Genomic DNA, 144179 nt, shown 5'->3' with positions numbered 1-144179 from the left:
ACTACCTTTTCTTCCCCCGTTTGTGAGTAATTATGGCTGGACAATCACACATACTTGCAGTCGAACAGCTCTGCTCCCGCTTTTGATTATGTTTGGTTGGATATTCGAACCTTTTCTTAACTGCTTTTTACAAACCATGGTCGGACTTTCACACCTTCTTGTAGCCGAACAACTCCGCTCCCGCTATTGATTGTGTACAGTCGGGTATTTTAACCTTTTCTTACCCGCTTTTTACCAACTATGGTCGGACATTCACACCGTCTTACAGCGGAACACCTCCGCTCCCGCTTTTTATGGTGTATAGTCGGGCATTCGAACCTTTTCTTACCCGCTATTTACAAACTATGGTAGGACATTCAAACCTTCGTGTATCCGAAAACCTCCGCTCTCTCTTTTGATCATACATTGTCGGACATTCGCACCTTTTCTTACCCGCTTTTTACAAACCATGGTCGGACTGTCACACCTTCTTGTAGCCGAACACATCCGCTCCCGCTATTGATTGTGTACAGTCGGGTATTTTAACCTTTTCTTACCCGCTTTTTACCAAGTATGGTCGGACATTCACACCTTCGTACAGCGGAACACCTCCGCTCCCTCTTTTGATGGTGTATGTTCGGGCATTCAAACCTTTTCTTACCCGCTTTTTCCAAACTATGATCGACCATTCACAGCTTCCTCTCCACCATACTTGTATGGTGGGATATTCACACCCACTTGCATCCGAAAACCTCCGCCCCCACTTTTTTTGATATTTAGTCGGTCATTCGCAGCTTACCCGCTTTTGGCAAACTATGGCCTTCTTGCAGCCAAACACCTCTGATCTCGTTTTTGATGATGTAAGGTTGGGCATTCAGACCTTGCTTCACCTGCTTTTCACCAAATATAGTCGAACAGTCACACCTTCTTGCAGCCGAACACTTCTGCTCCACCTTTTAGTGTTCTATGGGGTATTCACACCTTTTTTTTCACCGCATTTTATTGATTATGGTTGGAAATTCTCACCCACTCATCCGAAGACCTCTCCTCCTGCTTTTGTTAATATATAGTCGGGCATTCAAACCTTTTCTTACCCGCTTTTTACAAATTATGGTTGTACATTCAGACCTTGCAGCCGAAAACCTCCGCTCCCTCATTTGATCATACATTGTCAGGCATTCGCACCTTGTCTTACCCGCTTTTTATAAACTTTAGTCAGACATTCAAACCTTGCAGCTGAACCACCTCCGCTCCCTGTTTTGATAATGTATGGTCTGGCAATACTACCTTTTCTTACCGGTTTGTGAGTAATTATGGCTGGACATTCACACCTACTTGCAGCCGAACACCACTTTTCCCGCTTTTGATGATGTATGGTCCGGCATTCTAGTCTTTTCTAACACATTTTTCAGCAATTATGGTTTGACATTCACACCTACTCACAGCCGAACACTTCCGCTCCCGCATTTGATGGTGTATAGTCGGGCATTCTCACCCTTTCTCATCAGCTTTTTGCAAATTATGATCTGACATTCACACCTACTTGCAGTCGAACAGCTCAGCTCCCGCTTTTGATTATGTTTGGTTGGATATTCGAAACTTTTCTTCACTGCTTTTTACAAACTTTGGTCGGACGTTCACACCTTCTTGCAGCCGAACACCTCCGCTTCCGCTTTTGATGATGTATATTCGGGCATTCGAACCTTTTCTTACCCATTTTTCAGTAATTATGGGTAGACATTCACACCTTCTTGCAGCTGAACACCTCCTCTCCCGCGTATGATCATGTGCAGTTTGATATTCGAAAATTTTCTATCATGTTTTCTAGCAATTATTGATGGACATTCAGACCTCCTTGCAGCTGAACACCTCCGCTCCCGCTTTTGATGATGTATAGTCGGGCTTTCGAGCCTTTTCTTCCCCGGTTTTTACAAAATTATGGTTGGACATTCAGACCTTCTTGCAGCCGAAAACCTCCGCTCCCTCTTTTGATCATACATTGTCGGGCATTCGCACCTTCTCTTACCCGCTTTTTACAAACCAGGGTCGGACTTTCACACCTTTTAGTAGCCGAACAACTCCGCTCCCGCTATTGATTGTGTACAGTCGGGTATTTTCACCTTTTCTTACCCGCTTTTTACCAACTATGGTCAGACATTCACACCTTCTTACAGTGGAACACCTCCGCTCCCTCTTTTGATGGTGTATGTTCGGGCTTTCGAACCTTTTCTTACCCGCTTTTTACAAACTATGGTCGGACATTAAAACCTTCTTGTAGCCGAACACATCCACTCCTGCTTTTGATGATGTATGGTTGGGCATTCGTACCTTTTCTTACCCATTTTGCAGTAATTATGGGTGGACATTCACACCTTTTTGCATTTTAACACCTCCTCTCCCGCTTATGATCATGTGCGGTTTGATATTCGAAAATTCTCTTCCATGTTTTCTAGCAATTATTGATGGACATTCCGACCTTCTTGCAGCTGAACACCTCCGCTCCAGCTGTTGATGGTGTATAGTCGGGCTTTCGAGCCTTTTCTTCCCCGATTTTTACAAATTATGGATGGACATTCAGACCTTCTTGCAGCCGAAAACCTCCACTCCCTCTTTTGATCATACATTGTCGGGCATTCGCACCTTTTCTTACCCGCTTTTTACAAACCATGGTCGGACTTTCACACCTTTTAGTAGCCGAACAACTCCGCTCCCGCTATTGATTGTGTACAGTCGGGTATTTTAACCTTTTCTTACCCGCTTTTTACCAACTATGGTTGGACATTCACACCTTCTTACAGCAGAACACCTCCGCTCCCTGTTTTGATTATGTATGGTTTGACATTCGCACCTTCTCTCACCCGCCTTTTACTATGGTCGGCCATTCACAGCTTCCTCTCCACCATACTTGTATGGTGGGATATTCACACCCACTTCCATCCGAAGACCTCCGCCCCCACTTTTGTTGATATTTAGTCGGTCATTCGCACCTTACCCGCTTTTGGCAAACTATGGCCTTCTTGCAGCCGAACACCTCTGATCTCGCTTTTGATGATGTAAGGTTGGGCATTCAGACCTTGCTTCACCTGCTTTTCACCAAATATAGTCGGACATTCACACCTTCTTGCAGCCAAACGCTTCCGCTTTTAGTGTTCTATGAGGCATTCACATATTTTTTTTCACCGTATTTTATAGATTATGGTTGGAAATTCTCACCCACTCTCATCCGAAGACCTCTCCTCCCGCTTTTGTTAATATATAGTCGGGCATTCGAACCTTTTCTTACCCGCTTTTTACAAATTATGGTCGAACATTCACTCCTACTTGCAGCTGAATACTTCCGCTCCACCTTTTAGGTATGTATGGTTGGCATTTGCACCTCTTTTTATACTGATTGCTGAAGATTAAGTTGTTCTTTCTCAAACTACAAATTTTTTTTAATTGTTGAAACTTGATTTGAAGTGGATAAATAAGGAGGACAAACAGTTTTAAGTCAGGCTGATAGAAGGAATTAATTTTATAGCAAAATCTGTATTTCGTCATATGTCGAGAGATGCTTATTGCTGAAGAAGTTCTTTCTCATTCTACAAAGTACAACGTTGTTTATCGTTGAAACTTGATTAGACATGAATAAATATGAAGGACAAAGCAGTCTTAACTTGGTTTGAGTTAATAAATTCGTTTCATAGGAGAATCCGAATTCGTGCATAACTCATAAAATAGAGCTTATTTTCGGATTCCTGAAGAATGAGTCTGGTTCTTTCTCATAATACAAAGTTTGTTGTTTATTGTTGAAACTTCATCAGAAGTGAAGAAATAAATGAATGCCTATCAACAAATGTGGGATCTAAACTCTAGTGCTTCCTCTAAAATAATTTCCTTTCTCAATTTAGAAATGTGTGTGTGTAAGTCACAACACCCGTGACACCAAAACGGCTTTCTTTTCTCTACACTCTGCACTATGAGCACACACACCAAATCAGAAAGGCTTTTTTCTCTCTTTTCTACATTATGGACTGTGGGGACACAAAACCGCTCTCTCTCTTTTTTTTTTTTATCGTGTGCCAGGGCGTTGTCTCACGTATTAGATTATGCTTAAGATACGAATGGGTTTATCAGTCACATCAGAATCCATACATACTGATCCTCCCGTAATAAAATGGTCGGATCTTATCAAACACACTTTGTTTCGTGTGACAATCAAGTCAGCGAAACAGCGTATACACGTCAAGACACTGAATCAAGTTTGCCACAAGAACTCATAAGTTTGGCAGTATTGCTCTGCCGTCAGCAATCATACACCCATTTTATTTTCGTGAGACATGTGCAAGCACCTGTTCATCTACTGTTCTATCACTATGAATTAGTGATCTATTATCAATAAGGATACTTCTACAACTACTATCAAAGTATGTCCAGACTTCTTATGTTGTCAGTTGCTATATATGAATAAGTGGGTAGCTACTGACAAGCATTAAGCATGTCACACAACCCTAACATATAACATTTCAGGACACACCACACAGTTAACAACCACAGTGAAGCGTGTCAAAGCCCAAACATGTAACATTCAACAGGACACTTACACAACACATTCAAATCAAACAGTCAGACAACATACAAGAACATATACCCCAGCCGGCATTGCTCCCTGCCTATTTTCGTACAGCACACTATGTGTGCGCACACCTCTATTCACAAACTCTTCAACTTATACTCTTTTACCGAAGCTGCTACAGCTCGATTGGCCGAATACCCTTTGATCCTATTTCGGTGAATTTGACATCTGCCTTACATATAACAGATTAGCGGTTTAGCAGTTTTAATTTAGTTTGAGTGAAGGAATTCATTTTATAGCAAAATCCGAAATCGTGAAGAACTCATGAAAGTAAGCTTATTCTCGGATTCCTGAAACTTTAGATTTGCTCTTTCTTTTACTGCAAAGTACAACGTTGTTTTTTTTGTTTAAATCTTTCTAGACATGGTAAATATTAAGGACAAAGCAGTTTTCACATAGTTTGAGTGAAGGAATTAATTTTATAGATAAAATCCCAAGAGTCTGCTGAGAAAAGAGAGTGAATGCGAAGTAGACTTTAACACGGCTATGGGAGCGAGCCGAGTGTGGGCTAACCGGGAGAATTGCTTGAAAGAAACGTGACACCGAATGAGCGATCAGAACAAAGCCTCAATACGGGATTCTCGTGGTGTTTTTGTTGCTGCCTTGTCTTTTGCACAGAGTAAAAGACAAGGCAGCCATCGAATAGGGCCCGATTGTTCCTGGTTGGTCAGCCGAGGAGCAAGGGGGGGGGGGGGGAGCAAGCGTCTCAACCAAGCAAAGCTCACCATGGGGAAGGTGGCTATGCCAACTAGCCTGATGCCCTGCTCCCGCAGTGACGGATAATCGTACTCTGGTTTCTCTTCATAACGTACAAGTCTTTCGCCTTTTACTAAAGATTTCTGTGGAGAGCAGCACTAATGAGTTGTTTCTATTTTTGGCAGGCTTTACCTTTGCGGGTGAAGCCCTTTCTGTCTGTGCAAAAGAAATCTTCTTACTGTGCAGAGTGACTTCTCTGAGTAGAGTCGCCTTACTTGTTGCGACTGTGCCGATGTTCGAAGCTGGAGTGCAAAGTTGTTGCTTGAATGGTGCTTGCTGGAGCGTGCGGGAGTGCAAAGTTATACCATTTAAAAGGGCTGAAGAGTGCTCAGTGCAGCGGGTGGGCGACACTCTGGCCACCTTGAAAACCGAGGTTACATCCACTAGCAGGGGCAGCCCAAGTTCTGCCGCAAGTGTGGTGAGCATGGGCACCTGGTTGATGCTTGTACCAAGGTGTTATGTGGGAAGAGCAGAGAAATTGGGCAAACTTTTGGAGAGTGTCCAAATGGCAGGAAATGTAATCTCTGTGGAGAATTAAATCACCTCTTCAGAGATTGCCCTAAATCTTTTGCCAACAAATTAAAGACGGTAAAGCCACAGTCAAGCCAACAAAGAGAAGGACCAAAGGGGGCAGTTGGTGAACAAAGTGAAGAGGTTGACCCAATAAATTCAAACTTCCCGCCAAAAGCTTGGATTGGAAGTGAGGAGCAAAAAGGGGAGGGGTCTGTAGAGGCCTCACCACTCAGTGTTGAAGTCTGTGAGAATTCACAGGCAGAGGGTGGAGCTACGCTAAATGAGGAGGAAGAGCAGACAGGTGAGTCTAGTGAAGATACTCACCTCCCCGAAGGTCAACAGCCGAAGAGGACGGCATCTGAGCCTCTGATTCCCCAGTGGTATCAGAGAAGAGGGGAAGGGTTAGGTCCCTTTCAGACAGTTCTTCAGTGGAAGAACCTAGAGTCTTCCCCTCCGACTCACCAAATGAGGTCTCCTTTTTAACTTCAGCTCTGCAATCAACCCCCAGGGACTCAAAGTTAAATGCAACATTGCGTCAGAGGCCAACACCGAGAGTCCGAAAAGGAAATATAGATCACCCTACTCACTTTTCACCTAAAGAAATGAAGGAAGAGCTAGTTTCCCAAGAAATAACCTGTGTGTAATTTGTTTTGATAACTTAGAAAAACGAAAATGACATACCTACTTTCCTTTATGCTTTTAATGGTTCTCACCTTCTCAACACTAAATGTGAGAAGTGTGAAATCAAAGACAAGAGCCCAGAGTATTTTATCCTTCTTAGACTCCATAAAATCAGATGTGTTTTTAATACAAGAATGTGGACTACCTTTTTTAAAAAACCATAGACAATGGGAGGAAATGTGGCCCCATTTATCGATATGGAGTGGCTCAAATCAAAATAAAAATGATGGTGTGGCCATTCTAATTAAAAATCCGCATGTTCTGGTGAAAGGTAGCACAGTGGTGAGAGACGGACGGGCACTTTTAGCACACTTGAATTTTATGGGGCAAGACTTTAACCTCTTAAATATTTATGGTTTCAATGGAAAAAATGAAAGGTATGACCTTTTAGAAGATATACAGCTTTACATGCTAGGGCAAGTACCTTTAGTTGTAGGAGGGGGTTTTAACTGTATCTTGAGCAGGAAAGATAGAAAAAGAGCAGGGGTAGATTTTAAAGTGGATAAGACTTCGATTTTACTTCAGGGCATATGCAGGGATTTTAAGCTTACTGACTGTTTTAAAACCATGCATCCCAGAGAGGAGGGCTTCACCTGGTTTAGTCATGATGGCACCAGAGCCTCTCGCATTGATTATTTCTTTACTAGAGATTGCCCACCCACTGATGTTAGATTAACCCCGGTTTTCTTTTCAGACCACCTTATGCTCTCCTGCACCCTTTCACCCCCTTCTGGTGTGACGGTAGGAAGTGGTCTGTGGAAACTCAACTGTTCCCTGTTGGAGGATGAAATCATAGTCAGTCAGTACAGGGAATGTTATAAAGAGTGGCAGACCCTTCAAGACCTCTACGAAACACATGCACAATGGTGGGAAATGGTGAAGGAAACGACCCAGACTTTTTTTAAACAGCAAGGTAAACGTAAAAAAAGGAAAGAGAATAGATGTATGATGGGACTACATAAACGCTTACAGCGCTACTTTAAACTAAATCAGTGTGGCATAGACTTTAAAGAAGAAATCAAAGATGTTAAAAAGGAAATGTCAGTTTCAGCAGAAATAAAGAGTAAAGGAATTTTTGTAAGAAGCAGGGAGCAGGAAATTGAGGAAGGTGAAAAATAAAGAAAGTTATAAATAAAAAGGAGTGTATTCAAAATCTAAAAAGAGAAGATGGGTTTTTAACAAAATCCACACAAGAGATGATTGAAACTGTACATACCTTTTATAGTAACATGTACAAAGAGAAACCAGTGCACTTGGAAACATCGGCAGAAATCTTAAAATTCGTTGACAAAACCGTAAAAGAGAATGCACACTTGACACAGAATTTTACTGCTTTAGAGTTAAAAAAATGCCTAACAGGTTTTAAGAGAAGTCGAGCTCCGGGTTTAGACGGGCTTCCTGCAGAATTCTATCTGACCTATTGGGACCTTTTATCATCAGACATTTTAGATGTTTTTAAAGATTTTGAAAAACTCGACCGACTGCCTGACAGTTTTAGAGTGGGAATAGTGACTCTACTTTATAAAAAAAATGATAAGACTGACCTAAAGAATTGGAGGCCCATCACACTTTTAAACTTTGACTGTAAACTTTTTAGCAAGGTTTTAGCGACACGGATGTCCTCTGTTTTAGAGGAGGTAATTCACCCAGACCAAACTTGTGCCATCTCAGGGAGACAACTCACCGACAGCCTCGTACTGATTCGAGACATCATTGATTACGCTAGAGACAGAAACACCCGGCTTGTCATCTTAAATTTAGACTTTGAAAAAGCATTTGATCGGGTCTCGCATCAATATCTCTTTCAGGTGTTGCAGCCATCGAAAAGGGCCCGATTGTTCCTACTTGGTGAGCTTTGCTTGGTTGAGACGCTTGCCCCCCCCCCCCCCTGCTCCTCGGCTGACCAAGTAGAAACAATCTATTCGATGGCTGCCTTGTCTTTTACTCTGTGCAAAAGACAAGGCAGCCACAAACACCACGGGAACACCGTATTGAGGCTTTGTTCTGACCACTCATTCGGTGTCGCGTTTCTTTCAAGCAATTCTCCCGGTTAGCCCGCACTCGGCTCGCTCCCAGAGCCGTGTTAAAGTCCACTTCGCATTCACTCTCTTTTCTCAGCAGATTAAAAGAAAGTTTCATCTTGGGCTCCCTGAAACTTCCATCCTGCACCACTGTTTGCTTTTTCACAAGAGCAGAGGAGAGCGCACCGTTCCCAGCGGCACTGCAGTACCGGGTCGAGGCTTGGAGTGAACGGAGCAAGCTTCTTTTTCAACTCCTATTCTTAAAAATCCATTTAATATGTTGTCCTCGTATAGAGGACATATTAAACTGATAAGAACAGATACTACACTTGATCTTAGCCAAAAGGCCGAGAAGCGATAACTGTCCACTGTTTCAGGTCCGAGGGCCCTTGCTGGCACAATGCGCACTTGTAGCAATGTTCTTTTTATGGCCATAGGTGGCCAGAGTGTCACGTTGCACCTCCGCCCACCCGCTGCACTGAGCACTCTTCAGCCCTTTTAAATGGTATAACTTTGCACTCCCGCATGCTCCAGCAAGCACCATTCAAGCAACAACTTTGCACTCCAGCTTCGAACATCGGCACAGTCGCAACAAGTAAGGCGACTCTACTCAGAGAAGTCACTCTGCAAAGTAGCAAGATTTCTTTTGCACAGACAGAAAGGGCTTCACCCGCAAAGGTAAAGCCTGCCAATAATAGAAACAACTCATTAGTGCTGCTCTCCACGGAAGTCTTTAGTAAAAGGCGAAAGACTTGTATGTTATGAAGAGAAACCAGAGTACAATTATCCGTCACTGCGGGAGCAGGGCATCAGGCTAGTTGGTATAGCCACCTTCCCCATGGTGAGCTTTGCTTGGTTGAGACGCTTGCCCCGCCCCCCCCACCCCCCCCTTGCTCCTCGGCTGACCAAGTAGGAACAATCGGGCCCTATTCGATGGCTGCCTTGTCTTTTACTCTATGCAAAAGACAAGGCAGCAACAAAAACACCACGAGAATCCCGTATTGAGGCTTTGTTCTGACCGCTCATTCGGTGTCGCGTTTCTTTCAAGCAATTCTCCCGGTTAGCCCACACTCGGCTCGCTCCCATAGCCGTGTTAAAGTCTACTTCGCATTCACTCTCTTTTCTCAGCAGACTCTTGGGATTTTATCTATAAAATGAATTCCTTCACTCAAACTATGTGAAAACTGCTTTGTCCTTAATATTTACCATGTCTAGAAAGATTTAAACAAAAAAAACAATGTTGTACTTTGCAGTAAAAGAAAGAGCAAATCTAAAGTTTCAGGAATCCGAGAATAAGCTTACTTTCATGAGTTCTTCACGATTTCGGATTTTGCTATAAAATGAATTCCTTCACTCAAACTAAATTAAAACTGCTAAACCGCTAATCTGTTATATGTAAGGCAGATGTCAAATTCACTGAAATAGGATCAAAGGGTATTCGGCCAATCGAGCTGTAGCAGCTTCGGTAAAAGAGTATAAGTTGAAGAGTTTGTGAATAAAGGTGTGCGCACACATAGTGTGCTGTACGAAAATAGGCAGGGAGCAATGCCGGCTGGGGTATATGTTCTTGTATGTTGTCTGCCTGTTTGATTTGAATGTGTTGTGTAAGTGTCCTCTTGAATGTTACATGTTTGGGCTTTGACACGCTTCACTGTGGTTGTTAACTGTGTGGTGTGTCCTGAAATGTTATATGTTTGGGCTGTGTGACATGCTTAATGCTTGTCAGTAGCTACCCACTTATTCATATATAGCAACTGACAACATAAGAAGTCCTTGTAGAAGTATCCTTATTGATAATAGATCACTAATTCATAGTGATAGAACAGTAGATGAACAGGTGCTTGCACATGTCTCACGAAAATAAAATGGGTGTATGATTGCTGACGGCAGAGCAATACTGCCAAACTTATGAGTTCTTGTGGCAAACTTGATTCAGTGTCTTGACGTGTATACGCTGTTTCGCTGACTTGATTGTCACAAGAAACAAAATGTGTTTGATAAGATCCGACCATTTTATTACAGGAGGATCAGTATGTATGGATTCTGATGTGACTGATAAACCCATTCGTATCTTAAGCATAATCTAATACGTGAGACAACGCCCTGGCACACGATAAAAAAAAAAAAAGAGAGAGAGCGGTTTTGTGTCCCCACAGTCCATAATGTAGAAAAGAGAGAAAAAAGCCTTTCTGATTTGGTGTGTGTGCTCATAGTGCAGAGTGTAGAGAAAAGAAAGCCGTTTTGGTGTCACGGGTGTTGTGACTTACACACACACATTTCTAAATTGAGAAAGGAAATTATTTTAGAGGAAGCACTAGAGTTTAGATCCCACATTTGTTGATAGGCATTCATTTATTTCTTCACTTCTGATGAAGTTTCAACAATAAACAACAAACTTTGTATTATGAGAAAGAACCAGACTCATTCTTCAGGAATCCGAAAATAAGCTCTATTTTATGAGTTATGCACGAATTCGGATTCTCCTATAAAACGAATTCATTAACTCAAACCAAGTTAAGACTGCTTTGTGAGAAAGATGAGAAAGAACTTCTTCAGCAATAAGCATCTCTCGACATTTGACGAAATACAGATTTTGCTATAAAATGAATTCCTTCTATCAGCCTGACTTAAAACTGTTTGTCCTCCTTATTTATCCACTTCAAATCAAGTTTCAACAATTAAAAAAAATTTGTAGTTTGAGAAAGAACAACTTAATCTTCAGCAATCAGTATAAAAAGAGGTGCAAATGCCAACCATACATACCTAAAAGGTGGAGCGGAAGTATTCAGCTGCAAGTAGGTGTGAATGTTCGACCATAATTTGTAAAAAGCGGGTAAGAAAAGGTTCGAATGCCCGACTATATATTAACAAAAGCGGGAGGAGAGGTCTTCGGATGAGAGTGGGTGAGAATTTCCAACCATAATCTATAAAATACGGTGAAAAAAAATATGTGAATGCCTCATAGAACACTAAAAGCGGAAGTGTTCGGCTGCAAGAAGGTGTGAATGTCCGACTATATTTGGTGAAAAGCAGGTGAAGCAAGGTCTGAATGCCCAACCTTACATCATCAAAAGCGAGATCAGAGGTGTTTGGCTGCAAGAAGGCCATAGTTTGCCAAAAGCGGGTAAGGTGCGAATGACCGACTAAATATCAACAAAAGTGGGGGCGGAGGTCTTCGGATGCAAGTGGGTGTGAATATCCCACCATACAAGTATGGTGGAGAGGAAGCTGTGAATGGCCGACCATAGTAAAAGGCGGGTGAGAGAAGGTGCGAATGTCAAACCATACATAATCAAAACAGGGAGCGGAGGTGTTCTGCTGTAAGAAGGTGTGAAAGTCCGACCATGGTTTGTAAAAAGCGGGTAAGAAAAGGTGCGAATGCCCGACAATGTATGATCAAAAGAGGGAGTGGAGGTTTTCGGCTGCAAGAAGGTCTGAATGTCCAACCATAATTTGTAAAAACCGGGGAAGAAAAGGCTCGAAAGCCCGACTATACACCATCAAAAGTGGGAGCGGAGGTGTTCAGCTGCAAGACGGTCTGAATGTCCATCAATAATTGCTAGAAAACATGAAAGAAAATTTTCGAATATCAAACTGCACATGATCTTAAGCAGGAGAGGAGGTGTTCAGCTGCAAGAAGGTGTGAATGTCTACCCATAATTACTGAAAAATGGGTAAGAAAAGGTGCGAATGCCTAACCATACATCATCAAAAGAGGGAGCGGAGGTGTTCCGCTGTAAGACGGTGTGAATGTCCGACCATAGATGGTAAAAAGCTGGTAAGAAAAGGTTAAATTACCAGACTGTACACAATCAAAAGAGGGAGCGGAGTTGTTCAGCAAAGAGAAGGTGTGAAAGTCCGACCTTGGTTTGTAAAAAGCGGGTAAGAAAAGGTTCGTATGCCCGAATATACACCATCAAAAGCGGAAGCGGAGGTGTTCGGCTGCAAGATATTGTGAACGTCCGACCAAAGTTTGTAAAAAGCAGTTAAGAAAAGGTTCGAATATCTAACCAAACATAAGAATGAGTCTTTTCCGCTTTAGAATGCCCGACTATAGACCATCAAATGCGGGAGCGGAAGTGTTCGGCTCTGAGTAGGTGTGAATGTCCGACCATAATTGCTGAAGAATGTGTTAGAAAAGGTAAGAATGCTGGACCATACATCATCAAAAGCGGTAGAGGTGGTGTTCGGCTGCAAAAAGGTGTGATTGTTCGACTAAAGTTTGTAAAAAGTGGGTAAGACAAGGTGCGAATGCCTGACAATGTATGATCAAAAGCGGGAGCGGAGGTGTTCAGCTGCAAGAAGGTCTACATGTCCATCAATAATTGCTAGAAAACATGAAAGAAACTTTTCGAAAATCAAACCGCACATGATCATAAGTGGGATAGGAGGTGTTCAGCTGCAAGGTGTGAATGTCCACCCATAATTCCTGAAAAATGGGCAAAAAAAAGGTGTGAATGCCCAACCATACATCATCAAAAGCAGGAGTGGAAGTGTTCGGCTACAAGAAGGTGTGAACGTCCAACCAAAATATATAAAAAGAAGTTAAGAAAAGGTTCGAATATCCAACCAAACATAATCAAAAGCGGGAGCAGAGCTGTTCGACTGCAAGTAGGTGTGAATGTCAGATCATAATTTGCAAAAAGCTGATGAGAAAGGGTGAGAATGCCCGACTATACATCATCAAATGCGGGAGCGGAGTTGTTCGGCTGTGAGTAGGTGTGAATCTCCGACCATAATTAATGAAAAATGTGTTAGAAAAGGTAAAAATGCCGGTCCATACATCATCAAAAGCGAGAGAGGTTGTGTTCGGCTGCAAGTAGGTGTGAATGTCCAGCCATAATTACTCACAAACGGGTAAGAAAAGGTAGTATTGCCAGACCATATATGATCAAAACCGGGAGCGGAGGAGGTTCAGCTGCAAGAAGGTTTGAATGTCAAACTAAAGTTCAAATATATTAACAAAAGCGGGAGGAGAGGTCTTCGGATGAAAGTGGTTGAAAATTTCCAACCATAATGTATAAAATGCGGTGAAAAAAAAGGTGTGATAGAACACTAAAAGGTGGAGCGGAAGTGTTCGGCTGCAAGAAGGTGTGAATGTCCGACTATATTTGGTGAAAAGCAGGTGAAGCAAGGTCTGAATGCCCAACCTTACATCATCAAAATTAAGATCAGAGTTGTTTGGCTGCAAGAAGGCCATAGTTTGCCAAAATGCGGGTAAGGTGCGAATGTCCGACTAAATATCAACAAAATTTGGGGCGGAGGTTTTCGGATGCAAGTGGGTGTGAATATCCCACCATACAAGTATGGTGGAGAGGAAGCTGTGAATAGCCGACCATAGTTTGGAAAAAGCGGGTAAGAAAAGGTTTGAATGCCCGAACATACACCATCAATAGAGGGAGCGGAGGTGTTCCGCTGTACGAAGGTGTGAATGTCCGACCATACTTGGTAAAAAGCGGGTAAGAAAAGGTTAAAATTCCCGACTGTACACCATCAAAAGCGGAAGCGGAGGTGTTCGGCTGCAAGATATTGTGAACGTCCGACCAAAGTTTGTAAAAAGCAGTTAAGAAAAGTTTCGAATATCTAACCAAACATAATCAAAAGCGGGAGCAGAGCTGTTCGACTGGAAGTAGGTGTGAATGTCAGATCATAATTTGCAAAAAGCTGATGAGAAAGGGTGAGAATGCCCGACTATACACCATCAAATGCGGGAGCGGAGTTGTTCGGCTGTGAGTAGGTGTGAATCTCCAACCATAATTGCTGAAAAATGTGTTAGAAAAGGTAAAAATGCCGGTCCATACATCATCAAAATCGGGAGAGGTGGTGTTCAGCTGCAAGAAGGTCTACATGTCCATCAATAATTGCTAGAAAACATGAAAGAAAATTTTCGAAAATCAAACCACACATGATCATAAGTGGGAGAGGAGGTGTTCAGCTGCAAGAAGGTGTGAATGTCCACCCATAATACCTGAAAAATGGGTAAAAAAAAGGTGCGAATGCCCAACCATACATCATCAAAAGAAGGAGTGCATGTGTTCGGCTACAAGAAGGTGTGAACGTCCAACCAAAGTTTGTAAAAAGCAGTTAAGAAAAGGTTCGAATATCCAACCATACATAATCAAAATCGGGAGCAGAGCTGTTCGACTGCAAGTAGGTGTGAATGTCAGATCATAATTTGCAAAAAGCTGATGAGAAAGGGTGAGAATGCCCGACTATACACCATCAAATGCGGGAGCGGAGTTGTTCGGCTGTGAGTAGGTGTGAATCTCCGACCATAATTAATGAAAAATGTGTTAGAAAAGGTAAGAATGCCGGTCCATACATCATCAAAAGCGAGAGAGGTTGTGTTCGGCTGCAAGTAGGTGTGAATGTCCAGCCATAATTACTCACAAACGGGTAAGAAAAGGTAGTATTGCCAGACCATATATGATCAAAACAGGGAGCGGAGGTGGTTCAGCTGCAAGAAGGTTTGAATGTCCGACTAAAGTTCAAATATATTAACAAAAGCGGGAGGAGAGGTCTTCGGATGAGAGTGGTTGAAAATTTCCAACCATAATGTATAAAATGCGGTGAAAAAAAGGTGTGATAGAACACTAAAAGGTGGAGCGGAAGTGTTCGGCTGCAAGAAGGTGTGAATGTCCGACTATATTTGGTGAAAAGCAGGTGAAGCAAGGTCTGAATGCCCAACCTTACATCATCAAAAGCGAGATCAGAGGTGTTTGGCTGCAAGAAGGCCATAGTTTGCCAAAAGCGGGTAAGGTGCGAATGTCCGACTAAATATCAACAAAATTTGGGCCGGAGGTCTTCGGATGCAAGTGGGTGTGAATGTCCGACTATATTTGGTGAAAAGCAGGTGAAGCAAGGTCTGAATGCCCAACCTTACATCATCAAAAGCGAGATCAGAGGTGTTTGGCTGCAAGAAGGCCATAGTTTGCCAAAAGCGGGTAAGGTGCGAATGACCGACTAAATATCAACAAAAGTGGGGGCGGAGGTCTTCGGATGCAAGTGGGTGTGAATATCCCACCATACAAGTATGGTGGAGAGGAAGCTGTGAATGGCCGACCATAGTAAAAGGCGGGTGAGAGAAGGTGCGAATGTCAAACCATACATAATCAAAACAGGGAGCGGAGGTGTTCTGCTGTAAGAAGGTGTGAATGTCCAACCATAGTTGGTAAAAAGCGGGTAAGAAAAGGTTAAAATACCCGACTGTACACAATCAATAGCGGGAGCGGAGTTGTTCGGCTACTAAAAGGTGTGAAAGTCCGACCATGGTTTGTAAAAAGCGGGTAAGAAAAGGTGCGAATGCCCGACAATGTATGATCAAAAGAGGGAGTGGAGGTTTTCGGCTGCAAGAAGGTCTGAATGTCCAACCATAATTTGTAAAAACCGGGGAAGAAAAGGCTCGAAAGCCCGACTATACACCATCAAAAGTGGGAGCGGAGGTGTTCAGCTGCAAGACGGTCTGAATGTCCATCAATAATTGCTAGAAAACATGAAAGAAAATTTTCGAATATCAAACTGCACATGATCATAAGCGGGAGAGGAGGTGTTCAGCTGCAAGAAGGTGTGAATGTCTACCCATAATTACTGAAAAATGGGTAAGAAAAGGTGCGAATGCCTAACCATACATCATCAAAAGAGGGAGCGGAGGTGTTCCGCTGTAAGACGGTGTGAATGTCCGACCATAGATGGTAAAAAGCGGGTAAGAAAAGGTTAAATTACCCGACTGTACACAATCAAAAGAGGGAGCGGAGTTATTCAGCTAAGAGAAGGTGTGAAAGTCCGACCTTGGTTTGTAAAAAGCGGGTAAGAAAAGGTTCGTATGCCCGAATATACACCATCAAAAGCGGAAGCGGAGGTGTTCGGCTGCAAGATATTGTGAACGTCCGACCAAAGTTTGTAAAAAGCAGTTAAGAAAAGGTTCGAATATCTAACCAAACATAATCAAAAGCGGGAGCAGAGCTGTTCGACTGGAAGTAGGTGTGAATGTCAGATCATAATTTGCAAAAAGCTGATGAGAAAGGGTGAGAATGCCCGACTATACACCATCAAATGCGGTAGCGGAGTTGTTCGGCTGTGAGTAGGTGTGAATCTCCAACCATAATTGCTGAAAAATGTGTTAGAAAAGGTAAAAATGCCGGTCCATACATCATCAAAATCGGGAGAGGTGGTGTTCAGCTGCAAGAAGGTCTACATGTCCATCAATAATTGCTGGAAAACATGAAAGAAAATTTTCGAAAATCAAACCACACATGATCATAAGTGGGAGAGGAGGTGTTCAGCTGCAAGAAGGTGTGAATGTCCACCCATAATACCTGAAAAATGGGTAAAAAAAAAGGTGCGAATTCCCAACCATACATCATCAAAAGCAGGAGTGCACGTGTTCGGCTACAAGAAGGTGTGAACGTCCAACCAAAGTTTGTAAAAAGCAGTTAAGAAAAGGTTCGAATATCCAACCATACATAATCAAAAGCGGGAGCAGAGCTGTTCAACTGCAAGTAGTTGTGAATGTCAGATCATAATTTGCAAAAAGCTGATGAGAAAGGGTGAGAATTGCCCGACTATACACCATCAAATGCGGGAGCGGAGTTGTTCGGCTGTGAGTAGGTGTGAATCTCCGACCATAATTAATGAAAAATGTGTTAGAAAAGGTAAGAATGCCGGTCCATACATCATCAAAAGCGAGAGAGGTTGTGTTCGGCTGCAAGTAGGTGTGAATGTCCAGCCATAATTACTCACAAACGGGTAAGAAAAGGTAGTATTGCCAGACCATATATGATCAAAACAGGGAGCGGAGGTGGTTCAGCTGCAAGAAGGTTTGAATGTCAAACTAAAGTTCAAATATATTAACAAAAGCGGGAGGAGAGGTCTTCGGATGAAAGTGGTTGAAAATTTCCAACCATAATGTATAAAATGCGGTGAAAAAAAAGGTGTGATAGAACACTAAAAGGTGGAGCGGAAGTGTTCGGCTGCAAGAAGGTGTGAATGTCCGACTATATTTGGTGAAAAGCAAGTGAAGCAAGGTCTGAATGCCCAACCTTACATCATCAAAAGCAAGATCAGAGTTGTTTGGCTGCAAGAAGGCCATAGTTTGCCAAAAGCGGGTAAGGTGCGAATGTCCGACTAAATATCAACAAAATTTGGGGCGGAGGTTTTCGGATGCAAGTGGGTGTGAATATCCCACCATACAAGTATGGTGGAGAGGAAGCTGTGAATAGCCGACCATAGTTTGGAAAAAGCGGGTAAGAAAAGGTTTGAATGCCCGAACATACACCATCAAAAGAGGGAGCGGAGGTGTTCCGCTGTACGAAGGTGTGAATGTCCGACCATACTTGGTAAAAAGCGGGTAAGAAAAGGTTAAAATACCCGACTGTACACAATCAATAGCGGGAGCGGATGTGTTCGGCTACAAGAAGGTGTGACAGTCCGACCATGGTTTGTAAAAAGCGGGTAAGAAAAGGTGCGAATGTCCGACAATGTAGATCAAAAGAGAGAGCGGAGGTTTTCGGATACACGAAGGTTTGAATATCCTACCATAGTTTGTAAATAGCGGGTAAGAAAAGGTTCGAATGCCCGACTATACACCATAAAAAGCGGGAGCGGAGGTGTTCCGCTGTAAGACGGTGTGAATGTCCAACCATAGTTGGTAAAAAGCGGGTAAGAAAAGTTAAAATACCCGACTGTACACAATCAATAGCGGGAGCGGAGTTGTTCGGCTACAAGAAGGTGTGAAAGTCCGACCATGGTTTGTAAAAAGCGGGTAAGAAAAGGTTTGAATGCCCGAACATACACCATCAAAAGAGGGAGCGGAGGTGTTCCGCTGTACGAAGGTGTGAATGTCCGACCATACTTGGTAAAAAGCGGGTAAGAAAAGGTTAAAATACCCGACTGTACACAATCAAAAGAGGGAGCGGATGTGTTCGGCTACAAGAAGGTGTGACAGTCCGACCATGGTTTGTAAAAAGCGGGTAAGAAAAGGTGCGAATGTCCGACAATGTATGATCAAAAGAGAGAGCGGAGTTTTCGGATACACGAAGGTTTGAATGTCGTACCATAGTTTGTAAATAGCGGGTAAGAAAAGGTTCGAATGCCCGACTATACACCATAAAAAGCGGGAGTGGAGGTGTTCCGCTGTAAGACGGTGTGAATGTCCGACCATAGTTGGTAAAAAGCGGGTAAGAAAAGGTTAAATTACCCGACTGTACACAATCAATAGCGGGAGCGGAGTTGTTCGGCTACAAGAAGGTGTGAAAGTCCGACCATGGTTTGTAAAAAGCAGTTAAGAAAAGGTTCGAATATCCAAACCAAACATAATCAAAAGCGGTAGCAGAGCAGTTCGACTGCAAGTAGGTGTGAATGTCCAGCCATAATTACTCACAAACGGGGGAAGTAAAGGTAGTATTGCCAGACCATACTTGATCAAAACAGGGAGCGGAGGTTCGGCTGCAAGGTGTGAATGTCTGACTATAGTTTGTAAAAAGCGGGTAAGACAAGGTGCGAATGCCCAACAATGTATGATCAAAAGAGAGAGCGGAGGTGTTCGGCTGCAAGGTCTGAATGTCCAACCATAATTTGTAAAAACCGGGTAAGAAAAGGCTCGAAAGCCCGACTATCCATCATCAAAAGCGGGAGCGGAGGTGTTCAGCTGCAAGAAGGTGTGAATGTTCGACTAAAGTTTGTAAAAAGCTGGTAAGACAAGGAGCGATGTCCCGACATTGTATGATCAAAAGCGGGAGCGGAGGTGTCCAGCTGTGAGTAGGTGTGATTGTCCGACCATAATTGCTGAAAAATGTGTTAGAAAAGGTAAGAATACTGGACCATACATCATCAAAAGCGGGAGAGGTGGTGTTCGGCTGCAAGAAGGTGTGAAAGTCCGACAATGGTTTGTAAAAAGCGGGTAACAAAAGGTTCGAATGCCCGAATATACATCATCAAAAGCGGAAGCGGAGGTGTTCGGATGCAAGAAGGTGTGAACGTCCAACCAAAGTTTGTAAAAAGCAGTGAAAAGCGAGAAAAAGCATTTCGTGAGTTCCGCATGATTTGGGATTTTGCTTATAAAATGCATTACTTCACTCAAACTATGTTAAAACTGATTTGTCCTTCATATTTACCATGTCTAGACATATTTAAACAAAAAAACAACGTTGTACTTTGCAGTAAAAGAAAGAGCAAATCTTAAGTTTCAGGAATCCGAGTATAAGCCTGCTTTCATGAGTTCTGCACGATTTCGGATTTTGCTATAAAATGAATTGCTTTGCTCAAACCAAGTTAAAACTGCTTTGTCCTTCCATATTCATCAATGTCTAGATCGACTTCAACAAAGAAAAACATTGGACTTTGCAGTAGAAGAAGTTGAAATCCATCTACACATTGATAAATATGAAGGACAAAGCAGTTCCCACTTGCCCATAAGAAAATAAGCTTATTCTTGGATTCCTGATCCTTCAGTGTTGCTCTTTCTTCTACTGCAAAATACAATGTTGTTCTTTATTGAAGTCGATCTAGACATTGATAAATATGAAGGAAAAAGCTGTTTTAACTTGGTTTGAGTGAATGAATTCATTTTATACATAAAATCCGAAATCGTGCAGAACTCATGAAAATAAGCTTATTCTCGGATTCCTAAAACTTTTGATTGGCTCTTTCTTTTACTGCAAAGTACAACGTTGTTTTTTGTTTAAATCTATCGAGACATTGATAAATATGAAGGTAAAAGCCGTTTTAACATAGTTTGAGTGAAGGAATTGATTTTATAGATAAAATCCCAAATCATGCAGAACTCCTCAAAAGGGGCGTATGGCTTAATCACAAGTGTGGTTCTTTCTCATTCAGGGTAGTATGAGGAAGTTTATGCTTGAAATATATGTAGAAATGGGTACATATGAAGGACAAAGCAGTGTTAACTTAGTTTGAGTGAAGGAATTCATTTTATACATAAAATCCCAAATCATGCAGAACGTATGAAAAGAAGCTTATTCTCGGATTCCTGATCCTTCAGTTTTGCTCTTTCTTCTACTGCAAAATACAATGTTGTTCTTTGTTGAAGTCGATCTAGACATTGATAAATATGAAGGAAAAAGCAGTTTTAACTTGGTTTGAGTGAATGAATTCATTTTATACATAAAATCCGAAATCGTGCAGAACTCATGAAAATAAGCTTATTCTCGGATTCCTAAAACTTTTGATTTGCTCTTTCTTTTATTGCAAAGTACAACGTTGTTTTTTTGTTTAAATCTATCGAGACATTGATAAATATGAAGGTAAAAGCCGTTTTAACATAGTTTGAGTGAAGGAATTAATTTTATAGATAAAATCCCAAATCATGCAGAACTCCTCAAAAGGGAGGTATGGCTTAATCACAAGTGTGGCTCTTTCTCATTCAGGGTAATATGAGGAAGTTTATGCTTGAAATATATGTAGAAATGGGTACATATGAAAGACAAAGCAGTGTTAACTTAGTTTGCGTGAAGAAATTCATTTTATACATAAAATCCGAAATCGTGCAGAACTCATGAAAATAAGCTTATTCTCGGATTCCTAAAACTTTTGATTTGCCCTTTCTTTTACTGCAAAGTACAACGTTGTTTTTTGTTGAAATCTATCTAGACATTGATAAATACCAGCCAAAACTCTGCTGCCGCTTTTGATAATTTATGGTTGGGCATTCTTACCTTTTCTTACCCGCTTTTTACAAATTATGATCTTACATTCACACCTACTTGCAGTCGAACACCTTCTCATCCACTTATGATCATGTGCGGTTGGGCTTTCGCACCTTTTCTTACCCATTTTTCAGTAATTATGGGTGGACATTCAGACCGTCTTGCAGCCGAAAACCTCCGCTCCTCTTTTGATCATACATTGTCGGGCATTCACACCTTGTCTTACCCGCTTTTTACAAACTTTAGTCGGACATTCAAACCTTCTTGCAGCTGAACCACCTCCGCTCCCTGTTTTGATCATATATGGTCTGGCAATAGTACCTTTTCTTACCCATTTGTGAGTAATTATGGCTGGACATTCACACCTTCTTGCAGCTGAACACCTCCTCTCCTGCTAATGATCATGTATGGTTTGATATTCGAAAATTTTCTTTCATGTTTTAAAGCAATTATTAATGGACATTCACACCTACTTGCAGCCGAACACCACCTCTCCCGCTTTTGATGATGTATGGACAGGCATTCTTACCTTTTCTAACACATTTTTCAGCAATTATGGTTGGAGAATCACACCTACTCACGGCCGAACAACTCCGCTACCGCATTTGATGGTGTATAGTCGGGCATTCTCACCCTTTCACATCAGCTTTTTGCAAATTATTCTCTGACATTCACACCTACTTGCAGTCGAACACCTTCTCATCCGCTTTTGATTATGTTTGGTTAGATATTCGAACCTTTTCTTAACTGCTTTTTTACAAACTTTGGTCGGACGTTCACACCTTCATGCAGCCGAACACCTACGCTTCCGGTTTTGATAGTGTATATTCGGGCATACGAACCTTTTCTTACCCGCTTTTTACAAACCATGGTCGGACTTTCACACCTTCTCTTAGCTGAACAACTCCGCTCCCTCTTTTGATTGTGTACAGTCGGGTATTTTAACCTTTTCTTACCCGCTTTTTACCAACTATGATCGGACATTCACACCGTCTTACAGCCGAACACCTCCGCTCCCTCTTTTGATGGTGTATGTTCGGGCATTCGAACCTTTTCTTACCCGCTTTTTACAAACCAGGATCGGACTTTCACACCTTTTAGTAGCCGAAAACCTCCGCTCCCGCTATTGATTGTGTACAGTCGGGTATTTTAACCTTTTCTTACCCGCTTTTTACCAACTATTGTCGGACATTCACACCGTCTTAGAGCGGAACACCTCCTCTCCCGCTTATGATCATGTACGGTTTGATGTTCGAAAATTTACTTTCTTGTTTTAAAGCAATTATTGATGGACATTCAAACCTTCTTTTTGATGGTGTATAGTCGGGCTTTCGAGCCTTTTCTTCCCGGTTTTTACAAACCATGGTCGGACTTTCACACCTTCTTGTAGCCGAACAACTCCGCTCCCGCTATTGATTGTGTACAGTCGGGTATTTTAACCTTTTCTTACCCGCTTTTTACCAACTATGGTCGGACATTCACACCGTCTTACAGCGGAACACCTCTGCTCCCGCTTTTGATGGTGTATAGTCGGGCATTCGAACCTTTTCTTACCCGCTTTTTACAAACTATGGTGGGACATTCAAACCTTCTTATATCCGAAAACCTCCGCTCTCTCTTTTGATCATACATTGTCGGACATTCGCACCTTTTCTTACCCGCTTTTTACAAACCATGGTCGGACTTTCACACCTTCTTGTAGCCGAACACATCCGCTCCCGCTATTGATTGTGTACAGTCGGGTATTTTAACCTTTTCTTACCCGCTTCTTACCAACTATGGTCGGACATTCACACCTTCGTACAGCGGAACACCTCCGCTCCCTCTTTTGATGGTGTATGTTCGGGTATTCAAACCTTTTCTTACCCGCTTTTTCCAAACTATGGTCGGCTATTCACAGCTTCCTCTCCACCATACTTGTATGGTTGGATATTCACACCCACTTGCATCCGAAGACCTCTGCCCCAAATTTTGTTGATATTTAGTCGGACATTCGCACCTTACCCGCTTTTGGCAAACTATGGCCTTCTTGCAGCCAAACACCTCTGATCTCGCTTTTGATGATGTAAGGTTGGGCATTCAGACCTTGCTTCACCTGCTTTTCACCAAATATAGTCGGACATTCACACCTTCTTGCAGCCGAACACTTCCGCTCCACCTTTTAGTGTTCTATCACACCTTTTTTTCACCGCATTTTATACATTATGGTTGGAAATTTTCAACCACTCTCATCCGAAGACCTCTCCTCCCGCTTTTGTTAATATATTTGAACTTTAGTCGGACATTCAAACCTTCTTGCAGCTGAACCACCTCCGCTCCCTGTTTTGATCATATATGGTCTGGCAATACTACCTTTTCTTACCCGTTTGTGAGTAATTATGGCTGTACATTCACACCTACTTGCAGCCGAACACAACCTCTCTCGCTTTTGATGATGTATGGACCGGCATTCTTACCTTTTCTAACACATTTTTCAGCAATTATGGTCGGAGATTCACACCTACTCAAAGCCGAACAACTCCGCTCCCGCATTTGATGGTGTATAGTCGGGCATTCTCACCCTTTCTCATCAGCTTTTTCCAAATTATGATCTGACATTCTCCCCTATTTGCAGTCGAACAGCTCTGCTCCCGCTTTTGATTATGTATGGTTGGATATTCGAACCTTTTCTTAACTGCTTTTTACAAACTTTGGTTGGACGTTCACACCTTCTTGTAGCCGAACACATGCACTCCTGCTTTTGATGATGTATGGTTGGGCATTCGCACCTTTTTTTACCAATTTTTCAGGTATTATGGGTGGACATTCACACCTTCTTGCAGCTGAACACCTCCTCTCCCACTTATGATCATGTGTGGTTTGATTTTCGAAAATTTTCTTTCATGTTTTCTAGCAATTATTGATGGACATTTAGACCTTCTTGCAGCTGAACACCACCTCTCCCGATTTTGATTATGTATGGACCGGCATTTTTACCTTTTCTAACACATTTTTCAGCAATTATGGTTGGAGATTCACACCTACTCACAGCCGAACAACTCCGCTACCGCATTTGATGGTGTATAGTCGGGCATTCTCACCCTTTCTCATCAGCTTTTTGCAAATTATGATCTGACATCCACACCTACTTGCAGTCGAACAGCTCTGCTCCCGCTTTTGATTATGTATGGTTGGATATTCGAACCTTTTCTTAACTGCTTTTTACAAACTTTGGTTGGACGTTCACACCTTCTTGTAGCCGAACACATGCACTCCTGCTTTTGATGATGTATGGTTGGGCATTCGCACCTTTTTTTTACCCATTTTTCAGGTATTATGGGTGGACATTCACACCTTCTTGCAGCTGAACACCTCCTCTCCCACTTATGATCATGTGTGGTTTGATTTTCGAAAATTTTCTTTCATGTTTTCTAGCAATTATTGATGGACATTTAGACCTTCTTGCAGCTGAACACCACCTCTCCCGATTTTGATTATGTATGGACCAGCATTTTTACCTTTTCTAACACATTTTTCAGCAATTATGGTTGGAGATTCACACCTACTCACAGCCGAACAACTCCGCTACCGTATTTGATGGTGTATAGTCGGGCATTCTCACCCTTTCTCATCAGCTTTTTGCAAATTATGATCTGACATTCACACCTACTTCCAGTCGAACAGCTCTGCTCCCGCTTTTGATTATGTTTGGTTAGATATTCGAACCTTTTCTTAACTGCTTTTTACAAACTTTGGTCGGACGTTCACAATATCTTGCAGCCGAACACCTCCGCTTCCGCTCTTGATGGTGTATATTCGGGCATACGAACCTTTTCTTACCCGCTTTTTACAAACCAAGGTCGGACTTTCACACCTTCTCTTAGCTGAACAACTCCGCTCCCTCTTTTGATTGTGTACAGTCGGGTAATTTAACCTTTTCTTACCCGCTTTTTACCATCTATGGTCGGACATTCACACCGTCTTACAGCGGAACACCTCCGCTCCCTCTTTTGATGATGTATGGTTAGGCATTCGCACCTTTTCTTACCCATTTTTCAGTAATTATGGGTAGACATTCACACCTTCTTGCAGCTGAACACCTCCTCTCCCGCTTATGATCATGTGCAGTTTGATATTCGAAGATTTTCTTTCATGTTTTCTAGCAATTATTGATGGACATCCAGACCGTCTTGCAGCTGAACAACTCCGCTCCCACTTTTGATGGTGTATAGTCGGGCTTTCGAGCCTTTTCTTCCCCGGTTTTTACAAATTATGGTTGGACATTCAGACCTTCTTGCAGCCGAAAACCTCCACTCCCTCTTTTGATCATACATTGTCGGGCATTCGCACCTTTTCTTACCCGCTTTTTACAAACCATGGTCGGACTTTCACACCTTTTAGTAGCCGAACAACTCCGCTCCCGCTATTGATTGTGTACAGTCGGGTATTTTAACCTTTTCTTACCCGCTTTTTACCAACTATGGTTGGACATTCACACCTTCTTACAGCAGAACACCTCCGCTCCCTGTTTTGATTATGTATGGTTTGACATTCGCACCTTCTCTCACCCGCCTTTTACTATGGTCGGCCATTCACAGCTTCCTCTCCACCATACTTGTATGGTGGGATATTCACACCCACTTCCATCCGAAGACCTCCGCCCCCACTTTTGTTGATATTTAGTCGGTCATTCGCACCTTACCCGCTTTTGGCAAACTATGGCCTTCTTGCAGCCGAACACCTCTGATCTCGCTTTTGATGATGTAAGGTTGGGCATTCAGACCTTGCTTCACCTGCTTTTCACCAAATATAGTCGGACATTCACACCTTCTTGCAGCCAAACGCTTCCGCTTTTAGTGTTCTATGAGGCATTCACATATTTTTTTTCACCGTATTTTATAGATTATGGTTGGAAATTCTCACCCACTCTCATCCGAAGACCTCTCCTCCCGCTTTTGTTAATATATAGTCGGGCATTCGAACCTTTTCTTACCCGCTTTTTACAAATTATGGTCGAACATTCACTCCTACTTGCAGCTGAATACTTCCGCTCCACCTTTTAGGTATGTATGGTTGGCATTTGCACCTCTTTTTATACTGATTGCTGAAGATTAAGTTGTTCTTTCTCAAACTACAAATTTTTTTTAATTGTTGAAACTTGATTTGAAGTGGATAAATAAGGAGGACAAACAGTTTTAAGTCAGGCTGATAGAAGGAATTAATTTTATAGCAAAATCTGTATTTCGTCATATGTCGAGAGATGCTTATTGCTGAAGAAGTTCTTTCTCATTCTACAAAGTACAACGTTGTTTATCGTTGAAACTTGATTAGACATGAATAAATATGAAGGACAAAGCAGTCTTAACTTGGTTTGAGTTAATAAATTCGTTTCATAGGAGAATCCGAATTCGTGCATAACTCATAAAATAGAGCTTATTTTCGGATTCCTGAAGAATGAGTCTGGTTCTTTCTCATAATACAAAGTTTGTTGTTTATTGTTGAAACTTCATCAGAAGTGAAGAAATAAATGAATGCCTATCAACAAATGTGGGATCTAAACTCTAGTGCTTCCTCTAAAATAATTTCCTTTCTCAATTTAGAAATGTGTGTGTGTAAGTCACAACACCCGTGACACCAAAACGGCTTTCTTTTCTCTACACTCTGCACTATGAGCACACACACCAAATCAGAAAGGCTTTTTTCTCTCTTTTCTACATTATGGACTGTGGGGACACAAAACCGCTCTCTCTCTTTTTTTTTTTTATCGTGTGCCAGGGCGTTGTCTCACGTATTAGATTATGCTTAAGATACGAATGGGTTTATCAGTCACATCAGAATCCATACATACTGATCCTCCCGTAATAAAATGGTCGGATCTTATCAAACACACTTTGTTTCTTGTGACAATCAAGTCAGCGAAACAGCGTATACACGTCAAGACACTGAATCAAGTTTGCCACAAGAACTCATAAGTTTGGCAGTATTGCTCTGCCGTCAGCAATCATACACCCATTTTATTTTCGTGAGACATGTGCAAGCACCTGTTCATCTACTGTTCTATCACTATGAATTAGTGATCTATTATCAATAAGGATACTTCTACAACTACTATCAAAGTATGTCCAGACTTCTTATGTTGTCAGTTGCTATATATGAATAAGTGGGTAGCTACTGACAAGCATTAAGCATGTCACACAGCCCAAACATATAACATTTCAGGACACACCACACAGTTAACAACCACAGTGAAGCGTGTCAAAGCCCAAACATGTAACATTCAACAGGACACTTACACAACACATTCAAATCAAACAGTCAGACAACATACAAGAACATATACCCCAGCCGGCATTGCTCCCTGCCTATTTTCGTACAGCACACTATGTGTGCGCACACCTTTATTCACAAACTCTTCAACTTATACTCTTTTACCGAAGCTGCTACAGCTCGATTGGCCGAATACCCTTTGATCCTATTTCGGTGAATTTGACATCTGCCTTACATATAACAGATTAGCGGTTTAGCAGTTTTAATTTAGTTTGAGTGAAGGAATTCATTTTATAGCAAAATCCGAAATCGTGAAGAACTCATGAAAGTAAGCTTATTCTCGGATTCCTGAAACTTTAGATTTGCTCTTTCTTTTACTGCAAAGTACAACGTTGTTTTTTTTGTTTAAATCTTTCTAGACATGGTAAATATTAAGGACAAAGCAGTTTTCACATAGTTTGAGTGAAGGAATTCATTTTATAGATAAAATCCCAAGAGTCTGCTGAGAAAAGAGAGTGAATGCGAAGTAGACTTTAACACGGCTATGGGAGCGAGCCGAGTGTGGGCTAACCGGGAGAATTGCTTGAAAGAAACGCGACACCGAATGAGCGATCAGAACAAAGCCTCAATACGGGATTCTCGTGGTGTTTTTGTTGCTGCCTTGTCTTTTGCACAGAGTAAAAGACAAGGCAGCCATCGAATAGGGCCCGATTGTTCCTAGTTGGTCAGCCGAGGAGCAAGGGGGGGGGGGAGCAAGCGTCTCAACCAAGCAAAGCTCACCATGGGGAAGGTGGCTATGCCAACTAGCCTGATGCCCTGCTCCCGCAGTGACGGATAATCGTACTCTGGTTTCTCTTCATAACGTACAAGTCTTTCGCCTTTTACTAAAGATTTCTGTGGAGAGCAGCACTAATGAGTTGTTTCTATTTTTGGCAGGCTTTACCTTTGCGGGTGAAGCCCTTTCTGTCTGTGCAAAAGAAATCTTCTTACTGTGCAGAGTGACTTCTCTGAGTAGAGTCGCCTTACTTGTTGCGACTGTGCCGATGTTCGAAGCTGGAGTGCAAAGTTGTTGCTTGAATGGTGCTTGCTGGAGCGTGCGGGAGTGCAAAGTTATACCATTTAAAAGGGCTGAAGAGTGCTCAGTGCAGCGGGTGGGCGACACTCTGGCCACCTTGAAAACCGAGGTTACATCCACTACCAGGGGCAGCCCAAGTTCTGCCGCAAGTGTGGTGAGCATGGGCACCTGGTTGAGGCTTGTACCAAGGTGTTATGTGGGAAGAGCAGAGAAATTGGGCAAACTTTTGGAGAGTGTCCAAATGGCAGGAAATGTAATCTCTGTGGAGAATTAAATCACCTCTTCAGAGATTGCCCTAAATCTTTTGCCAACAAATTAAAGACGGTAAAGCCACAGTCAAGCCAACAAAGAGAAGGACCAAAGGGGGCAGTTGGTGAACAAAGTGAAGAGGTTGACCCAATAAATTCAAACTTCCCGCCAAAAGCTTGGATTGGAAGTGAGGAGCAAAAAGGGGAGGGGTCTGTAGAGGCCTCACCACTCAGTGTTGAAGTCTGTGAGAATTCACAGGCAGAGGGTGGAGCTACGCTAAATGAGGAGGAAGAGCAGACAGGTGAGTCTAGTGAAGATACTCACCTCCCCGAAGGTCAACAGCCAAAGAGGACGGCATCTGAGCCTCTGATTCCCCAGTTGTATCAGAGAAGAGGGGAAGGGTTAGGTCCCTTTCAGACAGTTCTTCAGTGGAAGAACCTAGAGTCTTCCCCTCCGACTCACCAAATGAGGTCTCCTTTTTAACTTCAGCTCTGCAATCAACCCCCAGGGACTCAAAGTTAAATGCAACATTGCGTCAGAGGCCAACACCGAGAGTCCGAAAAGGAAATATAGATCACCCTACTCACTTTTCACCTAAAGAAATGAAGGAAGAGCTAGTTTCCCAAGAAATAACCTGTGTGTAATTTGTTTTGATAACTTAGAAAAACGAAAATGACATACCTACTTTCCTTTATGCTTTTAATGGTTCTCACCTTCTCAACACTAAATGTGAGAAGTGTGAAATCAAAGACAAGAGCCCAGAGTATTTTATCCTTCTTAGACTCCATAAAATCAGATGTGTTTTTAATACAAGAATGTGGACTACCTTTTTTAAAAAACCATAGACAATGGGAGGAAATGTGGCCCCATTTATCGATATGGAGTGGCTCAAATCAAAATAAAAATGATGGTGTGGCCATTCTAATTAAAAATCCGCATGTTATGGTGAAAGGTAGCACAGTGGTGAGAGACGGACGGGCACTTTTAGCACACTTGAATTTTATGGGGCAAGACTTTAACCTCTTAAATATTTATGGGTTCAATGGAAAAAATGAAAGGTATGACCTTTTAGAAGATATACAGCTTTACATGCTAGGGCAAGTACCTTTAGTTGTAGGAGGGGATTTTAACTGTATCTTGAGCAGGAAAGATAGAAAAAGAGCAGGGGTAGATTTTAAAGTGGATAAGACTTCGATTTTACTTCAGGGCATATGCAGGGATTTTAAGCTTACTGACTGTTTTAAAACCATGCATCCCAGAGAGGAGGGCTTCACCTGGTTTAGTCATGATGGCACCAGAGCCTCTCGCATTGATTATTTCTTTACTAGAGATTGCCCACCCACTGATGTTAGATTAACCCCTGTTTTCTTTTCAGACCACCTTATGCTCTCCTGCACCCTTTCACCCCCTTCTGGTGTGACGGTAGGAAGTGGTCTGTGGAAACTCAACTGTTCCCTGTTGGAGGATGAAATCATAGTCAGTCAGTACAGGGAATGTTATAAAGAGTGGCAGACCCTTCAAGACCTCTACGAAACACATGCACAATGGTGGGAAATGGTGAAGGAAACGACCCAGACTTTTTTTAAACAGCAAGGTAAACGTAAAAAAAGGAAAGAGAATAGATGTATGATGGGACTACATAAACGCTTACAGCGCTACTTTAAACTAAATCAGTGTGGCATAGACTTTAAAGAAGAAATCAAAGATGTCAAAAAGGAAATGTCAGTTTCAGCAGAAATAAAGAGTAAAGGAATTTTTGTAAGAAGCAGGGAGCAGGAAATTGAGGAAGGTGAAAAATAAAGAAAGTTATAAATAAAAAGGAGTGTATTCAAAATCTAAAAAGAGAAGATGGGTTTTTAACAAAATCCACACAAGAGATGATTGAAACTGTACATACCTTTTATAGTAACATGTACAAAGAGAAACCAGTGCACTTGGAAACATCGGCAGAAATCTTAAAATTCGTTGACAAAACCGTAAAAGAGAATGCACACTTGACACAGAATTTTACTGCTTTAGAGTTAAAAAAATGCCTAACAGGTTTTAAGAGAAGTCGAGCTCTGGGTTTAGACGGGCTTCCTGCAGAATTCTATCTGACCTATTGGGACCTTTTATCATCAGACATTTTAGATGTTTTTAAAGATTTTGAAAAACTCGACCGACTGCCTGACAGTTTTAGAGTGGGAATAGTGACTCTACTTTATAAAAAAAATGATAAGACTGACCTAAAGAATTGGAGGCCCATCACACTTTTAAACTTTGACTGTAAACTTTTTAGCAAGGTTTTAGCGACACGGATGTCCTCTGTTTTAGAGGAGGTAATTCACCCAGACCAAACTTGTGCCATCTCAGGGAGACAACTCACCGACAGCCTCGTACTGATTCGAGACATCATTGATTACGCTAGAGACAGAAACACCCGGCTTGTCATCTTAAATTTAGACTTTGAAAAAGCATTTGATCGGGTCTCGCATCAATATCTCTTTCAGGTGTTGCAGCCATCGAAAAGGGCCCGATTGTTCCTACTTGGTGAGCTTTGCTTGGTTGAGACGCTTGCCCCCCCCCCCCCCCCCCTGCTCCTCGGCTGACCAAGTAGAAACAATCTATTCGATGGCTGCCTTGTCTTTTACTCTGTGCAAAAGACAAGGCAGCCACAAACACCACGGGAACACCGTATTGAGGCTTTGTTCTGACCACTCATTCGGTGTCGCGTTTCTTTCAAGCAATTCTCCCGGTTAGCCCGCACTCGGCTCGCTCCCAGAGCCGTGTTAAAGTCCACTTCGCATTCACTCTCTTTTCTCAGCAGATTAAAAGAAAGTTTCATCTTGGGCTCCCTGAAACTTCCATCCTGCACCGCTGTTTGCTTTTTCACAAGAGCAGAGGAGAGCGCACCGTTCCCAGCGGCACTGCAGTACCGGGTCGAGGCTTGGAGTGAACGGAGCAAGCTTCTTTTTCAACTCCTATTCTTAAAAATCCATTTAATATGTTGTCCTCGTATAGAGGACATATTAAACTGATAAGAACAGATACTACACTTGATCTTAGCCAAAAGGCCGAGAAGCGATAACTGTCCACTGTTTCAGGTCCGAGGGCCCTTGCTGGCACAATGCGCACTTGTAGCAGTGTTCTTTTTATGGCCATAGGTGGCCAGAGTGTCACGTTGCACCTCCGCCCACCCGCTGCACTGAGCACTCTTCAGCCCTTTTAAATGGTATAACTTTGCACTCCCGCATGCTCCAGCAAGCACCATTCAAGCAACAACTTTGCACTCCAGCTTCGAACATCGGCACAGTCGCAACAAGTAAGGCGACTCTACTCAGAGAAGTCACTCTGCAAAGTAGCAAGATTTCTTTTGCACAGACAGAAAGGGCTTCACCCGCAAAGGTAAAGCCTGCCAATAATAGAAACAACTCATTAGTGCTGCTCTCCACGGAAGTCTTTAGTAAAAGGCGAAAGACTTGTATGTTATGAAGAGAAACCAGAGTACGATTATCCGTCACTGCGGGAGCAGGGCATCAGGCTAGTTGGTATAGCCACCTTCCCCATGGTGAGCTTTGCTTGGTTGAGACGCTTGCCCCCCCCCCCCCCCCTTGCTCCTCGGCTGACCAAGTAGGAACAATCGGGCCCTATTTGATGGCTGCCTTGTCTTTTACTCTATGCAAAAGACAAGGCAGCAACAAAAACACCACGAGAATCCCGTATTGAGGCTTTGTTCTGACCGCTCATTCGGTGTCGCGTTTCTTTCAAGCAATTCTCCCGGTTAGCCCACACTCGGCTCGCTCCCATAGCCGTGTTAAAGTCTACTTCGCATTCACTCTCTTTTCTCAGCAGACTCTTGGGATTTTATCTATAAAATGAATTCCTTCACTCAAACTATGTGAAAACTGCTTTGTCCTTAATATTTACCATGTCTAGAAAGATTTAAACAAAAAAAACAACGTTGTACTTTGCAGTAAAAGAAAGAGCAAATCTAAAGTTTCAGGAATCCGAGAATAAGCTTACTTTCATGAGTTCTTCACGATTTCGGATTTTGCTATAAAATGAATTCCTTCACTCAAACTAAATTAAAACTGCTAAACCGCTAATCTGTTATATGTAAGGCAGATGTCAAATTCACCGAAATAGGATCAAAGGGTATTCGGCCAATCGAGTTGTAGCAGCTTCGGTAAAAGAGTATAAGTTGAAGAGTTTGTGAATAAAGGTGTGCGCACACATAGTGTGCTGTACGAAAATAGGCAGGGAGCAATGCCGGCTGGGGTATATGTTCTTGTATGTTGTCTGCCTGTTTGATTTGAATGTGTTGTGTAAGTGTCCTGTTGAATGTTACATGTTTGGGCTTTGACACGCTTCACTGTGGTTGTTAACTGTGTGGTGTGTCCTGAAATGTTATATGTTTGGGCTGTGTGACATGCTTAATGCTTGTCAGTAGCTACCCACTTATTCATATATAGCAACTGACAACATAAGAAGTCTGGACATACTTTGATAGTAGTTGTAGAAGTATCCTTATTGATAATAGATCACTAATTCATAGTGATAGAACAGTAGATGAACAGGTGCTTGCACATGTCTCACGAAAATAAAATGGGTGTATGATTGCTGACGGCAGAGCAATACTGCCAAACTTATGAGTTCTTGTGGCAAACTTGATTCAGTGTCTTGACGTGTATACGCTGTTTCGCTGACTTGATTGTCACAAGAAACAAAGTGTGTTTGATAAGATCCGACCATTTTATTACGGGAGGATCAGTATGTATGGATTCTGATGTGACTGATAAACCCATTCGTATCTTAAGCATAATCTAATACGTGAGACAACGCCCTGGCACACAATAAAAAAAAAAAAGAGAGAGAGCGGTTTTGTGTCCCCACAGTCCATAATGTAGAAAAGAGAGAAAAAAGCCTTTCTGATTTGGTGTGTGTGCTCATAGTGCAGAGTGTAGAGAAAAGAAAGCCGTTTTGGTGTCACGGGTGTTATGACTTACACACACACATTTCTAAATTGAAAAAGGAAATTATTTTAGAGGAAGCACTAGAGTTTAGATCCCACATTTGTTGATAGGCATTCATTTATTTCTTCACTTCTGATGAAGTTTCAACAATAAACAACAAACTTTGTATTATGAGAAAGAACCAGACTCATTCTTCAGGAATCCGAAAATAAGCTCTATTTTATGAGTTATGAGCATCTCTCGACATATGACGAAATACAGATTTTGCTATAAAATTAATTCCTTCTATCAGCCTGACTTAAAACTGTTTGTCCTCCTTATTTATCCACTTCAAATCAAGTTTCAACAATTAAAAAAAATTTGTAGTTTGAGAAAGAACAACTTAATCTTCAGCAATCAGTATAAAAAGAGGTGCAAATGCCAACCATACATACCTAAAAGGTGGAGCGGAAGTATTCAGCTGCAAGTAGGAGTGAATGTTCGACCATAATTTGTAAAAAGCGGGTAAGAAAAGGTTCGAATGCCCGACTATATATTAACAAAAGCGGGAGGAGAGGTCTTCGGATGAGAGTGGGTGAGAATTTCCAACCATAATCTATAAAATACGGTGAAAAAAAATATGTGAATGCCTCATAGAACACTAAAAGCGGAAGCGTTTGGCTGCAAGAAGGTGTGAATGTCCGACTATATTTGGTGAAAAGCAGATGAAGCAAGGTCTGAATGCCCAACCTTACATCATCAAAAGCGAGATCAGAGGTGTTCGGCTGCAAGAAGGCCATAGTTTGCCAAAAGCGGGTAAGGTGCGAATGACCGACTAAATATCAACAAAAGTGGGGGCGGAGGTCTTCGGATGGAAGTGGGTGTGAATATCCCACCATACAAGTATGGTGGAGAGGAAGCTGTGAATGGCCGACCATAGTAAAAGGCGGGTGAGAGAAGGTGCGAATGTCAAACCATACATAATCAAAACAGGGAGCGGAGGTGTTCTGCTGTAAGAAGGTGTGAATGTCCAACCATAGTTGGTAAAAAGCGGGTAAGAAAAGGTTAAAATACCCGACTGTACACAATCAATAGCGGGAGCGGAGTTGTTCGGCTACTAAAAGGTGTGAAAGTCCGACCATGGTTTGTAAAAAGCGGGTAAGAAAAGGTGCGAATGCCCGACAATGTATGATCAAAAGAGGGAGTGGAGGTTTTCGGCTGCAAGAAGGTCTGAATGTCCAACCATAATTTGTAAAAACCGGGGAAGAAAAGGCTCGAAAGCCCGACTATACACCATCAAAAGTGGGAGCGGAGGTGTTCAGCTGCAAGACGGTCTGAATGTCCATCAATAATTGCTAGAAAACATGAAAGAAAATTTTCGAATATCAAACTGCACGAATGCCTAACCATACATCATCAAAAGAGGGAGCGGAGGTGTTCCGCTGTAAGACGGTGTGAATGTCCGACCATAGATGGTAAAAAGCGGGTAATAAAAGGTTAAATTACCCGACTGTACACAATCAAAAGAGGGAGCGGAGTTGTTCAGCTAAGAGAAGGTGTGAAAGTCCGACCTTGGTTTGTAAAAAGCGGGTAAGAAAAGGTTCGTATGCCCGAATATACACCATCAAGAGCGGAAGCGGAGGTGTTCGGCTGCAAGATATTGTGAACGTCCGACCAAAGTTTGTAAAAAGCAGTTAAGAAAAGGTTCGAATATCTAACCAAACATAATCAAAAGCGGGAGCAGAGCTGTTCGACTGGAAGTAGGTGTGAATGTCAGATCATAATTTGCAAAAAGCTGATGAGAAAGGGTGAGAATGCCCGACTATACACCATCAAATGCGGTAGCGGAGTTGTTCGGCTGTGAGTAGGTGTGAATCTCCAACCATAATTGCTGAAAAATGTGTTAGAAAAGGTAAAAATGCCGGTCCATACATCATCAAAATCGGGAGAGGTGGTGTTCAGCTGCAAGAAGGTCTAAATGTCCATCAATAATTGCTAGAAAACATGAAAGAAAATTTTCGAAAATCAAACCACACATGATCATAAGTGGGAGAGGAGGTGTTCAGCTGCAAGAAGGTGTGAATGTCCACCCATAATACCTGAAAAATGGGTAAAAAAAAGGAGCGAATGCCCAACCATACATCATCAAAAGCAGGAGTGCATGTGTTCGGCTACAAGAAGGTGTGAACGTCCAACCAAAGTTTGTAAAAAGCAGTTAAGAAAAGGTTTGAATATCCAACCATACATAATCAAAAGCGGGAGCAGAGCTGTTCGACTGCAAGTAGGTGTGGATGTCAGATCATAATTTGCAAAAAGCTGATGAGAAAGGGTGAGAATGCCCGACTATACACCATCAAATGCGGTAGCGGAGTTGTTCGGCTGTGAGTAGGTGTGAATCTCCAACCATAATTGCTGAAAAATGTGTTAGAAAAGGTAAAAATGCCGGTCCATACATAATCAAAATCGGGAGAGGTGGTGTTCAGCTGCAAGAAGGTCTAAATGTCCATCAATAATTGCTAGAAAACATGAAAGAAAATTTTCGAAAATCAAACCACACATGATCATAAGTGGGAGAGGAGGTGTTCAGCTGCAAGAAGGTGTGAATGTCCACCCATAATACCTGGAAAATGGGTAAAAAAAAGGTGCCAATGCCCAACCATACATCATCAAAAGCAGGAGTGCATGTGTTCGGCTACAAGAAGGTGTGAACGTCCAACCAAAGTTTGTAAAAAGCAGTTAAGAAAAGGTTCGAATATCCAACCATACATAATCAAAAGCGGGAGCAGAGCTGTTCGACTGCAAATAGGGGTGAATGTCAGATCATAATTTGGAAAAAGCTGATGAGAAAGGGTGAGAATGCCCGACTATACACCATCAAATGCGGGAGCGGAGTTGTTCGGCTTTGAGTAGGTGTGAATCTCCGACCATAATTGCTGAAAAATGTGTTAGAAAAGGTAAGAATGCCGGTCCATACATCATCAAAAGCGAGAGAGGTTGTGTTCGGCTGCAAGTAGGTGTGAATGTCCAGCCATAATTACTCACAAACGGGTAAGAAAAGGTAGTATTGCCAGACCATATATGATCAAAACAGGGAGCAGAGGTGGTTCAGCTGCAAGAAGGTTTGAATGTCCGACTAAAGTTCAAATATATTAACAAAAGCGGGGGGAGAGGTCTTCGGATGAGAGTGGTTGAAAATTTCCAACCATAATGTATAAAATGCGGTGAAAAAAAGGTGTGATAGAACACTAAAAGGTGGAGCGGAAGTGTTCGGCTGCAAGAAGGTGTGAATGTCCGACTATATTTGGTGAAAAGCAGGTGAAGCAAGGTCTGAATGTCCAACCTTACATCATCAAAAGCGAGATCAGAGGTGTTTGGCTGCAAGAAGGCCATAGTTTGCCAAAAGCGGGTAAGGTGCGAATGACCGACTAAATATCAACAAAAGTGGGGGCGGAGGTCTTCGGATGCAGGTGGGTGTGAATATCCCACCATACAAGTATGGTGGAGAGGAAGCTGTGAATGGCCGACCATAGTAAAAGGCGAGTGAGAGAAGGTGCGAATGTCAAACCTTACATAATCAAAACAGGGAGCGGAGGTGTTCTGCTGTAAGAAGGTGTGAATGTCCAACCATAGTTGGTAAAAAGCGGGTAAGAAAAGGTTAAAATACCCGACTGTACACAATCAATAGCGGGAGCGGATTAGTTCGGCTACTAAAAGGTGTGAAAGTCCGACCATGGTTTGTAAAAAGCGGGTAAGAAAAGGTGCGAATGTCCGACAATGTATGATCAAAAGAGGGAGTGGAGGTTTTTGGCTGCAAGAAGGTCTGAATGTCCAACCATAATTTGTAAAAACCGGGGAGGAAAAGGCTCGAAAGCCCGACTATACACCATCAAAAGTGGGAGCGGAGGTGTTCAGCTGCAAGACGGTCTGAATGTCCATCAATAATTGCTAGAAAACATGAAAGAAAATTTTCGAATATCAAACTGCACATGATCATAAGCGGGAGAGGAGGTGTTCAGCTGCAAGAAGGTGTGAATGTCTACCCATAATTACTGAAAAATGGGTAAGAAAAGGTGCGAATGCCTAACCATACATCATCAAAAGAGGGAGCGGAGGTGTTCCGCTGTAAGACGGTGTGAATGTCCGACCATAGATGGTAAAAAGTGGGTAAGAAAAGGTTAAATTACCCGACTGTACACAATCAAAAGTGGGAGCGGAGTTGTTCAGCTAAGAGAAGGTGTGAAAGTCCGACCTTGGTTTGTAAAAAGCGGGTAAGAAAAGGTTCGTATGCCCGAATATACACCATCAAAAGCGGAAGCGGAGGTGTTCGGCTGCAAGATATTGTGAACGTCCGACCAAAGTTTGTAAAAAGCAGTTAAGAAAAGGTTCAAATATCTAACCAAACATAATCAAAAGCGGGAGCAGAGCAGTTCGACTGGAAGTAGGTGTGAATGTCAGATCATAATTTGCAAAAAGCTGATGAGAAAGGGTGAGAATGCCCGACTATACACCATCAAATGCGGTAGCGGAGTTATTTGGCTGTGAGTAGATGTGAATCTCCAACCATAATTGCTGAAAAATGTGTTAGAAAAGGTAAAAATGCCGGTCCATACATCATCAAAATCGGGAGAGGTGGTGTTCAGCTGCAAGAAGGTCTAAATGTCCATCAATAATTGCTAGAAAACATGAAAGAAAATTTTCGAAAATCAAACCACACATGATCATAAGTGGGAGAGGAGGTGTTCAGCTGCAAGAAGGTGTGAATGTCCACCCATAATACCTGAAAAATGGGTAAAAAAAAGGTGCGAATGCCCAACCATACATCATCAAAAGCAGGAGTGCATGTGTTCGGCTACAAGAAGGTGTGAACGTCCAACCAAAGTTTGAAAAAAGCAGTTAAGAAAAGGTTCGAATATCTAACCAAACATAATCAAAAGCGGGAGCAGAGCTGTTCGACTGCAAGTAGGTGTGAATGTCAGATCATAATTTGCAAAAAGCTGATGAGAAAGGGTGAGAATGCCCGACTATACACCATCAAATGCGGGAGCGGAGTTGTTCGGCTGTGAGTAGGTGTGAATCTCCGACCATAATTGCTGAAAAATGTGTTAGAAAAGGTAAGAATGCCGGTCCATACATCATCATTGAGCGAGAGAGGTTGTGTTCGGCTGCAAGTAGGTGTGACTGTTCGACTAAAGTTTGTAAAAAGTGGGTAAGACAAGGTGCGAATGCCTGACAATGTATGATCAAAAGCGGGAGCGGAGGTGTTCAGCTGCAAGAAGGTCTACATGTCCATCAATAATTGCTAGAAAACATGAAAGAAACTTTTCGAAAATCAAACCGCACATGATCATAAGTGGGATAGGAGGTGTTCAGCTGCAAGGTGTGAATGTCCACCCATAATTCCTGAAAAATGGGCAAAAAAAAGGTGTGAATGCCCAACCATACATCATCAAAAGCAGGAGTGGAAGTGTTCGGCTACAAGAAGGTGTGAACGTCCAACCAAAATATGTAAAAAGCAGTTAAGAAAAGGTTCGAATATCCAACCAAACATAATCAAAAGCGGGAGCAGAGCTTTTCGACTGCAAGTAGGTGTGAATGTCAGATCATAATTTGCAAAAAGCTGATGAGAAAGGGTGAGAATGCCCGACTATACATCATCAAATGCGGGAGCGGAGTTGTTCAGCTGTGAGTAGGTGTGAATCTCCAACCATAATTGCTGAAAAATGTGTTAGAAAAGGTAAGAATGCCGGTCCATACATGATCAAAAGCAGGAGAGGTGGTGTTCGGCTGCAAGTAGGTGTGAATGTCCAGCCATAATTACTCACAAATGGGTAAGAAAAGGTAGTATTGCCAGACCATATATGATCAAAACAGGGAGCGGAGGTGGTTAAGCTGCAAGAAGGTGTTAATGTCCGACTAAAGTTCAAATATATTAACAAAAGCAGGAGGAGAGGTCTTCGGATGAGAGTGGTTGAAAATTTCCGACCATAATGTATAAAATGCGGTGAAAAAAAGGTGTGATAGAACACTAAAAGGTGGAGCGGAAGTGTTCGGCTGTGAGAAGGTGTGAATGTCCGACTATATTTGGTGAAAAGCAGGTGAAGCAAGGTCTGAATGCCCATCCTTACATCATCAAAAGCGAGATCAGAGGTGTTTGGCTGCAAGAAGGCCATAGTTTGCCAAAAGCGGGTAAGGTGTGAATGTCCGACTAAATATCAACAAAATTTGGGGCGGAGGTCTTCGGATGCAAGTGGGTGTGAATATCCCACCATACAAGTATGGTGGAGAGGAAGCTGTGAATAGCCGACCATAGTTTGGAAAAAGCGGGTAAGAAAAGGTTTGAATGCCCGAACATACACCATCAAAAGAGGGAGCGGAGGTGTTCCGCTGTACGAAGGTGTGAATGTCCGACCATACTTGGTAAAAAGCGGGTAAGAAAAGGTTAAAATACCCGACTGTACACACTCAATAGCGGGAGCGGATGTGTTCGGCTACAAGAAGATGTGACAGTCCGACCATGGTTTGTAAAAAGCGGGTAAGAAAAGGTGCGAATGTCCGACAATGTATGATCAAAAGAGAGAGCGGAGGTTTTCGGATACAAGAAGGTTTGAATGTCCCACCATAGTTTGTAAAAAGCGGGTAAGAAAAGGTTCGAATGCCCGACTATACACCATCAAAAGCGGGAGCAGAGGTGTTCCGCTGTAAGACGGTGTGAATGTCCGACCATAGTTGGTAAAAAGCGGGTAAGAAAAGGTTAAAATACCCGACTGTACACAATCAATAGCGGGAGCGGAGTTGTTCGGCTACAAGAAGGTGTGAAAGTCCGACCATGGTTTGTAAAAACCGGAAAGATAAGGCTCGAAAGCCCGACTATACACCATCAAAAAGAAGGTTTGAATGTCCATCAATAATTGCTTTAAAACAAGAAAGTAAATTTTCGAATATCAAACCGCACATGATCATAAGCGGGAGAGGAGGTGTTCGGCTGCAAGAAGGTGTGAATGTCCACCCATAATTCATGAAAAATGGGTAAAAAAAAAAGGTGCGAATGCCTACCAATACATTATCAAAAGCAGGTGTGAATGTCAGATCATAATTTGTAAAAAGCTGATGAGATAGGGTGAGAATGCCCGACTATACACCATCAAATGCGGGAGCGGAGGTGTTCGGCTCTGAGTAGGTGTGAATGTCCGACCATAATTGCTGAAGAATGTGTTAGAAAAGGTAAGAATGCTGGACCATACATCATCAAAAGCGGGAGAGGTGGTGTTCGGCTGCAAAAAGGTGTGACTGTTCGACTAAAGTTTGTAAAAAGTGGGTAAGACAAGGTGCGAATGCCTGACAATGTATGATCAAAAGCGGGAGCGGAGGTGTTCAGCTGCAAGAAGGTCTACATGTCCATCAATAATTGCTAGAAAACATGAAAGAAACTTTTCGAAAATCAAACCGCACATGAGCATAAGTGGGATAGGAGGTGTTCAGCTGCAAGGTGTGAATGTCCACCCATAATTCCTGAAAAATGGGCAAAAAAAAGGTGTGAATGCCCAACCATACATCATCAAAAGCAGGAGCTGAAGTGTTCGGCTACAAGAAGGTGTGAACGTCCAACCAAAATATGTAAAAAGAAGTTAAGAAAAGGTTCGAATATCCAACCAAACATAATCAAAAGCGGGAGCAGAGCTGTTCGACTGCAAGTAGGTGTGAATGTCAGATCATAATTTGCAAAAAGCTGATGAGAAAGGGTGAGAATGCCCGACTATACATCATCAAATGCGGGAGCGGAGTTGTTCGGCTGTGAGTAGGTGTGAATCTCCGACCATAATTGCTGAAAAATGTGTTAGAAAAGGTAAGAATGCCGGTCCATACATCATCAAAGGCGAGAGAGGTTGTGTTCGGCTGCAAGTAGGTGTGAATGTCCAGCCATAATTACTCACAAACGGGTAAGAAAAGGTAGTAGCCAGACCATATATGATCAAAACAGGGAGCGGAGGTGGTTCAGCTGCAAGAAGGTTTGAATGTCAAACTAAAGTTCAAATATATTAACAAAAGTGGGAGGAGAGGTCTTCGGATGAGAGTGGTTGAAAATTTCCAACCATAATGTATAAAATGCGGTGAAAAAAAAGGTGTGATAGAACACTAAAAGGTGGAGCGGAAGTGTTCGGCTGCAAGAAGGTGTGAATGTCCGACTATATTTGGTGAAAAGCAGGTGAAGCAAGGTCTGAATGCCCAACCTTACATCATCAAAAGCAAGATCAGAGTTGTTTGGCTGCAAGAAGGCCATAGTTTGCCAAAAGCGGGTAAGGTGCGAATGTCCGACTAAATATCAACAAAATTTGGGGCGGAGGTCTTCGGATGCAAGTGGGTGTGAATATCCCACCATACAAGTATGGTGGAGAGGAAGCTGTGAATAGCCGACCATAGTTTGGAAAAAGCGGGTAAGAAAAGGTTGGAATGCCCGAACATACACCATCAAAAGAGGGAGCGGAGGTGTTCCGCTGTACGAAGGTGTGAATGTCCAACCATACTTGGTAAAAAGCGGGTAAAAAAGGTTAATATACCCGACTGTACACAATCAATAGCGGGAGCGGATGTGTTCGGCTACAAGAAGGTGTGACAGTCCGACCATGGTTTGTAAAAAGCGGGTAAGAAAAGGTGCGAATGTCCGACAATGTATGATCAAAAGAGAGAGCGGAGGTTTTCGGATACACGAAAGTTTGAATGTCCTACCATAGTTTGTAAATAGCGGGTAAGAAAAGGTTCGAATGCCCGACTATACACCATAAAAAGCGGGAGCGGAGGTGTTCCGCTGTAAGACGGTGTGAATGTCCGACCATAGTTGGTAAAAAGCGGGTAAGAAAAGGTTAAAATACCCGACTGTACAAAATCAATAGCGGGAGCGGAGTTGTTCGGCTACAAGAAGGTCTGAAAGTCCGACCATGGTTTGTAAAAAGCAATTAAGAAAAGGTTCGAATATCCAACCAAACATAATCAACAGCGGGAGCAGAGCTGTTCCACTGAAAGTAGGTGTGAATGTCCAGCCATAATTACTCACAAACGGGGGAAGAAAAGGTAGTATTGCCAGACCATACATGATCAAAACAGGGAGCGGAGGTTCAGCTGCAAGGTGTGAATGTCTGACTATAGTTTGTAAAAAGCGGGTAAGACAAGGTGCGAATGCCCGACAATGTATGATCAAAAGAGAGAGCGGAGGTGTTCGGCTGCAAGGTCTGAATGTCCAACCATAATTTGTAAAAACCGGGTAAGAAAAGGCTCGAAAGCCCGACTATACATCATCAAAAGCGGGAGCGGAGGTGTTCAGCTGCAAGAAGGTGTGAATGTTCGACTAAAGTTTGTAAAAAGCTATTAAGACAAGGAGCGATGTCCCGACATTGTATGATCAAAAGCGGGAGCGGAGGTGTCCAGCTGTGAGTAGGTGTGAATGTCCGACCATAATTGCTGAAAAATGTGTTAGAAAAGGTAAGAATACTGGACCATACATCATCAAAAGCAGGACAGGTGGTGTTCAGCTGCAAGAAGGTGTGAAAGTCCGACAATGGTTTGTAAAAAGCGGGTAATAAAAGGTTCGAATGCCCGAATATACATCATCAAAAGCGGAAGCGGAGGTGTTCGGATGCAAGAAGGTGTGAACGTCCAACAAAAATATGTAAAAAGAAGTTAAGAAAAGGTTCGAATATCCAACCAAACATAATCAAAAGCGGGAGCAGAGCTGTTCGACTGCAAGTAGGTGTGAATGTCAGATCATAATTTGCAAAAAGCTGATGAGAAAGGGTGAGAATGCCCGACTATACATCATTAAATGCGGGAGCGGAGTTGTTCGGCTGTGAGTAGGTGTGAATCTCCGACCATAATTGCTGAAAAATGTGTTAGAAAAGGTAAAAATGCCGGTCCATACATCATCAAAAGCGAGAGAGGTTGTGTTCGGCTGCAAGTAGGTGTGAATGTCCAGCCATAATTACTCACAAACGGGTAAGAAAAGGTAGTATTGCCAGACCATATATGATCAAAACAGGGAGCGGAGGTGGTTTAGCTGCAAGAAGGTTTGAATGTCAAACTAAAGTTCAAATATGTTAACAAAAGCGGGAGGAGAGGTCTTCGGATGAAAGTGGTTGAAAATTTACAACCATAATGTATAAAATGCGGTGAAAAAAAAGGTGTGATAGAACACTAAAAGGTGGAAGAAGACCATAGTTTGCCAAAAGCGGGTAAGGTGCGAATGTCCGACTAAATATCAACAAAATTTGGGGCGGAGGTTTTCGGATGCAAGTGGGTGTGAATATCCCACCATACAAGTATGGTGGAGAGGAAGCTGTGAATAGCCGACCATAGTTTGGAAAAAGCGGGTAAGAAAAGGTTTGAATGCCCGAACATACACCATCAAAAGAGGGAGCGGAGGTGTTCCGCTGTACGAAGGTGTGAATGTCCGACCATACTTGGTAAAAAGCGGGTAAGAAAAGGTTAAAATACCCGACTGTACACAATCAATAGCGGGAGCGGATGTGTTCGGCTACAAGAAGGTGTGACAGTCCGACCATGGTTTGTAAAAAGCGGGTAAGAAAAGGTGCGAATGTCCGACAATGTATGATCAAAAGAGAGAGCGGAGGTTTTCGGATACACGAAGGTTTGAATGTCCTACCAAAGTTTGTAATTAGCGGGTAAGAAAAGGTTCGAATGCCCGAACATACACCATCAAAAGAGGGAGCGGAGGTGTTCGGCTGTAAGACGGTATGAATGTCCGATCATAGTTGGTAAAAAGCGGGTAAGAAAAGTTAAAATACCCGACTGTACACAATCAATAGCGGGAGCGGAGTTGTTCGGCTGCAAGAAGGTGTGAAAGTCAAACCATGGTTTGTAAAAAGCGGGTAAGAAAAGGTTTGAATGCCCGAACATACACCATCAAAAGAGGGAGCGGAGGTGTTCCGCTGTACGAAGGTGTGAATGTCCGACCATACTTGGTAAAAAGCGGGTAAGAAAAGGTTAAAATACCCGACTGTACACAATCAATAGCGGGAGCGAATGTGTTCGGCTACAAGAAGGTGTGACAGTCCGACCATGGTTTGTAAAAAGCGGGTAAGAAAAGGTGCAAATGTCCGACAATGTATGATCAAAAGAGAGAGCGGAGTTTTCGGATACACGAAGGTTTGAATGTCGTACCATAGTTTGTAAATAGCGGGTAAGAAAAGGTTCGAATGCCCGACTATACACCATAAAAAGCGGGAGTGGAGGTGTTCCGCTGTAAGACGGTGTGAATGTCCGACCATAGTTGGTAAAAAGCGGGTAAGAAAAGGTTAAAATACCCGACTGTACACAATCAATAGCGGGAGCGGAGTTGTTCGGCTACAAGAAGGTGTGAAAGTCCGACCATGGTTTGTAAAAAGCAGTTAAGAAAAGGTTCGAATATCCAAACCAAACATAATCAAAAGCGGTAGCAGAGCAGTTCGACTGCAAGTAGGTGTGAATGTCCAGCCATAATTACTCACAAACGGGGGAAGAAAAGGTAGTATTGCCAGACCATACATGATCAAAACAGGGAGCGGAGGTGTTCGGCTGCAAGGTCTGAATGTCCAACCATAATTTGTAAAAACCAGGTAAGAAAAGGCTCGAAAGCCCGACTATACATCATCAAAAGCGGGAGCGGAGGTGTTCAGCTGCAAGAAGGTGTGAATGTTCGACTAAAGTTTGTAAAAAGCTGGTAAGACAAGGAGCGATGTCCCGACATTGTATGATCAAAAGCGGGAGCGGAGGTGTCCAGCTGTGAGTAGGTGTGATTGTCCGACCATAATTGCTGAAAAATGTGTTAGAAAAGGTAAGAATACTGGACCATACATCATCAAAAGCGGGAGAGGTGGTGTTCGGCTGCAAGAAGGTGTGAAAGTCCGACAATGGTTTGTAAAAAGCGGGTAATAAAAGGTTCGAATGCCCGAATATACATCATCAAAAACGGAAGCGGAGGTGTTCGGATGCAAGAAGGTGTGAACGTCCAACCAAAGTTTGTAAAAAGCAGTGAAAAGCAAGAAAAAGCATTTCGTGAGTTCCGCATGATTTGGGATTTTGCTTATAAAATGCATTACTTCACTCAAACTATGTTAAAACTGATTTGTCCTTCATATTTACCATGTCTAGACATATTTAAACAAAAAAACAACGTTGTACTTTGCAGTAAAAGAAAGAGCAAATCTTAAGTTTCAGGAATCCGAGTATAAGCCTGCTTTCATGAGTTCTGCACGATTTCGGATTTTGCTATAAAATGAATTGCTTTGCTCAAACCAAGTTAAAACTGCTTTGTCCTTCCATATTCATCAATGTCTAGATCGACTTCAACAAAGAAAAACATTGGACTTTGCAGTAGAAGAAAGAGCAAAACTGAAGGATCAGGAATCCGAGAATAAGCTTCTTTTCATACGTTCTGCATGATTTGGGATTTTATGTATAAAATGAATTCCTTCACTCAAACTAAGTTAACACTGCTTTGTCCTTCATATGTACCCATTTCTACATATATTTCAAGCATAAACTTCCTCATACTACCCTGAATGAGACCTTGCTTCACCTGCTTTTCACCAAATATAGTCGGACATTCACACCTTCTTGCAGCCGAACACTTCCGCTCCACCTTTTAGTGTTCTATCACACCTTTTTTTCACCGCATTTTATACATTATGGTCGGAAATTTTCAACCACTCTCATCCGAAGACCTCTCCTCCCGCTTTCTTTAATATATTTGAACTTTAGTCGGACATTCAAACCTTCTTGCAGCTGAACCACCTCCGCTCCCTGTTTTGATCATATATGGTCTGGCAATAGTACCTTTTCTTACCCGTTTGTGAGTAATTATGGCTGGAAATTCACACCTTCTTGCAGCTGAACACCTCCTCTCCTGCTAATGATCATGTATGGTTTGATATTCGAAAATTTTCTTTCATGTTTTAAAGCAATTATTAATATTCACACCTACTTGCAGCTGAACACCACCTCTCCCGCTTTTGATGATGTATGGACAGGCATTCTTACCTTTTCCAACACATTTTTCAGCAATTATGGTTGGAGAATCACACCTACTCACAGCCGAACAACTCCGCTACCGCATTTGATGGTGTATAGTCGGGATTTCTCACCCTTTCTCATCAGCTTTTTGCAAATTATTCTCTGACATTCACACCTACTTGCAGTCGAACACCTTCTCATCCGCTTTTGATTATGTTTGGTTAGATATTCGAACCTTTTCTTAACTGCTTTTTTACAAACTTTGGTCGGACGTTCACACCATCTTGCAGCCGAACACCTACGCTTCCGGTTTGATAGTGTATATTCGGGCATACGAACCTTTTCTTACCCGCTTTTTACAAACCATGGTCGGACTTTCACACCTTCTCTTAGCTGAACAACTCCGCTCCCTCTTTTGATTGTGTACAGTCGGGTATTTTAACCTTTTCTTACCCGCTTTTTACCAACTATGATCGGACATTCATACCGTCTTACAGCCGAACACCTCCGCTCCCTCTTTTGATGGTGTATGTTCGGGCATTCGAACCTTTTCTTACCCGCTTTTTACAAACCAGGATCGGACTTTCACACCTTTTAGTAGCCGAAAAACTCCGCTCCCGCTATTGATTGTGTACAGTCGGGTATTTTAACCTTTTCTTACCCGCTTTTTACCAACTATTGTCGGACATTCACACCGTCTTAGAGCGGAACACCTCCTCTCCCGCTTATGATCATGTACGGTTTGATGTTCGAAAATTTACTTTCTTGTTTTAAAGCAATTATTGATGGACATTCAAACCTTCTTTTTGATGGTGCATAGTCGGGCTTTCGAGCCTTTTCTTCCCGGTTTTTACAAACCATGGTCGGACTTTCACACCTTCTTGTAGCCGAACAACTCCGCTCCCGCTATTGATTGTGTACAGTCGGGTATTTTAACCTTTTCTTACCCGCTTTTTACCAACTATGGTCGGACATTCACACCGTCTTACAGCGGAACACCTCTGCTCCCGCTTTTGATGGTGTATAGTCGGGCATTCGAACCTTTTCTTACCCGCTTTTTACAAACTATGGTGGGACATTCAAACCTTCTTATATCCGAAAACCTCCGCTCTCTCTTTTGATCATACATTGTCGGACATTCGCACCTTTTCTTACCCGCTTTTTACAAACCATGGTCGGACTTTCACACCTTCTTGTAGCCGAACACATCCGCTCCCGCTATTGATTGTGTACAGTCGGGTATTTTAACCTTTTCTTACCCGCTTCTTACCAACTATGGTCGGACATTCACACCTTCGTACAGCGGAACACCTCCGCTCCCTCTTTTGATGGTGTATGTTCGGGTATTCAAACCTTTTCTTACCCGCTTTTTCCAAACTATGGTCGGCTATTCACAGCTTCCTCTCCACCATACTTGTATGGTTGGATATTCACACCCACTTGCATCCGAAGACCTCTGCCCCAAATTTTGTTGATATTTAGTATGACATTCGCACCTTACCCGCTTTTGGCAAACTATGGCCTTCTTGCAGCCAAACACCTCTGATCTCGCTTTTGATGATGTAAGGTTGGGCATTCAGACCTTGCTTCACCTGCTTTTCACCAAATATAGTCGGACATTCACACCTTCTTGCAGCCGAACACTTCCGCTCCACCTTTTAGTGTTCTATCACACCTTTTTTTCACCGCATTTTATACATTATGGTCGGAAATTTTCAACCACTCTCATCCGAAGACCTCTCCTCCCGCTTTCTTTAATATATTTGAACTTTAGTCGGACATTCAAACCTTCTTGCAGCTGAACCACCTCCGCTCCCTGTTTTGATCATATATGGTCTGGCAATACTACCTTTTCTTACCCGTTTGTGAGTAATTATGGCTGGACATTCACACCTACTTGCAGCCGAACACAACCTCTCTCACTTTTGATGATGTATGGACCGGCATTTTTACCTTTTCTAACACATTTTTCAGCAATTATGGTCGGAGATTCACACCTACTCACAGCCGAACAACTCCGCTCCCGCATTTGATGATGTATAGTCGGGCATTCTCACCCTTTCTCATCAGCTTTTTGCAAATTATGATCTGACATTCACACCTACTTGCAGTCGAAAAGCTCTGCTCCCGCTTTTGATTATGTATGGTTGGATATTCGAACCTTTTCTTAACTGCTTTTTACATATTTTGGTTGGACGTTCACACCTTCTTGTAGCCGAACACTTCCACTCCTGCTTTTGATGATGTATGGTTGGGCATTCACACCTTTTTTTTGCCCATTTTTCAGGAATTATGGGTGGACATTCACACCTTGCAGCTGAACACCTCCTATCCCACTTATGATCATGTGTGGTTTGATTTTCGAAAAGTTTCTTTCATGTTTTCTAGCAATTATTGATGGACATGTAGACCTTCTTGCAGCTGAACACCTCCGCTCCCGCTTTTGATCATACATTGTTAGGCATTCGCACCTTGTCTTACCCACTTTTTACAAACTTTAGTCGAACAGTCACACCTACTTGCAGCCGAACAACTCCGCTCTCGCTTTTGATGATGTATGGACCGGCATTCTTACCTTTTCTAACACATTTTTCAGCAATTATGGTCGGAGATTCACACCTACTCACAGCCGAACAACTCCGCTCCCGCATTTGATGGTGTATAGTCGGGCATTCTCACCCTTTCTCATCAGCTTTTTGCAAATTATGATCTGACATTCACACCTACTTGCAGTCGAAAAGCTCTGCTCCAGCTTTTCATTATGTTTGGTTGGATATTCGAACCTTTTCTTAACTGCTTTTTACAAACTTTGGTTGGACGTTCACACCTTCTTGTAGCCGAATACATGCACTCCTGCTTTTGATGATGTATGGTTGGGCATTCGCACCTTTTTTTTACCCATTTTTCAGGTATTATGGGTGGACATTCACACCTTCTTGCAGCTGAACACCTCCTCTCCCACTTATGATCATGTGTGGTTTGATTTTCGAAAATTTTCTTTCATGTTTTCTAGCAATTATTGATGGACATTTAGACCTTCTTGCAGCTGAACACCACCTCTCCCGATTTTGATGATGTATGGACCGGCATTTTTACCTTTTCTAACACATTTTTCAGCAATTATGGTTGGAGATTCACACCTACTCACAGCCAAATAACTCCGCTACCGCATTTGATGGTGTATAGTCGGGCATTCTCACCCTTTCTCATCAGCTTTTTGCAAATTATGATGTGACATTCACACCTACTTCCAGTCGAACTGCTCTGCTCCCGCTTTTGATTATGTTTGGTTAGATATTTGAACCTTTTCTTAACTGCTTTTTACAAACTTTGGTCGGACGTTCACAATATCTTGCAGCCGAACACCTCCGCTTCCGCTTTTGATGGTGTATATTCGGGCATACGAACCTTTTCTTACCCGCTTTTTACAAACCAAGGTCGGACTTTCACACCTTCTCTTAGCTGAACAACTCCGCTCCCTCTTTTGATTGTGTACAGTCGGGTAATTTAACCTTTTCTTACCCGCTTTTTACCATCTATGGTCGGACATTCACACCGTCTTACAGCGGAACACCTCCGCTCCCTCTTTTGATGATGTATGGTTAGGCATTCGCACCTTTTCTTACCCATTTTTCAGTAATTATGGGTAGACATTCACACCTTCTTGCAGCTGAACACCTCCTCTCCCGCTTATGATCATGTGCAGTTTGATATTCGAAAATTTTCTTTCATGTTTTCTAGCAATTATTGATGGACATTCAGACCGTCTTGCAGCTGAACACCTCCGCTCCCACTTTTGATGGTGTATAGTCGGGCTTTCGAGCCTTTTCCTCCCCGGTTTTTACAAATTATGGTTGGACATTCAGACCTTCTTGCAGCCGAAAACCTCCACTCCCTCTTTTGATCATACATTGTCGGGCATTCGCACCTTTTCTTACCCGCTTTTTACAAACCATGGTCGGACTTTCACACCTTTTAGTAGCCGAACTAATCCGCTCCCGCTATTGATTGTGTACAGTCGGGTATTTTAACCTTTTCTTATCCGCTTTTTACCAACTATGGTTGGACATTCACACCTTCTTACAGCAGAACACCTCCGCTCCCTGTTTTGATTATGTAAGGTTTGACATTCGCACCTTCTCTCACTCGCCTTTTACTATGGTCGGCCATTCACAGCTTCCTCTCCACCATACTTGTATGGTGGGATATTCACACCCACCTGCATCCGAAGACCTCCGCCCCCACTTTTGTTGATATTTAGTCGGTCATTCGCACCTTACCCGCTTTTGGCAAACTATGGCCTTCTTGCAGCCAAACACCTCTGATCTCGCTTTTGATGATGTAAGGTTGGGCATTCAGACCTTGCTTCACCTGCTTTTCACCAAATATAGTCGGACATTCACACCTTCTTGCAGCCGAACACTTCCGCTCCACCTTTTAGTGTTCTATCACACCTTTTTTTCACCGCATTTTATACATTATGGTTGGAAATTTTCAACCACTCTCATCCGAAGACCTCTTCTCCCGCTTTTGTTAATATATTTGAACTTTAGTCGGACATTCAAACCTTCTTGCAGCTGAACCACCTCCGCTCCCTGTTTTGATCATATATGGTCTGGCAATACTACCTTTTCTTACCCGTTTGTGAGTAATTATGGCTGGACATTCACACCTACTTGCAGCCGAACACAACCTCTCTCGCTTTTGATGATGTATGGACCGGCATTCTTACCTTTTCTAACACATTTTTCAGCAATTATGGTCGGAGATTCACACCTACTCAAAGCCGAACAACTCCGCTCCCGCATTTGATGGTGTATAGTCGGGCATTCTCACCCTTTCTCATCAGCTTTTTCCAAATTATGATCTGACATTCACCCCTATTTGCAGTCGAACAGCTCTGCTCCCGCTTTTGATTATGTATGGTTGGATATTCGAACCTTTTCTTAACTGCTTTTTACAAATTTTGGTTGGACGTTCACACCTTCTTGTAGCCGAACACATGCACTCCTGCTTTTGATGATGTATGGTTGGGCATTGGCACCTATTTTTTACCCATTTTCCAGGTATTATGGGTGGACATTCACACCTTCTTGCAGCTGAACACCTCCTCTCCCACTTATGATCATGTGTGGTTTGATTTTCGAAAATTTTCTTTCATGTTTTCTAGCAATTATTGATGGACATTTAGACCTTCTTGCAGCTGAACACCACCTCTCCCGATTTTGATTATGTATGGACCGGCATTTTTACCTTTTCTAACACATTTTTCAGCAATTATGGTTGGAGATTCACACCTACTCACAGCCGAACAACTCCGCTACCGCATTTGATGGTGTATAGTCGGGCATTCTCACCCTTTCTCATCAGCTTTTTGCAAATTATGATCTGACATTCACACCTACTTCCAGTCGAACAGCTCTGCTCCCGCTTTTGATTATGTTTGGTTAGATATTCGAACCTTTTCTTAACTGCTTTTTACAAACTTTGGTCGGACGTTCACAATATCTTGCAGCCGAACACCTCCGCTTCCGCTTTTGATGGTGTATATTCGGGCATACGAACCTTTTCTTACCCGCTTTTTACAAACCAAGGTCGGACTTTCACACCTTCTCTTAGCTGAACAACTCCGCTCCCTCTTTTGATTGTGTACAGTCGGGTAATTTAACCTTTTCTTACCCGCTTTTTACCATCTATGGTCGGACATTCACACCGTCTTACAGCGGAACACCTCCGCTCCCTCTTTTGATGATGTATGGTTAGGCATTCGCACCTTTTCTTACCCATTTTTCAGTAATTATGGGTAGACATTCACACCTTCTTGCAGCTGAACACCTCCTCTCCCGCTTATGATCATGTGCAGTTTGATATTCGAAAATTTTCTTTCATGTTTTCTAGCAATTATTGATGGACATTCAGACCGTCTTGCAGCTGAACACCTCCGCTCCCACTTTTGATGGTGTATAGTCGGGCTTTCGAGCCTTTTCCTCCCCGGTTTTTACAAATTATGGTTGGACATTCAGACCTTCTTGCAGCCGAAAACCTCCACTCCCTCTTTTGATCATACATTGTCGGGCATTCGCACCTTTTCTTACCCGCTTTTTACAAACCATGGTCGGACTTTCACACCTTTTAGTAGCCGAACTAATCCGCTCCCGCTATTGATTGTGTACAGTCGGGTATTTTAACCTTTTCTTATCCGCTTTTTACCAACTATGGTTGGACATTCACACCTTCTTACAGCAGAACACCTCCGCTCCCTGTTTTGATTATGTAAGGTTTGACATTCGCACCTTCTCTCACTCGCCTTTTACTATGGTCGGCCATTCACAGCTTCCTCTCCACCATACTTGTATGGTGGGATATTCACACCCACCTGCATCCGAAGACCTCCGCCCCCACTTTTGTTGATATTTAGTCGGTCATTCGCACCTTACCCGCTTTTGGCAAACTATGGCCTTCTTGCAGCCAAACACCTCTGATCTCGCTTTTGATGATGTAAGGTTGGGCATTCAGACCTTGCTTCACCTGCTTTTCACCAAATATAGTCGGACATTCACACCTTCTTGCAGCCGAACACTTCCGCTCCACCTTTTAGTGTTCTATCACACCTTTTTTTCACCGCATTTTATACATTATGGTTGGAAATTTTCAACCACTCTCATCCGAAGACCTCTTCTCCCGCTTTTGTTAATATATTTGAACTTTAGTCGGACATTCAAACCTTCTTGCAGCTGAACCACCTCCGCTCCCTGTTTTGATCATATATGGTCTGGCAATACTACCTTTTCTTACCCGTTTGTGAGTAATTATGGCTGGACATTCACACCTACTTGCAGCCGAACACAACCTCTCTCGCTTTTGATGATGTATGGACCGGCATTCTTACCTTTTCTAACACATTTTTCAGCAATTATGGTCGGAGATTCACACCTACTCAAAGCCGAACAACTCCGCTCCCGCATTTGATGGTGTATAGTCGGGCATTCTCACCCTTTCTCATCAGCTTTTTCCAAATTATGATCTGACATTCACCCCTATTTGCAGTCGAACAGCTCTGCTCCCGCTTTTGATTATGTATGGTTGGATATTCGAACCTTTTCTTAACTGCTTTTTACAAATTTTGGTTGGACGTTCACACCTTCTTGTAGCCGAACACATGCACTCCTGCTTTTGATGATGTATGGTTGGGCATTGGCACCTATTTTTTACCCATTTTCCAGGTATTATGGGTGGACATTCACACCTTCTTGCAGCTGAACACCTCCTCTCCCACTTATGATCATGTGTGGTTTGATTTTCGAAAATTTTCTTTCATGTTTTCTAGCAATTATTGATGGACATTTAGACCTTCTTGCAGCTGAACACCACCTCTCCCGATTTTGATTATGTATGGACCGGCATTTTTACCTTTTCTAACACATTTTTCAGCAATTATGGTTGGAGATTCACACCTACTCACAGCCGAACAACTCCGCTACCGCATTTGATGGTGTATAGTCGGGCATTCTCACCCTTTCTCATCAGCTTTTTGCAAATTATGATCTGACATTCACACCTACTTCCAGTCGAACAGCTCTGCTCCCGCTTTTGATTATGTTTGGTTAGATATTCGAACCTTTTCTTAACTGCTTTTTACAAACTTTGGTCGGACGTTCACAATATCTTGCAGCCGAACACCTCCGCTTCCGCTCTTGATGTTGTATATTCGGGCATACGAACCTTTTCTTACCCGCTTTTTACAAACCAAGGTCGGACTTTCACACCTTCTCTTAGCTGAACAACTCCGCTCCCTCTTTTGATTGTGTACAGTCGGGTAATTTAACCTTTTCTTACCCGCTTTTTACCATCTATGGTCGGACATTCACACCGTCTTACAGCGGAACACCTCCGCTCCCTCTTTTGATGATGTATGGTTTGGCATTCGCACCTTTTCTTACCCATTTTTCAGTAATTATGGGTAGACATTCACACCTTCTTGCAGCTGAACACCTCCTCTCCCGCTTATGATCATGTGCAGTTTGATATTCGAAGATTTTCTTTCATGTTTTCTAGCAATTATTGATGGACATTCAGACCGTCTTGCAGCTGAACACCTCCGCTCCCACTTTTGATGGTGTATAGTCGGGCTTTCGAGCCTTTTCTTCCCCGGTTTTTACAAATTATGGTTGGACATTCAGACCTTCTTGCAGCCGAAAACCTCCACTCCCTCTTTTGATCATACATTGTCGGGCATTCGCACCTTTTCTTACCCGCTTTTTACAAACCATGGTCGGACTTTCACACCTTTTAGTAGCCGAACAACTCCGCTCCCGCTATTGATTGTGTACAGTCGGGTATTTTAACCTTTTCTTACCCGCTTTTTACCAACTATGGTTGGACATTCACACCTTCTTACAGCAGAACACCTCCGCTCCCTGTTTTGATTATGTATGGTTTGACATTCGCACCTTCTCTCACCCGCCTTTTACTATGGTCGGCCATTCACAGCTTCCTCTCCACCATACTTGTATGGTGGGATATTCACACCCACTTCCATCCGAAGACCTCCGCCCCCACTTTTGTTGATATTTAGTCGGTCATTCGCACCTTACCCGCTTTTGGCAAACTATGGCCTTCTTGCAGCCGAACACCTCTGATCTCGCTTTTGATGATGTAAGGTTGGGCATTCAGACCTTGCTTCACCTGCTTTTCACCAAATATAGTCGGACATTCACACCTTCTTGCAGCCAAACGCTTCCGCTTTTAGTGTTCTATGAGGCATTCACATATTTTTTTTCACCGTATTTTATAGATTATGGTTGGAAATTCTCACCCACTCTCATCCGAAGACCTCTCCTCCCGCTTTTGTTAATATATAGTCGGGCATTCGAACCTTTTCTTACCCGCTTTTTACAAATTATGGTCGAACATTCACTCCTACTTGCAGCTGAATACTTCCGCTCCACCTTTTAGGTATGTATGGTTGGCATTTGCACCTCTTTTTATACTGATTGCTGAAGATTAAGTTGTTCTTTCTCAAACTACAAATTTTTTTTAATTGTTGAAACTTGATTTGAAGTGGATAAATAAGGAGGACAAACAGTTTTAAGTCAGGCTGATAGAAGGAATTAATTTTATAGCAAAATCTGTATTTCGTCATATGTCGAGAGATGCTTATTGCTGAAGAAGTTCTTTCTCATTCTACAAAGTACAACGTTGTTTATCGTTGAAACTTGATTAGACATGAATAAATATGAAGGACAAAGCAGTCTTAACTTGGTTTGAGTTAATGAATTCGTTTTATAGGAGAATCCGAATTCGTGCATAACTCATAAAATAGAGCTTATTTTCGGATTCCTGAAGAATGAGTCTGGTTCTTTCTCATAATACAAAGTTTGTTGTTTATTGTTGAAACTTCATCAGAAGTGAAGAAATAAATGAATGCCTATCAACAAATGTGGGATCTAAACTCTAGTGCTTCCTCTAAAATAATTTCCTTTTTCAATTTAGAAATGTGTGTGTGTAAGTCATAACACCCGTGACACCAAAACGGCTTTCTTTTCTCTACACTCTGCACTATGAGCACACACACCAAATCAGAAAGGCTTTTTTCTCTCTTTTCTACATTATGGACTGTGGGGACACAAAACCGCTCTCTCTCTTTTTTTTTTTTATCGTGTGCCAGGGCGTTGTCTCACGTATTAGATTATGCTTAAGATACGAATGGGTTTATCAGTCACATCAGAATCCATACATACTGATCCTCCCGTAATAAAATGGTCGGATCTTATCAAACACACTTTGTTTCTTGTGACAATCAAGTCAGCGAAACAGCGTATACACGTCAAGACACTGAATCAAGTTTGCCACAAGAACTCATAAGTTTGGCAGTATTGCTCTGCCGTCAGCAATCATACACCCATTTTATTTTCGTGAGACATGTGCAAGCACCTGTTCATCTACTGTTCTATCACTATGAATTAGTGATCTATTATCAATAAGGATACTTCTACAACTACTATCAAAGTATGTCCAGACTTCTTATGTTGTCAGTTGCTATATATGAATAAGTGGGTAGCTACTGACAAGCATTAAGCATGTCACACAGCCCAAACATATAACATTTCAGGACACACCACACAGTCAACAACCACAGTGAAGCGTGTCAAAGCCCAAACATGTAACATTCAACAGGACACTTACACAACACATTCAAATCAAATAGGCAGACAACATACAAGAACATATACCCCAGCCGGCATTGCTCCCTGCCTATTTTCGTACAGCACACTATGTGTGCGCACACCTTTATTCACAAACTCTTCAACTTATACTCTTTTACCGAAGCTGCTACAGCTCGATTGGCCGAATACCCTTTGATCCTATTTCGGTGAATTTGACATCTGCCTTACATATAACAGATTAGCGGTTTAGCAGTTTTAATTTAGTTTGAGTGAAGGAATTCATTTTATAGCAAAATCCGAAATCGTGAAGAACTCATGAAAGTAAGCTTATTCTCGGATTCCTGAAACTTTAGATTTGCTCTTTCTTTTACTGCAAAGTACAACGTTGTTTTTTTTGTTTAAATCTTTCTAGACATGGTAAATATTAAGGACAAAGCAGTTTTCACATAGTTTGAGTGAAGGAATTCATTTTATAGATAAAATCCCAAGAGTCTGCTGAGAAAAGAGAGTGAATGCGAAGTAGACTTTAACACGGCTATGGGAGCGAGCCGAGTGTGGGCTAACCGGGAGAATTGCTTGAAAGAAACGCGACACCGAATGAGCGGTCAGAACAAAGCCTCAATACGGGATTCTCGTGGTGTTTTTGTTGCTGCCTTGTCTTTTGCATAGAGTAAAAGACAAGGCAGCCATCGAATAGGGCCCGATTGTTCCTACTTGGTGGGGGGGGGGGCAAGCGTCTCAACCAAGCAAAGCTCACCATGGGGAAGGTGGCTATACCAACTAGCCTGATGCCCTGCTCCCGCAGTGACGGATAATCGTACTCTGGTTTCTCTTCATAACATACAAGTCTTTCGCCTTTTACTAAAGACTTCCGTGGAGAGCAGCACTAATGAGTTGTTTCTATTTTTGGCAGGCTTTACCTTTGCGGGTGAAGCCCTTTCTGTCTGTGCAAAAGAAATCTTCTTACTGTGCAGAGTGACTTCTCTGAGTAGAGTCGCCTTACTTGTTGCGACTGTGCCGATGTTCGAAGCTGGAGTGCAAAGTTGTTGCTTGAATGGTGCTTGCTGGAGCATGCGGGAGTGCAAAGTTATACCATTTAAAAGGGCTGAAGAGTGCTCAGTGCAGCGGGTGGGCGGAGGTGCAACGTGACACTCTGGCTACCTATGGCCATAAAAAGAACATTGCTACAAGTGCGCATTGTGCCAGCAAGGGCCCTCGGACCTGAAACAGTGGACAGTTATCGCTTCTCGGCCTTTTGGCTAAGATCAAGTGTAGTATCTGTTCTTATCAGTTTAATATGTCCTCTATACGAGGACAACATATTAAATGGATTTTTAAGAATAGGAGTTGAAAAAGAAGCTTGCTCCGTTCACTCCAAGCCTCGACCCGGTACTGCAGTGCCGCTGGGAACGGTGCGCTCTCCTCTGCTCTTGTGAAAAAGCAAACAGCGGTGCAGGATGGAAGTTTCAGGGAGCCCAAGATGAAACTTTCTTTTAATCTGCTGAGAAAAGAGAGTGAATGCGAAGTGGACTTTAACACGGCTCTGGGAGCGAGCCGAGTGCGGGCTAACCGGGAGAATTGCTTGAAAGAAACGCGACACCGAATGAGTGGTCAGAACAAAGCCTCAATACGGTGTTCCCGTGGTGTTTGTGGCTGCCTTGTCTTTTGCACAGAGTAAAAGACAAGGCAGCCATCGAATAGATTGTTTCTACTTGGTCAGCCGAGGAGCAGGGGGGGGGGGGGGGGGCAAGCGTCTCAACCAAGCAAAGCTCACCAAGTAGGAACAATCGGGCCCTTTTCGATGGCTGCAACACCTGAAAGAGATATTGATGCGAGACCCGATCAAATGCTTTTTCAAAGTCTAAATTTAAGATGACAAGCCGGGTGTTTCTGTCTCTAGCGTAATCAATGATGTCTCGAATCAGTACGAGGCTGTCGGTGAGTTGTCTCCCTGAGATGGCACAAGTTTGGTCTGGGTGAATTACCTCCTCTAAAACAGAGGACATCCGTGTCGCTAAAACCTTGCTAAAAAGTTTACAGTCAAAGTTTAAAAGTGTGATGGGCCTCCAATTCTTTAGGTCAGTCTTATCATTTTTTTTATAAAGTAGAGTCACTATTCCCACTCTAAAACTGTCAGGCAGTCGGTCGAGTTTTTCAAAATCTTTAAAAACATCTAAAATGTCTGATGATAAAAGGTCCCAATAGGTCAGATAGAATTCTGCAGGAAGCCCGTCTAAACCCGGAGCTCGACTTCTCTTAAAACCTGTTAGGCATTTTTTTAACTCTAAAGCAGTAAAATTCTGTGTCAAGTGTGCATTCTCTTTTACGGTTTTGTCAACGAATTTTAAGATTTCTGCCGATGTTTCCAAGTGCACTGGTTTCTCTTTGTACATGTTACTATAAAAGGTATGTACAGTTTCAATCATCTCTTGTGTGGATTTTGTTAAAAACCCATCTTCTCTTTTAGATTTTGAATACACTCCTTTTTATTTATAACTTTCTTTCTTTTTCACCTTCCTCAATTTCCTGCTCCCTGCTTCTTACAAAAATTCCTTTACTCTTTATTTCTGCTGAAACTGACATTTCCTTTTTGACATCTTTGATTTCTTCTTTAAAGTCTATGCCACACTGATTTAGTTTAAAGTAGCGCTGTAAGCGTTTATGTAGTCCCATCATACATCTATTCTCTTTCCTTTTTTTACGTTTACCTTGCTGTTTAAAAAAAGTCTGGGTCGTTTCCTTCACCATTTCCCACCATTGTGCATGTGTTTCGTAGAGGTCTTGAAGGGTCTGCCACTCTTTATAACATTCCCTGTACTGACTGACTATGATTTCATCCTCCAACAGGGAACAGTTGAGTTTCCACAGACCACTTCCTACCGTCACACCAGAAGGGGGTGAAAGGGTGCAGGAGAGCATAAGGTGGTCTGAAAAGAAAACAGGGGTTAATCTAACATCAGTGGGTGGGCAATCTCTAGTAAAGAAATAATCAATGCGAGAGGCTCTGGTGCCATCATGACTAAACCAGGTGAAGCCCTCCTCTCTGGGATGCATGGTTTTAAAACAGTCAGTAAGCTTAAAATCCCTGCATATGCCCTGAAGTAAAATCGAAGTCTTATCCACTTTAAAATCTACCCCTGCTCTTTTTCTATCTTTCCTGCTCAAGATACAGTTAAAATCCCCTCCTACAACTAAAGGTACTTGCCCTAGCATGTAAAGCTGTATATCTTCTAAAAGGTCATACCTTTCATTTTTTCCATTGAAACCATAAATATTTAAGAGGTTAAAGTCTTGCCCCATAAAATTCAAGTGTGCTAAAAGTGCCCGTCCGTCTCTCACCACTGTGCTACCTTTCACCAGAACATGCGGATTTTTAATTAGAATGGCCACACCATCATTTTTATTTTGATTTGAGCCACTCCATATCGATAAATGGGGCCACATTTCCTCCCATTGTCTATGGTTTTTTAAAAAAGGTAGTCCACATTCTTGTATTAAAAACACATCTGATTTTATGGAGTCTAAGAAGGATAAAATACTCTGGGCTCTTGTCTTTGATTTCACACTTCTCACATTTAGTGTTGAGAAGGTGAGAACCATTAAAAGCATAAAGGAAAGTAGGTATGTCATTTTCGTTTTTCTAAGTTATCAAAACAAATTACACACAGGTTATTTCTTGGGAAACTAGCTCTTCCTTCATTTCTTTAGGTGAAAAGTGAGTAGGGTGATCTATATTTCCTTTTCGGACTCTCGGTGTTGGCCTCTGACACAATGTTGCATTTAACTTTGAGTCCCTGGGGGTTGATTGCAGAGCTGAAGTTAAAAAGGAGACCTCATTTGGTGAGTCGGAGGGGAAGACTCTAGGTTCTTCCACTGAAGAACTGTCTGAAAGGGACCTAACCCTTCCCCTCTTCTCTGATACAACTGGGGAATCAGAGGCTCAGATGCCGTCCTCTTTGGCTGTTGACCTTCGGGGAGGTGAGTATCTTCACTAGACTCACCTGTCTGCTCTTCCTCCTCATTTAGCGTAGCTCCACCCTCTGCCTGTGAATTCTCACAGACTTCAACACTGAGTGGTGAGGCCTCTACAGACCCCTCCCCTTTTTGCTCCTCACTTCCAATCCAAGCTTTTGGCGGGAAGTTTGAATTTATTGGGTCAACCTCTTCACTTTGTTCACCAACTGCCACCTTTGGTCCTTCTCTTTGTTGGCTTGACTGTGGCTTTACCGTCTTTAATTTGTTGGCAAAAGATTTAGGGCAATCTCTGAAGAGGTGATTTAATTCTCCACAGAGATTACATTTCCTGCCATTTGGACACTCTCCAAAAGTTTGCCCAATTTCTCTGCTCTTCCCACATAACACCTTGGTACAAGCCTCAACCAGGTGCCCATGCTCACCACACTTGCGGCAGAACTTGGGCTGCCCCTGGTAGTGGATGTAACCTCGGTTTTCAAGGTGGCCAGAGTGTCGCCCACCCGCTGCACTGAGCACTCTTCAGCCCTTTTAAATGGTATAACTTTGCACTCCCGCACGCTCCAGCAAGCACCATTCAAGCAACAACTTTGCACTCCAGCTTCGAACATCGGCACAGTCGCAACAAGTAAGGCGACTCTACTCAGAGAAGTCACTCTGCACAGTAAGAAGATTTCTTTTGCACAGACAGAAAGGGCTTCACCCGCAAAGGTAAAGCCTGCCAAAAATAGAAACAACTCATTAGTGCTGCTCTCCACAGAAATCTTTAGTAAAAGGCGAAAGACTTGTACGTTATGAAGAGAAACCAGAGTACGATTATCCGTCACTGCGGGAGCAGGGCATCAGGCTAGTTGGCATAGCCACCTTCCCCATGGTGAGCTTTGCTTGGTTGAGACGCTTGCTCCCCCCCCCCTTGCTCCTCGGCTGACCAACTAGGAACAATCGGGCCCTATTCGATGGCTGCCTTGTCTTTTACTCTGTGCAAAAGACAAGGCAGCAACAAAAACACCACGAGAATCCCGTATTGAGGCTTTGTTCTGATCGCTCATTCGGTGTCGCGTTTCTTTCAAGCAATTCTCCCGGTTAGCCCACACTCGGCTCGCTCCCATAGCCGTGTTAAAGTCTACTTCGCATTCACTCTCTTTTCTCAGCAGACTCTTGGGATTTTATCTATAAAATGAATTCCTTCACTCAAACTATGTGAAAACTGCTTTGTCCTTAATATTTACCATGTCTAGAAAGATTTAAACAAAAAAACAACGTTGTACTTTGCAGTAAAAGAAAGAGCAAATCTAAAGTTTCAGGAATCCGAGAATAAGCTTACTTTCATGAGTTCTTCACGATTTCGGATTTTGCTATAAAATGAATTCCTTCACTCAAACTAAATTAAAACTGCTAAACCGCTAATCTGTTATATGTAAGGCAGATGTCAAATTCACCGAAATAGGATCAAAGGGTATTCGGCCAATCGAGCTGTAGCAGCTTCGGTAAAAGAGTATAAGTTGAAGAGTTTGTGAATAAAGGTGTGCGCACACATAGTGTGCTGTACGAAAATAGGCAGGGAGCAATGCCGGCTGGGGTATATGTTCTTGTATGTTGTCTGACTGTTTGATTTGAATGTGTTGTGTAAGTGTCCTGTTGAATGTTACATGTTTGGGCTTTGACACGCTTCACTGTGGTTGTTAACTGTGTGGTGTGTCCTGAAATGTTATATGTTTGGGCTGTGTGACATGCTTAATGCTTGTCAGTAGCTACCCACTTATTCATATATAGCAACTGACAACATAAGAAGTCTGGACATACTTTGATAGTAGTTGTAGAAGTATCCTTATTGATAATAGATCACTAATTCATAGTGATAGAACAGTAGATGAACAGGTGCTTGCACATGTCTCACGAAAATAAAATGGGTGTATGATTGCTGACGGCAGAGCAATACTGCCAAACTTATGAGTTCTTGTGGCAAACTTGATTCAGTGTCTTGACGTGTATACGCTGTTTCGCTGACTTGATTGTCACAAGAAACAAAGTGTGTTTGATAAGATCCGACCATTTTATTACGGGAGGATCAGTATGTATGGATTCTGATGTGACTGATAAACCCATTCGTATCTTAAGCATAATCTAATACGTGAGACAACGCCCTGGCACACGATAAAAAAAAAAAAGAGAGAGAGCGGTTTTGTGTCCCCACAGTCCATAATGTAGAAAAGAGAGAAAAAAGCCTTTCTGATTTGGTGTGTGTGCTCATAGTGCAGAGTGTAGAGAAAAGAAAGCCGTTTTGGTGTCACGGGTGTTGTGACTTACACACACACATTTCTAAATTGAGAAAGGAAATTATTTTAGAGGAAGCACTAGAGTTTAGATCCCACATTTGTTGATAGGCATTCATTTATTTCTTCACTTCTGATGAAGTTTCAACAATAAACAACAAACTTTGTATTATGAGAAAGAACCAGACTCATTCTTCAGGAATCCGAAAATAAGCTTTATTTTATGAGTTATGCACGAATTCGGATTCTCCTATAAACGAATTCATTAACTCAAACCAAGTTAAGACTGCTTTGTCCTTCATATTTATTCATGTCTAATCAAGTTTCAACGATAAACAACGTTGTACTTTGTAGAATGAGAAAGAACTTCTTCAGCAATAAGCATCTCACGACATATGACGAAACACAGATTTTGCTATAAAATTAATTCCTTCTATCAGCCTGACTTAAAACTGTTTGTCCTCCTTATTTATCCACTTCAAATCAAGTTTCAACAATTAAAAAAAATTTGTAGTTTGAGAAAGAACAACTTAATCTTCAGCAATCAGTATAAAAAGAGGTGCAAATGCCAACCATACATACCTAAAAGGTGGAGCGGAAGTATTCAGCTGCAAGTAGGAGTGAATGTTCGACCATAATTTGTAAAAAGCGGGTAAGAAAAGGTTCGAATGCCCGACTATATATTAACAAAAGCGGGAGGAGAGGTCTTCGGATGAGAGTGGGTGAGAATTTCCAACCATAATCTATAAAATACGGTGAAAAAAAATATGTGAATGCCTCATAGAACACTAAAAGCGGAAGCGTTTGGCTGCAAGAAGGTGTGAATGTCCGACTATATTTGGTGAAAAGCAGGTGAAGCAAGGTCTGAATGCCCAACCTTACATCATCAAAAGCGAGATCAGAGGTGTTCGGCTGCAAGAAGGCCATAGTTTGCCAAAAGCGGGTAAGGTGCGAATGACCGACTAAATATCAACAAAAGTGGGGGCGGAGGTCTTCGGATGGAAGTGGGTGTGAATATCCCACCATACAAGTATGGTGGAGAGGAAGCTGTGAATGGCCGACCATAGTAAAAGGCGGGTGAGAGAAGGTGCGAATGTCAAACCCTACATAATCAAAACAGGGAGCGGAGGTGTTCTGCTGTAAGAAGGTGTGAATGTCCAACCATAGTTGGTAAAAAGCGGGTAAGAAAAGGTTAAAATACCCGACTGTACACAATCAATAGCGGGAGCGGAGTTGTTCGGCTACTAAAAGGTGTGAAAGTCCGACCATGGTTTGTAAAAAGCGGGTAAGAAAAGGTGCGAATGCCCGACAATGTATGATCAAAAGAGGGAGTGGAGGTTTTCGGCTGCAAGAAGGTCTGAATGTCCAACCATAATTTGTAAAAACCGGGGAAGAAAAGGCTCGAAAGCCCGACTATACACCATCAAAAGTGGGAGCGGAGGTGTTCAGCTGCAAGACGGTCTGAATGTCCATCAATAATTGCTAGAAAACATGAAAGAAAATCTTCGAATATCAAACTGCACATGATCATAAGCGGGAGAGGAGGTGTTCAGCTGCAAGAAGGTGTGAATGTCTACCCATAATTACTGAAAAATGGGTAAGAAAAGGTGCGAATGCCTAACCATACATCATCAAAAGAGGGAGCGGAGGTGTTCCGCTGTAAGACGGTGTGAATGTCCGACCATAGATGGTAAAAAGCGGGTAAGAAAAGGTTAAATTACCCGACTGTACACAATCAAAAGCGGGAGCAGAGCTGTTCGACTGGAAGTAGGTGTGAATGTCAGATCATAATTTGCAAAAAGCTGATGAGAAAGGGTGAGAATGCCTGACTATACACCATCAAATGCGGTAGCGGAGTTGTTCGGCTGTGAGTAGGTGTGAATCTCCAACCATAATTGCTGAAAAATGTGTTAGAAAAGGTAAAAATGCCGGTCCATACATAATCAAAATCGGGAGAGGTGGTGTTCAGCTGCAAGAAGGTCTAAATGTCCATCAATAATTGCTAGAAAACATGAAAGAAAATTTTCGAAAATCAAACCACACATGATCATAAGTGGGAGAGGAGGTGTTCAGCTGCAAGAAGGTGTGAATGTCCACCCATAATACCTGAAAAATGGGTAAAAAAAAGGTGCGAATGCCCAACCATACATCATCAAAAGCAGGAGTGCATGTGTTCGGCTACAAGAAGGTGTGAACGTCCAACCAAAGTTTGTAAAAAGCAGTTAAGAAAAGGTTCGAATATCCAACCATACATAATCAAAAGCGGGAGCAGAGCTGTTCGACTGCAAATAGGGGTGAATGTCAGATCATAATTTGGAAAAAGCTGATGAGAAAGGGTGAGAATGCCCGACTATACACCATCAAATGCGGGAGCGGAGTTGTTCGGCTTTGAGTAGGTGTGAATCTCCGACCATAATTGCTGAAAAATGTGTTAGAAAAGTTAAGAATGCCGGTCCATACATCATCAAAAGCGAGAGAGGTTGTGTTCGGCTGCAAGTAGGTGTGAATGTCCAGCCATAATTACTCACAAACGGGTAAGAAAAGGTAGTATTGCCAGACCATATATGATCAAAACAGGGAGCGGAGGTGGTTCAGCTGCAAGAAGGTTTGAATGTCCGACTAAAGTTCAAATATATTAACAAAAGCGGGAGGAGAGGTCTTCGGATGAGAGTGGTTGAAAATTTCCAACCATAATGTATAAAATGCGGTGAAAAAAAGGTGTGATAGAACACTAAAAAGTGGAGCGGAAGTGTTCGGCTGCAAGAAGGTGTGAATGTCCGACTATATTTGGTGAAAAGCAGGTGAAGCAAGGTCTGAATGCCCAACCTTACATCATCAAAAACGAGATCAGAGGTGTTTGGCTGCAAGAAGGCCATAGTTTGCCAAAAGCGGGTAAGGTGCGAATGACCGACTAAATATCAACAAAAGTGGGGGCGGAGGTCTTCGGATGCAGGTGGGTGTGAATATCCCACAATACAAGTATGGTGGAGAGGAAGCTGTGAATGGCCGACCATAGTAAAAGGCGAGTGAGAGAAGGTGCGAATGTCAAACCTTACATAATCAAAACAGGGAGCGGAGGTGTTCTGCTGTAAGAAGGTGTGAATGTCCAACCATAGTTGGTAAAAAGCGGGTAAGAAAAGGTTAAAATACCCGACTGTACACAATCAATAGCGGGAGCGGATTAGTTCGGCTACTAAAAGGTGTGAAAGTCCGACCATGGTTTGTAAAAAGCGGGTAAGAAAAGGTGCGAATGCCCGACAATGTATGATCAAAAGACGGAGTGGAGGTTTTCGGCTGCAAGAAGGTCTGAATGTCCAACCATAATTTGTAAAAACCGGGGAGGAAAAGGCTCGAAAGCCCGACTATACACCATCAAAAGTGGGAGCGGAGGTGTTCAGCTGCAAGACGGTCTGAATGTCCATCAATAATTGCTAGAAAACATGAAAGAAAATTTTCGAATATCAAACTGCACATGATCATAAGCGGGAGAGGAGGTGTTCAGCTGCAAGAAGGTGTGAATGTCTACCCATAATTACTGAAAAATGGGTAAGAAAAGGTGCGAATGCCTAACCATACATCATCAAAAGAGGGAGCGGAGGTGTTCCGCTGTAAGACGGTGTGAATGTCCGACCATAGATGGTAAAAAGCGGGTAAGAAAAGGTTAAATTACCCAACTGTACACAATCAAAAGAGGGAGCGGAGTTGTTCAGCTAAGAGAAGGTGTGAAAGTCCGACCTTGGTTTGTAAAATGCGGGTAAGAAAAGGTTCGTATGCCCGAATATACACCATCAAAAGCGGAAGCGGAGGTGTTCGGCTGCAAGATATTGTGAACGTCCGACCAAAGTTTGTAAAAAGCAGTTAAGAAAAGGTTCAAATATCTAACCAAACATAATCAAAAGCGGGAGCAGAGCAGTTCGACTGGAAGTAGGTGTGAATGTCAGATCATAATTTGCAAAAAGCTGATGAGAAAGGGTGAGAATGCCCGACTATACACCATCAAATGCGGTAGCGGAGTTATTTGGCTGTGAGTAGGTGTGAATCTCCAACCATAATTGCTGAAAAATGTGTTAGAAAAGGTAAAAATGCCGGTCCATACATCATCAAAATCGGGAGTGGTGGTGTTCAGCTGCAAGAAGGTCTAAATGTCCATCAATAATTGCTAGAAAACATGAAAGAAAATTTTCGAAAATCAAACCACACATGATCATAAGTGGGAGAGGAGGTGTTCAGCTGCAAGAAGGTGTGAATGTCCACCCATAATACCTGAAAAATGGGTAAAAAAAAGGTGCGAATGCTCAACCATACATCATCAAAAGCAGGAGTGCATGTGTTCGGCTACAAGAAGGTGTGAACGTCCAACCAAAGTTTGTAAAAAGCAGTTAAGAAAAGGTTCGAATATCCAACCAAACATAATCAAAAGCTGGAGCAGAGCTTTTCGACTGCAAGTAGGTGTGAATGTCAGATCATAATTTGCAAAAAGCTGATGAGAAAGGGTGAGAATGCCCGACTATACACCATCAAATGCGGGAGCGGAGTTGTTCGGCTGTGAGTAGGTGTGAATCTCCGACCATAATTGCTGAAAAATGTGTTAGAAAAGGTAAGAATGCCGGTCCATACATCATCATTGAGCGAGAGAGGTTGTGTTCGGCTGCAAGTAGGTGTGACTGTTCGACTAAAGTTTGTAAAAAGTGGGTAAGACAAGGTGCGAATGCCTGACAATGTATGATCAAAAGCGGGAGCGGAGGTGTTCAGCTGCAAGAAGGTCTACATGTCCATCAATAATTGCTAGAAAACATGAAAGAAACTTTTCGAAAATCAAACCACACATGATCATAAGTGGGATAGGAGGTGTTCAGCTGCAAGGTGTGAATGTCCACCCATAATTCCTGAAAAATGGGTAAAAAAAAGGTGCGAATGCCCAACCATACATCATCAAAAGCAGGAGTGGAAGTGTTCGGCTACAAGAAGGTGTGAACGTCCAACCAAAATATGTAAAAAGCAGTTAAGAAAAGGTTCGAATATCCAACCATACATAATCAAAAGCGGGAGCAGAGCTTTTCGACTGCAAGTAGGTGTGAATGTCAGATCATAATTTGCAAAAAGCTGATGAGAAAGGGTGAGAATGCCCGACTATACATCATCAAATGCGGGAGCGGAGTTGTTCGGCTGTGAGTAGGTGTGAATCTCCGACCATAATTGCTGAAAAATGTGTTAGAAAAGGTAAAAATGCCGGTCCATACATCATCAAAAGTGAGAGAGGTTGTGTTCGGCTGCAAGTAGGTGTGAATGTCCAGCCATAATTACTCACAAACGGGTAAGAAAAGGTAGTATTGCCAGACCATATATGATCAAAACAGGGAGCGGAGGTGGTTCAGCTGCAAGAAGGTTTGAATGTCCGACTAAAGTTCAAATATATTAACGAAAGCGGGAGGAGAGGTCTTCGGATGAGAGTGGTTGAAAATTTCCGACCATAATGTATAAAATGTGGTGAAAAAAAGGTGTGATAGAACACTAAAAGGTGGAGCGGAAGTGTTCGGCTGCAAGAAGGTGTGAATGTCCGACTATATTTGGTGAAAAGCAGGTGAAGCAAGGTCTGAATGCCCAACCTTACATCATCAAAAGCGAGATCAGAGGTGTTTGGCTGCAAGAAGGCCATAGTTTGCCAAAAGCGGGTAAGGTGCGAATGTCATACTAAATATCAACAAAATTTGGGGCAGAGGTCTTCGGATGCAAGTGGGTGTGAATATCCAACCATACAAGTATGGTGGAGAGGAAGCTGTGAATAGCCGACCATAGTTTGGAAAAAGCGGGTAAGAAAAGGTTTGAATACCCGAACATACACCATCAAAAGAGGGAGCGGAGGTGTTCCGCTGTACGAAGGTGTGAATGTCCGACCATAGTTGGTAAGAAGCGGGTAAGAAAAGGTTAAAATACCCGACTGTACACAATCAATAGCGGGAGCGGATGTGTTCGGCTACAAGAAGGTGTGAAAGTCCGACCATGGTTTGTAAAAAGCGGGTAAGAAAAGGTGCGAATGTCCGACAATGTATGATCAAAAGAGAGAGCGGAGGTTTTCGGATATAAGAAGGTTTGAATGTCCCACCATAGTTTGTAAAAAGCGGGTAAGAAAAGGTTCGAATGCCCGACTATACACCATCAAAAGCGGGAGCAGAGGTGTTCCGCTGTAAGACGGTGTGAATGTGCGACCATAGTTGGTAAAAAGCGCGTAAGAAAAGGTTAAAATACCCGACTGTACAAAATCAATAGCGGGAGCGGAGTTGTTCGGCTACAAGAAGGTGTGAAAGTCCGACCATGGTTTGTAAAAACCGGGAAGAAAAGGCTCGAAAGCCCGACTATACACCATCAAAAAGAAGGTTTGAATGTCCATCAATAATTGCTTTAAAACAAGAAAGTAAATTTTCGAACATCAAACCGTACATGATCATAAGCGGGAGAGGAGGTGTTCCGCTCTAAGACGGTGTGAATGTCCGACAATAGTTGGTAAAAAGCGGGTAAGAAAAGGTTAAAATACCCGACTGTACACAATCAATAGCGGGAGCGGAGTTTTTCGGCTACTAAAAGGTGTGAAAGTCCGATCCTGGTTTGTAAAAAGCGGGTAAGAAAAGGTTCGAATGCCCAAACATACACCATCAAAAGAGGGAGCGGAGGTGTTCGGCTGTAAGACGGTGTGAATGTCCGATCATAGTTGGTAAAAAGCGGGTAAGAAAAGGTTAAAATACCCGACTGTACACAATCAAAAGAGGGAGCGGAGTTGTTCAGCTAAGAGAAGGTGTGAAAGTCCGACCATGGTTTGTAAAAAGCGGGTAAGAAAAGGTTCGTATGCCCGAATATACACTATCAAAACCGGAAGCGTAGGTGTTCGGCTGCAAGAAGGTGTGAACGTCCGACCAAAGTTTGTAAAAAAGCAGTTAAGAAAAGGTTCGAATATCTAACCAAACATAATCAAAAGCGGATGAGAAGGTGTTCAACTGCAAGTAGGTGTGAATGTCAGAGAATAATTTGCAAAAAGCTGATGAGAAAGGGTGAGAATGCCCGACTATACACCATCAAATGCGGTAGCGGAGTTGTTCGGCTGTGAGTAGGTGTGATTCTCCAACCATAATTGCTGAAAAATGTGTTAGAAAAGGTAAGAATGCCTGTCCATACATCATCAAAAGCGGGAGAGGTGGTGTTCGGCTGCAAGTAGGTGTGAATGTCCATTAATAATTGCTTTAAAACATGAAAGAAAATTTTCGAATATCAAACCATACATGATCATTAGCAGGAGAGGAGGTGTTCAGCTGCAAGAAGGTGTGAATGTCCAGCCATAATTACTCACAAACGGGTAAGAAAAGGTACTATTGCCAGACCATATATGATCAAAACAGGGAGCGGAGGTGGTTCAGCTGCAAGAAGGTTTGAATGTCCGACTAAAGTTTGTAAAAAGCGGGTAAGACAAGGTGTGAATGCCCGACAATGTATGATCAAAAGAGGAGCGGAGGTTTTCGGCTGCAAGAAGGTCTGAATGTCCACCCATAATTACTGAAAAATGGGTAAGAAAAGGTGCGAAAGCCCAACCGCACATGATCATAAGTGGATGAGAAGGTGTTCGACTGCAAGTAGGTGTGAATGTAAGATCATAATTTGTAAAAAGCGGGTAAGAAAAGGTAAGAATGCCCAACCATAAATTATCAAAAGCGGCAGCAGAGTTTTGGCTGGTATTTATCAATGTCTAGATAGATTTCAACAAAAAACAACGTTGTACTTTGCAGTAAAAGAAAGTGCAAATCAAAAGTTTTAGGAATCCGAGAATAAGCTTATTTTCATGAGTTCTGCACGATTTCGGATTTTATGTATAAAAAGAATTTCTTCACGCAAACTAAGTTAACACTGCTTTGTCCTTCATATGTACCCATTTCTACATATATTTCAAGCATAAACTTCCTCATATTACCCTGAATGAGAAAGAGCCACACTTGTGATTAAGCCATACCTCCCTTTTGAGGAGTTCTGCATGATTTGGGATTTTATCTATAAAATGAATTCCTTCACTCAAACTATGTTAAAACGGCTTTTACCTTCATATTTATCAATGTCTCGATAGATTTAAACAAAAAACAACGTTGTACTTTGCAGTAAAAGAAAGAGCCAATCAAAAGTTTTAGGAATCCGAGAATAAGCTTATTTTCATGAGTTCTGCACCATTTCGGATTTTATGTATAAAATGAATTCATTCACTCAAACCAAGTTAAAACTGCTTTTTCCTTCATATTTATCAATGTCTAGATCGACTTCAACAAAGAACAACATTGTATTTTGCAGTAGAAGAAAGAGCAACACTGAAGGATCAGGAATCCGAGAATAAGCTTATTTTCTTATGGGCAAGTGGGAACTGCTTTGTCCTTCATATTTATCAATGTGTAGATGGATTTCAACTTCTTCTACTGCAAAGTCCAATGTTTTTCTTTGTTGAAGTCGATCTAGACATTGATGAATATGGAAGGACAAAGCAGTTTTAACTTGGTTTGAGCAAAGCAATTCATTTTATAGCAAAATCCGAAATCGTGCAGAACTCATGAAAGCAGGCTTATACTCGGATTCCTGAAACTTAAGATTTGCTCTTTCTTTTACTGCAAAGTACAACGTTGTTTTTTTGTTTAAATATGTCTAGACATGGTAAATATGAAGGACAAATCAGTTTTAACATAGTTTGAGTGAAGTAATGCATTGTATAAGCAAAATCCCAAATCATGCGGAACTCACGAAATGCTTTTTCTCGCTTTTCACTGCTTTTTACAAACTTTGGTTGGACGTTCACACCTTCTTGCATCCGAACACCTCCGCTTCCGCTTTTGATGATGTATATTCGGGCATTCGAACCTTTTATTACCCGCTTTTTACCAAGTATGGTCGGACATTCACACCTTCGTACAGCGGAACACCTCCGCTCCCTCTTTTGATGGTGTATGTTCAGGCATTCAAACCTTTTCTTACCCGCTTTTTCCAAACTATGGTCGGCTATTCACAGCTTCCTCTCCACCATACTTGTATGGTGGGATATTCACAACTACTTGCATCCGAAAACCTCCGCCCCAAATTTTGTTGATATTTAGTCGGACATTCGCACCTTACCCGCTTTTGGCTAACTATGGCCTTCTTGCAGCCAAACAACTCTGATCTTGCTTTTGATGATGTAAGGTTGGGCATTCAGACCTTGCTTCACCTGCTTTTCACCAAATATAGTCGGACATTCACACCTTCTTGCAGCCGAACACTTCCGCTCCACCTTTTAGTGTTCTATCACACCTTTTTTTTCACCGCATTTTATACATTATGGTTGGAAATTTTCAACCACTTTCATCCGAAGACCTCTCCTCCCGCTTTTGTTAATATATTTGAACTTTAGTTTGACATTCAAACCTTCTTGCAGCTGAACCACCTCCGCTCCCTGTTTTGATCATATATGGTCTGGCAATACTACCTTTTCTTACCCGTTTGTGAGTAATTATGGCTGGACATTCACACCTATTTGCAGCCGAACACAACCTCTCTCGCTTTTGATGATGTATGGACCGGCATTCTTAGCTTTTCTAACACATTTTTCAGCAATTATGGTCGGAGATTCACACCTACTCACAGCCGAACAACTCCGCTCCCGCATTTAATGATGTATAGTCGGGCATTCTCACCCTTTCTCATCAGCTTTTTGCAAATTATGATCTGACATTCACACCTACTTGCAGTCGAACAGCTCTGCTCCCGCTTTTGATTATGTTTGGTTGGATATTCGAACCTTTTCTTAACTTCTTTTTACATATTTTTGTTGGACGTTCACACCTTCTTGCATCCGAACACCTCCGCTTCCGCTTTTGATGATGTATATTCGGGCATTCGAACCTTTTATTACCCGCTTTTTACAAACCATTGTCGGACTTTCACACCTTCTTGCAGCTGAACACCACCTCTCCCGCTTTTGATGATGTATGGTCCAGTATTCTTACCTTTTCTAACACATTTTTCAGCAATTATGGTCGGACATTCACACCTACTCACAGCTGGACACCTCCGCTCCCGCTTTTGATCATACAATGCCGGGACATCGCTCCTTGTCTTACCAGCTTTTTACAAACTTTAGTCGAACATTCACACCTTCTTGCAGCTGAACACCTCCGCTCCCGCTTTTGATGATGTATAGTCGGGCTTTCGAGCCTTTTCTTACCCGGTTTTTACAAATTATGGTTGGACATTCAGACCTTGCAGCCGAACACCTCCGCTCTCTCTTTTGATCATACATTGTTGGGCATTCGCACCTTGTCTTACCCGCTTTTTACAAACTATAGTCAGACATTCACACCTTGCAGCTGAACCTCCGCTCCCTGTTTTGATCATGTATGGTCTGGCAATACTACCTTTTCTTCCCCCGTTTGTGAGTAATTATGGCTGGACATTCACACCTACTTGCAGTCGAACTGCTCTGCTACCGCTTTTGATTATGTTTGGTTTGGACATTCGCACCTTTTCTTACCCGCTTTTTACAAACCATGGTCGGACTGTCACACCTTCTTGTAGCCGAACACATCCGCTCCCGCTATTGATTGTGTACAGTCGGGTATTTTAACCTTTTCTTACCCGCTTTTTACCAAGTATGGTCGGACATTCACACCTTCGTACAGCGGAACACCTCCGCTCCCTCTTTTGATGGTGTATGTTCGGGCATTCAAACCTTTTCTTACCCGCTTTTTACAAACCATGGTCGGACTTTCACACCTTCTTGTAGCCGAACAACTCCGCTCCCGCTATTGATTGTGTACAGTCGGGTATTTTAACTTTTCTTACCCGCTTTTTACCAACTATGGTCGGACATTCACACCGTCTTACAGCGGAACACCTACGCTCCCGCTTTTTATGGTGTATAGTCGGGCATTCGAACCTTTTCTTACCCGCTATTTACAAACTATGGTAGGACATTCAAACCTTCGTGTATCCGAAAACCTCCGCTCTCTCTTTTGATCATACATTGTCGGACATTCGCACCTTTTCTTACCCGCTTTTTACAAACCATGGTCGGACTGTCACACCTTCTTGTAGCCGAACACATCCGCTCCCGCTATTGATTGTGTACAGTCGGGTATTTTAACCTTTTCTTACCCGCTTTTTACCAAGTATGGTCGGACATTCACACCTTCGTACAGCGGAACACCTCCGCTCCCTCTTTTGATGGTGTATGTTCAGGCATTCAAACCTTTTCTTACCCGCTTTTTCCAAACTATGGTCGGCTATTCACAGCTTCCTCTCCACCATACTTGTATGGTGGGATATTCACACCTACTTGCATCCGAAAACCTCCGCCCCAAATTTTGTTGATATTTAGTCGGACATTCGCACCTTACCCGCTTTTGGCTAACTATGGCCTTCTTGCAGCCAAACAACTCTGATCTTGCTTTTGATGATGTAAGGTTGGGCATTCAGACCTTGCTTCACCTGCTTTTCACCAAATATAGTCGGACATTCACACCTTCTTGCAGCCGAACACTTCCGCTCCACCTTTTAGTGTTCTATCACACCTTTTTTTTCACCGCATTTTATACATTATGGTTGGAAATTTTCAACCACTTTCATCCGAAGACCTCTCCTCCCGCTTTTGTTAATATATTTGAACTTTAGTTTGACATTCAAACCTTCTTGCAGCTGAACCACCTCCGCTCCCTGTTTTGATCATATATGGTCTGGCAATACTACCTTTTCTTACCCGTTTGTGAGTAATTATGGCTGGACATTCACACCTACTTGCAGCCGAACACAACCTCTCTCGCTTTTGATGATGTATGGACCGGCATTCTTACCTTTTCTAACACATTTTTCAGCAATTATGGTCGGAGATTCACACCTACTCACAGCCGAACAACTCCGCTCCCGCATTTAATGATGTATAGTCGGGCATTCTCACCCTTTCTCATCAGCTTTTTGCAAATTATGATCTGACATTCACACCTACTTGCAGTCGAACAGCTCTGCTCCCGCTTTTGATTATGTTTGGTTGGATATTCGAACCTTTTCTTAACTTCTTTTTACATATTTTTGTTGGACGTTCACACCTTCTTGCATCCGAACACCTCCGCTTCCGCTTTTGATGATGTATATTCGGGCATTCGAACCTTTTATTACCCGCTTTTTACAAACCATTGTCGGACTTTCACACCTTCTTGCAGCTGAACACCACCTCTCCCGCTTTTGATGATGTATGGTCCAGTATTCTTACCTTTTCTAACACATTTTTCAGCAATTATGGTCGGACATTCACACCTACTCACAGCTGGACACCTCCGCTCCCGCTTTTGATCATACAATGCCGGGACATCGCTCCTTGTCTTAACAGCTTTTTACAAACTTTAGTCGAACATTCACACCTTCTTGCAGCTGAACACCTCCGCTCCCGCTTTTGATTATGTATAGTCGGGCTTTCGAGCCTTTTCTTACCCGGTTTTTACAAATTATGGTTGGACATTCAGACCTTGCAGCCGAACACCTCCGCTCTCTCTTTTGATCATACATTGTCGGGCATTCGCACCTTGTCTTACCCGCTTTTTACAAACTATAGTCAGACATTCACACCTTGCAGCTGAACCTCCGCTCCCTGTTTTGATCATGTATGGTCTGGCAATACTACCTTTTCTTCCCCCGTTTGTGAGTAATTATGGCTGGACATTCACACCTACTTGCAGTGGAACAGCTCTGCTCCCGCTTTTGATTATGTTTGGTTGGATATTCGAACCTTTTCTTAATTGCTTTTTAGAAACCATGGTCTGACTTTCAGACCTTCTTGTAGCCGAACAACTCCGCTCCCGCTATTGATTTTGTACAGTCGGGTATTTTAACCTTTTCTTACCCGCTTTTTACCAACTATGGTCGGACATTCACACCGTCTTACAGCGGAACACCTCCGCTCCCGCTTTTTATGGTGTATAGTCGGGCATTCGAACCTTTTCTTACCCGCTTTTTACAAACTATGGTGGGACATTCAAACCTTCTTGTATCCGAAAACCTCCGCTCTCTCTTTTGATCATACATTGTCGGACATTCGCACCTTTTCTTACCCGCTTTTTACAAACCATGGTCGGACTGTCACATCTTCTTGTAGCCGAACACATCCGCTCCTGCTATTGATTGTGTACAGTCGGGTATTTTAACCTTTTCTTACCCGCTTTTTACCAAGTATGGTCGGACATTCACACCTTCGTACAGCGGAACACCTCCGCTCCCTCTTTTGATGGTGTATGTTCGGGCATTCCAACCTTTTCTTACCCGCTTTTTCCAAACTATGGTCGGCTATTCACAGCTTCCTCTCCACCATACTTGTATGGTGGGATATTCACACCCACTTGCATCCGAAGACCTCCGCCCCAAATTTTGTTGATATTTAGTCGGACATTCGCACCTTACCCGCTTTTGGCAAACTATGGCCTTCTTGCAGCCAAACACCTCTGATCTCGCTTTTGATGATGTAAGGTTGGGCATTCAGACCTTGCTTCACCTGCTTTTCACCAAATATAGTCGGACATTCACACCTTCTTGCAGCCGAACACTTCCGCTCCACCTTTTAGTGTTCTATCACACCTTTTTTTCACCGCATTTTATACATTATGGTCGGAAATTTTCAACCACTCTCATCCGAAGACCTCTCCTCCCACTTTTGTTAATATATTTGAACTTTAGTCGGACATTAACACCTTCTTGCAGCTTAACCACCTCCGCTCCCTGTTTTGATCATGTATGGTCTGGCAATACTACCTTTTCTTACCCATTTGTGAGTAATTATGGCTGGACATTCACACCTACTTGCAGCCGAACACCACCTCTCCTGCTTTTGATGATGTATGGACCGGCATTCTTACCTTTTCTAACACATTTTTCAGCAATTATGGTTGGAGATTCACACCTACTCACAGCCGAACACCTCCGCTCCCGCATTTGATGGTGTACAGTCGGGCATACAAACCTGTTCTTACCCGCTTTTTACAAACTATGGTCGGACATTCAAACCTTCTTGTAGCCGAACACATCCACTCCTGCTTTTGATGATGTATGGTTGGGCATTCGCACCTTTTCTTACCCATTTTTCAGTAATTATGGGTGGATATTCACACCTTCTTGCAGCGGAACACCTCCTCTCCCGCTTATGATTATGTGCGGTTTGATATTCGAAAATTTTCTTTCATGTTTTATAGCAATTATTGATGGACATTCATACCTTCTTGAAGCCGAACACATCCACTCCTGCTTTTGATGATGTATGGTTGGGCATTCGAACCTACTTTTTGCCCGTTTTTCATTAATTATGGGTGGACATTCACACCTTGTCGCAGCCAAACACCTCCGCTCCCTGTTTTGATCATGTATGTTTTGACATTCGCACCTTTTCTCACCAGCTTTTTACTATTGTCGGCCAATCACAGCTTCCTCTCCACCATACTTGTATGGTAGGAAATTCTCACCCACTCTCATCCGAAGACCTCTCCTCCCGCTTTTGTTAATATTTAGTCGGGCATTCGAACCTTTTCTTACCCACTTTTTACAAATTATGGTCGAACATTCACACCTACTTGCAGCTGAATACTTCCGCTCCACCTTTTAGTGATGTATGGTTGGCATTTGCACCTTTTGTTACCCTCTTTTTATACTGATTGCTGAAGATTAAGTTGTTCTTTCTCAAACTACAATTTTTTTTTAATTGTTGAAACTTGATTTGAAGTGGATAAATAAGGAGGACAAACAGTTTTAAGTCACGCTGATAGAAGAAATTAATTTTATAGCAAAATCTGTATTTCGTCATATGTCGAGAGATGCTTATTGCTGAAGAAGTTCTTTCACATTCTACAAAGTACAACGTTGTTTATCGTTGAAACTTGATTAGACATGAATAAATATGAAGGACAAAGCAGTCTTAACTTGGTTTGAGTTAATTAATTCGTTTTATAGGAGAATCCGAATTCGTGCTTATTTTCGGATTCCTGAAGAATGAGTCTGGTTCTTTCTCATAATACAAAGTTTGTTGTTTATTGTTGAAACTTCATCAGAAGCGAAGAAATAAATGAATGCCTATCAACAAATGTGGGATCTAAACTCTACTGCTTCCTCTAAAATAATTTCTTTTCTCAATTCAGAAATGTGTGTGTGTAAGTCACAACACCCGTGACACCAAAACGGCTTTCTTTTCTCTCTTTTCTCTACACTCTGCACTATGAGCACACACACCAAATCAGAAAGGCTTTTTTCTCTCTTTTCTACATTATGGACTGTGGGGACACAAAACCGCTCTCTCTTTTTTTTTTTGATTGTGTGCCAGGGCGTTGTCTCACGTATTAGATTATGCTTAAGATACGAATGGGTTTATCAGTCACATCAGAATCCATACATACTGATCCTCCCGTAATAAAATGGTCGGATCTTATCAAACACACTTTGTTTCTTGTGACAATCAAGTCAGCGAAACAGCGTATACACGTCAAGACACTGAATCAAGTTTGCCACAAGAACTCATAAGTTTGGCAGTATTGCTCTGCCGTCAGCAATCATACACCCATTTTATTTTCGTGAGACGTGCAGGCACCTGTTCATCTACTGTTCTATCACTATGAATTAGTTTATCTATTATCAATAAGGATACTTCTACAACTACTATCAAAGTATGTCCAGACTTCTTATGTTGTCAGTTGCTATATATGAATAAGTGGGTAGCTACTGACAAGCATTAAGCATGTCACACAGCCCAAACATATAACATTTCAGGACACACCACACAGTTAACAACCACAGTGAAGTGTCAAAGCCCAAACATTCAACAGGACACTTACACAACACATTCAAATCAAACAGTCAGACAACATACAAGAACATATACCCCAGCCGGCATTGCTCCCTGCCTATTTTCCTACAGCTCACTATGTGTGCGCACACCTTTATTCACAAACTCTTCAACTTATACTCTTTTACCGAAGCTGCTACAGCTCGATTGGCCGAATACCCTTAGATCCTATTTCGGTGAATTTGACATCTGCCTTACATGTAACAGATTAGCGGTTTAGCAGTTTTAATTTAGTTTGAGTGAAGGAATTCATTTTATAGCAAAATCCGAAATCGTGAAGCACTCATGAAAGTAAGCTTATTCTCGGATTCCTGAAACTTTAGATTTGCTCTTTCTTTTACTGCAAAGTACAACGTTGTTTTTTTTGTTTAAATCTTTCTAGACATGGTAAATATGAACGACAAAGCAGTTTTGACATAGTTTGAGTGAAGGAATTCATTTTATAGATAAAATCCCAAGAGTCTGCAGAGAAAAGAGAGTGAATGCGAAGTAGACTTTAACACGGCTATGGGAGCGAGCCGAGTGTCGGCTAACCGGGAGAATTGCTTGAAAGAAACGCGACACCGAATGAGCGGTCAGAACAAAGCCTCAATACGGGATTCTCGTGGTGTTTTTGTTGCTGCCTTGTCTTTTGCATAGAGTAAAAGACAAGGCAGCCATCGAATAGGGCCCGATTGTTCCTACTTGGTCAGCCGAGGAGCAAGGGGGGGGGGGCAAGCGTCTCAACCAAGCAAAGCTCACCATGGGGAAGGTGGCTATACCAACTAGCCTGATGCCCTGCTCCCGCAGTGACGGATAATCGTACTCTGGTTTCTCTTCATAACATACAAGTCTTTCGCCTTTTACTAAAGACTTCCGTGGAGAGCAGCACTAATGAGTTGTTTCTATTATATTACCGGGAGTTGTGTAAGTGTCCTGTTGAATGTTACATGTTTGGGCTTTGACACGCTTCACTGTGGTTGTTAACTGTGTGGTGTGTCCTGAAATGTTATATGTTTGGGCTGTGTGACATGCTTAATGCTTGTCAGTAGCTACCCACTTATTCATATATAGCAACTGACAACATAAGAAGTCCGGACATACTTTGATAGTAGTTGTAGAAGTATCCTTATTGATAATAGATCACTAATTCATAGTGATAGAACAGTAGATGAACAGGTGCTTGCACATGTCTCACAAAAATAAAATGGGTGTATGATTGCTGACGGCGGAGCAATACTGCCAAACTTATGAGTTCTTGTGGCAAACTTGATTCAGTGTCTTGACGTGTATACGCTGTTTCGCTGACTTGATTGTCACAAGAAACAAAGTGTGTTTGATAAGATCCGACCATTTTATTACGGGAGGATCAGTATGTATGGATTCTGATGTGACTGATAAACCCATTCGTATCTTAAGCATAATCTAATACGTGAGACAACGCCCTGGCACACAATCAAAAAAAAAAAGAGAGAGCGGTTTTGTGTCCCCACAGTCCATAATGTAGAAAAGAGAGAAAAAAGCCTTTCTGGTTTGGTGTGTGTGCTCACAGTGCAGAGTGTAGAGAAAAGAGAGAAAAGAAAGCCGTTTTGGTGTCACGGGTGTTGTGACTTACACACACACATTTCTGAATTGAGAAAGGAAATTATTTTAGAGGAATCACTAGAGTTTAGATCCCACATTTGTTGATAGGCATCCATTTATTTCTTCACTTCTGATGAAGTTTCAACAATAAACAACAAACTTTGTATTATGAGAAAGAACCAGACTCATTCTTCAGGAATCCGAAAATAAGCTCTATTTTACGAGTTATGCACGAATTCGGATTCTCCTATAAAACGAATTCATTAACTCAAACCAAGTTAAGACTGCTTTGTCCTTCATATTTATTCATGTCTAATCAAGTTTCAACGATAAACAACGTTGTACTTTGTAGAATGAGAAAGAACTTCTTCAGCAATAAGCAGCTCTCGACATATGACGAAATACAGATTTTGCTATAAAATTAATTCCTTCTATCAGCCTGACTTAAAACTGTTTGTCCTACTTATTTATCCACTTCAAATAAAGTTTCAACAATTAAAAAAATGTTGTAGTTTGAGAAAAAACAACTTAATCTTAAGCAATCAGTAGGGTAAGAAAGGGTAAGAAAAGGTGCAAATGCCAACCATACATCACTAAAAGGTGGAGCGGAAGTATTCGGCTGCAAGTAGGTGCGAATGCCTGACAATGTATGATCAAAAGAGGGAGCGGAGGTTTTCGGCTGCAAGGTCTGAATGTCCAACCATAATTTGTAAAAACCGGGGAAGAAAAGGCTCGAAAGCCCGACTATACACCATCAAAAGCGGGAGCGGAGGTGTTCGGCTGCAAGTAGGTGTGAATGTTCGACCATAATTTGTAAAAAGCGGGTAAGAAAAGGTTCGAATGCCCGACTATATATTAACCAAAGCAGGAGGAGAGGTCTTCGGATAAGAGTGGGTGAGAATTTACAACCATAATCTATAAAATGCGGTGAAAAAAAAGGTGTGAATACCCCATAGAACACTAAAAGGTAGAGCGGAAGTGTTCGGCTGCAAGAAGGTGTGAATGTCTGACCATAGTTTGTAAAAAGCGGGTAAGAAAAGGTTCGAATGCCCGAACATACACCATCAAAGGAGGGAGCGGAGGTGTTCCGCTGTAAGAAGGTGTGAATGTCCGACCATAGTTGGCAAAAAGCAGGTAAGAAAAGGTTAAAATACCCGATTGTACACAATCAATAGCGGGAGCAGAGTTGTTCCGCTACTAAAAGGTGTGAAAGTCCGACCATGGTTTGTAAAAAGCGGGTAAGAAAAGGTGCGAATGCCCGACAATGTATGATCAAAGGAGGGAGCGGAGGTTTTCGGCTGAAACAAGGTCTGAATGTCCATCCATATTTTGTAAAAATCTGGGAAGAAAAGGCTCGAAAGCCCGACTATACACCATCAACAGCTGGAGCGGAGGTGTTCAGCTGCAAGAAGGTCTGACTGTCCATCAATAATTGCTAGAAAACATGAAAGAAAATTTTCGAATATCAAACCGCACATCATCATAAGCGGGAGAGGAGGTGTTCAGCTGCAAGAAGGTGTGAATGTCCGACCATAGTTTGTAAAAAATGGGTAAGAAAAGGTGCGAATGCTCAACCATACATCATCAAAAGCAGGAGTGGATGTGTTCGGCTAAAAGAAGGTTTGAATGTCCGACCATAGTTCGTAAAATGCGGGTAATAAAAGGTTCGAATGCCCAAACATACACCATCAAAAGAGGGAGCGGAGGTGTTCCGCTGTAAGACGGTGTGAATGTCCAACAATAGTTGGTAAAAAGCGGGTAAGAAAAGGTGAAAATACCCGACTGTACACAATCAATAGCGGGAGCGGAGTTGTTCGGCTACAAGAAGGTGTGAAAGTCCGACCATGGTTTGTAAAAAGCGGGTAAGAAAAGGTTCGAATGCCCGAATATATACCATCAAAAGCGGAAGCGGAGGTGTTCGGCTGCAAGAAGGTGTGAACGTCCGACCAAAGTTTGTAAAAAGCAGTGAAGAAAAGTTTCGAATATCCAACCAAACACAATCAAAAGCGGGAGCAGAGCTGTTCGACTGCAAGTAGGTGTGAATGTCAGATCATAATTTGCAAAAAGCTGATGAGAAAGGGTGAGAATGCCCGACTATACACCATCAAATGCGGGAGCGGAAGTGTTCGGCTGTGAGTAGGTGTGAATGTCAAACCATAATTGCTGAAAAATGTTTTAGAAAAGACTAGAATGCCGGACCATACATCATCAAAAGCGGGAAAAGTGGTGTTCGGCTGCAAGTAGGTGTGAATGTCCAGCCATAATTACACAACCTCTCTCGCTTTTGATGATGTATGGACCGGCATTTTTACCTTTTCTAACACATTTTTCAGCAATTATGGTCGGAGATTCACACCTACTCACAGCCGAACAACTCCGCTCCCGCATTTGATGATGTATAGTCGGGCATTCTCACCCTTTCTCATCAGCTTTTTGCAAATTATGATCTGACATTCACACCTACTTGCAGTCGAACAGCTCTGCTCCCGCTTTTGATTATGTTTGGTTAGATATTCGAACCTTTTCTTAACTGCTTTTTACAAACTTTGGTCGGACGTTCACAATATCTTGCAGCCGAACACCTCCGCTTCCGCTTTTGATGGTGTATATTCGGGCATACGAACCTTTTCTTACCCGCTTTTTACAAACCAAACCAAGGTCGGACCTCCGCTCCCTCTTTTGATGATGTATGGTTAGGCATTCGCACCTTTTCTTACCCATTTTTCAGTAATTATGGGTAGACATTCACACCTTCTTGCAGCTGAACACCTCCTCTCCCGCTTATGATCATGTGCAGTTTGATATTCGAAAATTTTCTTTCATGTTTTCTAGCAATTATTGATGGACATTCAGACCGTCTTGCAGCTGAACACCTCCGCTCCCACTTTTGATGGTGTATAGTCGGGCTTTCGAGCCTTTTCTTCCCCGTTTTTTACAAATTATGGTTGGACATTCAGACCTTCTTGCAGCCGAAAACCTCCACTCCCTCTTTTGATCATACATTGTCGGGCATTCGCACCTTTTCTTACCCGCTTTTTACAAACCATGGTCGGACTTTCACACCTTTTAGTAGCCGAACAACTCCGCTCCCGCTATTGATTGTGTACAGTTGGGTATTTTAACCTTTTCTTACCCGCTTTTTACCAACTATGGTTCGACATTCACACCTTCTTACAGCAGAACACCTCCGCTCCCTGTTTTGATTATGTATGGTTTGACATTCGCACCTTCTCTCACCCGCCTTTTACTATGGTCGGCCATTCACAGCTTCCTCTCCACCATACTTGTATGGTGGGATATTCACACCCACTTGCATCCGAAGACCTCCGCCCCCACTTTTGTTGATATTTAGTCGGTCATTCGCACCTTACCCGCTTTTGGCAAACTTTGGCCTTCTTGCAGCCAAACACCTCTGATCTCGCTTTTGATGATGTAAGGTTGGGCATTCAGACCTTGCTTCACCTGCTTTTCACCAAATATAGTCGGACATTCACACCTTCTTGCAGCCGAACACTTCCGCTTTTAGTGTTCTATGAGGCATTCACATATTTTTTTTCACCGTATTTTATAGATTATGGTTGGAAATTCTCACCCACTCTCATCCAAAGACCTCTCCTCCCGCTTTTGTTAATATATAGTCGGGCATTCGAACCTTTTCTTATCCGCTTTTTACAAATTATGGTCGAACATTCACACCTACTTGTAGCTGAATACTTCCGCTCCACCTTTTAGGTATGTATGGTTGGCATTTGCACCTCTTTTTATACTGATTGCTGAAGATTAAGTTGTTCTTTCTCAAACTACAAATTTTTTTTAATTGTTGAAACTTGATTTGAAGTGGATAAATAAGGAGGACAAACAGTTTTAAGTCAGGCTGATAGAAGGAATTAATTTTATAGCAAAATCTGTATTTCGTCATATGTCGAGAGATGCTTATTGCTGAAGAAGTTCTTTCTCATTCTACAAAGTACAACGTTGTTTATCGTTGAAACTTGATTAGACATGAATAAATATGAAGGACAAAGCAGTCTTAACTTGGTTTGAGTTAATGAATTCGTTTTATAGGAGAATCCGAATTCGTGCATAACTCATAAAATAGAGCTTATTTTCGGATTCCTGAAGAATGAGTCTGGTTCTTTCTCATAATACAAAGTTTGTTGTTGAAACTTCATCAGAAGTGAAGAAATAAATGAATGCCTATCAACAAATGTGGGATCTAAACTCTAGTGCTTCCTCTAAAATAATTTCCTTTCTCAATTTAGAAATGTGTGTGTGTAAGTCACAACACCCGTGACACCAAAACGGCTTTCTTTTCTCTACACTCTGCACTATGAGCGCACACACCAAATCAGAAAGGCTTTTTTCTCTCTTTTCTACATTATGGACTGTGGGGACACAAAACCGCTCTCTCTCTTTTTTTTTTTTTTATCGTGTGCCAGGGCGTTTTGTCACGTATTAGATTATGCTTAAGATACGAATGGGTTTATCAGTCACATCAGAATCCATACATATTGATCCTCCCGTAATAAAATGGTCGGATCTTATCAAACACACTTTGTTTCTTGTGACAATCAAGTCAGCGAAACAGCGTATACACGTCAAGACACTGAATCAAGTTTGCCACAAGAACTCATAAGTTTGGCAGTATTGCTCTGCCGTCAGCAATCATACACCCATTTTATTTTCGTGAGACATGTGCAGGCACCTGTTCATCTACTGTTCTATCACTATGAATTAGTGATCTATTATCAATAAGGATACTTCTACAACTACTATCAAAGTATGTCCGGACTTCTTATGTTGTCAGTTGCTATATATGAATAAGTGGGTAGCTACTGACAAGCATTAAGCATGTCACACAGCCCAAACATATAACATTTCAGGACACACCACACAGTTAACAACCACAGTGAAGCGTGTCAAAGCCCAAACATGTAACATTCCACAGGACACTTACACAACACATTCAAATCAAACAGTCAGACAACATACAAGAACATATACCCCAGCCGGCATTGCTCCCTGCCTATTTTCGTACAGCACACTATGTGTGCGCACACCTTTATTCACAAACTCTTCAACTTATACTCTTTTACCGAAGCTGCTACAGCTCGATTGGCCGAATACCCTTTGATCCTATTTCGGTGAATTTGAAGTCTGCCTTACATATAACAGATTAGCAGTTTAGCAGTTTTAATTTAGTTTGAGTGAAGGAATTCATTTTATAGCAAAATCCGAAATCGTGAAGAACTCATGAAAGTAAGCTTATTCTCGGATTCCTGAAACTTTAGATTTGCTCTTTCTTTTACTGCAAAGTACAACGTTGTTTTTTTGTTTAAATCTTTCTAGACATGGTAAATATTAAGGACAAAGCAGTTTTCACATAGTTTGAGTGAAGGAATTCATTTTATAGATAAAATCCCAAGAGTCTGCAGAGAAAAGAGAGTGAATGCGAAGTAGACTTTAACACGGCTATGGGAGCGAGCCGAATGTGGGCTAACCGGGAGAATTGCTTGAAAGAAACGCGACACCGAATGAGCGATCAGAACAAAGCCTCAATACGGGATTCTCGTGGTGTTTTTGTTGCTGCCTTGTCTTTTGCACAGAGTAAAAGACAAGGCAGCCATCGAATAGGGCCCGATTGTTCCTAGTTGGTCAGCCGAGGAGCAAAGGGGGGGGGGAGCAAGCGTCTCAACCAAGCAAAGCTCACCATGGGGAAGGTGGCTATGCCAACTAGCCTGATGCCCTGCTCCCGCAGTGACGGATAATCGTACTCTGGTTTCTCAAAAGAAATCTTCTTACTGTGCAGAGTGACTTCTCTGAGTAGAGTCGCCTTACTTGTTGCGACTGTGCCGATGTTCGAAGCTGGAGTGCAAAGTGGTTGCTTGAATGGTGCTTGCTGGAGCGTGCGGGAGTGCAAAGTTATACCATTTAAAAGGGCTGAAGAGTGCTCAGTGCAGCGGGTGGGCGACACTCTGGCCACCTTGAAAACCGAGGTTACATCCACTACCAGGGGTAGCCCAAGTTCTGCCGCAAGTGTGGTGAGCATGGGCACCTGGTTGAGGCTTGTACCAAGGTGTTATGTGGGAAGAGCAGAGAAATTGGGCAAACTTTTGGAGAGTGTCCAAATGGCAGGAAATGTAATCTCTGTGGAGAATGAAATCACCTCTTCAGAGATTGCCCTAAATCTTTTGCCAACAAATTAAAGACGGTAAAGCCACAGTCAAGCCAACAAAGAGAAGGACCAAAGGTGGCAGTTGGTGAACAAAGTGAAGAGGTTGACCCAATAAATTCAAACTTCCCGCCAAAAGCTTGGATTGGAAGTGAGGAGCAAAAAGGGGAGGGGCCTGTAGAGGCCTCACCACTCAGTGTTGAAGTCTGTGAGAATTCACAGGCAGAGGGTGGAGCTACGCTAAATGAGGAGGAAGAGCAGACAGGTGAGTCTAGTGAAGATACTCACCTCCCCGAAGGTCAACAGCCGAAGAGGACGGCATCTGAGCCTCTGATTCCCCAGTGGTATCAGAGAAGAGGGGAAGGGTTAGGTCCCTTTCAGACAGTTCTTCAGTGGAAGAACCTAGAGTCTTCCCCTCCGACTCACCAAATGAGGTCTCCTTTTTAACTTCAGCTCTGCAATCAACCCCCAGGGACTCAAAGTTAAATGCAACATTGCGTCAGAGGCCAACACCGAGAGTCCGAAAAGGAAATATAGATCACCCTACTCACTTTTCACCTAAAGAAATGAAGGAAGAGCTAGTTTCCCAAGAAATAACCTGTGTGTAATTTGTTTTGATAACTTAGAAAAACGAAAATGACATACCTACTTTCCTTTATGCTTTTAATGGTTCTCACCTTCTCAACACTAAATGTGAGAAGTGTGAAATCAAAGACAAGAGCCCAGAGTATTTTATCCTTCTTAGACTCCTTAAAATCAGATGTGTTTTTAATACAAGAATGTGGACTACCTTTTTTAAAAAACCATAGACAATGGGAGGAAATGTGGCCCCATTTATCGATATGGAGTGGTTCAAATCAAAATAAAAATGATGGTGTGGCCATTCTAATTAAAAATCCGCATGTTCTGGTGAAAGGTAGCACAGTGGTGAGAGACGGACGGGCACTTTTAGCACACTTGAATTTTATGGGGCAAGGCTTTAACCTCTTAAATATTTATGGTTTCAATGGAAAAAATGAAAGGTATCACCTTTTAGAAGATATACAGCTTTACATGCTAGGGCAAGTACCTTTAGTTGTAGGAGGGGATTTTAACTGTATCTTGAGCAGGAAAGATAGAAAAAGAGCAGGGGTAGATTTTAAAGTGGATAAGACTTCGATTTTACTTCAGGGCATATGCAGGGATTTTAAGCTTACTGACTGTTTTAAAACCATGCATCCCAGAGAGGAGGGCTTCAACTGGTTTAGTCATGATGGCACCAGAGCCTCTCGCATTGATTATTTCTTTACTAGAGATTGCCCACCCACTGATGTTAGATTAACCCCTGTTTTCTTTTCAGACCACCTTATGCTCTCCTGCACCCTTTCACCCCCTTCTGGTGTGACGGTAGGAAGTGGTCTGTGGAAACTCAACTGTTCCCTGTTGGAGGATGAAATCATAGTCAGTCAGTACAGGGAATGTTATAAAGAGTGGCAGACCCTTCAAGACCTCTACGAAACACATGCACAATGGTGGGAAATGGTGAAAGAAACGACCCACACTTTTTTTAAACAGCAAGGTAAACGTAAAAAAAGGAAAGAGAATAGATGTATGATGGGACTACATAAACGCTTACAGCGCTACTTTAAACTAAATCAGTGTGGCATAGACTTTAAAGAAGAAATCAAAGATGTCAAAAAGGAAATGTCAGTTTTAGCAGAAATAAAGAGTAAAGGAATTTTTGTAAGAAGCAGGGAGCAGGAAATTGAGGAAGGTGAAAAAGAAAGAAACTTATAAATAAAAAGGAGTGTATTCAAAATCTAAAAAGAGAAGATGGGTTTTTAACAAAATCCACACAAGAGATGATTGAAACTGTACATACCTTTTATAGTAACATGTACAAAGAGAAACCAGTGCACTTGGAAACATCGGCAGAAATCTTAAAATTCGTTGACAAAACCGTAAAGGAGAATGCACACTTGACTCAGAATTTTACTGCTTTAGAGTTAAAAAAATGCCTAACAGGTTTTAAGAGAAGTCGAGCTCCGGGTTTAGACGGGCTTCCTGCAGAATTCTATCTGACCTATTGGGACCTTTTATCATCAGACATTTTAGATGTTTTTAAAGATTTTGAAAAACTCGACCGACTGCCTGACAGTTTTAGAGTGGGAATAGTGACTCTACTTTATAAAAAAAATGATAAGACTGACCTAAAGAATTGGAGGCCCATCACACTTTTAAACTTTGACTGTAAACTTTTTAGCAAGGTTTTAGCGACACGGATGTCCTCTGTTTTAGAGGAGGTAATTCACCCAGACCAAGCTTGTGCCATCTCAGGGAGACAACTCACCGACAGCCTCGTACTGATTCGAGACATCATTGTCTTTTACTCTGTGCAAAAGACAAGGCAGCCACAAACACCACGGGAACACTGTATTGAGGCTTTGTTCTGACCACTCATTCGGTGTCGCGTTTCTTTCAAGCAATTCTCCCGGTTAGCCTGCACTCGGCTCGCTCCCAGAGCCGTGTTAAAGTCCACTTCGCATTCACTCTCTTTTCTCAGCAGATTAAAAGAAAGTTTCATCTTGGGCTCCCTGAAACTTCCATCCTGCACCGCTGTTTGCTTTTTCACAAGAGCAGAGGAGAGCGCACCGTTCCCAGCGGCACTGCAGTACCGGGTCGAGGCTTGGAGTGAACGGAGCAAGCTTCTTTTTCAACTCCTATTCTTAAAAATCCATTTAATATGTTGTCCTCGTATAGAGGACATATTAAACTGATAAGAACAGATACTACACTTGATCTTAGCCAAAAGGCCGAGAAGCGATAACTGTCCACTGTTTCAGGTCCGAGGGCCCTTGCTGGCACAATGCGCACTTGTAGCAGTGTTCTTTTTATGGCCATAGGTGGCCAGAGTGTCACGTTGCATCTCCGCCCACCCGCTGCACTGAGCACTCTTCAGCCCTTTTAAATGGTATAACTTTGCACTCCCGCATGCTCCAGCAAGCACTATTCAAGCAACAACTTTGCACTCCAGCTTCGAACATCGGCACAGTCGCAACAAGTAAGGCGACTCTACTCAGAGAAGTCACTCTGCAAAGTAGCAAGATTTCTTTTGCACAGACAGAAAGGGCTTCACCCGCAAAGGTAAAGCCTGCCAATAATAGAAACAACTCATTAGTGCTGCTCTCCACGGAAGTCTTTAGTAAAAGGCGAAAGACTTGTATGTTATGAAGAGAAACCAGAGTACGATTATCCGTCACTGCGGGAGCAGGGCATCAGGCTAGTTGGTATAGCCACCTTCCCCATGGTGAGCTTTGCTTGGTTGAGACGCTTGCCCCCCCCCCCCTTGCTCCTCGGCTGACCAAGTAGGAACAATCGGGCCCTATTTGATGGCTGCCTTGTCTTTTACTCTATGCAAAAGACAAGGCAGCAACAAAAACACCACGAGAATCCCGTATTGAGGCTTTGTTCTGACCGCTCATTCGGTGTCGCGTTTCTTTCAAGCAATTCTCCCGGTTAGCCGACATTCGGCTCGCTCCCATAGCCGTGTTAAAGTCTACTTCGCATTCACTCTCTTTCCACTGCAGACTCTTGGGATTTTATCTATAAAATTAATTCCTTCACTCAAACTATGTTAAAACTGCTTTGTCGTTCATATTTACCATGTCTAGAAAGATTTAAACAAAAAAAACAACGTTGTACTTTGCAGTAAAAGAAAGAGCAAATCTAAAGTTTCAGGAATCCGAGAATAAGCTTACTTTCATGAGTGCTTCACGATTTCGGATTTTGCTATAAAATGAATTCCTTCACTCAAACTAAATTAAAACTGCTAAACCGCTAATCTGTTACATGTAAGGCAGATGTCAAATTCACCGAAATAGGATCTAAGGGTATTCGGCCAATCGAGCTGTAGCAGCTTCGGTAAAAGAGTATAAGTTGAAGAGTTTGTGAATAAAGGTGTGCGCACACATAGTGAGCTGTAGGAAAATAGGCAGGGAGCAATGCCGGCTGGGGTATATGTTCTTGTATGTTGTCTGACTGTTTGATTTGAATGTGTTGTGTAAGTGTCCTGTTGAATGTTTGGGCTTTGACACTTCACTGTGGTTGTTAACTGTGTGGTGTGTCCTGAAATGTTATATGTTTGGGCTGTGTGACATGCTTAATGCTTGTCAGTAGCTACCCACTTATTCATATATAGCAACTGACAACATAAGAAGTCTGGACATACTTTGATAGTAGTTGTAGAAGTATCCTTATTGATAATAGATAAACTAATTCATAGTGATAGAACAGTAGATGAACAGGTGCCTGCACGTCTCACGAAAATAAAATGGGTGTATGATTGCTGACGGCAGAGCAATACTGCCAAACTTTTGAGTTCTTGTGGCAAACTTGATTCAGTGTCTTGACGTGTATACGCTGTTTCGCTGACTTGATTGTCACAAGAAACAAAGTGTGTTTGATAAGATCCGACCATTTTATTACGGGAGGATCAGTATGTATGGATTCTGATGTGACTGATAAACCCATTCGTATCTTAAGCATAATCTAATACGTGAGACAACGCCCTGGCACACACTCAAAAAAAAAAGAGAGAGCGGTTTTGTGTCCCCACGGTCCATAATGTAGAAAAGAGAGAAAAAAGCCTTTCTGATTTGGTGTGTGTGCTCATAGTGCAGAGTGTAGAGAAAAGAGAGAAAAGAAAGCCGTTTTGGTGTCACGGGTGTTGTGACTTACACACACACATTTCTGAATTGAGAAAAGAAATTATTTTAGAGGAAGCAGTAGAGTTTAGATCCCACATTTGTTGATAGGCATTCATTTATTTCTTCGCTTCTGATGAAGTTTCAACAATAAACAACAAACTTTGTATTATGAGAAAGAACCAGACTCATTCTTCAGGAATCCGAAAATAAGCACGAATTCGGATTCTCCTATAAAACGAATTAATTAACTCAAACCAAGTTAAGACTGCTTTGTCCTTCATATTTATTCATGTCTAATCAAGTTTCAACGATAAACAACGTTGTACTTTGTAGAATGTGAAAGAACTTCTTCAGCAATAAGCATCTCTCGACATATGACAAAATACAGATTTTGCTATAAAATTAATTTCTTCTATCAGCGTGACTTAAAACTGTTTGTCCTCCTTATTTATCCACTTCAAATCAAGTTTCAACAATTAAAAAAAAATTGTAGTTTGAGAAAGAACAACTTAATCTTCAGCAATCAGTATAAAAAGAGGTGCAAATGCCAACCATACATCACTAAAAGGTGGAGCGGAAGTATTCAGCTGCAAGTAGGTGTGAATGTTCGATCATAATTTGTAAAAAGTGGGTAAGAAAAGGTTCGAATGCCCGACTAAATATTAACAAAAGCGGGAGGAGAGGTCTTCGGATGAGAGTGGGTGAGAATTTCCTACCATACAAGTATGGTGGAGAGGAAGCTGTGATTGGCCGACAATAGTAAAAAGCAGGTGAGAAAAGGTGCGAATGTCAAAACATACATGATCAAAACAGGGAGCGGAGGTGTTTGGCTGCGACAAGGTGTGAATGTCCACCCATAATTAATGAAAAACGGGCAACAAGTAGGTTCGAATGCCCAACCATACATCATCAAAAGCAGGAGTGGATGTGTTCGGCTTCAAGAAGGTATGAATGTCTGTTAGAAAAATTCTCTGTAAAATTAGGCTCAGAGTCGCTGGATACGATTAATTAACACAAAACATTTATTTCTTGCAAGAAAGAGACAAGTCCGCACAAATCCACACAACCTGTCGGGAAGACCGCTCAGAGTTGTCTCCCGACCAAATGGTGCTCCAGCTATTTATGTTGTTTATGCTTGCTGATCACACAATGTTATGAGAAAAGGCGCTTTTCTCACCATTCATTATTATGGGAAGGAATATTCAATGTTATGGGGAAAGGTGCTTCTCTCCCCATTCCTTGTTATGGGAAGGAATATAAGAGGTGCTTCTCACCAGTTAATATTAGTCAAAACACTTTTGCTTGAATCATAGAAGGTGAACAGATGGAGGGACTCTTCTGTCATAGTATAACTATATAATTTTTCCATCAATAATTGCTATAAAACATGAAAGAAAATTTTCGAATATCAAACCGCACATAATCATAAGCGGGAGAGGAGGTGTTCCGCTGCAAGAAGGTGTGAATATCCACCCATAATTACTGAAAAATGGGTAAGAAAAGGTGCGAATGCCCAACCATACATCATCAAAAGCAGGAGTGGATGTGTTCGGCTACAAGAAGGTTTGAATGTCCGACCATAGTTTGTAAAAAGCGGGTAAGAACAGGTTTGTATGCCCGACTGTACACAATCAAAAGAGGGAGCGGAGTTGTTTAGCTACAAGAAGGTGTGAAAGTCCGACCATGGTTTGTAAAAAGCGGGTAAGAACAGGTTCGTATGCCCGAATATACACCATCAAATGCGGGAGAGGAGGTGTTCGGCTGTGAGTAGGTGTGAATCTCCAACCATAATTGCTGAAAAATGTGTTAGAAAAGGTAAGAATGCCGGTCCATACATCATCAAAAGCGGGAGAGGTGGTGTTCGGCTGCAAGTAGGTGTGAATGTCCAGCCATAATTACTCACAAATGGGTAAGAAAAGGTAGTATTGCCAGACCATACATGATCAAAACAGGGAGCGGAGGTGGTTAAGCTGCAAGAAGGTGTTAATGTCCGACTAAAGTTCAAATATATGAACAAAAGCGGGAGGAGAGGTCTTCGGATGAGAGTGGTTGAAAATTTCCGACCATAATGTATAAAATGCGGTGAAAAAAAGGTGTGATAGAACACTAAAAGGTGGAGCGGAAGTGTTCGGCTGCAAGAAGGTGTGAATGTCCGACTATATTTGGTGAAAAGCAGGTGAAGCAAGGTCTGAATGCCCAACCTTACATCATCAAAAGCGAGATCAGAGGTGTTTGGCTGCAAGAAGGCCATAGTTTGCCAAAAGCGGGTAAGGTGCAAATGTCCGACTAAATATCAACAAAATTTGGGGCGGAGGTCTTCGGATGCAAGTGGGTGTGAATATCCCACCATACAAGTATGGTGGAGAGGAAGCTGTGAATAGCCGACCATAGTTTGTAAATAGCGGGTAAGAAAAGGTTCGAATGCCCGACTATACACCATAAAAAGCGGGAGTGGAGGTGTTCCGCTGTAAGACGGTGTGAATGTCCGACCATAGTTGGTAAAAAGCGGGTAAGAAAAGGTTAAAATACCCGACTGTACACAATCAAAAGCGGGAGCGGAGTTGTTCGGCTACAAGAAGGTGTGAAAGTCCGACCATGGTTTGTAAAAAGCAGTTAAGAAAAGGTTCGAATATCCAAACCAAACATAATCAAAAGCGGGAGCAGAGCAGTTCGACTGCAAGTAGGTGTGACTGTCCAGCCATAATTACTCACAAACGGGGGAAGAAAAGGTAGTATTGCCAGACCATACATGATCAAAACAGGGAGCGGAGGTTCAGCTGCAAGGTGTGAATGTCTGACTATAGTTTGTAAAAAGCGGGTAAGACAAGGTGGGAATGCCCAACAATGTATGATCAAAAGAGAGAGCGGAGGTGTTCGGCTGCAAGGTCTGAATGTCCAACCATAATTTGTAAAAACCGGGTAAGAAAAGGCTCGAAAGCCCGACTATACATCATCAAAAGCGGGAGCGGAGGTGTTCAGCTGCAAGAAGGTGTGAATGTTCGACTAAAGTTTGTAAAAAGCTGGTAAGACAAGGAGCGATGTCCCGACATTGTATGATCAAAAGCGGGAGCGGAGGTGTCCAGCTGTGAGTAGGTGTGATTGTCCGACCATAATTGCTGAAAAATGTGTTAGAAAAGGTAAGAATACTGGACCATACATCATCAAAAGCGGGAGAGGTGGTGTTCGGCTGCAAGAAGGTGTGAAAGTCCGACAATGGTTTGTAAAAAGCGGGTAATAAAAGGTTCGAATGCCCGAATATACATCATCAAAAGCGGAAGCGGAGGTGTTCGGATGCAAGAAGGTGTGAATGTCCAACCAAAGTTTGTAAAAAGCAGTGAAAAGCGAGAAAAAGCATTTCGTGAGTTCTGCATGATTTGGGATTTTGCTTATAAAATGCATTACTTCACTCAAACTATGTTAAAACTGATTTGTCCTTCATATTTACCATGTCTAGAAATATTTAAACAAAAAAACAACGTTGTACTTTGCAGTAAAAGAAAGAGCAAATCTAAAGTTTCAGGAATCCGAGTATAAGCCTGCTTTCGTGAGTTCTGCACGATTTCGGATTTTGCTATAAAATGAATTGCTTTGCTCAAACCAAGTTAAAACTGCTTTGTCCTTCCATATTCATCAATGTCTAGATCGACTTCAACAAAGAAAAACATTGGACTTTGCAGTAGAAGACGTTGAAATCCATCTACACATTGATAAATATGAAGGACAAAGCAGTTCCCACTTGCCCATAAGAAAATAAGCTTATTCTCGGATTCCTGATCCTTCAGTGTTGCTCTTTCTTCTACTGCAAAATACAATGTTGTTCTTTGTTGAAGTCGATCTAGACATTGATAAATATGAAGGAAAAAGCAGTTTTAACTTGGTTTGAGTGAATGAATTCATTTTATACATAAAATCCGAAATCGTGCAGAACTCATGAAAATAAGCTTATTCTCGGATTCCTAAAACTTTTGATTGGCTCTTTCTTTTACTGCAAAGTACAACGTTGTTTTTTTGTTTAAATCTATCGAGACATTGATAAATATGAAGGTAAAAGCCGTTTTAACATAGTTTGAGTGAAGGAATTGATTTTATAGATAAAATCCCAAATCATGCAGAACTCCTCAAAAGGGGCGTATGGCTTAATCACAAGTGTGGTTCTTTCTCATTCAGGGTAGTATGAGGAAGTTTATGCTTGAAATATATGTAGAAATGGGTACATATGAAGGACAAAGCAGTGTTAACTTAGTTTGAGTGAAGGAATTCATTTTATACATAAAATCCCAAATCATGCAGAACGTATGAAAAGAAGCTTATTCTCGGATTCCTAAAACTTTTGATTTGCTCTTTCTTTTATTGCAAAGTACAACGTTGTTTTTATGTTTAAATCTATCGAGACATTGATAAATATGAAGGTAAAAGCCGTTTTAACATAGTTTGAGTGAAGGAATTAATTTTATAGATAAAATCCCAAATCATGCAGAACTCCTCAAAAGGGAGGTATGGCTTAATCACAAGTGTGGCTCTTTCTCATTCAGGGTAATATGAGGAAGTTTATGCTTGAAATATATGTAGAAATGGGTACATATGAAGGACAAAGCAGTGTTAACTTAGTTTGCGTGAAGAAATTCATTTTATACATAAAATCCGAAATCGTGCAGAACTCATGAAAATAAGCTTATTCTCGGATTCCTAAAACTTTTGATTTGCACTTTCTTTTACTGCAAAGTACAACGTTGTTTTTTGTTGAAATCTATCTAGACATTGATAAATACCAGCCAAAACTCTGCTGCCGCTTTTGAAAATTTATGGTTGGGCATTCTTACCTTTTCTTACCCGCTTTTTACAAATTATGATCTTACATTCACACCTACTTGCAGTCGAACACCTTCTCATCCACTTATGATCATGTGCGGTTGGGCTTTCGCACCTTTTCTTACCCATTTTTCAGTAATTATGGGTGGACATTCAGACCTTCTTGCAGCCGAAAACCTCCGCTCCTCTTTTGATCATACATTGTCGGGCATTCACACCTTGTCTTACCCGCTTTTTACAAACTTTAGTCGGACATTCAAACCTTCTTGCAGCTGAACCACCTCCGCTCCCTGTTTTGATCATATATGGTCTGGCAATAGTACCTTTTCTTACCCGTTTGTGAGTAATTATGGCTGGACATTCACACCTTCTTGCAGCTGAACACCTCCTCTCCTGCAAATGATCATGTAAGGTTTGATATTCGAAAATTTTCTTTCATGTTTTAAAGCAATTATTAATGGACATTCACACCTACTTGCAGCCGAAAACCACCTCTCCCGCTTTTGATGATGTATGGACCGGCATTCTTACCTTTTCTAACACATTTTTCAGCAATTATGGTTGGAGAATCACACCTACTCACAGCCGAACAACTCCGCTACCGCATTTGATGGTGTATAGTCGGGATTTCTCACCCTTTCTCATCAGCTTTTTGCAAATTATTCTCTGACATTCACACCTACTTGCAGTCGAACACCTTCTCATCCGCTTTTGATTATGTTTGGTTAGATATTCGAACCTTTTCTTAACTGTTTTTTTACAAACTTTGGTCGGACGTTCACACCTTCTTGCAGCCGAACACCTACGCTTCCGGTTTTGATAGTGTATATTCGGGCATACGAACCTTTTCTTACCCGCTTTTTACAAACCATGGTCGGACTTTCACACCTTCTCTTAGCTGAACAACTCCGCTCCCTCTTTTGATTGTGTACAGTCGGGTATTTTAACCTTTTCTTACCCGCTTTTTACCAACTATGATCGGACATTCACACCGTCTTACAGCGGAACACCTCCGCTCCCTCTTTTGATGGTGTATGTTTGGGCATTCGAACCTTTTCTTACCCGCTTTTTACAAACCAGGGTTGGACTTTCACACCTTTTAGTAGCCGAACAACTCCGCTCCCGCTATTGATTGTGTACAGTCGGGTATTTTAACCTTTTCTTACCCGCTTTTTACCAACTATGGTCAGACATTCACACCGTCTTAAAGCGGAACACCTCCTCTCCCGCTTATGATCATGTACGGTTTGATATTCGAAAATTTACTTTCTTGTTTTAAAGCAATTATTGATGGACATTCAAACCTTCTTTTTGATGGTGTATAGTCGGGCTTTCGAGCCTTTTCTTCCCCGGTTTTTACAAATTATGGTTGGACATTCAGACCTTCTTGCAGCCGAAAACCTCCAATCCCTCTTTTGATCATACATTGTCGGGCATTCGCACCTTTTCTTACCCGCTTTTTACAAACCATGGTCGGACTTTCACACCTTTTAGTAGCCGAACTAATCCGCTCCCGCTATTGATTGTGTACAGTCGAGTATTTTAACCTTTTCTTACCCACTTTTTACCAACTATGGTTGGACATTCACACCTTCTTACAGCAGAACACCTCCGCTCCCTGTTTTGATTATGTAAGGTTTGACATTCGCACCTTCTCTCACTCGCCTTTTACTATGGTCGGCCATTCACAGCTTCCTCTCCACCATACTTGTATGGTGGGATATTCACACCCACCTGCATCCGAAGACCTCCGCCCCCACTTTTGTTGATATTTAGTCGGTCATTCGCACCTTACCCGCTTTTGGCAAACTATGGCCTTCTTGCAGCCAAACACCTCTGATCTCGCTTTTGATGATGTAAGGTTGGGCATTCAGACCTTGCTTCACCTGCTTTTCACCAAATATAGTCGGACATTCACACCCACTTGCATCCGAAGACCTCCGCCCCAAATTTTGTTGATATTTAGTCGGACATTCGCACCTTACCCGCTTTTGGCAAACTATGGCCTTCTTGCAGCCAAACACCTCTAATCTCGCTTTTGATGATGTAAGGTTGGGCATTCAGACCTTGCTTCACCTGCTTTTCACCAAATATAGTCGGACATTCACACCTTCTTGCAGCCGAACACTTCCGTTCCACCTTTTAGTGTTCTATCACACCTTTTTTTCACCGCATTTTATACATTATGGTCGGAAATTTTCAACCACTCTCATCCGAAGACCTCTCCTCCCGCTTTTGTTAATATATTTTAACTTTAGTTTGACATTCAAACCTTCTTGCAGCTGAACCACCTCCGCTCCCTGTTTTGATCATATATGGTCTGGCAATACTACCTTTTCTTACCCGTTTGTGAGTAATTATGGCTGGACATTCACACCTACTTGCAGCCGAACACTACCTCTCTCGCTTTTGATGATTTATGGACCGGCATTCTTACCTTTTCTAACACATTTTTCAGCAATTATGGTCGGAGATTCACACCTACTCACAGCCGAACAACTCCGCTCCCGCATTTGATGGTGTATAGTCGGGCATTCTCACCCTTTCTCATCAGCTTTTTGCAAATTATTCTCTGACATTCACACCTACTTGCAGTCGAACACCTTCTCATCCGCTTTTGATTATGTTTGGTTAGATATTCGAACCTTTTCTTAACTGTTTTTTTACAAACTTTGGTCGGACGTTCACACCTTCTTGCAGCCGAACACCTACGCTTCCGGTTTTGATAGTGTATATTCGGGCATACGAACCTTTTCTTACCCGCTTTTTACAAACCATGGTCGGACTTTCACACCTTCTCTTAGCTGAACAACTCCGCTCCCTCTTTTGATTGTGTACAGTCGGGTATTTTAACCTTTTCTTACCCGCTTTTTACCAACTATGATCGGACATTCACACCGTCTTACAGCGGAACACCTCCGCTCCCTCTTTTGATGGTGTATGTTTGGGCATTCGAACCTTTTCTTACCCGCTTTTTACAAACCAGGGTTGGACTTTCACACCTTTTAGTAGCCGAACAACTCCGCTCCCGCTATTGATTGTGTACAGTCGGGTATTTTAACCTTTTCTTACCCGCTTTTTACCAACTATGGTCAGACATTCACACCGTCTTACAGCGGAACACCTCCTCTCCCGCTTATGATCATGTACGGTTTGATATTCGAAAATTTACTTTCTTGTTTTAAAGCAATTATTGATGGACATTCAAACCTTCTTTTTGATGGTGTATAGTCGGGCTTTCGAGCCTTTTCTTCCCCGGTTTTTACAAATTATGGTTGGACATTCAGACCTTCTTGCAGCCGAAAACCTCCAATCCCTCTTTTGATCATACATTGTCGGGCATTCGCACCTTTTCTTACCCGCTTTTTACAAACCATGGTCGGACTTTCACACCTTTTAGTAGCCGAACTAATCCGCTCCCGCTATTGATTGTGTACAGTCGAGTATTTTAACCTTTTCTTACCCACTTTTTACCAACTATGGTTGGACATTCACACCTTCTTACAGCAGAACACCTCCGCTCCCTGTTTTGATTATGTAAGGTTTGACATTCGCACCTTCTCTCACTCGCCTTTTACTATGGTCGGCCATTCACAGCTTCCTCTCCACCATACTTGTATGGTGGGATATTCACACCCACCTGCATCCGAAGACCTCCGCCCCCACTTTTGTTGATATTTAGTCGGTCATTCGCACCTTACCCGCTTTTGGCAAACTATGGCCTTCTTGCAGCCAAACACCTCTGATCTCGCTTTTGATGATGTAAGGTTGGGCATTCAGACCTTGCTTCACCTGCTTTTCACCAAATATAGTCGGACATTCACACCCACTTGCATCCGAAGACCTCCGCCCCAAATTTTGTTGATATTTAGTCGGACATTCGCACCTTACCCGCTTTTGGCAAACTATGGCCTTCTTGCAGCCAAACACCTCTGATCTCGCTTTTGATGATGTAAGGTTGGGCATTCAGACCTTGCTTCACCTGCTTTTCACCAAATATAGTCGGACATTCACACCTTCTTGCAGCCGAACACTTCCGTTCCACCTTTTAGTGTTCTATCACACCTTTTTTTCACCGCATTTTATACATTATGGTTGGAAATTTTCAACCACTCTCATCCGAAGACCTCTCCTCCCGCTTTTGTTAATATATTTGAACTTTAGTTTGACATTCAAACCTTCTTGCAGCTGAACCACCTCCGCTCCCTGTTTTGATCATATATGGTCTGGCAATACTACCTTTTCTTACCCGTTTGTGAGTAATTATGGCTGGACATTCACACCTACTTGCAGCCGAACACTACCTCTCTCGCTTTTGATGATGTATGGACCGGCATTCTTACCTTTTCTAACACATTTGTCAGCAATTATGGTCGGAGATTCACACCTACTCACAGCCGAACAACTCCGCTACCGCATTTGATGGTGTATAGTCGGGCATTCTCACCCTTTCTCATCAGCTTTTTGCAAATTATGATCTGACATTCACACCTACTTGCAGTCGAACAGCTCTGCTCCCGCTTTTGATTATGTATGGTTGGATATTCGAACCTTTTCTTAACTGCTTTTTACAAACTTTGGTTTGACGTTCACACTTTCTTGTAGCCGAACACATGCACTCCTGCTTTTGATGATGTATGGTTGGGCATTCGCACCTTTTTTTTTACCCATTTTTCAGGTATAATGGGTGGACATTCACATCTTCTTGCAGCTGAACACCTCCTCTCCCACTTATGATCATGTGTGGTTTGATTTTCGAAAATTTTCTTTCATGTTTTCTAGCAATTATTGATGGACATTTAGACCTTCTTGCAGCTGAACACCACCTCTCCCGATTTTGATTATGTATGGACCGGCATTTTTACCTTTTCTAACACATTTTTCAGCAATTATGGTTGGAGATTCACACCTACTCACAGCCGAACAACTCCGCTCCCGCATTTGATGGTGTATAGTCGGGCATTCTCACCCTTTCTCATCAGCTTTTTGCAAATTATGATCTGACATTCACACCTACTTGCAGTCGAACAGCTCTGCTCCCGCTTTTGATTATGTATGGTTGGATATTCGAACCTTTTCTTAACTGCTTTTTACAAACTTTGGTTGGACGTTCACACCTTCTTGTAGCCGAACACATGCACTCCTGCTTTTGATGATGTATGGTTGGGCATTCGCACCTTTTTTTTTACCCATTTTTCAGGTATTATGGGTGGACATTCACACCTTCTTGCAGCTGAACACCTCCTCTCCCACTTATGATCATGTGTGGTTTGATTTTCGAAAATTTTCTTTCATGTTTTCTAGCAATTATTGATGGACATTTAGACCTTCTTGCAGCTGAACACCACCTCTCCCGATTTTGATTATGTATGGACCGGCATTTTTACCTTTTCTAACACATTTTTCAGCAATTATGGTTGGAGATTCACACCTACTCACAGCAGAAAAACTCCGCTACCGCATTTGATGGTGTATAGTCGGGCATTCTCACCCTTTCTCATCAGCTTTTTGCAAATTATGATCTGACATTCACACCTACTTCCAGTCGAACAGCTCTGCTCCCGCTTTTGATTATGTTTGGTTAGATATTCGAACCTTTTCTTAACTGCTTTTTACAAACTTTGGTCGGACGTTCACAATATCTTGCAGCCGAACACCTCCGCTTCCGCTTTTGATGGTGTATATTCGGTCATACGAACCTTTTCTTACCCGCTTTTTACAAACCAAGGTCGGACTTTCACACCTTCTCTTAGCTGAACAACTCCGCTCCCTCTTTTGATTGTGTACAGTCGGGTAATTTAACCTTTTCTTACCCGCTTTTTACCATCTATGGTCGGACATTCACACCGTCTTACAGCGGAACACCTCCGCTCCCTCTTTTGATGATGTATGGTTAGGCATTCGCACCTTTTCTTACCCATTTTTCAGTAATTATGGGTAGACATTCACACCTTCTTGCAGCTGAACACCTCCTCTCCCGCTTATGATCATGTGCAGTTTGATATTCGAAGATTTTCTTTCATGTTTTCTAGCAATTATTGATGGACATTCAGACCGTCTTGCAGCTGAACACCTCCGCTCCCACTTTTGATGGTGTATAGTCGGGCTTTCGAGCCTTTTCTTCCCCGGTTTTTACAAATTATGGTTGGACATTCAGACCTTCTTGCAGCCGAAAACCTCCACTCCCTCTTTTGATCATACATTGTCGGGCATTCGCACCTTTTCTTACCCGCTTTTTACAAACCATGGTCGGACTTTCACACCTTTTAGTAGCCGAACAACTCCGCTCCCGCTATTGATTGTGTACAGTCGGGTATTTTAACCTTTTCTTACCCGCTTTTTACCAACTATGGTTGGACATTCACACCTTCTTACAGCAGAACACCTCCGCTCCCTGTTTTGATTATGTATGGTTTGACATTCGCACCTTCTCTCACCCGCCTTTTACTATGGTCGGCCATTCACAGCTTCCTCTCCACCATACTTGTATGGTGGGATATTCACAACCACTTCCATCCGAAGACCTCCGCCCCCACTTTTGTTGATATTTAGTCGGTCATTCGCACCTTACCCGCTTTTGGCAAACTATGGCCTTCTTGCAGCCAAACACCTCTGATCTCGCTTTTGATGATGTAAGGTTGGGCATTCAGACCTTGCTTCACCTGCTTTTCACCAAATATAGTCGGACATTCACACCTTCTTGCAGCCAAACGCTTCCGCTTTTAGTGTTCTATGAGGCATTTACATATTTTTTTTCACCGTATTTTATAGATTATGGTTGGAAATTCTCACCCACTCTCATCCGAAGACCTCTCCTCCCGCTTTTGTTAATATATAGTCGGGCATTCGAACCTTTTCTTACCCGCTTTTTACAAATTATGGTCGAACATTCACTCCTGAATACTTCCGCTCCACCTTTTAGGTATGTATGGTTGGCATTTGCACCTCTTTTTATACTGATTGCTGAAGATTAAGTTGTTCTTTCTCAAACTACAAATTTTTTTTAATTGTTGAAACTTGATTTGAAGTGGATAAATAAGGAGGACAAACAGTTTTAAGTCAGGCTGATAGAAGGAATTAATTTTATAGCAAAATCTGTATTTCGTCATATGTCGAGAGATGCTTATTGCTGAAGAAGTTCTTTCTCATTCTACAAAGTACAACGTTGTTTATCGTTGAAACTTGATTAGACATGAAAAAATATGAAGGACAAAGCAGTCTTAACTTGGTTTGAGTTAATGAATTCGTTTTATAGGAGAATCCGAATTCGTGCATAACTCATAAAATAGAGCTTATTTTCGGATTCCTGAAGAATGAGTCTGGTTCTTTCTCATAATACAAAGTTTGTTGTTTATTGTTGAAACTTCATCAGAAGTGAAGAAATAAATGAATGCCTATCAACAAATGTGGGATCTAAACTCTAGTGCTTCCTCTAAAATAATTTCCTTTCTCAATTTAGAAATGTGTGTGTGTAAGTCACAACACCCCTGACACCAAAACGGCTTTCTTTTCTCTACACTCTGCACTATGAGCACACACACCAAATCAGAAAGGCTTTTTTCTCTCTTTTCTACATTATGGACTGTGGGGACACAAAACCGCTCTCTCTCTTTTTTTTTTTTTATCGTGTGCCAGGGCGTTGTCTCACGTATTAGATTATGCTTAAGATACGAATGGGTTTATCAGTCACATCAGAATCCATACATACTGATCCTCCCGTAATAAAATGGTCGGATCTTATCAAACACACTTTGTTTCTTGTGACAATCAAGTCAGCGAAACAGCGTATACACGTCAAGACACTGAATCAAGTTTGCCACAAGAACTCATAAGTTTGGCAGTATTGCTCTGCCGTCAGCAATCATACACCCATTTTATTTTCGTGAGACATGTGCAAGCACCTGTTCATCTACTGTTCTATCACTATGAATTAGTGATCTATTATCAATAAGGATACTTCTACAACTACTATCAAAGTATGTCCAGACTTCTTATGTTGTCAGTTGCTATATATGAATAAGTGGGTAGCTACTGACAAGCATTAAGCATGTCACACAGCCCAAACATATAACATTTCAGGACACACCACACAGTTAACAACCACAGTGAAGCGTGTCAAAGCCCAAACATGTAACATTCAACAGGACACTTACACAACACATTCAAATCAAACAGTCAGACAACATACAAGAACATATACCCCAGCCGGCATTGCTCCCTGCCTATTTTCGTACAGCACACTATGTGTGCGCACACCTTTATTCACAAACTCTTCAACTTATACTCTTTTACCGAAGCTGCTACAGCTCGATTGGCCGAATACCCTTTGATCCTATTTCGGTGAATTTGACATCTGCCTTACATATAACAGATTAGCGGTTTAGCAGTTTTAATTTAGTTTGAGTGAAGGAATTCATTTTATAGCAAAATCCGAAATCGTGAAGAACTCATGAAAGTAAGCTTATTCTCGGATTCCTGAAACTTTAGATTTGCTCTTTCTTTTACTGCAAAGTACAACGTTGTTTTTCTTGTTTAAATCTTTCTAGACATGGTAAATATTAAGGACAAAGCAGTTTTCACATAGTTTGAGTGAAGGAATTCATTTTATAGATAAAATCCCAAGAGTCTGCTGAGAAAAGAGAGTGAATGCGAAGTAGACTTTAACACGGCTATGGGAGCGAGCCGAGTGTGGGCTAACCGGGAGAATTGCTTGAAAGAAACGCGACACCGAATGAGCGATCAGAACAAAGCCTCAATACGGGATTCTCGTGGTGTTTTTGTTGCTGCCTTGTCTTTTGCACAGAGTAAAAGACAAGGCAGCCATCAAATAGGGCCCGATTGTTCCTAGTTGGTCAGCCGAGGAGCAAGGGGGGGGGGGGAGCAAGCGTCTCAACCAAGCAAAGCTCACCATTGGGAAGGTGGCTATGCCAACTAGCCTGATGCCCTGCTCCCGCAGTGACGGATAATCGTACTCTGGTTTCTCTTCATAACGTACAAGTCTTTCGCCTTTTACTAAAGATTTCTGTGGAGAGCAGCACTAATGAGTTGTTTCTATTTTTGGCAGGCTTTACCTTTGCGGGTGAAGCCCTTTCTGTCTGTGCAAAAGAAATCTTCTTACTGTGCAGAGTGACTTCTCTGAGTAGAGTCGCCTTACTTGTTGCGACTGTGCCGATGTTCGAAGCTGGAGTGCAAAGTTGTTGCTTGAATGGTGCTTGCTGGAGCGTGCGGGAGTGCAAAGTTATACCATTTAAAAGGGCTGAAGAGTGCTCAGTGCAGCGGGTGGGCGACACTCTGGCCACCTTGAAAACCGAGGTTACATCCACTACCAGGGGCAGCCCAAGTTCTGCTGCAAGTGTGGTGAGCATGGGCACCTGGTTGAGGCTTGTACCAAGGTGTTATGTGGGAAGAGCAGAGAAATTGGGCAAACTTTTGGAGAGTGTCCAAATGGCAGGAAATGTAATCTCTGTGGAGAATGAAATCACCTCTTCAGAGATTGCCCTAAATCTTTTGCCAACAAATTAAAGACGGTAAAGCCACAGTCAAGCCAACAAAGAGAAGGACCAAAGGTGGCAGTTGGTGAACAAAGTGAAGAGGTTGACCCAATAAATTCAAACTTCCCGCCAAAAGCTTGGATTGGAAGTGAGGAGCAAAAAGGGGAGGGGTCTGTAGAGGCCTCACCACTCAGTGTTGAAGTCTGTGAGAATTCACAGGCAGAGGGTGGAGCTACGCTAAATGAGGAGGAAGAGCAGACAGGTGAGTCTAGTGAAGATACTCACCTCCCCGAAGGTCAACAGCCGAAGAGGACGGCATCTGAGCCTCTGATTCCCCAGTGGTATCAGAGAAGAGGGGAAGGGTTAGGTCCCTTTCAGACAGTTCTTCAGTGGAAGAACCTAGAGTCTTCCCCTCCGACTCACCAAATGAGGTCTCCTTTTTAACTTCAGCTCTGCAATCAACCCCCAGGGACTCAAAGTTAAATGCAACATTGCGTCAGAGGCCAACACCGAGAGTCCGAAAAGGAAATATAGATCACCCTACTCACTTTTCACCTAAAGAAATGAAGGAAGAGCTAGTTTGTTTTGTAGTAGTGTAATTTGTTTTGATAACTTAGAAAAACGAAAATGACATACCTACTTTCCTTTATGCTTTTAATGGTTCTCACCTTCTCAACACTAAATGTGAGAAGTGTGAAATCAAAGACAAGAGCCCAGAGTATTTTATCCTTCTTAGACTCCATAAAATCAGATGTGTTTTTAATACAAGAATGTGGACTACCTTTTTTAAAAAACCATAGACAATGGGAGGAAATGTGGCCCCATTTATCGATATGGAGTGGCTCAAATCAAAATAAAAATGATGGTGTGGCCATTCTAATTAAAAATCCGCATGTTCTGGTGAAAGGTAGCACAGTGGTGAGAGACGGACGGGCACTTTTAGCACACTTGAATTTTATGGGGCAAGACTTTAACCTCTTAAATATTTATGGTTTCAATGGAAAAAATGAAAGGTATGACCTTTTAGAAGATATACAGCTTTACATGCTAGGGCAAGTACCTTTAGTTGTAGGAGGGGATTTTAACTGTATCTTGAGCAGGAAAGATAGAAAAAGAGCAGGGGTAGATTTTAAAGTGGATAAGACTTCGATTTTACTTCAGGGCATATGCAGGGATTTTAAGCTTACTGACTGTTTTAAAACCATGCATCCCAGAGAGGAGGGCTTCACCTGGTTTAGTCATGATGGCACCAGAGCCTCTCGCATTGATTATTTCTTTACTAGAGATTGCCCACCCTCTGATGTTAGATTAACCCCTGTTTTCTTTTCAGACCACCTTATGCTCTCCTGCACCCTTTCACCCCCTTCTGGTGTGACGGTAGGAAGTGGTCTGTGGAAACTCAACTGTTCCCTGTTGGAGGATGAAATCATAGTCAGTCAGTACAGGGAATGTTATAAAGAGTGGCAGACCCTTCAAGACCTCTACGAAACACATGCACAATGGTGGGAAATGGTGAAGGAAACGACCCAGACTTTTTTTAAACAGCAAGGTAAACGTAAAAAAAGGAAAGAGAATATATGTATGATGGGACTACATAAACGCTTACAGCGCTACTTTAAACTAAATCAGTGTGGCATAGACTTTAAAGAAGAAATCAAAGATGTCAAAAAGGAAATGTCAGTTTCAGCAGAAATAAAGAGTAAAGGAATTTTTGTAAGAAGCAGGGAGCAGGAAATTGAGGAAGGTGAAAAAGAAAGAAAGTTATAAATAAAAAGGAGTGTATTCAAAATCTAAAAAGAGAAGATGGGTTTTTAACAAAATCCACACAAGAGATGATTGAAACTGTACATACCTTTTATAGTAACATGTACAAAGAGAAACCAGTGCACTTGGAAACATCGGCAGAAATCTTAAAATTCGTTGACAAAACCGTAAAAGAGAATGCACACTTGACACAGAATTTTACTGCTTTAGAGTTAAAAAAATGCCTAACAGGTTTTAAGAGAAGTCGAGCTCCGGGTTTAAACGGGCTTCCTGCAGAATTCTATCTGACCTATTGGGACCTTTTATCATCAGACATTTTAGATGTTTTTAAAGATTTTGAAAAACTCGACCGACTGCCTGACAGTTTTAGAGTGGGAATAGTGACTCTACTTTATAAAAAAAATGATAAGACTGACCTAAAGAATTGGAGGCCCATCACACTTTTAAACTTTGACTGTAAACTTTTTAGCAAGGTTTTAGCGACACGGATGTCCTCTGTTTTAGAGGAGGTAATTCACCCAGACCAAGCTTGTGCCATCTCAGGGAGACAACTCACCGACAGCCTCGTACTGATTCGAGACATCATTGATTACGCTAGAGACAGAAACACCCGGCTTGTCATCTTAAATTTAGACTTTGAAAAAGCATTTGATCGGGTCTCGCATCAATATCTCTTTCAGGTGTTGCAGCCATCGAAAAGGGCCCGATTGTTCCTACTTGGTGAGCTTTGCTTGGTTGAGACGCTTGCCCCCCCCCCCCCCCCCCCTGCTCCTCGGCTGACCAAGTAGAAACAATCTATTCGATGGCTGCCTTGTCTTTTACTCTGTGCAAAAGACAAGGCAGCCACAAACACCACGGGAACACCGTATTGAGGCTTTGTTCTGACCACTCATTCGGTGTCGCGTTTCTTTCAAGCAATTCTCCCGGTTAGCCCGCACTCGGCTCGCTCCCAGAGCCGTGTTAAAGTCCACTTCGCATTCACTCTCTTTTCTCAGCAGATTAAAAGAAAGTTTCATCTTGGGCTCCCTGAAACTTCCATCCTGCACCGCTGTTTGCTTTTTCACAAGAGCAGAGGAGAGCGCACCGTTCCCAGCGGCACTGCAGTACCGGGTCGAGGCTTGGAGTGAACGGAGCAAGCTTCTTTTTCAACTCCTATTCTTAAAAATCCATTTAATATGTTGTCCTCGTATAGAGGACATATTAAACTGATAAGAACAGATACTACACTTGATCTTAGCCAAAAGGCCGAGAAGCGATAGCTGTCCACTGTTTCAGGTCCGAGGGCCCTTGCTGGCACAATGCGCACTTGTAGCAATGTTCTTTTTATGGCCATAGGTGGCCAGAGTGTCACGTTGCACCTCCGCCCACCCGCTGCACTGAGCACTCTTCAGCCCTTTTAAATGGTATAACTTTGCACTCCCGCATGCTCCAGCAAGCACCATTCAAGCAACAACTTTGCACTCCAGCTTCGAACATCGGCACAGTCGCAACAAGTAAGGCGACTCTACGCAAAGGTAAAGCCTGCCAATAATAGAAACAACTCATTAGTGCTGCTCTCCACGGAAGTCTTTAGTAAAAGGCGAAAGACTTGTATGTTATGAAGAGAAACCAGAGTACGATTATCCGTCACTGCGGGAGCAGGGCATCAGGCTAGTTGGTATAGCCACCTTCCCCATGGTGAGCTTTGCTTGGTTGAGACGCTTGCCCCCCCCCCCCCTTGCTCCTCGGCTGACCAAGTAGGAACAATCGGGCCCTATTCGATGGCTGCCTTGTCTTTTACTCTATGCAAAAGACAAGGCAGCAACAAAAACACCACGAGAATCCCGTATTGAGGCTTTGTTCTGACCGCTCATTCGGTGTCGCGTTTCTTTCAAGCAATTCTCCCGGTTAGCCCACACTCGGCTCGCTCCCATAGCCGTGTTAAAGTCTACTTCGCATTCACTCTCTTTTCTCAGCAGACTCTTGGGATTTTATCTATAAAATGAATTCCTTCACTCAAACTATGTGAAAACTGCTTTGCCCTTAATATTTACCATGTCTAGAAAGATTTAAACAAAAAAAACAACGTTGTACTTTGCAGTAAAAGAAAGAGCAAATCTAAAGTTTCAGGAATCCGAGAATAAGCTTACTTTCATGAGTTCTTCACGATTTCGGATTTTGCTATAAAATGAATTCCTTCACTCAAACTAAATTAAAACTGCTAAACCGCTAATCTGTTATATGTAAGGCAGATGTCAAATTCACCGAAATAGGATCAAAGGGTATTCGGCCAATCGAGCTGTAGCAGCTTCGGTAAAAGAGTATAAGTTGAAGAGTTTGTGAATAAAGGTGTGCGCACACATAGTGTGCTGTACGAAAATAGGCAGGGAGCAATGCCGGCTGGGGTATATGTTCTTGTATGTTGTCTGCCTGTTTGATTTGAATGTGTTGTGTAAGTGTCCTGTTGAATGTTACATGTTTGGGCTTTGACACGCTTCACTGTGGTTGTTAACTGTGTGGTGTGTCCTGAAATGTTATATGTTTGGGCTGTGTGACATGCTTAATGCTTGTCAGTAGCTACCCACTTATTCATATATAGCAACTGACAACATAAGAAGTCCTTGTAGAAGTATCCTTATTGATAATAGATCACTAATTCATAGTGATAGAACAGTAGATGATGTCTCACGAAAATAAAATGGGTGTATGATTGCTGACGGCAGAGCAATACTGCCAAACTTATGAGTTCTTGTGGCAAACTTGATTCAGTGTCTTGACGTGTATACGCTGTTTCGCTGACTTGATTGTCACAAGAAACAAAGTGTGTTTGATAAGATCCGACCATTTTATTACGGGAGGATCAGTATGTATGGATTCTGATGTGACTGATAAACCCATTCGTATCTTAAGCATAATCTAATACGTGAGACAACGCCCTGGCACACGATAAAAAAAAAAAAAGAGAGAGAGCGTTTTTGTGTCCCCACAGTCCATAATGTAGAAAAGAGAGAAAAAAGCCTTTCTGATTTGGTGTGTGTGCTCATAGTGCAGAGTGTAGAGAAAAGAAAGCCGTTTTGGTGTCACGGGTGTTGTGACTTACACACACACATTTCTAAATTGAGAAAGGAAATTATTTTAGAGGAAGCACTAGAGTTTAGATCCCACATTTGTTGATAGGCATTCATTTATTTCTTCACTTCTGATGAAGTTTCAACAATAAACAACAAACTTTGTATTATGAGAAAGAACCAGACTCATTCTTCAGGAATCCGAAAATAAGCTCTATTTTATGAGTTATGCACGAATTCGGATTCTCCTATAAAACGAATTCATTACCTCAAACCAAGTTAAGACTGCTTTGTGAGAAAGATGAGAAAGAACTTCTTCAGCAATAAGCATCTCTCGACATATGACGAAATACAGATTTTGCTATAAAATGAATTCCTTCTATCAGCCTGACTTAAAACTGTTTGTCCTCCTTATTTATCCACTTCAAATCAAGTTTCAACAATTAAAAAAAATTTGTAGTTTGAGAAAGAACAACTTAATCTTCAGCAATCAGTATAAAAAGAGGTGCAAATGCAAACCATACATACCTAAAAGGTGGAGCGGAAGTATTCAGCTGCAAGTAGGTGTGAATGTTCGACCATAATTTGTAAAAAGCGGGTAAGAAAAGGTTCGAATGCCCGACTATATATTAACAAAAGCGGGAGGAGAGGTCTTCGGATGAGAGTGGGTGAGAATTTCCAACCATAATCTATAAAATACGGTGAAAAAAAATATGTGAATGCCTCATAGAACACTAAAAACGGAAGTGTTCGGCTGCAAGAAGGTGTGAATGTCCGACTATATTTGGTGAAAAGCAGGTGAAGCAAGGTCTGAATGCCCAACCTTACATCATCAAAAGCGAGATCAGAGGTGTTTGGCTGCAAGAAGGCCATAGTTTGCCAAAAGCGGGTAAGGTGCGAATGACCGACTAAATATCAACAAAAGTGGGGGCGGAGGTCTTCGGATGCAAGTGGGTGTGAATATCCCACCATACAAGTATGGTGGAGAGGAAGCTGTGAATGGCCGACCATAGTAAAAGGCGGGTGAGAGAAGGTGCGAATGTCAAAGCATACATAATCAAAACAGGGAGCGGAGGTGTTCTGCTGTAAGAAGGTGTGAATGTCCAACTATAGTTGGTAAAAAGCGGGTAAGAAAAGGTTAAAATACCCGACTGTACACAATCAATAGCGGGAGCGGAGTTGTTCGGCTACTAAAAAGTGTGAAAGTCCGACCATGGTTTGTAAAAAGCGGGTAAGAAAAGGTGCGAATGCCCGACAATGTATGATCAAAAGAGGGAGTGGAGGTTTTCGGCTGCAAGAAGGTCTGAATGTCAAACCATAATTTGTAAAAACCGGGGAAGAAAAGGCTCGAAAGCCCGACTATACACCATCAGAAGCGGGAGAGGAGGTGTTCAGCTGCAAGAAGGTGTGAATGTCTACCCATAATTACTGAAAAATGGGTAAGAAAAGGTGCGAATGCCTAACCATAAATCATCAAAAGAGGGAGCGGAGGTGTTCCGCTGTAAGACGGTGTGAATGTCCGACCATAGATGGTAAAAAGCGGGTAAGAAAACGTTAAATTACCCGACTGTACACAATCAAAAGAGGGAGCGGAGTTGTTCAGCTAAGAGAAGGTGTGAAAGTCCGACGTTGGTTTGTAAAAAGCGGGTAAGAAAAGGTTCGTATGCCCGAATATACACCATCAAAAGCGGAAGCGGAGGTGTTCGGCTGCAAGATATTGTGAACGTCCGACCAAAGTTTGTAAAAAGCAGTTAAGAAAAGGTTCGAATATCTAACCAAACATAATCAAAAGCGGGAGCAGAGCTGTTCGACTGGAAGTAGGTGTGAATGTCAGATCATAATTTGCAAAAAGCTGATGAGAAAGGGTGAGAATGCCCGACTATACACCATCAAATGCGGTAGCGGAGTTGTTCGGCTGTGAGTAGGTGTGAATCTCCAAACATAATTGCTGAAAAATGTGTTAGAAAAGGTAAAAATGTCGGTCCATACATAATCAAAATCGGGAGAGGTGGTGTTCAGCTGCAAGAAGGTCTAAATGTCCATCAATAATTGCTAGAAAACATGAAAGAAAATTTTCGAAAATCAATCCACACATGATCATAAGTGGGAGAGGAGGTGTTCAGCTGCAAGAAGGTGTGAATGTCCACCCATAATACCTGAAAAATGGGTAAAAAAAAGGTGCGAATGCCCAACCATACATCATCAAAAGCAGGAGTGCATGTGTTCGGCTACAAGAAGGTGTGAACGTCCAACCAAAGTTTGTAAAAAGCAGTTAAGAAAAGGTTTGAATATCCAACCATACATAATCAAAAGCGGGAGCAGAGCTGTTCGACTGCAAGTAGGTGTGAATGTCAGATCATAATTTGCAAAAAGCTGATGAGAAAGGGTGAGAATGCCCGACTATACACCATCAAATGCGGTAGCGGAGTTGTTCGGCTGTGAGTAGGTGTGAATCTCCAACCATAATTGCTGAAAAATGTGTTAGAAAAGGTAAAAGTGCCAGTCCATACATAATCAAAATCGGGAGAGGTGGTGTTCAGCTGCAAGAAGGTCTAAATGTCCATCAATAATTGCTAGAAAACATGAAAGAAAATTTTCGAAAATCAAACCACACATGATCATAAGTGGGAGAGGAGGTGTTCAGCTGCAAGAAGGTGTGAATGTCCACCCATAATACCTGAAAAATGGGTAAAAAAAAGGTGCGAATGCCCAACCATACATCATCAAAAGCAGGAGTGCATGTGTTCGGCTACAAGAAGGTGTGAACGTCCAACCAAAGTTTGTAGAAAGTAGTTAAGAAAAGGTTCGAATATCCAACCAAACATAATCAAAAGCGGGAGCAGAGCTGTTCGACTGCAAGTAGGTGTGAATGTCAGATCATAATTTGCAAAAAGCTGATGAGAAAGGGTGAGAATGCCCGACTATACACCATCAAATGCGGGAGTGGAGTTGTTCGGCTGTGAGTAGGTGTGAATCTCCGACCATAATTGCTGAAAAATGTAATAGAAAAGGTAAGAATGCCGGTCCATACATCATCAAAAGCGAGAGAGGTTGTGTTCGGCTGCAAGTAGGTGTGAATGTCCAGCCATAATTACTCACAAACGGGTAAGAAAAGGTAGTATTGCCAGACCATATATGATCAAAACAGGGAGCGGAGGTGGTTCAGCTGCAAGAAGGTTTGAATGTCCGACTAAAGTTCAAATATATTAACAAAAGCGGGAGGAGAGGTCTTCGGATGAGAGTGGTTGAAAATTTCCAACCATAATGTATAAAATGCGGTGAAAAAAAGGTGTGACAGAACACTAAACGGTGGAGCGGAAGTGTTCGGCTGCAAGAAGGTGTGAATGTCCGACTATATTTGGTGAAAAGCAGGTGAAGCAAGGTCTGAATGCCCAACCTTACATCATCAAAAGCAAGATCAGAGTTGTTTGGCTGCAAGGCCATAGTTTGCCAAAAGCGGGTAAGGTGCGAATGTCCGACTAAATATCAACAAAATTTGGGGCGGAGGTCTTCGGATGCAAGTGGGTGTGAATGTCCGACGATATTTGGTGAAAAGCAGGTGAAGCAAGGTCTGAATGCCCAACCTTACATCATCAAAAGCGAGATCAGAGGTGTTTGGCTGCAAGAAGGCCATAGTTTGCCAAAAGCGGGTAAGGTGCGAATGACCGACTAAATATCAACAAAAGTGGGGGCGGAAGTCTTCGGATGCAGGTGGGTGTGAATATCCCACCATACAAGTATGGTGGAGAGGAAGCTGTGAATGGCCGACCATAGTAAAAGGCGGGTGAGAGAAGGTGCGAATGTCAAACCATACATAATCAAAACAGGGAGCGGAGGTGTTCTGCTGTAAGAAGGTGTGAATGTCCGACCATGGTTTGTAAAAAGCGGGTAAGAAAAGGTGCGAATGCCCGACAATGTATGATCAAAAGAGAGAGCGGAGGTGTTCGGCTGCAAGAAGGTCTGAATGTCCAACCATAATTTGTAAAAACTGGGGAAGAAAAGGCTCGAAAGCCCGACTATACACCATCAAAAGTGGGAGCGGAGGTGTTCAGCTGCAAGACGGTCTGAATGTCCATCAATAATTGCTAGAAAACATGAAAGAAAATTTTCGAATATCAAACTGCACATGATCATAAGCGGGAGAGGAGGTGTTCAGCTGCAAGAAGGTGTGAATGTCTACCCATAATTACTGAAAAATGGGTAAGAAAAGGTGCGAATGCCCAACCATACATCATCAAAAGAGGGAGCGGAGGTGTTCCGCTGTAAGACGGTGTGAATGTCCGACCATAGATGGTAAAAAGCGGGTAAGAAAAGGTTAAATTACCCGACTGTACACAATCAAAAGAGGGAGCGGAGTTGTTCAGCTAAGAGAAGGTGTGAAAGTCCGACCTTGGTTTGTAAAAAGCGGGTAAGAAAAGGTTCGTATGCCCGAATATACACCATCAAAAGCGTAAGCGGAGGTGATCGGCTGCAAGATATTGTGAACGTCCGACCAAAGTTTGTAAAAAGCAGTTAAGAAAAGGTTCGAATATCTAACCAAACATAAGAATGAGTCTTTTCCGCTTTAGAATGCCCGACTATAGACCATCAAATGCGGGAGCGGAGGTGTTCGGCTCTGAGTAGGTGTGAATGTCCGACCATAATTGCTGAAGAATGTGTTAGAAAAGGTAAGAATGCTGGACCATACATCATCAAACGCGGTAGAGGTGGTGTTCGGCTGCAAAAAGGTGTGATTGTTCGACTAAAGTTTGTAAAAAGTGGGTAAGACAAGGTGCGAATGCCTGACAATGTATGATCAAAAGCGGGAGCGGAGGTGTTCAGCTGCAAGAAGGTCTACATGTCCATCAATAATTGCTAGAAAACATGAAAGAAACTTTTCGAAAATCAAACCGCACATGATCATAAGTGGGATAGGAGGTGTTCAGCTGCAAGGTGTGAATGTCCACCCATAATTCCTGAAAAATGGGCAAAAAAAAGGTGTGAATGCCCAACCATACATCATCAAAAGCAGGAGTGGAAGTGTTCGGCTACAAGAAGGTGTGAACGTCCAACCAAAATATGTAAAAAGAAGTTAAGAAAAGGTTCGAATATCCAACCAAACATAATCAAAAGCGGGAGCAGAGCTGTTCGACTGCAAGTAGGTGTGAATGTCAGATCATAATTTGCAAAAAGCTGATGAGAAAGGGTGAGAATGCCCGACTATACATCATCAAATGCGGTAGCGGAGTTGTTCGGCTGTGAGTAGGTGTGAATCTCCGACCATAATTGCTGAAAAATGTGTTAGAAAAGGTAAAAATGCCGGTCCATACATCATCAAAATCGGGAGAGGTTGTGTTCGGCTGCAAGTAGGTGTGAATGTCCAGCCATAATTACTCACAGAAGAAAAGGTAGTATTGCCAGACCATATATGATCAAAACAGGGAGCGGAGGTGGTTCAGCTGCAAGAAGGTTTGAATGTCAAACTAAAGTTCAAATATATTAACAAAAGCGGGAGGAGAGGTCTTCGGATGAAAGTGGTTGAAAATTTCCAACCATAATGTATAAAATGCGGTGAAAAAAAAGGTGTGATAGAACACTAAAAGGTGGAGCGGAAGTGTTCGGCTGCAAGAAGGTGTGAATGTCCGACTATATTTGGTGAAAAGCAGGTGAAGCAAGGTCTGAATGCCCAACCTTACATCATCAAAAGCAAGATCAGAGTTGTTTGGCTGCAAGAAGGCCATAGTTTGCCAAATGCGGGTAAGGTGCGAATGTCCGACTAAATATCAACAAAATTTGGGGCGGAGGTTTTCGGATGCAAGTGGGTGTGAATATCCCACCATACAAGTATGGTGGAGAGGAAGCTGTGAATAGCCGACCATAGTTTGGAAAAAGCGGGTAAGAAAAGGTTTGAATGCCCGAACATACACCATCAAAAGAGGGAGCGGAGGTGTTCCGCTGTACGAAGGTGTGAATGTCCGACCATACTTGGTAAAAAGCGGGTAAGAAAAGGTTAAAATTCCCGACTGTACACAATCAATAGCGGGAGCGGATGTGTTCGGCTACAAGAAGGTGTGACAGTCCGACCATGGTTTGTAAAAAGCGGGTAAGAAAAGGTGCGAATGTCCGACAATGTATGACCAAAAGAGAGAGTTGAGGTTTTTGGATACACGAAGGTTTGAATGTCCTACCATAGTTTGTAAATAGCGGGTAAGAAAAGGTTTGAATGCCCGACTATACACCATAAAAAGCGGGAGCGGAGGTGTTCCGCTGTAAGACGGTGTGAATGTCCGACCATAGTTGGTAAAAAGCGGGTAAGAAAAGGTTAAAATACCCGACTGTACACAATCAATAGCGGGAGCGGAGTTGTTCGGCTACAAGAAGGTGTGAAAGTCCGACCATGGTTTGTAAAAAGCCGTTAAGAAAAGGTTCGAATATCCAACCAAACATAATATAAAGCGGGAGCAGAGCTGTTCGACTGCAAGTAGGTGTGAATGTCCAGCCATAATTACTCACAAACGGGGGAAGAAAAGGTAGTATTGCCAGACCATACATGATCAAAACAGGGAGCGGAGGTTCAGCTGCAAGGTGTGAATGTCTGACTATAGTTTGTAAAAAGCGGGTAAGACAAGGTGCGAATGCCCAACAATGTATGATCAAAAGAGAGAGCGGAGTTGTTCGGCTGCAAGGTCTGAATGTCCAACCATAATTTGTAAAAACCGGGTAAGAAAAGGCTCGAAAGCCCGACTATACATCATCAAAAGCGGGAGCGGAGGTGTTCAGCTGCAAGAAGGTGTGAATGTTCGACTAAAGTTTGTAAAAAGCTGGTAAGACAAGGAGCGATGTCCCGACATTGTATGATCAAAAGCGGGAGCGGAGGTGTCCAGCTGTGAGTAGGTGTGAATGTCCGACCATAATTGCTGAAAAATGTGTTAGAAAAGGTAAGAATACTGGACCATACATCATCAAAAGCGGGAGAGGTGGTGTTCGGCTGCAAGAAGGTGTGAAAGTCCAACAATGGTTTGTAAAAAGCTGGTAAAAAAAGGTTCGAATGCCCGAATATACATCATCAAAAGCGGAAGCGGAGGTGTTCGGATGCAAGAAGGTGTGAACGTCCGACCAAAGTTTGTAAAAAGCAGTGAAAAGCGAGAAAAAGCATTTCGTGAGTTCTGCATGATTTGGGATTTTGCTTATAAAATGCATTACTTCACTCAAACTATGTTAAAACTGATTTGTCCTTCATATTTACCATGTCTAGAAATATTTAAACAAAAAAACAACGTTGTACTTTGCAGTAAAAGAAAGAGCAAATCTTAAGTTTCAGGAATCCGAGTATAAGCCTGCTTTCATGAGTTCTGCACGATTTCGGATTTTGCTATAAAATGAATTGCTTTGCTCAAACCAAGTTAAAACTGCTTTGTCCTTCCATATTCATCAATGTCTAGATCGACTTCAACAAAGAAAAACATTGGACTTTGCAGTAGAAGAAGTTGAAATCCATCTACACATTGATAAATATGAAGGACAAAGCAGTTCCCACTTGCCCATAAGAAAATAAGCTTATTCTCGGATTCCTGATCCTTCAGTGTTGCTCTTTCTTCTACTGCAAAATACAATGTTGTTCTTTGTTGAAGTCGATCTAGACATTGATAAATATGAAGGAAAAAGCAGTTTTAACTTGGTTTGAGTGAATTAATTCATTTTATACATAAAATCCGAAATGGTGCAGAACTCATGAAAATAAGCTTATTCTCGGATTCCTAAAACTTTTGATTGGCTCTTTCTTTTACTGCAAAGTACAACGTTGTTTTTTTGTTTAAATCTATCGAGACATTGTTAAATATGAAGGTAGAAGCCGTTTTAACATAGTTTGAGTGAAGGAATTGATTTTATTGATAAAATCCCAAATCATGCAGAACTCCTCAAAAGGGGCGTATGGCTTAATCACAAGTGTGGTTCTTTTTCATTCAGGGTAGTATGAGGAAGTTTATGCTTGAAATATATGTAGAAATGGGTACATATGAAGGACAAAGCAGTGTTAACTTAGTTTGAGTGAAGGAATTCATTTTAAACATAAAATCCCAAATCATGCAGAACGTATGAAAAGAAGCTTATTCTCAGATTCCTGATCCTTCAGTTTTGCTCTTTCTTCTACTGCAAAATACAATGTTGTTCTTTGTTGAAGTCGATCTAGACATTGGTAAATATGAAGGAAAAAGCTGTTTTAACTTGGTTTGAGTGAATGAATTCATTTTATACATAAAATCCGAAATCGTGCAGAACTCATGAAAATAAGCTTATTCTCGGATTCCTAAAACTTTTGATTTGCTCTTTTTTTTATTGCAAAGTACAACGTTGTTTTTTTGTTTAAATCTATCGAGACATTGATAAATATGAAGGTAAAAGCCGTTTTAACATAGTTTGAGTGAAGGAATTAATTTTATAGATAAAATCCCAAATCATGCAGAACTCCTCAAAAGGGAGGTATGGCTTAATCACAAGTGTGGCTCTTTCTCATTCAGGGTAATATGAGGAAGTTTATGCTTGAAATATATGTAGAAATGGGTACATATGAAGAACAAAGCAGTGTTAACTTAGTTTGCGTGAAGAAATTCATTTTATACATAAAATCCGAAATCGTGCAGAACTCATGAAAATAAGCTTATTCTCGGATTCCTAAAACTTTTGATTTGCACTTTCTTTTACTGCAAAGTACAACGTTGTTTTTTGTTGAAATCTATCTAGACATTGATAAATACCAGCCGAAACTCTGCTGCCGCTTTTGATAATTTATGGTTGGGCATTCTTACCTTTTCATACCCGCTTTTTACAAATTATGATCTTACATTCACACCTACTTGCAGTCGAACACCTTCTCATCCACTTATGATCATGTGCGGTTGGGCTTTCGCACCTTTTCTTACCCATTTTTCAGTAATTATGGGTGGACATTCAGACCTTCTTGCAGCCGAAAACCTCCGCTCCTCTTTTGATCATACATTGTCGGGCATTCACACCTTGTCTTACCCGCTTTTTACAAACTTTAGTCGGACATTCAAACCTTCTTGCAGCTGAACCACCTCCGCTCCCTGTTTTGATCATATATGGTCTGGCAATAGTACCTTTTCTTACCCGTTTGTGAGTAATTATGGCTGGACATTCACACCTTCTTGCAGCCGAACACAACCTCTCCCGCTTTTGGTGATATATGGTCCGGAATTCTTACCTTTTCTAACACATTTTTCAGCAATTATGGTCGAACATTCACACCTACTCACAGACGAACACCTCCGCTCCCACATTTGATAGTGTATAGTCGGGCATTCTCACCCTTTCTCATCAGCTTTTTTTCAAATTATGATCTGATATTCACACCTACTTGCAGTCGAACAGCTCTGCTCCCGCTTTTGATTATGTTTGGTTGGATATTCGAACATTTTCTTAATGCTTTTTACAAACTTTGGTCGGACGTTCACACCGTCTTGCAGCCGAACACCTCCGCTTCCGCTTTTGATGGTATATAGTCGGGCATTCGAGCCTTTTCTTACCTACCTATTACTTACTATGGTTGGACATTCAAACCTTCTTGTAGCCGAACACATCCGCTCCTGCTTTTGATGATGTATGATTTGGCATTCGCACCTTTTCTTACCCATTTTTCAGTAATTATTGGTCGGACATTCAGACCTTCTTGCACCTGAACACCTCTGCTCCCGCTTTTGATGGTGTATAGTCAGGCTTTCGAGCCTTTTCTTCCCACGATTTTTACAAATTATGGTTGGACATTCAGACCTTGCAGCCGAAAACCTCCGCTCCCTCTTTTGATCATACATTGTCGGGCATTCGCCCCTTGTCTTACACGGTTTTTACAAACTTTAGTCAGACATTCACACCTTGCAGCTGAACCACCTCCATTCCCTGTTTTGATCATGTGTGGTCTGGAAATACTACCTTTTCTTCCCCCGTTTGTGAGTAATTATGGCTGGACATTCACACCTACTTGCAGCCGAAAAACCACCTCTCCCGCTTTTGATGATGTATTGTCCGGCATTCTAGTCTTTTCTATCACATTTTTCAGCAATTATGATCTGACATTCACACCTACTCTGCTCCCGCTTTTGATTATGTTCGGTTGGATATTCAAACCTTTTCTTAACTGCTTTTTACAAACTTTGGTCGGACGTTCACACCTTCTTGCAGCCAAACAACTCCGCTCCCGCTATTGATTGTGTACAGTCGGGTATTTTAACCTTTTCTTACCCGCTTTTTACCAACTATGGTCGGACATTCACACCGTCTTACAGCGGAACACCTCCTCTCCCGCTTATGATCATGTACGGTTTGATATTCGAAAATTTACTTTCTTGTTTTAAAGCAATTATTGATGGACATTCAAACCTTCTTTTTGATGGTGTATAGTCGGGCTTTCGAGCCTTTTCTTCCCGGTTTTTACAAACCATGGTCGGACTTTCACACCTTCTTGTAGCCGAACAACTCCGCTCCCGCTATTGATTGTGTACAGTCGGGTATTTTAACCTTTTCTTACCCGCTTTTTACCAACTATGGTCGGACATTCACACCGTCTTACAGCGGAACACCTCTGCTCCCGCTTTTGATGGTGTATAGTCGGGCATTCGAACCTTTTCTTACCCGCTTTTTACAAACTATGGTGGGACATTCAAACCTTCTTGTATCCGAAAACCTCCGCTCTCTCTTTTGATCATACATTGTCGGACATTCGCACCTTTTCTTACCCTCTTTTTACAAACCATGGTCGGACTTTCACACCTTCTTGTAGCCGAACACATCCGCTCCCGCTATTGATTGTGTACAGTCGGGTATTTTAACCTTTTCTTAACCTCTTTTTACCAACTATGGTCGGACATTCACACCTTCGTACAGCGGAACACCTCCGCTCACTCTTTTGATGGTGTATGTTCGGGTATTCAAACCTTTTCTTACCCGCTTTTTCCAAACTATGGTCGGCTATTCACAGCTTCCTCTCCACCATACTTGTATGGTTGGATATTCACACCCACTTGCATCCGAAGACCTCTGCCCCAAATTTTGTTGATATTTAGTCGGACATTCGCACCTTACCCGCTTTTGTTAAACTATGGCCTTATTGCAGCCAAACACCTCTGATCTCGCTTTTGATGATGTAAGGTTGGGCATTCAGACCTTGCTTCACCTGCTTTTCAACAAATATAGTCGGACATTCACACCTTCTTGCAGCCGAACACTTCCGCTCCACCTTTTAGTGTTCTATCACACCTTTTTTTCACCGCATTTTATACATTATGGTCGGAAATTTTCAACCACTCTCATCCGAAGACCTCTCCTCCCGCTTTCTTTAATATATTTGAACTTTAGTCGGACATTCAAACCTTCTTGCAGCTGAACCACCTCCGCTCCCATTTTTGATCATATATGGTCTGGCAATACTACCTTTTCTTACCCGTTTGTGAGTAATTATGGCTGGACATTCACACCTACTTGCAGCCGAACACAACCTCTCTCGCTTTTGATGATGTATGGACCGGCATTTTTACCTTTTCTAACACATTTTTCAGCAATTATGGTCGGAGATTCACACCTACTCACAGCCGAACAACTCCGCTCCCGCATTTGATGATGTATAGTCGGGCATTCTCACCCTTTCTCATCAGCTTTTTGCAAATTATGATCTGACATTCACACCTACTTGCAGTCGAAAAGCTCTGCTCCCGCTTTTGATTATGTTTGGTTGGATATTCGAACCTTTTCTTAACTGCTTTTTACATATTTTGGTTGGACGTTAACACCTTCTTGTAGCCGAACACTTCCACTCCTGCTTTTGATGATGTATGGTTGGGCATTCACACCTTTTTTTTGCCCATTTTTCAGGAATTATGGGTGGACATTCACACCTTGCAGCTGAACACCTCCTATCCCACTTATGATCATGTGCGGTTTGATTTTCGAAAAGTTTCTTTCATGTTTTCTAGCAATTATTGATGGACATGTAGACCTTCTTCCAGCTGAACACCTCCGCTCCCGCTTTTGATCATACATTGTCAAGCATTCGCACCTTGTCTTACCCACTTTTTACAAACTTTAGTCGAACAGTCACACCTACTTGCAGCCGAACACAACCTCTCTCGCTTTTGATGATGTATGGACCGGCATTCTTACCTTTTCTAACACATTTTTCAGCAATTATGGTCGGAGATTCACACCTACTCACAGCCGAACAACTCCGCTCCCGCATTTGATGGTGTATAGTCGGGCATTCTCACCCTTTCTCATCAGCTTTTTGCAAATTATGATCTGACATTCACACCTACTTGCAGTCGAACAGCTCTGCTCCCGCTTTTGATTATGTATGGTTGGATATTCGAACCTTTTCTTAACTGCTTTTTACAAACTTTGGTTGGACGTTCACACCTTCTTGTAGCCGAACACATGCACTCCTTCTTTTGATGATGTATGGTTGGGCATTCGCACCTTTTTTTTACCCATTTTTCAGGTATTATGGGTGGACATTCACACCTTCTTGCAGCTGAACACCTCCTCTCCCACTTTTGATCATGTGTGGTTTGATTTTCGAAAATTTTCTTTCATGTTTTCTAACAATTATTGATGGACATTTAGACCTTCTTGCAGCTGAACACCACCTCTCCCGATTTTGATGATGTATGGACCGGCATTTTTACCTTTTCTAACACATTTTTCAGCAATTATGGTTGGAGATTCACACCTACTCACAGCCGAACAACTCCGCTACCGCATTTAATGGTGTATAGTCGGGCATTCTCACCCTTTCTCATCAGCTTTTTGCAAATTATGATCTGACATTCACACCTACTTCCAGTCGAACAGCTCCGCTCCCGCTTTTGATTATGTTTGGTTAGATATTCGAACCTTTTCTTAACTGCTTTTTACAAACTTTGGTCGGACGTTCACAATATCTTGCAGCCGAACACCTCCGCTTCCGCTTTTGATGGTGTATATTCGGGCATACGAACCTTTTCTTACCCGCTTTTTACAAACCAAGGTCGGACTTTCACACCTTCTCTTAGCTGAACAACTCCGCTCCCTCTTTTGATTGTGTACAGTCGGGTAATTTAACCTTTTCTTACCCGCTTTTTACCATCTATGGTCGGACATTCACACCGTCTTACAGCGGAACACCTCCGCTCCCTCTTTTGATGATGTATGGTTAGGCATTCGCACCTTTTCTTACCCATTTTTCAGTAATTATGGGTAGACATTCACACCGTCTTACAGCGGAACACCTCCGCTCCCTCTTTTGATGATGTATGGTTAGGCATTCGCACCTTTTCTTACCCATTTTTCAGTAATTATGGGTAGACATTCACACCTTCTTGCAGCCGAACACTTCCGCTCCACCTTTTAGTGTTCTATCACACCTTTTTTTCACCGCATTTTATACATTATGGTCGGAAATTTTCAACCACTCTCATCCGAAGACCTCTCCTCCCGCTTTCTTTAATATATTTGAACTTTAGTCGGACATTCAAACCTCCTTGCAGCTGAACCACCTCCGCTCCCATTTTTGATCATATATGGTCTGACAATACTACCTTTTCTTACCCGTTTGTGAGTAATTATGGCTGGACATTCACACCTACTTGCAGCCGAACACAACCTCTCTCGCTTTTGATGATGTATGGACCGGCATTTTTACCTTTTCTAACACATTTTTCAGCAATTATGGTCGGAGATTCACACCTACTCACAGCCGAACAACTCCGCTCCCGCATTTGATGATGTATAGTCGGGCATTCTCACCCTTTCTCATCAGCTTTTTGCAAATTATGATCTGACATTCACACCTACTTGCAGTCGAAAAGCTCTGCTCCCGCTTTTGATTATGTTTGGTTGGATATTCGAACCTTTTCTTAACTGCTTTTTACATATTTTGGTTGGACGTTAACACCGTCTTGTAGCCGAACACTTCCACTCCTGCTTTTGATGATGTATGGTTGGGCATTCACACCTTTTTTTTGCCCATTTTTCAGGAATTATGGGTGGACATTCACACCTTGCAGCTGAACACCTCCTATCCCACTTATGATCATGTGCGGTTTGATTTTCGAAAAGTTTCTTTCATGTTTTCTAGCAATTATTGATGGACATGTAGACCTTCTTCCAGCTGAACACCTCCGCTCCCGCTTTTGATCATACATTGTCAAGCATTCGCACCTTGTCTTACCCACTTTTTACAAACTTTAGTCGAACAGTCACACCTACTTGCAGCCGAACACAACCTCTCTCGCTTTTGATGATGTATGGACCGGCATTCTTACCTTTTCTAACACATTTTTCAGCAATTATGGTCGGAGATTCACACCTACTCACAGCCGAACAACTCCGCTCCCGCATTTGATGGTGTATAGTCGGGCATTCTCACCCTTTCTCATCAGCTTTTTGCAAATTATGATCTGACATTCACACCTACTTGCAGCTGAACACCTCCTCTCCCGCTTATGATCATGTGCAGTTTGATATTCGAAAATTTTCTTTCATGTTTTCTAGCAATTATTGATGGACATTCAGACCGTCTTGCAGCTGAACACCTCCGCTCCCACTTTTGATGGTGTATAGTCGGGCTTTCGAGCCTTTTCTACCCCGGTTTTTACAAATTATGGTTGGACATTCAGACCTTCTTGCAGCCGAAAACCTCCACTCCCTCTTTTGATCATACATTGTCGGGCATTCGCACCTTTTCTTACCCGCTTTTTACAAACCATGGTCGGATTTCACACCTTTTAGTAGCCGAACAACTCCGCTCCCGCTATTGATTGTGTACAGTCGGGTATTTTAACCTTTTCTTACCCGCTTTTTACCAACTATGGTTGGACATTCACACCTTCTTACAGCAGAACACCTCCGCTCCCTGTTTTGATTATGTATGGTTTGACATTCGCACCTTCTCTCACCCGCCTTTTACTATGGTCGGCAATTCACAGCTTCCTCTCCACCATACTTGTATGGTGGGATATTCACACCCACTTGCTTCCGAAGACCTCCGCCTCCACTTTTGTTGATATTTAGTCGGTCATTCGCACCTTACCCGCTTTTGGCAAACTATGGCCTTCTTGCAGCCAAACACCTCTGATCTCGCTTTTGATGATGTAAGGTTGGGCATTCAGACCTTGCTTCACCTGCTTTTCACCAAATATAGTCGGACATTCACACCCACTTGCATCCGAAGACCTCCGCTCCAAATTTTGTTGATATTTAGTCGGACATTCGCACCTTACCCGCTTTTGGCAAACTATGGCCTTCTTGCAGCCAAACACCTCTGATCTCGCTTTTGATGATGTAAGGTTGGCCATTCAGACCTTGCTTCACCTGCTTTTCACCAAATATAGTCGGACATTCACACCTTCTTGCAGCCGAACACTTCCGCTCCACCTTTTAGTGTTCTATCACACCTTTTTTTCACCGCATTTTATACATTATGGTTGGAAATTTTCAACCACTCTCATCCGAAGACCTCTCCTCCCGCTTTTGTTAATATATTTGAACTTTAGTCGGACATTCAAACCTTCTTGCAATGGAACCACCTCCGCTCCCTGTTTTGATCATATATGGTCTGGCAATACTACCTTTTCTTACCCGTTTGTGAGTAATTATGGCTGGACATTCACACCTACTTGCAGCCGAACAGCTCTGCTCCCACTTTTGATTATGTATGGTTGTATATTCGAACCTTTTCTTAACTGCTTTTTACAAACTTTGGTTGGACGTTCACACCTTCTTGTAGCCGAACATATGCACTCCTGCTTTTGATGATGTATGGTTGGATATTCGCACCTTTTTTTTACCCATTTTTCAGGTATTATGGGTGGACATTCACACCTTCTTGCAGCTGAACACCTCCTCTCCCACTTATGATCATGTGCGGTTTGATTTTCGAAAATTTTCTTTCATGTTTTCTAGCAATTATTGTTGGACATTTAGACCTTCTTGCAGCTGAACACCACCTCTCCCGATTTTGATGATGTATGGACCGGCATTTTTACCTTTTCTAACACATTTTTCAGCAATTATGGTTGGAGATTCACACCTACTCACAGCCGAACAACTCCGCTACCGCATTTGATGGTGTATAGTCGGGCATTCTCACCCTTTCTCATCAGCTTTTTGCAAATTATGATCTGACATTCACACCTACTTGCAGTCGAACAGCTCTGCTCCCGCTTTTGATTATGTATGGTTGGATATTCGAACCTTTTCTTAACTGCTTTTTATCAACAAAATTTGGGGCGGAGGTCTTCGGATGCAAGTGGGTGTGAATGTCCGACTATATTTGGTGAAAAGCAGGTGAAGCAAGGTCTGAATGCCCAACCTTACATCATCAAAAGCGAGATCAGAGGTGTTTGGCTGCAAGAAGGCCATAGTTTGCCAAAAGCGGGTAAGGTGCGAATGACCGACTAAATATCAACAACAGTGGGGGCGGAGGTCTTCGGATGCAGGTGGGTGTGAATATCCCACCATACAAGTATGGTGGAGAGGAAGCTGTGAATGGCCGACCATAGTAAAAGGCGGGTGAGAGAAGGTGCGAATGTCAAACCATACATAATCAAAACAGGGAGCGGAGGTGTTCTGCTGTAAGAAGGTGTGAATGTCCAACCATAGTTGGTAAAAAGCGGGTAAGAAAAGGTTAAAATACCCGACTGTACACAATCAATAGCGGGAGCGGAGTTGTTCGGCTACTAAAAGGTGTGAAAGTCCGACCATGGTTTGTAAAAAGCGGGTAAGAAATGGTGCGAATGCCCGACAATGTATGATCAAAAGAGGGAGTGGAGGTTTTCGGCTGCAAGAAGGTCTGAATGTCCAACCATAATTTTTAAAGACCGGGGAAGAAAAGGCTAGAAAGCCCGACTATACACCATCAAAAGTGGGAGCGGAGGTGTTCAGCTGCAAGACGGTCTGAATGTCCATCAATAATTGCTAGAAAACATGAAAGAAAATTTTCGAATATCAAACTGCACATGATCATAAGCGGGAGAGGAGGTGTTCAGCTGCAAGAAGGTGTGAATGTCTACCCATAATTACTGAAAAATGGGTAAGAAAAGGTGCGAATGCCTAACCATACATCATCAAAAGAGGGAGCGGAGGTGTTCCGCTGTAAGACGGTGTGAATGTCCGACCATAGATGGTAAAAAGCGGGTAAGAAAAGGTTAAATTACCCGACTGTACACAATCAAAAGAGGGAGCGGAGTTGTTCAGCTAAGAGAAGGTGTGAAAGTCCGACCTTGGTTTGTAAAAAGCGGGTAAGAAAAGGTTCGTATGCCCGAATATACACCATCAAAAGCGGAAGCGGAGGCTTTCGGCTGCAAGATATTGTGAACGTCCGACCAAAGTTTGTAAAAAGCAGTTAAGAAAAGGTTCGAATATCTAACCAAACATAATCAAAAGCGGGAGCAGAGCTGTTCGACTGGAAGTAGGTGTGAATTACAGATCATAATTTGCAAAAAGCTGATGAGAAAGGGTGAGAATGCCCGACTATACACCATCAAATGCGGTAGCGGAGTTATTCGGCTGTGAGTAGGTGTGAATCTCCAACCATAATTGCTGAAAAATGTGTTAGAAAAGGTAAAAATGCCGGTCCATACATCATCAAAATCGGGAGAGGTGGTGTTCAGCTGCAAGAAGGTCTAAATGTCCATCAATAATTGCTAGAAAACATGAAAGAAAATTTTCGAAAATCAAACCACACATGATCATAAGTGGGAGAGGAGGTGTTCAGCTGCAAGAAGGTGTGAATGTCCACCCATAATACCTGAAAAATGGGTAAAAAAAAGGTGCGAATGCCCAACCATACATCATCAAAAGCAGGAGTGCATGTGTTCGGCTACAAGAAGGTGTGAACGTCCAACCAAAGTTTGTAAAAAGCAGTTAAGAAAAGGTTCGAATATCCAACCAAACATAATCAAAAGCGGGAGCAGAGCTGTTCGACTGCAAGTAGGTGTGAATGTCAGATCATAATTTGCAAAAAGCTGATGAGAAAGGGTGAGAATGCCCGACTATACACCATCAAATGCGGGAGCGGAGTTGTTCGGCTGTGAGTAGGTGTGAATCTCCGACCATAATTGCTGAAAAATGTGTTAGAAAAGGTAAGAATGCCGGTCCATACATCATCAAAAGCGAGAGAGGTTGTGTTCGGCTGCAAGTAGGTGTGACTGTTCGACTAAAGTTTGTAAAAAGTGGGTAAGACAAGGTGCGAATATCTGACAATGTATGATCAAAAGCGGGAGCGGAGGTGTTCAGCTGCAAGAAGGTCTACATGTCCATCAATAATTGCTAGAAAACATGAAAGAAACTTTTCGAAAATCAAACCGCACATGATCATAAGTGGGATAGGAGGTGTTCAGCTGCAACGTGTGAATGTCCACCCATAATTCCTGAAAAATAGGCAAAAAAAAGGTGTGAATGCCCAACCATACATCATCAAAAGCAGGAGTGGAAGTGTTCGGCTACAAGAAGGTGTGAACGTCCAACCAAAATATGTAAAAAGCAGTTAAGAAAAGGTTCGAATATCCAACCAAACATAATCAAAAGCGGGAGCAGAGCTTTTCGACTGCAAGTAGTTGTGAATGTCAGATCATAATTTGCAAAAAGCTGATGAGAAAGGGTGAGAATGCCCGACTATACATCATCAAATGCGGGAGCGGAGTTGTTCGGCTGTGAGTAGGTGTGAATCTCCGACCATAATTGCTGAAAAATGTGTTAGAAAAGGTAAAAATGCCGGTCCATACATCATCAAAAGCGAGAGAGGTTGTGTTCGGCTGCAAGTAGGTGTGAATGTCCGACTATATTTGGTGAAAAGCAGGTGAAGCAAGGTCTGAATGCCCAACCTTACATCATCAAAAGCGAGATCAGAGGTGTTTGACTGCAAGAAGGCCATAGTTTGCCAAAAGCGGGTAAGGTGCGAATGACCGACTAAATATCAACAAAAGTGGGGGCGGAGGTCTTCGGATGCAAGTGGGTGTGAATATCCCACCATACAAGTATGGTGGAGAGGAAGCTGTGAATGGCCGACCATAGTAAAAGGCGGGTGAGAGAAGTTGCGAATGCCTAACCATACATCATCAAAAGAGGGAGCGGAGGTGTTCCGCTGTAAGACGTGTGAATGTCCGACCATAGATGGTAAAAAGCGGGTAAGAAAAGGTTAAATTACCCGACTGTACACAATCAAAAGAGGGAGCGGAGTTGTTCAGCTAAGAGAAGGTGTGAAAGTCCGACCTTGGTTTGTAAAAAGCGGGTAAGAAAAGGTTCGTATGCCCGAATATACACCATCAAAAGCGGAAGCGGAGGTGTTCGGCTGCAAGATATTGTGAACTTCCGACCAAAGTTTGTAAAAAGCAGTTAAGAAAAGGTTCGAATATCTAACCAAACATAATCAAAAGCGGGAGCAGAGCTGTTCGACTGGAAGTAGGTGTGAATGTCAGATCATAATTTGCAAAAAGCTGATGAGAAAGGGTGAGAATGCCCGACTATACACCATCAAATGCGGTAGCGGAGTTGTTCGGCTGTGAGTAGGTGTGAATCTCCAACCATAATTGCTGAAAAATGTGTTAGAAAAGGTAAAAATGCCGGTCCATACATCATCAAAATCGGGAGAGGTGGTGTTCAGCTGCAAGAAGGTCTAAATGTCCATCAATAATTGCTAGAAAACATGAAAGAAAATTTTCGAAAATCAAACCGTACACAATCAAAAGAGGGAGCGGAGTTGTTCAGCTAAGAGAAGGTGTGAAAGTCCGACCTTGGTTTGTAAAAAGCGGGTAAGAAAAGGTTCGTATGCCCGAATATACACCATCAAAAGCGGAAGCGGAGGTGTTCGGCTGCAAGATATTGTGAACGTCCGACCAAAGTTTGTAAAAAGCAGTTAAGAAAAGGTTCGAATATCTAACCAAACATAATCAAAAGCGGGAGCAGAGCTGTTCGACTGGAAGTAGGTGTGAATGTCAGATCATAATTTGCAAAAAGCTGATGAGAAAGGTTGAGAATGCCCGACTATACACCATCAAATGCGGTAGCGGAGTTGTTCGGCTGTGAGTAGGTGTGAATCTCCAACCATAATTGCTGAAAAATGTGTTAGAAAAGGTAAAAATGCCGGTCCATACATCATCAAAATCGGGAGAGGTGGTGTTCAGCTGCAAGAAGGTCTAAATGTCCATCAATAATTGCTAGAAAACATGAAAGAAAATTTTCGAAAATCAAACCACACATGATCATAAGTGGGAGAGGAGGTGTTCAGCTGCAAGAAGGTGTGATTGTCCACCCATAATACCTGAAAAATGGGTAAAAAAAAGGTGTGAATGCCCAACCATACATCATCAAAAGAAGGAGTGCATGTGTTCGGCTACAAGAAGGTGTGAACGTCCAACCAAAGTTTGTAAAAAGCAGTTAAGAAAAGGTTCGAATATCCAACCATACATAATCAAAAGCGGGAGCAGAGCTGTTCGACTGCAAGTAGGTGTGAATGTCAGATCATAATTTGCAAAAAGCTGATGAGAAAGGGTGAGAATGCCCGACTATACACCATCAAATGCGGGAGCGGAGTTGTTCGGCTGTGAGTAGGTGTGAATCTCCGACCATAATTGCTGAAAAATGTGTTAGAAAAGGTAAGAATGCCGGTCCATACATCATCAAAAGCGAGAGAGGTTGTGTTCGGCTGCAAGTAGGTGTGAATGTCCAGCCATAATTACTCACAAACGGGTAAGAAAAGGTAGTATTGCCAGACCATATATGATCAAAACAGGGAGCGGAGGTGGTTCAGCTGCAAGAAGGTTTGAATGTCCGACTAAAGTTCAAATATATTAACAAAGGCGGGAGGAGAGGTCTTCGGATGAGAGTGGTTGAAAATTTCCAACCATAATGTATAAAATGCGGTGAAAAAAAGGTGTGATAGAACACTAAAAGGTGGAGCGGAAGTGTTCGGCTGCAAGAAGGTGTGAATGTCCGACTATATTTGGTGAAAAGCAGGTGAAGCAAGGTCTGAATGCCCAACCTTACATCATCAAAAGCGAGATCAGAGGTGTTTGGCTGCAAGAAGGCCATAGTTTGCCAAAAGCGGGTAAGGTGCGAATGTCCGACTAAATATCAACAAAATTTGGAGCGGAGGTCTTCGGATGCAAGTGGGTGTGAATCTCCAACCATAATTGCTGAAAAATGTGTTAGAAAAGGTAAAAATGCCGGTCCATACATCATCAAAATCGGGAGAGGTGGTGTTCAGCTGCAAGAAGGTCTAAATGTCCATCAATAATTGCTAGAAAACATGAAAGAAAATTTTCGAAAATCAAACCGTACACAATCAAAAGAGGGAGCGGAGTTGTTCAGCTAAGAGAAGGTGTGAAAGTCCGACCTTGGTTTGTAAAAAGCGGGTAAGAAAAGGTTCGTATGCCCGAATATACACCATCAAAAGCGGAAGCGGAGGTGTTCGGCTGCAAGATATTGTGAACGTCCGACCAAAGTTTGTAAAAAGCAGTTAAGAAAAGGTTCGAATATCTAACCAAACATAATCAAAAGCGGGAGCAGAGCTGTTCGACTGGAAGTAGGTGTGAATGTCAGATCATAATTTGCAAAAAGCTGATGAGAAAGGTTGAGAATGCCCGACTATACACCATCAAATGCGGTAGCGGAGTTGTTCGGCTGTGAGTAGGTGTGAATCTCCAACCATAATTGCTGAAAAATGTGTTAGAAAAGGTAAAAATGCCGGTCCATACATCATCAAAATCGGGAGAGGTGGTGTTCAGCTGCAAGAAGGTCTAAATGTCCATCAATAATTGCTAGAAAACATGAAAGAAAATTTTCGAAAATCAAACCACACATGATCATAAGTGGGAGAGGAGGTGTTCAGCTGCAAGAAGGTGTGAATGTCCACCCATAATACCTGAAAAATGGGTAAAAAAAAGGTGTGAATGCCCAACCATACATCATCAAAAGAAGGAGTGCATGTGTTCGGCTACAAGAAGGTGTGAACGTCCAACCAAAGTTTGTAAAAAGCAGTTAAGAAAAGGTTCGAATATCCAACCATACATAATCAAAAGCGGGAGCAGAGCTGTTCGACTGCAAGTAGGTGTGAATGTCAGATCATAATTTGCAAAAAGCTGATGAGAAAGGGTGAGAATGCCCGACTATACACCATCAAATGCGGGAGCGGAGTTGTTCGGCTGTGAGTAGGTGTGAATCTCCGACCATAATTGCTGAAAAATGTGTTAGAAAAGGTAAGAATGCCGGTCCATACATCATCAAAAGCGAGAGAGGTTGTGTTCGGCTGCAAGTAGGTGTGAATGTCCAGCCATAATTACTCACAAACGGGTAAGAAAAGGTAGTATTGCCAGACCATATATGATCAAAACAGGGAGCGGAGGTGGTTCAGCTGCAAGAAGGTTTGAATGTCCGACTAAAGTTCAAATATATTAACAAAGGCGGGAGGAGAGGTCTTCGGATGAGAGTGGTTGAAAATTTCCAACCATAATGTATAAAATGCGGTGAAAAAAAGGTGTGATAGAACACTAAAAGGTGGAGCGGAAGTGTTCGGCTGCAAGAAGGTGTGAATGTCCGACTATATTTGGTGAAAAGCAGGTGAAGCAAGGTCTGAATGCCCAACCTTACATCATCAAAAGCGAGATCAGAGGTGTTTGGCTGCAAGAAGGCCATAGTTTGCCAAAAGCGGGTAAGGTGCGAATGTCCGACTAAATATCAACAAAATTTGGAGCGGAGGTCTTCGGATGCAAGTGGGTGTGAATGTCCGACTATATTTGGTGAAAAGCAGGTGAAGCAAGGTCTGAATGCCCAACCTTACATCATCAAAAGCGAGATCAGAGGTGTTTGGCTGCAAGAAGGCCATAGTTTGCCAAAAGCGGGTAAGGTGCGAATGACCGACTAAATATCAACAAAAGTGGGGGCGGAGGTCTTCGGATGCAAGTGGGTGTGAATATCCCACCATACAAGTATGGTGGAGAGGAAGCTGTGAATGGCCGACCATAGTAAAAGGCGGGTGAGAGAAGGTGCGAATGTCAAACCATACATAATCAAAACAGGGAGCGGAGGTGTTCTGCTGTAAGAAGGTGTGAATGTCCAACCATAGTTGGTAAAAAGCGGGTAAGAAAAGGTTAAAATACCCGACTGTACACAATCAATAGCGGGAGCGGAGTTGTTCGGCTACTAAAAGGTGTGAAAGTCCGACCATGGTTTGTAAAAAGCGGGTAAGAAAAGGTGCGAATGCCCGACAATGTATGATCAAAAGAGGGAGTGGAGGTTTTCGGCTGCAAGAAGGTCTGAATGTCCAACCATAATTTGTAAAAACCGGGGAAGAAAAGGCTCGAAAGCCCGACTATACACCATCAAAAGTGGGAGCGGAGGTGTTCAGCTGCAAGACGGTCTGAATGTCCATCAATAATTGCTAGAAAACATGAAAGAAAATTTTCGAATATCAAACTGCACATGATCATAAGCGGGAGAGGAGGTGTTCAGCTGCAAGAAGGTGTGAATGTCTACCCATAATTACTGAAAAATGGGTAAGAAAAGGTGCGAATGCCTAACCATACATCATCAAAAGAGGGAGCGGAGGTGTTCCGCTGTAAGACGGTGTGAATGTCCGACCATAGATGGTAAAAAGCGGGTAAGAAAAGGTTAAATTACCCGACTGTACACAATCAAAAGAGGGAGCGGAGTTGTTCAGCTAAGAGAAGGTGTGAAAGTCCGACCTTGGTTTGTAAAAAGCGGGTAAGAAAAGGTTCGTATGCCCGAATATACACCATCAAAAGCGGAAGCGGAGGTGTTCGGCTGCAAGATATTGTGAACGTCCGACCAAAGTTTGTAAAAAGCAGTTAAGAAAAGGTTCGAATATCTAACCAAACATAATCAAAAGTGGGAGCGGAGCTGTTCGACTGGAAGTAGGTGTGAATGTCAGATCATAATTTGCAAAAAGCTGATGAGAAAGGGTGAGAATGCCCGACTATACACCATCAAATGCGGTAGCGGAGTTGTTCGGCTGTGAGTAGGTGTGAATCTCCAACCATAATTGCTGAAAAATGTGTTAGAAAAGGTAAAAATGCCGGTCCATACATCATCAAAATCGGGAGAGGTGGTGTTCAGCTGCAAGAAGGTCTAAATGTCCATCAATAATTGCTAGAAAAAGTGAAAGAAAATTTTCGAAAATCAAACCACACATGATCATAAGTGGGAGAGGAGGTGTTCAGCTGCAAGAAGGTGTGAATGTCCACCCATAATACCTGAAAAATGGGTAAAAAAAAGGTGCGAATGCCCAACCATACATCATAAAAAGCAGGAGTGCATGTGTTCGGCTACAAGAAGGTGTGAACGTCCAACCAAAGTTTGTAAAAAGCAGTTAAGAAAAGGTTCGAATATCCAACCATACATAATCAAAAGCGGGAATAGAGCTGTTCGACTGCAAGTAGGTGTGAATGTCAGATCATAATTTGCAAAAAGCTGATGAGAAAGGGTGAGAATGCCCGACTATACACCATCAAATGCGGTAGCGGAGTTGTTCGGCTGTGAGTAGGTGTGAATCTCCAACCATAATTGCTGAAAAATGTGTTAGAAAAGGTAAGAATGCCGGTCCATACATCATCAAAAGCGAGAGAGGTTGTGTTCGGCTGCAAGTAGGTGTGACTGTTCGACTAAAGTTTGTAAAAAGTGGGTAAGACAAGGTGCGAATGCCTGACAATGTATGATCAAAAGCGGGAGCGGAGGTGTTCAGCTGCAAGAAGGTCTACATGTCCATCAATAATTGCTAGAAAACATGAAAGAAACTTTTCGAAAATCAAACCGCACATGATCATAAGTGGGATAGGAGGTGTTCAGCTGCAAGGTGTGAATGTCCACCCATAATTCCTGAAAAATGGTCAAAAAAAAGGTGTGAATGCCCAACCATACATCATCAAAAGCAGGAGTGGAAGTGTTCGGCTACAAGAAGGTGTGAACGTCCAACCAAAATATGTAAAAAGCAGTTAAGAAAAGGTTCGAATATCCAACCAAACATAATCAAAAGCGGGAGCAGAGCTTTTCGACTGCAAGTAGGTGTGAATGTCAGATCATAATTTGCAAATAGCTGATGAGAAAGGGTGAGAATGCCCGACTATACATCATCAAATGCGGGAGCGGAGTTGTTCGGCTGTGAGTAGGTGTGAATCTCCGACCATAATTGCTGAAAAATGTGTTAGAAAAGGTAAAAATGCCGGTCCATACATCATCAAAAGCGAGAGAGGTTGTGTTCGGCTGCAAGTAGGTGTGAATGTCCAGCCATAATTACTCACAAACGGGTAAGAAAAGGTAGTATTGCCAGACCATATATGATCAAAACAGGGAGCGGAGGTGGTTCAGCTGCAAGAAGGTTTGAATGTCCGACTAAAGTTCAAATATATTAAAGAAAGCGGGAGGAGAGGTCTTCGGATGAGAGTGGTTGAAAATTTCTGACCATAATGTACAAAATGCGGTGAAAAAAAGGTGTGATAGAACACTAAAAGGTGGAGCGGAAGTGTTCGGCTGCAAGAAGGTGTGAATGTCCGACTATATTTGGTGAAAAGCAGGTGAAGCAAGGTCTGAATGCCCAACCTTACATCATCAAAAGCGAGATCAGAGGTGTTTGGCTGCAAGAAGGCCATAGTTTGCCAAAAGCGGGTAAGGTGCGAATGTCCGACTAAATATCAACAAAATTTGGGGCAGAGGTCTTCGGATGCAAGTAGGTGTGAATATCCCACCATACAAGTATGGTGGAGAGGAAGCTGTGAATAGCCGACCATAGTTTGGAAAAAGCGGGTAAGAAAAGGTTTGAATACCCGAACATACACCATCAAAAGAGGGAGCGGAGGTGTTCCGCTGTACGAAGGTGTGAATGTCCGACCATAGTTGGTAAAAAGCGGGTAAGAAAAGGTTAAAATACCCGACTGTACACAATCAATAGCGGGAGCGGATGTGTTCGGCTACAAGAAGGTGTGAAAGTCCGACCATGGTTTGTAAAAAGCGGGTAAGAAAAGGTGCGAATGTCCGACAATGTATGATCAAAAGAGAGAGCGGAGGTTTTCGGATACAAGAAGGTTTTGAATGTCCCACCATAGTTTGTAAAAAGCGGATAAGAAAAGGTTCGAATGCCCGACTATACACCATCAAAAGCGGGAGCAGAGGTGTTCCGCTGTAAGACGGTGTGAATGTCCGACCATAGTTGGTAAAAAGCGGGTAAGAAAAGTTAAAATACCCGACTGTACACAATCAATAGCGGGAGCAGAGTTGTTCGGCTACAAGAAGGTGTGAAAGTCCGACCATGGTTTGTAAAAACAGGGAAGAAAAGGCTCGAAAGCCCGACTATACACCATCAAAAAGAAGGTTTGAATGTCCATCAATAACTGCTTTAAAACAAAAAAGTAAATTTTCGAATATCAAACCGTACATGATCATAAGCGGGAGAGGAGGTGTTCCGCTGTAAGACGGTGTGAATGTCCGACCATAGTTGGTAAAAAGCGGGTAAGAAAAGGTTAAAATACCCGACTGTACACAATCAATAGCGGGAGCGGAGTTGTTCGGCTACTATAAGGTGTGAAAGTCCGACCCTGGTTTGTAAAAAGCGGGTAAGAAAAGGTTTGAATGCCCGAACATACACCATCAAAAGAGGGAGCGGAGGTGTTCCGCTGTAAGACGGTGTGAATGTCCGATCATAGTTGGTAAAAAGCGGGTAAGAAAAGGTTAAAATACCCGACTGTACACAATCAAAAGAGGGAGCGGAGTTGTTCAGCTAAGAGAAGGTGTGAAAGTCCGACCATGGTTTGTAAAAAGCGGGTAAGAAAAGGTTCGTATGCCCGAATATACACTATCAAAACCGGAAGCGTAGGTGTTCGGCTACAAGAAGGTGTGAACGTCCGACCAAAGTTTGTAAAAAAGCAGTTAAGAAAAGGTTCGAATATCTAACCAAACATAATCAAAAGCGGGAGCAGAGCTGTTCGACTGCAAGTAGGTGTGAATGTCAGAGAATAATTTGCAAAAAGCTGATGAGAAAGGGTGAGAAATCCCGACTATACATCATCAAATGCGGTAGCGGAGTTGTTCGGCTGTGAGTAGGTGTGATTCTCCAACCATAATTGCTGAAAAATGTGTTAGAAAAGGTAAGAATGCCGGTCCATACATCATCAAAAGCGGGAGAGGTGGTGTTCGGCTGCAAGTAGGTGTGAATGTCCATTAATAATTGCTTTAAAACATAAAAGAAAATTTTCGAATATCAAACCTTACATGATCATTAGCGGGAGAGGAGGTGTTCAGCTGCAAGAAGATGTGAATATCCACCCATAATTACTGAAAAATGGGTAGGAAAAGATGCGAATGTCCAACCATAAATCATCAAAAGCGGAAGCGGGGGTGTTCGGCTGCAAGAAGGTGTGAACGTCCGACCAAAGTTTGTAAAAAGCAGTTAAGAAAAGGTTTGAATATCCAACCGAACATAATCAAAAGCGGGAGCAGAGCTGTTCGACTGCAAGTAGGTGTGAATGTCCAGCCATAATTACTCACAAACGGGGGAAGAAAAGGTAGTATTTCCAGACCACACATGATCAAAACAGGGAATGGAGGTGGTTCAGCTGCAAGGTGTGAATGTCTGACTAAAGTTTGTAAAAACCGTGTAAGACAAGGGGCGAATGCCCGACAATGTATGATCAAAAGAGGGAGCGGAGGTTTTCGGCTGCAAGGTCTGAATGTCCAACCACAATTTGTAAAAATCGGGGAAGAAAAGGCTCGAAAGCCCGACTATACACCATCAAAAGCGGGAGCAGAGGTGTTCAGGTGCAAGAAGGTCTGAATGTCCGACCAAAAATTACTGAAAAATGGGTAAGAAAAGGTGCGAATGCCAAATCATACATCATCAAAAGCAGGAGCGGATGTTTTCGGCTACAAGAAGGTTTGAATGTCCGACCATGGTTTGTAAAAAGCAGTTAAGAAAATGTTCGAATATCCAACCAAACATAATCAAAAGCGGGAGCAGAGCTGTTCGACTGCAAGTAGGTGTAAATATCAGATCATAATTTGCAAAAAGCTGTTGAGAAAGGGTGACAATGCCCGACTATACACTATCAAATGTGGGAGCGGAGGTGTTCGTCTGTGAGTAGGTGTGAATGTCCGACCATAATTGCTGAAAAATGTGTTAGAAAAGGTAAGAATGCCAGACCATATATGATCAAAACAGGGAGTGGAGGTGGTTCAGCTGCAAGAAGGTTTGAATGTCCGACTAAAGTTTGTAAAAAGCGGGTAAGACAAGGTGTGAATGCCCGACAATGTATGATCAAAAGAGGAGCAGAGGTTTTTGGCTGCAAGAAGGTCTGAATGTCCACCCATAATTACTGAAAAATGGGTAAGAAAAGGTGCGAAAGCCCAACCGCACATGATCATAAGTGGATGAGAAGGTGTTCGACTGCAAGTAGGTGTGAATGTAAGATCATAATTTGTAAAAAGCGGGTAAGAAAAGGTAAGAATGCCCAACCATAAATTATCAAAAGCGGCAGCAGAGTTTCGGCTGGTATTTATCAATGTCTAGATAGATTTCAACAAAAAACAACGTTGTACTTTGCAGTAAAAGAAAGTGCAAATCAAAAGTTTTAGGAATCCGAGAATAAGCTTATTTTCATGAGTTCTGCACGATTTCGGATTTTATGTATAAAATGAATTCCTTCACGCAAACTAAGTTAACACTGCTTTGTCCTTCATATGTACCCATTTCTACATATATTTCAAGCATAAACTTCCTCATACTACCCTGTTCTGCACGATTTCGGATTTTATGTATAAAATGAATTCATTCACTCAAACCAAGTTAAAACTGCTTTTTCCTTCATATTTATCAATGTCTAGATCGACTTCAACAAAGAACAACATTGTATTTTGCAGTAGAAGAAAGAGCAAAACTGAAGGATCAGGAATCCGAGAATAAGCTTCTTTTCATACGTTCTGCATGATTTGGGATTTAATGTATAAAATGAATTCCTTCACTCAAACTAAGTTAACACTACTTTGTCCTTCATATGTACCCATTTATACATATATTTCAAGCATAAACTTCCTCATACTACCCTGAATGAGAAAGAGCCACACTTGTGATTAAGCCATACGCCCCTTTTGAGGAGTTCTGCATGATTTGGGATTTTATCTATAAAATCAATTCCTTCACTCAAACTATGTTAAAACGGCTTTTACCTTCATATTTATCAATGTCTCGATAGATTTAAACAAAAAAAACAACGTTGTACTTTGCAGTAAAAGAAAGAGCCAATCAAAAGTTTTAGGAATCCGAGAATAAGCTTATTTTCATGAGTTCTGCACGATTTCGGATTTTATGTATAAAATGAATTCATTCACTCAAACCAAGTTAAAACTGCTTTTTCATTCATATTTATCAATGTCTAGATCGACTTCAAAAAAGAACAACATTGTATTTTGCAGTAGAAGAAAGAGCAAAACTGAAGGACCAGGAATCCGAGAATAAGCTTCTTTTCTTATGGGCAAGTGGGAACTGCTTTGTCCTTCATATTTATCAATGTGTAGATGGATTTCAACTTCTTCTACTGCAAAGTCCAATGTTTTTCTTTGTTGAAGTCGATCTAGACATTGATGAATATGGAAGGACAAAGCAGTTTTAACTTGGTTTGAGCAAAGCAATTCATTTTATAGCAAAATCCGAAATCGTGCAGAACTCATGAAAGCAGGCTTATACTCGGATTCCTGAAACTTTAGATTTGCTCTTTCTTTTACTGCAAAGTACAACGTTGTTTTTTTGTTTAAATCTTTCTAGACATGGTAAATATGAAGGACAAATCAGTTTTAACATAGTTTGAGTGAAGTAATGCATTTTATAAGCAAAATCCCAAATCATGCAGAACTCACGAAAAGCATTTTCTCGCTTTTCACTGCTTTTTACAAACTTTGGTCGGACGTTCACACCTTCTTGCATCCGAACACCTCCGCTTCCGCTTTTGATGATGTATATTTGGGCATTCGAACCTTTTATTACCCGTTTTTTACAAACCATTGTCGGACTTTCACACCTTCTTGCAGCCGAACACCACCTCTCCCGCTTTTGATGATGTATGGTCCAGTATTCTTACCTTTTCTATAACATTTTTCAGCAATTATGGTCGGACATTCACACCTACTCACAGCTGGACACCTCCGCTCCCGCTTTTGATCATACAATGTCGGGACATCGCTCCTTGTCTTACCAGCTTTTTACAAACTTTAGTCGAACATTCACACCTTCTTGCAGCTGAACACCTCCGCTCCCGCTTTTGATGATGTATAGTCGGGCTTTCGAGCCTTTTCTTACCCGGTTTTTACAAATTATGGTTGGACATTCAGACCTTGCAGCCGAACACCTCCGCTCTCTCTTTTGATCATACATTGTCGGGCATTCGCACCTTGTCTTACCCGCTTTTTACAAACTATAGTCAGACATTCACACCTTGCAGCTGAACCTCCGCTCCCTGTTTTGATCATGTATGGTCTGGCAATACTACCTTTTCTTCCCCCGTTTGTGAGTAATTATGGCTGGACATTCACACATACTTGCAGTCGAACAGCTCTGCTCCCGCTTTTGATTATGTTTGGTTGGATATTCGAACCTTTTCTTAACTGCTTTTTACAAACCATGGTCGGACTTTCACACCTTTTTGTAGCCGAACAACTCCGCTCCCGCTATTGATGTTGTACAGTCGGGTATTTTAACCTTTTCTTACCCGCTTTTTACCAACTATGGTCGGACATTCACACCGTCTTACAGCGGAACACCTCCGCTCCCGCTTTTTATGGTGTATAATCGGGCATTCGAACCTTTTCTTACCCGCTATTTACAAACTATGGTCGGACATTCAAAATTTAGTGTATCCGAAAACCTCCGCTCTCTCTTTTGATCATACATTGTCGGACATTCGCACCTTTTCTTACCCGCTTTTTACAAACCATGGTCGGACTGTCACACCTTCTTGTAGCCGAACACATCCGCTCCCGCTATTGATTGTTTACAATCGGGTATATTAACCTTTTCTTACCCACTTTTTACCAAGTATGGTTGGACATTCACACCTTCGTACAGCGGAACACCTCCGCTCCCTCTTTTGATGGTGTATGTTCGGGCATTCAAACCTTTTCTTACCCGCTTTTTCCAAACTATGGTCGGCTATTCACAGCTTCCTCTCCACCATACTTGCATGGTGGGATATTCACACCCACTTGCATCCGAAGACCTCCGCCCCAAATTTTGTTGATATTCGCACCTTACCCACTTTTGGCAAACTATGGCCTTCTTGCAGCCAAACACCTCTGATCTCGCTTTTGATGATGTAAGGTTGGGCATTCAGACCTTGCTTCACCTGCTTTTCACCAAATATAGTCGGACATTCACACCTTCTTGCAGCCGAACACTTCCGCTCCACCTTTTAGTGTTCTATCACACCTTTTTTTCACCGCATTTTATACATTATGGTTGGAAATTTTCAACCACTCTCATCCGAAGACCTCTCCTCCCGCTTTTGTTAATATATTTGAACTTTAGTCGGACATTCAAACCTTCTTGCAGCTGAACCACCTCCGCTCCCTGTTTTGATCATATATGGTCTGGCAATACTACCTTTTCTTACCCGTTTGTGAGTAATTATGGCTGGACATTCACACCTACTTGCAGCCGAACACAACCTCTCTCGCTTTTGATGATGTATGGACCGGCATTCTTACCTTTTCTAACACATTTTTCAGCAATTATGGTCGGAGATTCACACCTACTCACAGCCGAACAACTCCGCTCCCGCATTTGATGGTGTATAGTCGGGCATTCTCACCCTTTCTCATCAGCTTTTTGCAAATTTATGATCTGACATTCATACCTACTTGCAGTCGAACAGCTCTGCTCCCGCTTTTGATTATGTTTGGTTGGATATTCGAACCTTTTCTTAACTTCTTTTTACATATTTTGGTTGGACGTTCACACCTTCTTGTAGCCAAAGACTTCCACTCCTGCTTTTGATGATGTATGGTTGGGCATTCACACCTTTTTTTTGCCCATTTTTCAGGAATTATGGGTGGACATTCACACCTTGCAGCTGAACACCTCCTATCCCACTTATGATCATGTGCGGTTTGATTTTCGAAAAGTTTCTTTCATGTTTTCTAGCAATTATTGATGGACATGTAGACCTTCTTGCAGCTGAACACCTCCGCTCCCGCTTTTGATCATACATTGTCAGGCATTCGCACCTTGTCTTACCCACTTTTTACAAACTTTAGTCGAACAGTCACACCTTTTTTAAGCCGAACACCACCTCTCCCGCTTTTGATGATGTATGGTCCAGCATTCTTACCTTTTCTAACACATTCTTCAGCAATTATGGTCGGACATTCACACCTACTCAGAGCCGAACACCTCCGCTCCCGCATTTGATGGTGTATAGTCGGGCATTCTCACCCTTTCTCATCAGCTTTTTACAAATTATGATCTGACATTCACACCTGCTTTTGATAATGTATTGTTAGGCATTCGCACCTTTTTTTTACCCATTTTTCATGAATTATGGGTGGACATTCACACCTTCTTGCAGCCGAACACCTCCTCTCCCGCTTATGATCATGTGCGGTTTGATATTCGAAAATTTACTTTCTTGTTTTAAAGCAATTATTGATGGACATTCAAACCTTCTTTTTGATGGTGTATAGTCGGGCTTTCAAGCCTTTTCTTCCCGGTTTTTACAAACCATGGTCGGACTTTCACACCTTCTTGTAGCCGAACAACTCCGCTCCCGCTATTGATTGTGTACAGTCGGGTATTTTAACCTTTTCTTACCCGCTTTTTACCAACTATGGTCGGACATTCACACCGTCTTACAGCGGAACACCTCTGCTCCCGCTTTTGATGGTGTATAGTCGGGCATTCGAACCTTTTCTTACCCGCTTTTTACAAACTATAGTGGGACATTCAAACCTTCTTGTATCCGAAAACCTCTGCTCTCTCTTTTGATCATACATTGTCGGACATTCGCACCTTTTCTTACCCGCTTTTTACAAACCATGGTCGGACTTTCACATCTTCTTGTAGCCGAACACATCCGCTCCCGCTATTGATTGTGTACAGTCGGGTATTTTAACCTTTTCTTACCCGCTTTTTACCAACTATGGTCGGACATTCACACCTTCGTACAGCGGAACACCTCCGCTCCCTCTTTTGATGGTGTATGTTCGGGCATTCAAACCATTTCTTACCCGCTTTTTCCAAACTATGGTCGGCTATTCACAGCTTCCTCTCCACCATACTTGTATGGTGGAATATTCACACCCACTTGCATCCGAAGACCTCCGCCCCAAATTTTGTTGATATTTAGTCGGACATTCGCACCTTACCCGCTTTTGGAAAACTATGGCCTTCTTGCAGCCAAACACCTCTGATCTCGCTTTTGATGATGTAAGGTTGGGCATTCAGACCTTGCTTCACCTGCTTTTCACCAAATATAGTCGGACATTCACACCTTCTTGCAGCCGAACACTTCCGCTTTTAGTGTTCTATGAGGCATTCACATATTTTTTTTCACCGTATTTTATAGATTATGGTTGGAAATTCTCACCCACTCTCATCCGAAGACCTCTCCTCCCGCTTTTGTTAATATATAGTCGGAC

At 42.2% G+C, this 144179-nt stretch overlaps 15 non-coding genes across 15 annotated transcripts; 6 read left to right on the top strand and 9 right to left on the bottom strand.

The window, feature by feature from the left end:
• The first annotated feature begins 5379 nt into the window (after positions 1-5379).
• LOC140310639 (U5 spliceosomal RNA) lies at positions 5380-5493 on the top strand. The gene has a single exon (XR_011916690.1). It is a non-coding gene; the product is annotated as a U5 spliceosomal RNA (small nuclear RNA).
• Positions 5494-8740: 3247 nt separating this feature from the next.
• On the bottom strand, positions 8741-8924 carry LOC140310416 (U2 spliceosomal RNA). Its single transcript, XR_011916490.1, has one exon. It is a non-coding gene; the product is annotated as a U2 spliceosomal RNA (small nuclear RNA).
• A 308-nt stretch (positions 8925-9232) lies between these two features.
• On the bottom strand, positions 9233-9346 carry LOC140310558 (U5 spliceosomal RNA). The gene has a single exon (XR_011916616.1). It is a non-coding gene; the product is annotated as a U5 spliceosomal RNA (small nuclear RNA).
• An 18967-nt stretch (positions 9347-28313) lies between these two features.
• Positions 28314-28427, top strand: LOC140310637 (U5 spliceosomal RNA). Its single transcript, XR_011916689.1, has one exon. It is a non-coding gene; the product is annotated as a U5 spliceosomal RNA (small nuclear RNA).
• A 3251-nt stretch (positions 28428-31678) lies between these two features.
• Positions 31679-31862, bottom strand: LOC140310415 (U2 spliceosomal RNA). The gene has a single exon (XR_011916489.1). It is a non-coding gene; the product is annotated as a U2 spliceosomal RNA (small nuclear RNA).
• Positions 31863-32170: 308 nt separating this feature from the next.
• LOC140310557 (U5 spliceosomal RNA) lies at positions 32171-32284 on the bottom strand. Its single transcript, XR_011916615.1, has one exon. It is a non-coding gene; the product is annotated as a U5 spliceosomal RNA (small nuclear RNA).
• Positions 32285-57710: 25426 nt separating this feature from the next.
• LOC140310496 (U5 spliceosomal RNA) lies at positions 57711-57824 on the top strand. Its single transcript, XR_011916558.1, has one exon. It is a non-coding gene; the product is annotated as a U5 spliceosomal RNA (small nuclear RNA).
• Positions 57825-58132: 308 nt separating this feature from the next.
• LOC140310414 (U2 spliceosomal RNA) lies at positions 58133-58316 on the top strand. The gene has a single exon (XR_011916488.1). It is a non-coding gene; the product is annotated as a U2 spliceosomal RNA (small nuclear RNA).
• A 3249-nt stretch (positions 58317-61565) lies between these two features.
• LOC140310636 (U5 spliceosomal RNA) lies at positions 61566-61679 on the bottom strand. Its single transcript, XR_011916688.1, has one exon. It is a non-coding gene; the product is annotated as a U5 spliceosomal RNA (small nuclear RNA).
• Positions 61680-79801: 18122 nt separating this feature from the next.
• On the top strand, positions 79802-79917 carry LOC140310808 (U5 spliceosomal RNA). The gene has a single exon (XR_011916844.1). It is a non-coding gene; the product is annotated as a U5 spliceosomal RNA (small nuclear RNA).
• A 9438-nt stretch (positions 79918-89355) lies between these two features.
• LOC140310413 (U2 spliceosomal RNA) lies at positions 89356-89539 on the bottom strand. Its single transcript, XR_011916487.1, has one exon. It is a non-coding gene; the product is annotated as a U2 spliceosomal RNA (small nuclear RNA).
• A 308-nt stretch (positions 89540-89847) lies between these two features.
• Positions 89848-89961, bottom strand: LOC140310556 (U5 spliceosomal RNA). Its single transcript, XR_011916614.1, has one exon. It is a non-coding gene; the product is annotated as a U5 spliceosomal RNA (small nuclear RNA).
• Positions 89962-105197: 15236 nt separating this feature from the next.
• LOC140310635 (U5 spliceosomal RNA) lies at positions 105198-105311 on the top strand. The gene has a single exon (XR_011916687.1). It is a non-coding gene; the product is annotated as a U5 spliceosomal RNA (small nuclear RNA).
• Positions 105312-108557: 3246 nt separating this feature from the next.
• On the bottom strand, positions 108558-108741 carry LOC140310412 (U2 spliceosomal RNA). The gene has a single exon (XR_011916486.1). It is a non-coding gene; the product is annotated as a U2 spliceosomal RNA (small nuclear RNA).
• Positions 108742-108985: 244 nt separating this feature from the next.
• Positions 108986-109101, bottom strand: LOC140310520 (U5 spliceosomal RNA). The gene has a single exon (XR_011916580.1). It is a non-coding gene; the product is annotated as a U5 spliceosomal RNA (small nuclear RNA).
• Between the last annotated feature and the right edge of the window lie 35078 nt (positions 109102-144179).

The sequence above is a fragment of the Leuresthes tenuis genome, unplaced genomic scaffold, assembly GCF_036924035.1.
Source record: "Leuresthes tenuis unplaced genomic scaffold, fLeuTen1.0.hap1 SCAF_6, whole genome shotgun sequence".
Lineage (NCBI taxonomy): Eukaryota > Metazoa > Chordata > Actinopteri > Atheriniformes > Atherinopsidae > Leuresthes > Leuresthes tenuis.
The sequence above is the reverse complement of the archived record's forward strand: the minus strand, read 5'-3'. Positions and strand labels throughout refer to the sequence as shown.